At 38.0% G+C, this 117,257-nt stretch overlaps 2 protein-coding genes across 4 annotated transcripts; one reads left to right on the top strand and one right to left on the bottom strand.

Moving 5' to 3' along the window:
- Positions 1-281: 281 nt before the first annotated feature.
- Positions 282-62,028, top strand: fbxo41 (F-box protein 41). Of its 3 annotated transcripts, none has more exons than XM_059341094.1 (14): positions 282-340; positions 18,917-19,716; positions 20,593-20,822; positions 38,267-38,474; positions 45,412-45,485; positions 48,987-49,375; positions 52,648-52,886; positions 52,973-53,088; positions 54,601-54,753; positions 54,904-54,996; positions 55,117-55,235; positions 56,523-56,681; positions 57,542-57,657; positions 58,696-62,028. In XM_059341094.1, the coding sequence occupies exons 2-14, from the start codon at positions 19,168-19,170 to the stop codon at positions 58,756-58,758; spliced, it is 2,508 nt and encodes an 835-aa protein (XP_059197077.1). In that variant the 5' UTR covers positions 282-340; positions 18,917-19,167; the 3' UTR covers positions 58,759-62,028. The 3 variants fall into 3 exon arrangements, with proteins under 3 accessions (XP_059197077.1, XP_059197061.1, XP_059197069.1); XM_059341078.1 differs by having other exon boundaries at positions 54,901-54,996; XM_059341086.1 differs by lacking the exon at positions 282-340 and having other exon boundaries at positions 18,868-19,716; positions 54,901-54,996.
- A 9,649-nt stretch (positions 62,029-71,677) lies between these two features.
- On the bottom strand, positions 71,678-92,817 carry smox (spermine oxidase). The gene is made up of 7 exons (XM_059341065.1): positions 92,733-92,817; positions 83,990-84,224; positions 81,774-82,000; positions 78,441-78,614; positions 75,292-76,036; positions 73,635-73,795; positions 71,678-72,227 (listed from the first exon to the last, which is right to left on the bottom strand). The coding sequence occupies exons 2-7, from the start codon at positions 84,195-84,197 to the stop codon at positions 72,075-72,077; spliced, it is 1,668 nt and encodes a 555-aa protein (XP_059197048.1). The 5' UTR covers positions 84,198-84,224; positions 92,733-92,817; the 3' UTR covers positions 71,678-72,074.
- Between the last annotated feature and the right edge of the window lie 24,440 nt (positions 92,818-117,257).

Below are 117,257 nucleotides of genomic sequence, written 5' to 3'. Positions count from 1 at the left end.
AATCCTGAGCTGGATGAATGTGATATGTCTGTCTGTCACACCCACAGCCTCACAGGTACAGTATCGTCTTCTAATCAGAGATAGGAGGGATGGGTTTTTATGATTCATGTTTTTGCATCTGTTCAAGCATTCTCTCTCTCTCTCTCTCTCTCTCTCTCTCTCTCTCTCCCTCCCTCCCTCCCTCTCCTCTGCCTCTCTCCTCCCTCCTCTCTGCCTCTCCTCCCTGGTCGTCCTCTGCAGGCCTGCTGCTCTCTGCTGCAGAGAGGGGCTGCGTGACGTCAGTAAAGGCTGGAGCGGTTCCTTGGTTGAAGCGGAAAAAAAATGGGAAGAAGATTGCGAGGTGAGTGAGACGCACATTTCTTTCATTTTTAACCCCCTCTCCCGATCACAATTGTGTCGCTGTGTGTGTGCATGTTTTTTTATTATCGCTTCATTGACGCCGCTGCTTCTGTGCAACAAATTTATGCAACGAGTCCAGTCCAGCGATGAAGCCAGTGCTGCTGTGAAAACAGGAGGAAATCGGGTACATGCCAGCCTGTCGCCCTTTCCTCCGAGAGGGCACCGCTGCTGCCATCAGCATCGGCGTGCATTAACCTGACTCCAGGCCTGTTGGTGCATTTAAAAGTCATTACGGTGGCGTTCATTGCTACATGATGACATTTGGTGATGCCGTTTGTCCACACCCACATGATACGCTGCTTGTGATTGATCCATGTGCAGTGCAGATATGAGGATCAATGTGTTTTAGCGCCCAATGTGCCACTGTTTACTGTCACGTCGTTAAGCTGTTATCAATCGAAAGCCTAAACCGAGGGGATACTTTGACCGGCCTGTTTGGCCTGGATGTGTGGGGATTGTACCTGCTATGCTGTATATGCATATTGAAACTAGCCCTATTGCAAGTTAAACGTGTGTGCTTATAAGGTGCACACACAGCTGTTTGTTATAGTGCATGGATGCGGATTTATTTCCATAAACAAATTTGTGCATGAAATACAGGAATATATTATTTTCTTGCAGCCATTTTCACAGACTGGAGTTTTTATGCAAATGTAAGATTTTTCATATTCCTCAGAGAACACTTGCATTCAAGAGGAAAGAGTCCAGTGGAATAGTAACTTTGTAAAATATCCACACTGTAATAATACTATTCCCAGGGGAAGTGTTAAACTCTCCTGAGCAGCACACTGCTGAAGTGACAAACAGCAGGGCAGCTGGAGTTTGGGAAACTGTCATGTGACTACAGTGCATGAGAAATCTGACTCAGAGTCAGTGGGCTGTGGCCTATATGCTGCTGTGTTTGTAGAAATCAGATGTGACAAAAGTTGGGGCAGTCATGCTGAAATGAGGAGGAATAACTGCAGGAAAAGGAGAAAATAAACATGTTTGATCGAATGTAGTGTAGAGTGACATTGAGTTTACTGTCATAAGATAAGCAGTAAACAACATGCACACACGTGTGCATACACTGGTGCAAGAGAGATTTTCTGATAGCATACCTGCAGTTTTCAGCCATCATGTAAATGTCACTGCAGACAGATGGTTGACCAATGATCGCATGTGAGGCAGGTTGGAGAATATTTTACAGTCTATTGTGCAGTCCTTAGCATTGAATATTCCTACTGATGTATGTGTGTGTATGTGTGTTTCCATTCAGTATGCATGTGCACACAGCTCTTAAAACTCTGACAGTAAATCCCATATTTATTCCCCATGATCCCACAGCAGATAGAAATCCTCCTTATCTAGAAAACTTATGAATATGTGTTTACAAACTTGTATTTGTGCCATTTTAGGACAGCAAGGTAAAGTTTTGTTTACATTTCTACTGATTTACAACACAAGTGTTTCTTTTCTTTAGTATCTATCTATCTATCTGTCTGTCTGTCTGTCTGTCTGTCTGTCTGTCTGACTGACTGACTGACTGACTGACTGACTGACTGACTGCAGTTTCCTCTCTGGATGTGAGTTTCATAGATCAGACGGGGATGCAGATCTACCTGTCAAGATGTTGTCATTGGTTCATGTGTACGAGCTAGTAACACTCACTCTAAAATCCACATATATTCACTATTTCAGTGCAGGTCCGGACACCTACCACACATTTAAAGAATAATTGCTAAGAATAGAATGAAATAAACAAACAATGTGTTTCTGTCTCCAAGGCCATTGGTTTGCGCCTGCTGAAAATGTAAAAATCTTTAAGACAGACGGTCATTAATGTTTAGTTTCATTTAATAAAAAGTCTCAGTAATTTCCTTAAATCGCTGCTCTGTAGCGCAGAGGAATAAACTAAATTAGACTGTGGATACCAGTCAATACTTTTTAGTGTGATCATGGCCAAAATGAAATTGTAACAGTGACCCTTTAAAGTTTCCTAGAGCCCAAGTTGATGTATATAAAAGTCATGTTTTGTCTGACCAGTAGTCCAAAATCCAAAGATAGATTTTTATTTATAAAAACTCCAAATCCTCACATTAGAGAACTAAAAGATGTTTAGCTTTTCCTTGAATCAATCGATTTCTCATTTCAGCTTAAGAGAAAAATATACCACCAGCCTTAGACTTAAACAGAAAAGCACTCTTTCTTCTGACAAATGCAGACTCATTTTCAGTTTTGTGCCTAGTTATACACTTATTATTTCACTGTTAGTTTCATGCAGAAAGTGTTCATTTTCTTGTGATCAGACAGTTTTCCCTTTAGCTTATCATTCATTTATGACTCACTACGCCTCAGTATTCCCTTTTATTATAACAAGACTGTGTTTGTACCGATGCACAGCTGACTCAGGCATCTCTGGACCGCTCTGTTATTGTTGCAGCTGCCTGTAAAATGGTGTTCATCCAACCATCACTTAGAGATCAAGGATCAGACTCATGATTCTGGCCTTGGGGCATTTAAACTTTTCTGACAGCTTGTGATAGCCGAAGACTGACTGTGGAAAAATACTGACATTAATGTGTAAATTGCACTCATTAAGTATTTGCCCTTTATTGTTTTAAAGTTTTCAAGCCATTGAATAGAGTCATATTCCTTATGATTGAGAAGTTATCAATGCTCTCTCATTTAAAGAGTCCCATGCTTATTAGACAGAGCACCATGTGTAAGTCCGGCTGAAATAGGAAATATTTAATCTGCACTGATTCTCTCACTCCTCTACCAGCAACTTAAATATCATCCCAACACAGGCTCAGGATTAATGAGTATAAGAGGACCTAAGAGACAGTCGAAAAGTGGCCACAAATCACAGAGGCCATTTTCTGCATCATTTCCCACACACATCCTCCACAGAACCTACGTCCCCAGTCTTGTTTAGGCTAGCACAGGAGGCTTAACGTACGTACATAAGAAGCTTGCTTGTGTTCTTTTAAGAGGATATGAGATACTGAGTATCTTATCCAGCTCTGACTGGATAAGACATTGTAGCAATCGTTGCTGTTGGTGACAAATTTGCAATAGAGAGTGCCGCCTGCATAGCCAGCAGTGGCTTAAATGAATGCCACTAAATGCTAGGTAAACACTCAGTATGACTTATTAATGGATCTTATTACCTGCTGAGGAAACTGTAAGATCAATTAGTTTTTTATACTCCTTCATTAACAAGCCGTAGTTCATCTCATCTTCCTTGTCTGCGGAAACAAGCGAGCTGAATGTAAACAGAGCCGCCTGCCTTCCTTATACATGCTCAACTCATACTGTAAGTGCGGATAACAGCAGGAGGCAGTGCTGTTTAACAACGTCCTCCTGGCATGCATTGTTGATGTATGTATACTGGGGGATAATTGTTTCTGTGAGCAGCCGTTCGGATCGATAGCAGACAGTGGTGAGCTGGGGAATGAGTCTGTCCATCAGCTCACATTTGTGAAAGTCAGTCCATCTCATTCACTATTCCAGCGTCGTCCTGACCTGAGCCCCCACAGAGACGCTCATTCTGTGTCGCTGCAGTGCTCAGCTTTGTTTTGTGTTCAGTCCCACCAGGTCTCACATGTGGTGACCGAATATTAATACTGTTTCAATCTTCCTTCGTCCCTTGCGTATTAACGGAGCAGTGGCTTAATGACAGGTGTCTACTATACATTAGTCATCAATCATTTTCATCAACAGTTACAAGTTGTTGTTTTTTCTGGAAACCACATTAAAAAAGTGGGGGCTGTGTTATACTGTGGGGTTAGTCGATTTTGTTTAGTTTTACACATTAAATAGAGGCAGTGCTGGATATCACTTTTGATTATTTTTTAGGCATTTTTATGCTTTATTGAAAGTGACAGAGTGAAAGGGGGTGACAGAGGGGAAGACATGCGGCAAAGGGAGCTCAGGCCGGATTCGAACCCGGTTCCGCCGCAGCAAGGCCTCAGCCTACATGGCAAGCGCTCTACCAGTGTGAGCCACTTGGACGCCTGTGCTGGATATCACTTTAAAACCTCAATAAGTGAAAAAAACATCTCCTTTGTAAGCTGATATGGTGATCTTGCTACAAATAGTTGCTATTTACACATCTGGTAGTTACGGAGAAACATTATCATACGTTTGGAGCAGTGTTTGTTTGTACCTGATGAATGAAACTTAACTTTTCTCACTTTTAACTCTCGTTTTTGGTCTCTACCAACTCCTGAGGGAAATATCTGGCTATAGGAGCAGTGAGCTAGAATTTAGATTTTAAGCTCCTTGAAGCCGAAGAGGGCTGCAGATTTCCCGTAGAGGTTCATCACTAGGAGCAAACCCTTTCACATTGTTACATTGTTTTCTGTTCCTCAAATGGTACACTGTTAGTATGAACATATGGAAACAGGTTTGTGTTATATGCTTTACATAAGGGCTGCATCTAATAATAACTTTAGTGTTGCATCATGTTGCATCAGCTTTAATGTTGCTGGGTTAGCGAGTTTCATCTGGTTTGAGCTCAATCGTCAACATTTTGTCCAAAAAGCACAGGCTTAACTTTTGGCTGATGTAAGTCCTAAAGAGAGTTAATGATGGGAAACTGTCTCCGAATAGTGTCACAAAATCTTAATCTAGAAGATGACAGACTCACAAGATAACCTGAGACGAGTCAAAGAACAATTTGAGCTTGTGTGAGTAACTTTATGCAGATAAAAAAACAATAAAACTAGAGGAGTACACTTGGACACGGTCTATCTTGTAGTGTTAATGAAATGTAAATAATAGTTTCAGATTCATAGATGGATAGATTCATATCCTCCAAAATTCAGTGTGTTTTTCCTTGGCCTATGCTGCATCGTTCCACCAAGTTTCACACCAAATTGGGGCCAATATTTTTTTCATAATCCTGCTGACAAACAGCCAAACAAACCAAACCAAAAACATCACCGTCTTGGTGAAGGTAAAACATAGAACTTTCTAGATGCCTTATTATAGCTAATTTCAAACAATGGGCCTCATTCACCAATATCTTCTTAAGAATCTTCTTATATTCTTTCTTAAGTCCTTCTTAAGAAGATTTCTAAGAAGACCCTACGTCAGATTCATTAACGTGATCTTAAGCCGCTGAGTGTTCTTAAATTGATGAATGCCATCTCCTCGTAAATTGAGCGGGCGTGCCAGGTGAGTCTAATTAACATAGGATTAGCATAGGTAACCGCCCATTAATGCCCATAAAAGGACCCATAAAAAGGACTGCAGGGCCATGTGCAGACGACACACAGAGGAAACAGCAACAGAATGCCTAAAGCAAAGCGTAAATCTGTTGGAGCACGGGTAAAAAGAAAAAAAACTTTAGCAGTTCAGAACTAGAAGTTCTGCTGCAGGAGATCATTTGGAGGAAGAAAATTAAATTTAGCAGCCTTAGTGCAGGTTGCAACAATCGGGTGGTATCACTAATGGATGGCATGATTTCCAATTTACTTGATTCATATTAAAGCATTGGCACATTTAATTTAATTAAAATGAAAAATGAAAAAAAATGAAATTAATAAATAAATAAATACATAAATATGACGGAAATGTCACTGTAATGTATTTTATTGAACTTAACAAAAGAAGACAACACAACCATGCCAACATGTCAGCACTGAAATGTGCTTAACAGTACTCCTGAGTGAGATAAGAAAAAAAATCATGAATGCCAATATCTTCGTAAGTAGCACTTAAGAACAAATTTGTTCTTAAGAACGGTTCGTGAATGAGGCCCAATGTCTTTCATCATTACAGTAGAGAATAGGACAAACTGATGAGCTTGCTTCAACTCCAACTAAAAACAGAGCAAAGCAGTAGGCAAGGCAAGGCAAGTTTATTTGTATAGCACCTTTCAACAACAGGGCAATTCAAAGTGCTTTACACAAAACCTTAAAAGCATTCGAAAGAGACATATATAAAAAATGACATTCAAATAAAAATTTAAGATGTGCAGATAAAATATTCAGGAAAAAATATAGAAGTACAATCAAATATAACATTTTAAAACTGAAAGCGAGCTGATAAAGTATAAAAAAAAATCAAATATCAAAGGAATAAAAGTTACAGTGCAGTATTTCTGAAAGGTACTGGCAAACAGTCTTTAGTCTTGATTTAAAAGAGTTGAGAGTTGCATCAGACCTGCAGTTTTCTGGGAGTTTATTCCAGATATGTGGTGCATAAAAACTGAATGCTGCCTCTCCATGTTTAGTTCTGACTCTGGGAACACAGGGCAGACCTGTCCCAGATGATCTGAGAGTTGTGGGTGGTTCATATATAAAGTAGTGTCAGTAATGAACAAGGTTACCAGAGCCGTTAAAAAATGATCACAAAGCTGAATGCGCTGGATAATTATGATACTTAGGTTGCTGTCAGGTTATTTTTGCTGGTTATTTTGACTCTCTATCAATGTTAAATTTGGCACATCTGCCTTTCTAAAACTTTTCTTTGTTTGTTTTCCTAAAGTATCAAAAAACAGATGCAAAAGAAGTGGAGTGTCATAACAACACTGTCACATGAGATGAAATGTTTTGGTCTGGTCTCTGTCTAAAAACCGATGTGTGCCGCCGAGTCCTTTTCAACATAAGTGGTTAGGTTTGCCCTTTGCTGTCAGGTAAGGAGCCCCAGGTTGTGAGATTGTCCTGTCATGGCAGTCCCATGGCTTTTCTCAGGACTAACGCACTTTGACATGCTCATGCAGGAGCCTAGAAGGCATTAGGGGCTTTCACTAAACCTCTCATTCAGCTTCTAAAGGAGTCCAAAGATTATAATGCAGCCTGTCCGGGGAACATGTCAAAGCTGGGAAGGGTTCTCCTCCATATCCACTGCTGTCAAAATGCGTGTATAGTCTTTAGTGACTTTATATATTAATGCTGTCATACTGTATGTTATGCAATATACAGAGGGTTGGGCAATGTTTTTTTTACTTGGATATTCAGTTTTATCACTGCATTGACTGGAAAAAATCATAATGTGTGAGTGGGTGGAGCACATTAGACCAGGTATTCTCAACCTTGGGGTCTGGACCCCAATTGGGGTCGCAAGATGATTCCTGGGGGTCGCCAAATCATTTTGGAAGTCAGCTCTATCTCCACTGTGTTAAGGTGTTCATGTGTTAATGTGTTTTGGTCACTTAATGTCTTTTTTTGGTCATTTTGTGTTTTTTTTTTTGTTTGTCATTTTGTGTCTTTTTTGGTCATTTTGTGTCTTTTTTTGATCATTTTGTGGTCATTTTGTTTCCTTTTTTGGTCATTTTCTGTGTTTTCTGGTCATTTTCTGTCTTTTTTGGTCATCTTGTTTCCTTTTTTTTGGTCATCTTGTTTCTTTTTTGGGTGATCCGAACTGTGCATGTGAGATTCTGTTCAGTGAGTAGGGGTCGCGGACAACATGCATGTTAAATTGGGGGTCGCGACTCAAAAAGGTTGAGAACTACTGCATTAGACAATATGACGAATAGCAGCAGTGGAACAGCTCCATTGTTGAGGCGTAGGCTGATGCTCGTGTCACACCTTTCATACAGTCTTTGCACCTCCAGTGTTATATACAATAGCTTACTGCAATCTGCTAGTTGGAGTTCAGAGCTGCAGCATCTCTGGGTGAAGCTGTGCAGAGGAGTGGCATGACTGCTATGATACACCTTGACTCACTCGGCTCACCGCACCTCCAAGCAAAACAAATCTTTATCAGAGAGCACAGGCAGGCAGGAGTAAATCTCACCTGACAGTCAGATGGAGCTCCTGGCATCAGAGGCTGGGTGACATTTAATTCTAACTCTTGACTTTTATTTTTTATGAATGAATTCGGACCGAGTTGATCAATCGGCGCTGATCTTTTGGAGCTGAACATTTAACAGTTACATCATTAGTGTTGCCTGAGGGCAGCTGATGTTTTATGCACATGGTGCAGAGTTTAAGAATTCAGTTGCGATGACTGCAGCATAGGCCGCAGTATCTTCACACAGATAATGTAACAACTAGGGTTATTGAGCATTCTGTGCCTCTGGTAATGTCAGGTTATTGTGATGTTGTTAAGGCCTTGTTTTTCAAATGAAAGCACAGTTTAGTCTGGCAAGGAAATGACACTAGAAAACAGTTATAGTTCAGAAATTCAGAATATAAAGCTCTGCTCTATCGAGATCTCAAAGAATCCAGGCAGCTGCTCTGAGAACTGATAACAGACAGGAGATAATGCATCGTTTTTCAGTGGAATCATATTGTGATGAAATCATTTATTGAGATATCATGATGATAACAAGCACATACTGACTCAAATGTATCCGAAAATCCAATCTATATATATGTATGTACAGTATATTATTTTTTCTCTATAATTTCACTTGACTGTTCAAATGTTATGTTCATTTTGCACTAAAGTTATTCAGTACATGACCAAATACTCAGTACTTTTAATTTGTCAAGTATGTATGTCACACAGGAATATAAAGTAATGGAAAAAATTATTAGACCACCCTTGTTTTCTCTAATATCTTGTTCATTTTAATGACTGGTACAACTAAAGTTACATTTGTTTGGGCAAATAGAATGATAACAACAAAAATATCCCATAAGAGTTTAATTTAAGAGATGATATCTAGCCATTTCCATGGTTTTCTTGATAATAACCAAAAGCATTATCAAGAAAACCATGTTAAATGTCTAGATATCAGCTCTTAAATTAAACTCTTATGAGCTATTTTTGTTGTTATCATTATTTTTGTCCAAACAAATCCAAATCTTTGTTGTACCAGGCATTAAATGAACAAGAAATTGAAGAAAAGAAGGGTCTAATAATTTTTCCATGACTGTACATAACAGGCTTTGCTATGTGGTTATTCCTTCAAGACTATTTATTTATTTATTGAATTATCAGAAAACAAGCTATATCCAGCTCCATTCAGGTGTGACTTCAGCACTGTACCTGAACTAACAGGATGCTTCATGTCATTAGTTCCTTGGGTGTTTTACATTAGTTACAGGTGATGAGTTAGTTTAAGCACTACTAAAATAATCTGCAATATGTCCAGTAATCATCTCCTCTTCTACGATAACCAGCGGTCTGTGAAAACAAAGCAAAACCATCTGTATTTACAGCAATTTGAGGAACAAACAGATTCTCAGCACAAACCAAAGAAAAACATTTAAACTGAAATTTCAAGGATGTCCGACCTACATATTCAATTTCTATCCTGTTTATGGTGCTAACAGCTGTGCAGAGCATTGGCATCCAAGTTAATTTACTTCCAGAGGTATAAAAAAAAAACCTGCTTATATCTAATAAATCAAGAATACATCACAAAGTCAATGTTCAATAACATAAAGCTCAGGGAGGTAGCCTAGATTTAACTTACTCTAGACTTTTTGGCCATGGGTGATGTGAAAAAAAAACTTTTAAGAAGGCTGCAGACGGTAGAAAGATAGTTAAAAGAGTGTGACCTTGGGTAGGCAGAGTCAGAGAGGGATCACCTGCTGAGGTGCTTGAGCTTGAGGTAAAATGTTAAAATATGGAGCATGGATCTGCTTGTGGGTGAAACCCACACATTAGCCTTTGTCTATACTCTCAAGTAGATCAAGAAAAAGCTGCTGTGGACAGAGCAGCACAGCAGGTACAACAGGGTGTAGTGTGCAGAGCTGCAATGGAGCATCCCATACCTCCTAATTGAAACTGCTTAAGTACTGCTGTGTACACAGACTGTTAGCCAGGGACCACATATCTGTAATTCTTAAAGTAAAAAGGTGCTGTAGAGTGAGGGTGAGATTGAGTATGAATGTTATTATTTCTGATATTGAGAGTAAATAGCTGCCTCGACATTAATATTTAAAAAAAGTATCTTTCCATTAAAAGTCTTTGCATTGGGGTTAAAGAAAAAAACAAACAAGCAATTAGTTTGATATTTTTTATGGCCTGTCATGTCAGTCAAAACAGTATCCAGATCTTTACTAATGACTATTTCCATCAGACCGGGACTTACAGTTCATAAATCAGAGAACAGAAAACAGAAGGAAAGTACTGCTTAAGTACTGCTGTGTACACAAACTGTTAGCCAGGGACCACATATCTGTAATTCTTAAAGTAAAAAGGTGCTGTAGAGTGAGGGTGAGATTGAGTATGAATGTTATTATTTCTGATATTGAGAGTAAATAGCTGCCTCGACATTAATGTTTCCAGCTGTGTTACAAAAATCATATGAAGTACACTAGAAATACTCTTTTTGAATCAATATTAACATATTTATGTCTCAAAACTATGATTGAGTGCTTATTCATTCTTGATTAGGGCTGAGTGATGGATGTAATCAAATGGTAAATGGGTCTGCATTTATATAGTGCGTTTTATAGTACAGCACTTTACAGTGTGCCTCTCCTTCACCCCCGCACACACTGTTGCTGTTGGAGCTGCCACGCAAGCTGCTGGCCTCACCATCAGCAGCAATCAGTGTGTTTCTCATGGAAAACATAATTAAAAATCACATTTAAAGTATCAAAATACCTTGTGTGCACCACGATACAATTTTATCCCGATACTTTTGCAGTATTGCGATACAACGTTTACTGTTTTGCTGTTTTGCTTGCATACAATCAAAATTCAATCAAGAATAGTTTTGTTGTTTTGTAAAATTTGAAGCCTTATGTTTCAAAATGCAACTGCTGCTTTTTGTTAATATCTGTTATCTTTCTGTTAAGAACATGGTGGTTTGGTTATTGTCATTTATGTGCTGGTTTATCATTAGCGAATTATATTTCTTGACACCAGGTTGCTCGTCAGTTCTTTTGCTCCACTTATTATTTAAATATGTAGGTCGCAGTTAAATGAATGGTGTGAGCTAATGAGTGAGCTCCCACTGGCAAACCCTCCCGTATTTTGAGCCTTAATATTGGCTTAATATTGACGCATGATACTAATAAAACAGCTTCCCATTGATAAAGACATGGCTCCACACTACTTCTAATGGTGGAAAACGCCACAGGGTGCCTTCAATAAACTATAACACTGTTTTTTGGCCTTACTTTTAAACAGCAAAGTCTCCTGTTAAGCTTTCATAACTTCAATCTTACTTTACAGTGGCTACATGCTCCGTGGCCATCAAATACTTCTTTACAATTTGTAAAGCCATTTCTACACACCTCTTTCTCTTACATTTCTGCAGCTTCATTTCACCACACACCTCTGCTCCTGTCCTGCTCTTTGTCATTACCTTTCTATATCTTTATCTTCTATTCTTTGTGAGAATATCCGAGTGTGACTTCCTCATGATTGTACTTTCAGAAAGCTTGAAGTGTTCGATGGAAATTGACTGTGGAGTTTGCAACCTCTGAAGTCCAGCCTCCATATTTAAACATCCCTCGACTTCAGGTTACTGTTTCCTGTAAACAGCAATACAGAAAGAGCCTTTCAATCCTGATGCAGCCACTGTCACTCATGACCTTGTTGTAAAGAACCACGGTCAAACTGAAACCCATGTTCTGTCTCATGAAGATCTATATGCTTGATTGGACTGACTTTAATGGCTTGTTTGACTGTCTGAAAGCTGCACGGGATTGAAATGAAAATGAGATTCTTACTGTTTCCCAGCAAAGTGCCTTTAAAAAAAGTATCTTTCCATTAAAAGTCTTTGCATTGGGGTTAAAGAAGAAAAAAAACAAGCAAACAAGCAATTAGTTTGAGATTTTTTATGGCCTGTCATGTCAGTCAAAACAGTATCCAGATCTTTACTAATGACTATTTCCATCAGACCGGGACTTACAGTTCATAAATCAGAGAACAGAAAACAGAAGGGAAAAGAAAGATAAACCTAGTAATTAGCATCGTCGCGAACACCACATTTTCTTAATGTTTGTACTCAACATTGAAGATGTTGTTAACCCTTTATCGGGTGAAGAACCATATTTGGTAACTTCAGTGGATATCTAAATGAGGTCCCCATGTCTCTCTGTGAGGTCGTAGAACCACATGGATTTCTTCCAGCTAATCAGCAAAGATCAGGCTACATCACAGTAACGCCATGACATTTGACCAATCAGTTTGATAATAGTATAAAAATATTAACTTTATTGACTTTGACCTCCAATGTAAAAATTAAAAATTTAGAAAAAAAACCTGCAAGAAACAGTTGTACAGAGATTTTCTTCATTGACTTGTACAAGTAGAACTTGACTATGATGGCATATTAGGGCCAAGTATGAATTTTTAAAAAAGTTTCAAATTTACTAGATTAAAGTGGCAAATCTGCGTGAAAAAAGTCACAGATTTATGGGAAAAAAGTGGTGAAAAAAAAAAGTTTTTCTCGCAGATTCAACACTTTAAACCTCATAAATCTGCACATTTTTTTTCTTGTAGATTTGCCGTTTTAATCTCCTAAACTTTTTTTTCAAAATATTACCCCCCTCCTCCTGGTCCGTATGTTTTTTTTATTACACATTCTGGCAGTATGTAATATCCTCCAATATTCTCTAGGGTTGAAATTTGGAATTTGCAAGTATTTCAATGAGTGCCCTATTAAGGGTTAAATGCATAAGTTGAACGCAGTGTTTCTTCATGGTGAATAGTTATGCCGTTCTCTGTGATGTTATGCTGCAGCACCAGGTGGCTGCTCTGTGCAATCATTATTACAGACCCGTTCTGTGCATGTTTGTGTCCCAAAATAGTGCCCAGACACAAAATGTGGCCTTGGGATTGTGGCAGATGTGCTTCTGATCAGTCCACGAGTGACAAAGAAGCACTGAGACTTTCTTGCCTTTACTTAAAGGACCTCTTATAAGTATAAGTTGGCAGTTAGAAGGTAGACACCACTGTATTATTGGTGCAGATGGGACAGCTGGTGTGGAAAGGCTGATTTAAGGCTTTTTTTGCAGAAAAAAAGAGTAGATTGTGTCCAACTTGTTGTCTGATGTTTGTAGCCTGTAAATCTTTACATGGTTTATTGTTAAATTGTCTCATTTTGTGGATGTTTTTATTGTTGATTCACTTATGGTTTTATATGTTTGTGATGTCTTATTCAGACTGTATGCTGAAGCATAACACTGTTTTGGTTCATAGTAGAGCTGAAACAAGAAATCAATTAATTCATAAATTGATGATAGGACTGCTCAATAATGATGATCACAATTATTTTCGTCAATATTGAGATCACAATTATTTAACAAGATTACCCAATGACTTTGGTAAAAGTGTATTAAAAAATAAAATAAACAATAAACATATCAATAAATGTAAATAAAAATAAATAAAAATAATAATCAATAAATTATATCAATGTTATAATGTTCTAGATACTGCCACAACCTGCTGAATAGTTTTAAACATACATTTCACATTTCTGTATCTATATTCAACATATTCCAAAGCAAAATACCCAAGGATCATCATCATCTCGATGATCTTGTAAGAATCAATCAGAATATATTCCCTTTAATAAAAAGTAAACAAATAAATACGAGGAACAGCTGATGCGCCTCTCAGTGTAAAACCACAGTAACCACTGGTTGCACTACAAATGCTATTTTTGTAATGTGGATTTTTTTTAAATATTCAAGTAAATGCAGAAGATGTAGACCAAAAATCATGTGCATCTTTGGTGATGGTAGAAATGAGGGAAGCTAACATGGCGCCTTGTGCGTGTCTTATGTGTTACACACTCGTCCACTATTCACTTATCACAATAAAAGATTAAAGGCAGTCCTCTGGGATGCCTCAGCTGAGCTCCATTGGCAGGATGTGACATGTGGCTACCAAACAGCCTCACTTCCTTCCATTTCCTGCCCGGTTAAATACCTCACTTTGTAATTTTAAGCAGATGGGAATGCCTTCTGTCTGCAGTGTAGTGACTGCTTCTGTGAAATCCTCCTCCTTTAATAAGTGGCCACGGCTTGCCAGTACACTCCCTGTTCCAGCCTCACCAGACGTCTAATAACAGTCTCGGTGACTCCTGGGGATTTCCAGTGTATAAGCCCTCAGTGAGGAACGGTCTGCATCTGTGATTTGTGATTACGACGCCAATGTCTGTGCCTACTGCTTCTCTCATTAATAGCTGCTGTAGAAAGTTGTGTGTGAGAGAGAGAGAGAGTCTGTTCTGGTCCAAGCATCAGTTTGGACCGTTGTTACCCAGCTGTAGGAGTCCAAGTGTGCTGCGTTAAAATACAGATTGTGCCCACTCTGCGACATCAGCTCTACTTAATATGCAGACCATGTGGAGTCTGATTGTTTGGCAGAAACAGCGTCCAAATTCATGTCTTTAATATTCTTGGTTTTGGAACTAGCACCCACAAGCAGAGGGGCTAACTCTGGTCACATGATGTGGACTCCAGTCACAAGTTTGATGACTTTAGACTCGACTTGGCAAAACCAAGAATGGATTGCAACTCAGCTTTGAATTTAACACCAATTACTTGGCCCAAGCCATGCTACACGCTATGAAAGTGCATTGTCAGCACTATTTTTCTTTTAGGATTAAGTTCAGTAGTGCTTGTTTTGACAAATAAATACAATGCAATTTTAAAAATAGTTCTTGATTTTTGTAAATTATTGCTCTTGTTAAAATGAAAAATTCACTCAACACCAAATTTGGTGTAGAGTGAATTATGACTTGTTTAGGACTTGAAACTTCAAATTAAAGGACCTGGGACTTGAGCACAGAAACTTAGGCCCCGTTTACACGAGGACGCTTGCGGGTAAAAACGACAAAATATTTTATCGGAAGTGCCTTTCGTTTAGACGGTGACGGCGTTTTGGGGGCTTAAAAACGCAAAAATCTGAAACCACCCTCCAAAGTGGAAAAGTTAAATACGCTCCACCGTAGCGTGTTGTCTACACTGCCAAGACACAAAACTCTGCTCAGATCTGCTCACGTCATGTACGTGTTTACGTCACATACATGCTCCAGTACAGGAAAATAAACAAAAGTGGGATTATTTCCATGCGTCGGACCTTCAAGCTGCTCTGGCAGCTCTAATAAACTTACAGGAGTCTTTCCACCAAATGTACAGGATATGTACAGATAGTATTAGTGAACAGAGAAGGATCTGTAATTACCTCTGTCACATTTTGGATGCAGCAATTCGTCGGAGGCGAGCCAGACGGCTGTGAACGAGACCTGGGAGATCTAGTGATGGTGGATAACTTTGTGGAAGAAGCTGATGAAAATGTGTGGCGTGAAAACTTCTGCATGCCCAAAGATGCTCTTATCGCTTTAAGTGATGCCGCCTGGCTGCATGCAATCGAATTTCACACACTTTTGCGTCACCGTATGCAGCAGATTTCCTCCCGAAAATGCTCGTCTAAACGAGGAATAAAAAGTGAAGACGTGACGCCACTTTTGCGTCTTCTGTTCAGACCGTCCTCGTGTAAACGTAGCCTTAATAACCAATAACTTGGTCCCAACTTTGCTCAATAGGTTGCTGATTATAAAAAAAGGAGGCAAATAAAAGCAATGTTGTCATTTGTTGGATGAGGTGTGTTCAGTATTCATTAATACTTGACTTTCAGGATTTTTTCGCCTATTAGACGGAGCAACACTGGGCTATTATGGACAAACTATTAATACTAGAAATGGTTAAGGCAGCATGACATGATATGACTTATTTCCATTTTAACATATATTATGTAATTAGCTTTAGTTAGCATTAGCTTTATTTGATATATAGTTCTCATCCATATTAAGCAGAACCTGTTTTCAAAAGTAGCATTTTGAATTAGAATAGAAAGCTGCTGTCCAACATAATGTGATAAATCATCTTGTATTGACATTAAAAAAAGTGTTATAATAAGTAAATGTATTGAACTATTGCCTGTATGCTGTGATGTGAGGATGTTTCTGCTTTCAATAGTGAAAGTTAACCACAGAAATACCCAGCTGAATTTATACTTAGTCATTGTTTGAAACCATCTTGACACAAACACCTCTCTAGCAGGATACTTATGGTTATGCAATGTGAAGTCAAGACCTATTTCTGTTTTCACAGCCAAGAGTACCAGGTTTTCATCAGTTTTCAGTGAACTCGTTTCTGAAGTATCTTAAAGACCTTGCTAAAAAATACTTTTGCATGATCAGAGAATTGCACTTTAATTGATACAGGGGAGTTAATGGAAACTGGCATGCTGAATGTCTTTTTCACCAGAGGCATCAAGTGCTGGGTAATTGTATCAACACAGTGATGCAATGTTCTTGCAGTGGCTTGAATGTGCTTGGCATCTAAGTAGCAGATAGGGGAAAATAAATTAAATTATTTAAATGTTTCAAAATATTTTAAATTATTTTTGCCAGACTCCAGTCATGAATACAATCACATTGTTCTTCATAAATTATAAGACAAGTCGTTGCTTTGTTTGTCTTTTTTGGTGTTCACTTAATTGACTCATCTTTTCTTCACTTTGTACTGGGGTTTTGTTAAAAGGCAACATTTTAGGCTGACAAGGAACTGCAGAGGCACAGACTGGATTAAGAGGACACAACTCAGATGACAGATAGTGGAGTTGTTCTTTTTTTTTTCTTAGTGTGAGTTACCAGATCCCATTGAAAAGGACTCCAAGTATTGTCCAGCTGACCTCGTAGACTTCAGACTACAAGATGATGTTGGCGCTAGCGAGCACTCTCACTAATGGAGCCATTTCCTTTTCCCTACTCTTCCCCCCCAGTTTTCCTCTGAGTATTTCAGGGTGCAATAGCAGGAGTTTGCATTTTGACCATCTTGAAACGAAGGTTTCATGTTTCTCGACCACTAAACTTACCGATCAATATTCTGACTTGGAGAGTTCAGACGCAGCAGGCTGCTGGAGTTGTTAATATGGAAAGATTGACTGCTACAGTGAAGTGCTCCTAAGTCACATCCAATTACAATTTGCATTAAATAAATTCAATATAAAAATATATAATCATAATGATGGAAAGATGATCATTGTCAGAATCAGAATCATTGCATGTCAATTTTCCACTTTTTCGGCTCAAATAAAAGCAGAAAAGCAAAATATATTAATTTATTAATTAAATCTGTAGGAGTCCGTAGAATTAAAATAAGCAGGATTAACTTTGCCTTGATGCAATGAAAAGGCTGGATATATTTATTAAAAAGGGCCCTGGAGCACACAGGGTTTCCCAAGTTTTTAAAATTGCAATTAAATAAGATAGTGAGCTAAAATTAAATATGCAGATGACAAAACCATTGTAGGCCCCAACTCTGATGAAATAATGATGAAACCCTGTACTGCACCAAGGTGGCCCAAGCTGTCACTTAGTTAACACAGCCAAAACCTAGGAACTCATTAATGACTGCTGTTGCATGCCAAGTCCAAAAATACCCATGCAAATAAACGGAAACCCCATCTAACACGGCCTCTTTTAAATGAATTGGAACACAAGTGGAGACTATCTCCGAACATATCACTGCAAAAGCTCAACAACTGTACTTCCTTAGACAGCTTGAAAAATACAGGATCAGGCAACAGCTTCTCGTTCTGTTCCACTCAGCCATCAATGATTCTTGATTTAAGTATAGGACGGCAGCATGGACAGTCAAACGTGGGAAATACTACAGTGGATTGTTGCAACCATAATCATAGAACACCACTCCCCTCAGTTGAATCTCTACATTCTCACAGAACTGTAAAGAGAACAAAGACGATCATATCTGACCCCTCACATCCTGCTCATCACCTCCTGCAGCTTGTTCCCTGAGGGAGATGTACAGGTCACAAAAAGTTTTTTTTACCTTCGCCATCAGGACTCTGAACTCTTCCCTCTAGCATACCACTGACATTTGAGTTTGGAATCAGCAGACACCCCATGATATGATTTTATCCCGATACTTGAGGCCTGATACGATGTTATTGCAATTTAACTGTTTAACTTCATTTTTTGTCCACACAAATAAATTCAGTCAAGAAATGTTTTGTCAAATAAGAGAAAAGTCTATTTATCTCACTTAAGTCTTTTTATTTTTCCACAATAAGTCGAACCCACAGACTGACCAACAAAGTATTCAGTCAAATTGAACTTAACTGATATCAAACATGTATGGACGACAACAATTGCAACATTTTCTCAAACTGTCCTTAACTTTAAGCTTCACTGCTCTGAATTTTTTTTTTGAGTAAAACCTTGCAGCATTATTTCAACAACTTTCCCAACATGAAACCCCGACATGATGCCTATAGATTCCTTAGATCTTCTAGTTTCATATGATGCCACGGCCTCCGTAAGAAAAAAAAAATGGCGGAAATACTGACAGCCCCTCGGCCGTCAGAACGCTAAATATTGATACTTGCCGGCCTTGAATCGGTATAATATTGCCACGCAAAATATCACGATACTGTGCTGTATTGATTTTTTCCCCACCCCCAACTGACCATTATTTGTCCTGCAGTGAAAAACATACTCCACCGAAAACAAATTCCACAGGGACGGTGATTAGCTTTTAACTTTTAGTTATGCTCCCTTTTTCATTTGATTCTCTTTCGATGTTATTCCAAAATGTCACAGTATAAAGCGCTCACTTGAATTTTCTTGCTCTGTTTCCAGGACGTCAGGCTGGGGAACCATGACGGATGAAGTGAAAAGACCAGTTGAATGTTGCCACTATGTGTGGTCATGTGACTGAGCTGGGACCTTCCGTCGCACATGGGATCTCTCTTCCTCCTACTGACTTGCCATTGTTGCCCTGTTGCCCTGTTTTCACCATGAGAGGATCTGTCGGGTGCTCTGTGCCCTCATACTGGCGCTACCGTTGTGCCGCGTGAGCGCCCCCTCTCCTCCGGCAGTTACTGCACGGAATGGCCTCTCTGGACCTGCCATACCGCTGTCCTCGCTGCGGGGAGCACAAGCGCTTCCGAAGCCTGTCGTCCTTACGTGCCCATCTGGAGTACAACCACACGTACGAGACCCTCTACGTCCTCTCCAAATCCAACAGCGTATGTGATGCTGCTGCTCTGCTGCCGCTAGTGGCCGAGGGAGCTCTACTCGCACCTGCCAACAACAACGACCCGTTTGAGCCGCTGCGGCCTTCAGCTTTAAAGGAGCGCCGCTTCCCCTGTCGTGAGCTTCCCTGTGCGGACGACCTGAGTTTGACCCCGGCTAACTCCAACACTGCAGCCCGGTATATTCCCAATGTGGAGTTTCCCCTGGGGGAGATTTTTATGAAGAAAGCCATGACATCCGCAGACCCGGGTCCACATGGAAACCCCAGCACAGCTGTAGCAGTGGCAGCTAATGTAGCGGCGAGCGCAGTGGAGGCGGCCTATGAGGAGGGCCTGGCCAGGCTGAAGGCTCGGGCGTTCGAACGACTGGAGCTGGATGAACGGCTGGAGAAGCTGTCGGAAGAGGTCAGTAACATCAGAATTAACTCTGTTAGTGCATGTGTTGATACATACAAGAAACTCAGTGCTACAGTAGATCACAATATTCTTACGCAGAGCCGAGAAAAACCAACTTAATATATGCAGTAGCTACTATGTATACAGTAAGAGCTGGATACAAACTACCTTCGATAGAAAACTGTTCAGATTGTTACTATGTTCGTTTATAAAAAGATTTTGATTGAGAAAATTTTAAAAAATGATGTGTTGAATTTAAAAAATCTCTTACTTCAGCACCCCCTAGTGGTTGTATCAAACAATACATGCAAATTCATTCAAGGCCCAAGAATGGATAGAGTAAAAGCAACAATCAGACTTTCTACAAACAAATAATTTTATTAGATTGATTTAAAAGATGATAGAGTTACAAAAAAATCTACACAGTGTTGCTTTAAGAAAATAACGGAGAAAATACAAACTCAGTTGTCAAAGAAATTTGTCTAAATTCGTCTTTTTTTAAAACTCTGAAGTGTCACATTTTTGGAAACTTTTTTTCAGCCAATGTGCTGTCTTAATGAAGTCTTTCTTCCTCTGACTGACAGTAGACGATGTGGAGAACTCAGATAGTTAAATTAAGTTTTCATCTCAGTGATTTAATCAGGGCTTTGAGCACTCTTCTAACTAATGGTTGCACTTAGGAAAAAATTAATTTAGCATTTTGAATAATGAAGCTGTTAGATGCTAAACATGGATATGTGAAGATGTTTGCTGAAGGAAAACTTTGTCAATGAACATGTTGATTATTAATCTCTAGTTAATTACCTCATTTGCATTGCTAGTTATGTTTCGTACAATGTGATTATGGCGGAACATTAGGCAGCTAAAGTGCCTCTTGCCTTGTAGGTGGAGCAGAAAATAGCGGCCCGTGTAGGTCGTCTTCAGTCAGAGCTGGAGAGGAAGAGCTCCGAGCTGGAGCGGGCCAAGCTGGAGAGCGAACGTCTGAGCCAGGAGAAACAAGACCTGGAGGACAAGGCCTCCGAGCTCTCTCGGCAGGTCGACGTCTCTGTGGAAATGCTTGCCAACCTCAAACAGGACCTGGTGAACAAGGAGCAGGAGCTCAGTCACAAACAACAGTAAGTAATCAACTGAACTTCAGACTCGGTGTAGGCGTCGAGCTGAAGAGCTGGAGTTGGCCCGTTGCTGTGGTTTCCTAAGGATTTTGGTAATGGATAATCAATGATTGTAGTTGCCTGGTTGCAGCTTCTGGTATGTGAATATTTGCTGTTTTCCTTTGTCTGCTATGATAGTAAATTGAAAACCTTTGGGTTTTTGACAGCTGGTTGGACAACACAAGCAATTTGAAGGCGTCACCTTAATCGATGATGAAAATAATCGTCAGTTGCAGCACTCATTTTCATTGCATGTTCCAAAATAGAAGTCACACTTTCACTTGCTGCTGTTTTGATGATGTTTTGTTAGTTGATTAGTCTATTCATCTATCATGTTTATACAAAGGTTATAGTCCACATGGCTTATAGTGGAATTAAATGTTGTAGTTTATTGCTTTTTCTCTGGCTGTCCACTGACTTTTTACTTGTTCCTCATCAATGCCTGGTTCTGGTCCGGTGTTTACAGAAAGTTTGAGTTGTCTCAGAGATGGGATCAAGTCATTATTCTGCACCTCTGAGTGTTTCATTAAGTCTTTTGTCCGGATTCTTGCGGCTTCACATATCTGTTTTTTCTTACAGTAAAGTCTGGCCAGAAGCTCTGAAAGCTCAAGACTTTACATTTTTAATCATATAAATCAGGCAAAAGACAGCAGCTTTCTAAAAAAATATATAGAAATTACTTGAAAGAGTGATAGGTTATGAAAATTGTGGTTAATAAAGTAATCAATTGTTTGACCAAGTGTTTAAGTAGTCTGCTATTGTGTTTAAGTGCTTCTGAGATAATGCTGCAATATGACAATAAATGAGTCACATGCAGGAGGTTATGTGGTCCCTGCAGGTCACAGTCAGCTCACAAAAAATGTCTCTATCCATCTATCTTGTTTTTTTTTTTTTTTGGCCCACCACCACCCCCCCCCCCACTTTTGGAGGACAACTTTATTTTTATTCACATAACAAGAAAAGGTCAAACAACTTAAACAGAAAATAAGGTAAATGATTTAAAAAATAAAAATAAAGAGTAGATATTTACAACACCAGTTGTTGTTTACGTTGATTTCTGATAGTTAATAGGTATATCTTGTTTATACAAAGGTTGGAGTCCAAATGGCTCATAGTGGGATGAAATGTAGTAAAGCAAAGCTCGAACATCCTCAGTTACAAATTTTTAGCTGGCTCCCAACTTTTCCTCACTCATCCTTTCATAAAACTCATTGTCATGCGCACAAACACTCACTCACAAACACACACACACACACACACACACACACACACATTCTTGTACTTCTATCTTTGTGAGGACCCTCATTGTAATAGTGAATTTCCTTGCAAGGTTAAAAGTTTTAATTTTGTTGTGAAGTTTTGTTTTAAAATTCAGTTAGTTTGAATGAGTTTATAGGGTGAGTTTGCTAGTTTTAGTTTAGTATTTATTTTTTTTGAAATGCTTTAGTTTTAATTTAGTTTTTATTAGTTTTAGTTTTTGTAATGGGGTATTTGTTGGGTGGGAGATTAAAAGAGGTCACAGTAAATTTTGCCTTTATTTCCTTTGTCTTATCCATCTTCATTATGTATGAAAAAAGTTGACAAAGACGAAAACGAAGGACATTTTCACTATGATTTTAGTTAGTTTTGTAACCACACAATACAGTTTCAGTTAATTAGCATTATCATGTAACCTTTAACCCTTAAAACAAAGTCTGAAATCTCAAAAAAGCCTTTAAAGAAGTGAGGACCGGCCGAAATGTCCTCACTTTGCAAAAATATCCTCACTCTGTTGGTTAAAAACGTGTTGTGGTCCCCACTATGTAGGAAATACAAGAACACACACACACACACACACACACACACACACACACACACACACACACACACACACACACTCCTTCTCTCCTTCACCTCTGCCTCTCTGTTGATGGTGTGATTCTCAGTCTCAGTCGCACCAGATGTGGTCAGCATCTGTCCCGCCACTGACTCCACACACCAGTGCCCTGCAGGGCTGGTTAGCTGCTCATGCCGAGCGGAGAGTCGGACAGGAGCAGCTGGGTCAGCAGAGATGTCCCAGTGCCATCATAAAGCTGAAGGGATGAGTTAAAAGTACGGCTGCTGTAAATAGAAGCAGCACTTGGGTATATATTACAGTTAGCTGATGCAAGTTATTGCTGGCTCTGAGTCTGATGAACATGATTTACAGCTCTCCCACTGCATGGCACAAGACGCAGGCTTTATTTTTCTGATTTTCAGAGCTTTTATTGAAATGAATCCCAGAGTAATTTATTGTGTGTTCCAAACATTGATACTATTTTTAGTTTGACAGACTTGTGGCAGCACATAAAATATATTATGTCTACTAAGTCCATGTCAAAATGGAAGGTAGTGAATGAAAGTAATGCACCCTCTATGATATTATTTTACAAAATGGTTTGCCTTTTTCCTCTCTCACTAATTAATTCGTTTTTTTTGATGCATTGAATTTCCATAAAAATATTCTACCAATGCCAAAGAGTCGTGCAGATTCCTATTCATTATTAATGACAAGTGTTTCCTAAAGGGAATTATGAGGCACAGTAATAATCTAATGGGAGAAGAAGGCTCTGGAAACAGAGCATGAACAATGTGATGGATGTTTGTTGTTTTTGTATTCATTATAAGTTGAAGCCCCGTAAAGTTCTCAGGAAATGGCTTCATAAAATGTAGTTTCTATCCACTTGTATAGATTAAGGTATAGCACTTAGCTGCTGCAAACACTAACACAGGCTCTTTGCTTGTTTGCACCAATTATCTTTGTTAAAGTGATCAACAAGTGCTGGCAAGTGTCATTCAGGGCTCATATTAGAGTCTCTGGTATCTGTACTGTGTGTTTATCAGACAGGACAGCCAGCCTCGTCTCTCTATCGTTCTCTGGGTTTTTATCTCTCCTCCTCGGTTTCTTTATCAGGCCTGAATGTCGACAGTAGGTCGGAGACAGAAACGCGCTCTCCGCTGCATCTAATTGCATCACAAACACACAACAGCACATGTCACTGCATCGCATGTATATGTGCGTGGTTCTTTGTAGAGGCGTCAATGAATGGCACAAAGGTAATTTTTAAATGGCACAATTTAAATTCAATTTATGCTGGGACTGGCTCCAGCTCCCCTGCGACCTGAGTTCGAATGAGTGGTTATTGATAATGAAGGAATCAGTGTTTCATCTTTAAAATGTCAGAAAATAGTGAAAATACCAATTAAACTCTCCCAGAGCCCAAATAACAGAATTCAACCTCTTTTTGTCTCATCACAAGTTCCACTTGCTTGGTTTTTCAGAAATTTTCAGACATATCTCATGACCTTCATCAGTAGTTTAAGTTGGTCAGATGTCATGGAAAGGGCTTAGTTGTTATACTTTAAAAAGCTCCTTATAGCATGTGAAAAGAAGGTCATACACTATACAATACAGTGCTCTTTGCTTTTTCTCTGGCTGTCCACTGACAATGCCTGGTTGTGGTCCGTTGTTTACAGAAAGTTTGAGTTGTCTCAGAGTTGGGACCAAGTCATTATTCTGCACCCATATGTTGTCTGTTTTCAGTGTTTCATTCAGTCTTTTGTCCAGATTCTTGCGGCCTTACGTATCTGGTTTTTCTTACAGTGAAGTCTGACTAGAAGCTCTGAAAGTGCAAGACTTTACATCTCTAATCATATAAATCAGACAAAAGAGATCGCCTTTTTAAGAAAATATGAATTACTTATATATATATATATATATACATATAAGAGTAATTGATTTTGAAAATTGTGGTTGATGAACTAATGAATTAGTTGACTTTTTGTCGAAGTACTCAAGCCCACCATTGTGTGTCAGTGCTTCTGAGATAATGCTGCAATATGACAATAAATAAGTACACATGCAGTAGATTATCTGGTCCCTGCAGGTCACAGCCAGTTCACAAAAATGTCTCTGTGCCAACATTACAAAACATTATCCCATAGTCCTATGCCAGAGACAGCTGGACATGCAATCTAGGTTGACTCGGCTGATCTTGTGATTGTAAAACACAAATCAGTGCTTCATCCAGTCGAATAAGAAGAAGACAAGTGTCCTTTTCTTCTGTATAGTCCTGCCTCTCTGTTGTAAAGGGTACAGCAGCTGTGGTCATGCATCCCAAACCTGGCAGCATCAGACTGGGAAGGTCATACTCTTAGAATCCCTGCCTGGGCTGTGTGACTGCCGCTTAGTTATGCCAGCAGCCCCAGTCTCTCTCTCTCTCTCTCTCTCTCTCTCTCACACACACACACACACACACATACACACATTTTCTGTCTCTGTCTCTCTAAGGAGAAGCTGGCAGTCAAACAGTAAGCTCATTCAGACTCTAAAATACAGAGTCGGTCTGAGGTGGAAAAAGAGCATCACAGTCGGTGAATGTTCAGCGAGGTTGATGACTAAGCATAAGTTAACAGACACAGAGCGGCTTATTGGCTTAAAAATGGCTGCCCGACACACACACACACACACACACACACACACACACACACACACACACACACACACACACACACAGCTAATTCTTTTAATTAAAAAACATATAATGTCCACAAGTGACTCCTTCAAGGAGATAAGCATCTTACTGTTTTGTACATCAGTGGTGGCAAATGCTAAAAATGCGAGTCACCTCGCTGTGAGTTGCTATGCAACCAGAGGAAACTCCCACGAACTGGTTTCTGTTGCTCGCAGCGATATGCATAAAAATGTGACACAACCTAATAATTTATTCCGCACTCAGAAACACTGTAAATAATTATGAAAAGCATGCAGAATGCCGCAGGTACAGCCATTTGATTCAGCATGGTCTTCATAATAATCTCACCGTGCAGTTTAGTCTGTAGTGAAATTCACTCACACACAATAATACGCAGAAGAACACACTCATACTGTAACTGAAAACACATAATGATAAACATCGCACTACACTGTGGCAGTCAAAACTGAATGAAGAACTGAGTCCCTCAAGCACGGCTGTTAAGTGGTTTGATAGCAGCTGGAATAAATGAGAGCAGCTGTAATCAGCAGAAACTGGAGCCTGAGGAGAAATGAAAAATGGTGGGACGGTTATCTCCATCATTGCAGCGTGCTACAGACTCACTCAAAGTAGAAAAACAGCCTCATTTTGTCTCACAGAAATATGTCAAATACCGCCCTATTCTTTTCAGCCATTAGCAGTTGCTTGAGGACATACAGCGAGGTTTATTTAGAAATCATTGCAATTATTGTCTTATTATTGTTCCAGTAGATCATTTTGAGTTATTTGGAATGAATCTTGATCTTCAGTTTTCATACATGGCAATGGTTGCTGGCCTCACTGAGCGCTCCTGCAGGAGGACATAACGCAGCATGCTCCAGGGGCAGTCTGATTATCTGCTGCGTTTTTTTAAAAACGTATTTCTCTTCGCATAAGAAAAGTTTACATGAGATGTACACGTCATTATTTAGACCTGTGCATGTTTGCAATCCAATACTCCAACCATGAAACAGGTTAGAGCTAAAACCATTCATCTATTAATTGATTAGTCAATCAACAAAGAAATGTTTTGCAGCTGTTTTAGTTATTGATATATTTTGTTATTTAATTTAAGACGTATACCAAGTAAAAATAACTGATATGATTTCTGTGTCTCTCAGTTTCTCAGTTGTGATTATTTGAGGGCATCATTCAGGCTGCCTAAAACAACGGTAATTGATTATTTATTTAATGGTTATTTAAAGGGATAGTTGGAACGTTTTGAAGTTCGGTATGAGGCAGTTATCCATAGTCAGTGTATACATACAATAGATGGTAGATTGCATGGCCCCCAGATTGGAGAAACAGGCAGCAGAGTCCAGCACAAATGCTAAAAAAATTACTGCTGTTGATGAAGGAACCAGCAAAATGTATTTTAGTCACCAAAAAAACCCCAATATTTAAAGTGTATGCTACTTTTAGAATATTTCCACCACTCAGACAGCCGTTTCTGACAGTACCGAGGTGCTCGATGCTCTTTTCAAAGTCACCAGACTCCATTGACAAAAACTCAAATTTTACCTTGCAGAACACAGGACTTGCTTGTCTACATATGCCTTGATTGGTTAATTTGCTCGTAAGATTGTGTGGCTTTGGTTAATCCGAACAAACGCTTAAAAACACCCACAAAGACACAATAACAGACAAACTAACTGGTCGAGGCAGCGATAGAGCAGCAACTCCTGTGTTCCATAAAACACAGGTAAAATGTAAAATTACTGTTATTGCCAAAGAAGTCTGATGGCTTTAAAGAGAGCATAGATGGATGTAACACAAGGCAAAGCGCTAAAATATATGTAGACATTCTAAATATACACTTAAACTGGTATTAACTTGTTTAGGTGTGGCTGTTTAGTTGGATGAATACATTTTGCTGCTGCACCAGTCCAAAGCAGAACATTGCTCAGCTTCTGTGTCTGTCTGCCTGTCTGCTTCTCCTAACTGTGAGTGTGCCCACTGTCATCTACTGTACGTAACACACTAACTATGGATTAGTACCTCATACAACCCCATTTAAAAAATCAGAACAATCCCTTTAGCAGGGGCAGTGGGCATGAACATAATAATAATGAACATTGTTGTAAATGCGCCACAGTTACACAAGAGACTATTTTTTCATCTTCAGAATTTTCCAAGCCACCCTAAAAAGTAACAAAGTTATTGAGATCATTTATAAGCATGCAGAGCAATAATAGGAAAGAAAGAGGCTGGAACAAACCAAACCAATTAAGTGAGGAAATAATTGGCAAAGTAATGGACAATATGAATAATTATTAGTTTCAGCCCAACAACAGATTCCTGCTTTGTGAAGCTTATGGGGTCCCATTGTGTTTGAAAGGTGATTATTATGGTAATTTTTTGTAGCTGTACGTTTTGGCGTTGTTGTGTCAGATTGTGTTATATCGTGATTTGTATTGTACCCGCCCCATGTGTTGTACAAACAACATGGGAGGGAGGGACTGAGTGTTGCAGTATTGCAGCTGTTTGTATTAGATTGTGCAGGTGTTCGTGGTCTCTGTATTGAAGAGGGAGGAGCGCAGTACAGAGAAAACTCCTGTCAGGGTTTCATCATATTTAGAACACACACACACACACACACACACACACACACACACACACACACACACACACACTGCAGTAGGCCTCAACCCTGAGGCTTGAGTTATTCCTACAACCAGCTATGATAAAGTAAGTGTGCCCTGTGCAGCATAAGAAAGACGAAGGCTCTAAAGGCTCCACAGAGCAGGGAGGAGTCTGGCTCTTTGCTGTCAATGTCTTCTCTCTCAAAAAAAAACAAGCTCTAACAGCAATCTTGAATGCAAAATGAAGCTGTCAGGGCAGAGAGAGAAAACTCGCCTCATTAACGTCAGTGTCGGAGAGAGGGGAGCATGTTGTATTAGCACGGCAAGACTTCTGAAGGCTCTCTAATGAAAAGGAATCAGAGTAAGAACGTGATCCGCAGAACATCTAAGAATGTCGACTTGAAAATGAGTTTGACTGCTTCTTAAAAGATCTGTCTTTGTTTTAATATAAAATGCAAAGTGTAATCGAAGAATATTGGTCCAAACCCTGGAGAAACAGATGACATGTAAGCCAGTAAATTGTTTGGATTGCAGGATAACATTGCAGAGCTGACGGCAATCACAAAAATGCATGCACAGAATGCATTGCACATCACCTTTTAGAAATGTTTTTTCATTGGAAGTGTTGTATAATGCTGCATAATTATTACATAACTGTGCAGTTTTTGCACTGTTGCGTACTTACAGAGCTATCTACTGGGACTGGATGTATGTAGGTATTTATATTAATGCTATAATGTTCAATGAAGAGTGTAGTAAGACTAGCTTAGGGAGAATCGTGCTGTCTGTAAACCAAATATATATATATATATATATATATATATATATATATATATATATATATATATATATATATAAGCTGCGTTCAGATTTCCAGCAGCGATATAAAGTGGCATATAACAAGAAAGGGTTCTGCATGATATAAGATAACCCTGATTGCCGTGTACGGATGATCCAGTGGATGTTAGTCCTCAGATAGAGCAGGATTTATGAGCGGAGGGCTGTCCATGTCTATCATTAGTTGGAAGAAGTGACGTGTGTCCTTGAGGCTGGATGAAAAGCTTTGGACACGAAGGAAAAGGGAAACAGGAAGGATGATGCAGCCAGTCTTTCAGTCGACAAGTCTGTCTTCTTTCTCATTTTGTTAAGACTGACATGAAAGGTTGAAGTAGCCAGAGCATGCTACTGTGTTAGCATCTAGAGTGAGATTGTCGGAGTGTGAGATGTTTGCAGGATGTACTGGGGTTTAGTGTCAGTATGTGTGTGGTTCTTCACTGGGAACCTGATATTGAGACAATGCTGTCATGATTTTTTCCCCCTCTCTTCCTTTGAGCTGTCAAGCTGTCACAGAGCTGAATGAGTGCTGCTGGTGTGGATAGATTGAAATGCCTGCACTTCCAAAAGTCTAGTCTAGTCACCAAAGCTGACACGTTTAGCCGATAAATCTATTATTCAATGGTCAAATGGCTACCTTCTCAAATGTGATTTGCTGCTTTTCTCAGTTTTAGATCACTGTAAACGGTATATATCTCTGGATTTTGGGCTGCGGGTATAACAGAAGTAGCAATATAAGGACATCACCTTGGGATCTTGGATATATTCCATAAATTACATTGAATAATAGTCAATTAGGCGTATAGAGACAGGCTCTCGAACAGAGCTTTACAGACAGGCATATTCAGACAGACGGTATGAGAACTCTATGGTATGATAACATGTTTCAGTAGAAACCCAAAATACAAACCTGGAAATGGGTAGAATATGGAAGTGGAAAGTGAACAGAGCTTCACTCGCTTTGCCTCTTTCCAAAGTGTTCTGTTGTATTTTGTTGAGATGCCTCTGAGCGAAATGCTCTTTGGTAATCTGTGATACAGTACATGTCCAGAGCTTTTATTGAGAAAGGTATGAACAGAAAAAGTGGTGCTGTATAAATACTGCACAGATACAAAGAGTTTATTGTGGGTTCAGACAGAGCTGCCATGTTAGTACTTTATTACTTTAATAAGTGCAACTAAAGCGATATCCTCTGCCTGTAAGCAATGCTTTAAGATGACCAATCTAAATTCTGATGCTGTCATTATTCTATAGCTATAGACTTAATAATGATTAGTTAAAGTAAACACTTCATGATAATGAAAACTATATTTGGCTGCAACATTTTCCATATTTTTTATTCTGCCCATACATTTATTCCAGTTTCACTTCTGTGTTCCGCAAAACGATTGCATCCACAAGTGCAAAAATATCACTTTTATTATTGCAAACAAGCATTAAGGATTGAGAGCAGATTCACCATGCTTTTAAATGGCGGACAGCTGAATTTGGGTGGCCTTTTCTCCCATTATGATCCAATAATCCATGTCTGTCATGCGTGTTGAAGCGCTCCACATCATCACCTTGCTGTTGTATCTCTGGGTGACTCAGCCCATGTGTGATTTGTAACGGGAATTTGGATTTTGAGAGGGCTGGGTCCAGCCACAATAAAAATATATACTTTTTCCTGATTGATTGTTACCAAGACGCGGATTAGTGGTTTCTTGGGAAACCAGTCATGCTTCTGAGGCTTTGAAAACATTTCAGCTGTACCCTTTCATCATCCCCTTTCTCTCACCCTTTCATCCTGGACTGTCTCACATCTCCTCATGTTGCCATGCTCTCTACACATCTCCTCATGCTGCCTTTTTCTTTGTGTGTTTGTGTGTGAAGCACTCAAATGTGTGACATGATGACACAATGTAGCCCACTGAATCTGTCTCTCAAAAAAAAAAAAAAATCACTATTTGATCCAGGTGTCAAAACAGGACAACACACGAGCAGCTGTCCTTTGTTCGAGCTGAGAAGCTTGTATTCATGCAACATCGTCGTCTTTCTCACGCGGGCCTTTCAGTCAATCATCTCTGCTCTTTCATATTAATGAGGCATAATTTTGAATTAATGGCCAGAGATGATGACAACTGTGAAAGGAGGCTGACCAGTGATTGTAATTAACATTTAAACAGGATCCTTCAGAAGATCATGCCTTATTAATCATGCCTGTTACAGCTGGATGTCTTTGCTTTACTAGATTATTTGTTATGGCTGTTAAGTGGTAGGGAAATGAAACATTGTCGGCTTAGCTATTCATTATTTCTCTGAGCATGAGCTTTAGCATTGGACAATTATTAAGGCCTTCAAAGCATTTTCATTCAAAATGTAGCTCAGATTTTTGTTAGCAAGCTCTCAAGGCCTTAATTTAGCAAGCTTTTTTTATTTCCCAGAGCTTAAAGGGACAAGAAGGCATCAGATCTTTAATGGAGATCAGACAAACAAGGCCCTTATTCTAGTCTCATGGGGGGAAAGCAACAGAGACCAAGACCAGCGTTTGTGCGGTAAAACTAAACGCAGCACTGTGACCTTATTCTTTATAATCAGCGGTATTGATTGTATCTCAACTGCTGTGTGTAAGTGTTCGTGTAAGGATTAAGTGAGGCACATTGTTTGTACCAGAGATTAGTTCTTGTATGTAATGTTTGATGCAACAGGGCCAGATCAATCCAAAGTGTGTAACAATATCAAGATAAGAAATAGGACAGGATCCCCCAGAGTACGCTGGTGGAGTAAAGCCAGCAGGTGGATGATGGAAACTCCATCACATCCTGGAGCTAATGCTGATGATAGGGAGGTGGTGGGTTGTGCAATAGCAGCTTTAAGGCAGATTTAATCAATATTTATACATGTACAAACAAAGCATTAAGATTATTTTTTTGTTCAACATTTTAAGGGTACATGCGTGCATGATTCTCAAGTCAAAAAACTACTAAAAAACTAAAAACGTGATCGCACAACTTTGAAACTGACATGGACTGTTTGTCCTGCTGGTTGCTAAGGTATGGTCAAGTCTCTTCATATTAAATTACCTATAAAAATATATATAGAAATAAAAAGGTGATGACTTCGATTGACTTTATTTACAGACCAGACAGACCAATTCCAAAAAAGCTTTGGGACGCTGTATTAAACATAAATAAAAACAGAATACATCAAATTTCAGAATGAGTGTATATATTTACAAAAACAAAAATTTCTTAGTTTGAACATATAATTATATAGCACATATTCAGCACAACATATCACATATATAGCACAACATCTGGACCAAAACGTATATCCCAGTGTTTTTAGGCCGAATGGCAATATATACGATATATATTGGTATTTTAAACAGAACGTGCAAAATGTTTAGTTTTGACTCAACAAGTAATCATCATCAAACTTTTTATGTTGGTTTTTACCGAAATACCTTCAAATTACAGAACCATTGTTGGTTTTTCTTAGGAACATGACATCAGAGGTCAAATTAAACATCATGAAACATCAAAAAATGGCGTAAATTTGCAGCGTTATTTTCTTGGTGCCTATAGATTACTTTGGTCTTCTGGTTTCATATGATACCAGTATTTCTAGTATACCTAAAATTTAGCCTGTCAGAACGCTAAGCGGCTATATCGGTGTTGCGATATTGTGTAAACTACATATCTCTTTCTAAAATATATTGATACTGATATCAATATCGAACTCCTAATACCGATATACCGCCCAGCCCTAGCCTAACATATATATATATATATATATATATATATATATATATATATATATATATATCTTTTTTTTTTATACATTTTCGCATGTCCCACGTTACAACATAGTTGATTTTATTTATCTTGATATAATTTTGTTTTTATAATTATTTTTATATTATTCATTTAAATGTATATATATTCATACATTTTTATTTTGTTTATTTGTCTCACTTTTTCATTTATTCTTTTAGTTGTAGAAAATCCACTGTTCAATCCATGCATGCATCCCAAGTAAGTGAGTAACTGTATTAAATAATCATAAATTAATAAAAAAAAATAGAATATTTAACCTGCAAAATCCTGTAAAATCAGGTACATTTTAAATCTACTACTGTGCTTCTGAGCTGTTATATAACATTTTTTAAAAATCATATCTGCGAGGAATTAACGGCTAAACGCTGAATCCCCTGGAGTTTATTTTTTGCACCACACAACCCTGCACTATTCTATGGTTTGGCATTTTTACAAAAAAAAATGTTTAAACAAACAAGATACAGGATGCTCATTGGTGAGTTTTGAAGGTTTTTTTTCCAGGTAGATTTGGTAACTTTTGCACAGACCCAAGGCTAGCTGTTTGCCCCTGTTTCCAGTCTTTATGCTAAGCTAAGCTAACTGACTGCTTGATTTAGCTCCATATTGTAGGACTATGAGAGTCGTATCCACCTCCTCCTCTAACGGGCAAGAAAACAAATAAGCAGTTTCTTAGATAATATAATTTGTGCTGCTGACTCTGAACAACATCACAGCAAAGTGCAGTGTGCTTTATAAAGTCTGTATCTGGATGCTTACTAAGTGTGTGGGTGTGTGTGTGAGATGGAAACAGAGCTAGAGATGAGACAAAACTCTGAGGCACCATCAGCAAACTGTGAACACGAAGGTCACAAGTATGCGGTTTCCCCTCACCCATGGCCATGAATCTGTGTTATAAGGATGCCGTGGATCCACCGCCGAGTCACTGTCTCTGAATCACACCCCGGACTTAACAACCTGCATGTTCAACACCCAGAAAAGATGGCAGTCTCCCTTTCTAACTCCCCCAGCGTCTGGGTAAACACGCTGGCATGTTTGTCACCTTGAGGCTTTCTTTCTGAGGTGTTGGAGTGAGTCATGCCGTGAGAGCGAGGTGTGTGTACGGCTGAGTGTGTGCAGAAATTAGGATTGACAACAGGAAGCAGCCACATCCCATTTCTCTCCCCTCCTCTGTCAAACCTCCTGTGCATTCTGCTTTCCACATGACTGCAGATTTCTGTTTTCTGTCTGTTGCTTTAGCCTCTGCAGTGTTTTTTCCCTCGCAGTCTTTGTGCCCATTCCCTCCTCTTCATCCAGTTTTCATCAGCACCAATCCTCTGCTTTTTCTCTCCTCTTTATTTCTGGTCTTTCCCCCTCTTTCCCTTGTCTCGTGGGATCCAGTGAAGATATTTTTTTCCCTTTTCTCCCCCTCTGCCCACCCTCCAACATCTTCCTCTGTCTTTCGATCAACATTCCTGATACCCCTGCTTCTTCTCCATAAGGATATCCACGCTGAGCAAGGTTCCTTCAGCTGAGTGGTTAAGCTGCCAGGCGGTCTCGTGCATCCGGGCATTTCTTCCTTACACAGAGGAAAAAAAGAGGGAAAGGCTTTCCTGTGTTGCCTCCAACACGTTCCTCCTCAAGGGATTGGCGCATCTGTCTCCAGTAACAACAAAAATCTGATACTGTTGAATAATTCACTCAGACTAATTACAAATGCATTACAATTTGGATGCCGAAACACAATGTACGATGCATACAAAACCCACCTCAGCTACTCTATTAATAGCATTTGTGAGAAAGCTATATGTCATTATACTGGAGGCTGAACAACAAACAGTGCTCAGTCATTGTTGCTCCCTTTTTATTAACTTGGATAATGAGAGCATAACTTTGGCTGCAGGCTGCTTAATCACACACCACATTAGGTACACCTCAAATCATCGAATTAAAATAAACGACGCATTAATTGTGCTCCGTAATGAGATGCAGCATATACAGTCGGATGAATCAATGATATAATCTGCTGAGGCAGTATACTAATGCTTGCTATTTTGACATGAGCACCTCTAAACCCACAATCTGCCTCCCTTCATATTCAACTTGTTTTTTGATCTCACAAGCCTCATCATCACTTCAGCTGTGCCTGAACAGAATTTCATAATTTTTTCTGTGTGTGCATTCCTGTGTCAGTTCTGATGTTGAGTTCTGAGCAGATTCTCCGTGTAATGTAATTATTTATTAAAAGCCAGTCTTGTGTTTATATTACACCATGTGGGATTTTTATATCATTGCTCAGTTCAACTATCCTTAGCTTTCTCGATAAGGAAATTCAGTACATTTAAGGGTATTCCATACATTGTTTTAAGGTTTAGTCACAGTGAATGTAGAACACAGATTTAAAGGTAGGCTAGAGTCGGGATAAACTTTGAAACCCTTAATTGATGTAGCTCATTTTGTGGTTGAAACCAGACTGTTCCTTCTGTCTAAACCTTCAGTTTACCCCTGATAGATCCCTGTAGAAACAATCATTTCTCATGTGTTGATGTTAAAATTCCCTTTCCTTTTCCAGAAGCACAGAGGAGAGTTTATGTTGTAGTTTGTTGAGGATGAGGTAACTGAAAGAGCTTAAGACAGTTTATTCTAACACTCAAACACTCACATTCTTCATGTTTTCTCTGTATGTTTCCATATTGAGTATAGGAGATAGTGTACAGTAAATGGCCTCTTTCAGTCAATTTAAACCCAACTGCATAATGAGCTCAAAGTAGATAAAAATCATGTTAGCTCATATTATACCAAGAGATAAACTCTAAACAAGATTGATCACAGGGGAGAAGAAAAGTTATAGCTACTTAGTTATATGATTTACTGATTTACTGATTGTTTATTCACAGATTTGATAGCACATGTGCTTTCATTTCTCCCCTGCAGTCAAACACCTTGACTAATTTTGGAGTCATATTTTTGTCATCTTTGCCTGAGGATAAGAAAAGTTAACTGTGCCAGACGGCAAACTATTTTTATCTCAGAATGCCCCTGTTTCAAGAAAATTCACTGTGAGTGCTGTTACTGTATTTGGATGGAGCTGGATTGTGTAATGGTTAGTAGTAATGGCTGTTTGACATCAGTTGGATGTGAAAGTATCCATCCTGATGAGCAGCTTGGCTTGTTTCATGAGCATGAAGCTATTTAAACTGTGAGGGCACAGATTTTATGTCTCTATTTCCTGTCTGCAGTGACGGTTTGAGTGTTTTAAGAGTTCCTTTGGCTTTGTCAAGGTCAGACGTCTGAATTGTCTTGTTAAGCTCTTCTGACTGCATTGCTTAGACAGTAAAGACTGTGCTGTGCATGAGAACACAGAGATACAGTAAAAAGCTTCTGGGAATTATAGAAGTCCTATATAGCGACAGTTTTACATAAAGAGACATAAAAAGAAAAAGTCCTGGAGAAGGGGGATGGTGGATGCTTGGTTGGGTGATGGCAAGATAATTAGATATGGAAACATTTATGATGATGTGACAGATAATTGTGAAACAGCGGATTCAGGTGGATGTACAGAAAATAACAACAATTAGAAAAACTGAGTAGTTGTCAGTCTGTATCAAGCAAAAATACTAAACATTTGATGGTTCCAGCTTCTCAAATGTAAGGATTGTCTACTTTGTCTTGTTTATCATGTCAAATGAATATCTTTAGGTTTAGTACTGTTGGTCAGACCAGACAAGCATCTGAAGATGTCACCATGCACGCTAAAAAAAATCAGTTTAATTTACGATAAAATACCAGCAGCTGTGGTTGCCAGAACTTCACTGTAAAAAGTACAGTGAGTGGGTTTTCTACTGTAAATTCAAATATAAATATCAGATAAAAACTGTAATTTAGACTCAATAATCCCGTTATTTTTAGCGTAATTGTGTCATTGTGACATCATGGTATTTCTCGATTCATTTTACATGATAATTTTATATTTTTACTGCAACTGTGTTTTCCACAGTTTATGACAGTAAAAGTTAACGTTTTGTGCTGTTCTTTGATTTTCGGTAATTAAAATGATCTACTACGGTGATATACAATTTTTAATTTTACGCCCTATTTCTGATGCAATTTGACAGTGTTTTACTGTAATTTCTACAAACATTTTTTAGTGTGGGCTATAAAGTCATTTTAGGCATTTTGGACATTTAAAGTTAATGGGACCATATTTCACAAAATGAACACAATGCTGTATTGAACTAGACTTGTAACAAGTGATTGAGTCCAAAAACTAATTAAAAAAAATTGTTTGCTGACTTAATAAATCAAGTAGTAGGGTAATTTTCTCATACAATACTATACAAAGACCTCTTTTAGAACAAGTGGAGGCGCCCCCTGCTGGCCATTAGAAAGAATACATGTTAAAGGCACTTCTGCACTGGCTTTACTTCAGATCCCGAGGCTACAGTCACTTCTTTTATACAGTCTATGGTTTCAGCTCATTGTTTAACTGTCCAGCTTCACTCTGACTCCTCTCATAGTAATGCAAAGCAAAGCTTTAATAAACCCACTGTACACTTCTCGCTCAGCACCAAACAGCAGAAAGACACAGTTAGCGACCAGTTAGTGGACATAGTTGAGCAATAAGCAGTTAAAGAGACTGATTTTTCCCTCAGGGAGTTGGTAGATACCAAAAACAAGGCTAAAAGAAGGTGAATATTGGACTTACATTTTCCAGTCCGACCCAAACACAACTCCAAATGAATTATAATGTTTCTCCATTACTGCTGGTTCTGTAAAAAGCATGTGTATTATGAAATGCACCATATCAACTTAAAAGTTCATTTTCGCAGCTTGGTTTCCCCAAGTAGCCAAAAAAATCAGTTATTGTAGTTTAGAAGGATGGACAGGGCTCATTAGTTAGGTGGTTGTGTGTTTACATTGTGTGTGTATATATTGAACTTACATTACCACGTAAAGAACAACATTTTCCATTGACATTTTTTGATTTAGCTTCATTCCTTGTGGATGATTGGACACATTACTAAGTCAAGGTCAGTTCCCATGAATGCAAAGACCGCTCATTAGCACTGGACTCTAGGGACTCCTTATATAATTCATAATCCAAGCTTAAACTTTTTGAGTTAATATGATCAGACTAATCCCATCTGGACATTTTGGAATTTTTACCACCACGCTTTCTACACACATGATCATCATCAATCAGTCATATGTAGATGTTTTCAGATGACACTGAAAAAACCCCACTGGCAACGCCAGAAATATAAAGTGTGCTGAGGAGACTGCAGACAACTACTAACACTGTCTGAATTCCTGGTTTGTTTGCCTCTGTATCTGAGTAACACACTGTCCCTTAAAATGACGGGAACTTGGCCCTGCTGTGCCTGCGGCGGAATAAATATCCAGCTGCTCTCTCACCCTTTATTTCTCTTCCGCTCTCTCTCTCTCTCTTTGTGTTTGAATTGTGTATTTATCTCTGTCGCCAAGCACAAATAGGGCAGCACTGCAGCTTCTGTGAATGTGGGAGAGTTTTTTTTTTTTGAGTGTCCAGCAGCAACCATTTTATCTGAACACGTTCAGGTTCAATAGATCTGTAATTTACACACTAATGAGACAAATTCACAAATACAATATCCCATTAATAGTGCCACTCTCCTCTCTGCTCTCAGGGAAGTTGCCCAGATCGACCAGTTCCTTCAGGAGACGGCGGCACGTGAAGCCAACGCCAAGGTGCGGCTGCAGCAGTTCATCGAGGAGCTGCTGGACCGCGCGGACCGCGCTGAAAAACAGCTGCAGATCATCAGCAGCTGTGGCACCACGCCGAACGGCAGCCTAGGACGCTGCAGTCTGCAGGCCTCGAAGGGCAATGGACGCCAGGTAAGGATATCTTCTATTTAACTTCTGCTGCATCAGTTGGTTGCTGCTCAGAACACACTGCTAAATGCATTGTGAGATATTGTGCTTCTTGTGTGCTTTCAGATCTCATAATCACAATCAGAATCGTTTTAATTGCCAAGTAGGTTTTCAAATGCAAGGAATTTGCTGTGGTGTATTGGTGCATAAGAACAAACAATGTACTAAAATATGTATATAGATTAAGGCAAGTTTAGACTTTTTTGATGGTATTCAAGACATTTTTCAGACTTTCAGGGCAAGAAAACAAATACATTTAAAGTAAACAATAAATAACATACAGCTAGAATGAATTAAAACACATAAAGTGATTAATAATGTATTTTTTTTAATCATATGAGCTGTTTTACATCTAATTTTGTGATGTATTTAAAAAAAATGTCTGAAAATGTCATAGGTGCATCAGAGGAAGGTGTAGTCTTGAAAACAATGACAAAAACTCTTGCACACTGTCCACGTACTGCTCCAATATATTTATTGACTCGTTTGGATGTGTCTGACCCTCATAAGGTACATGAGCAGCAACATAACTCTTCCTTATCTACACACACGTAGGAGCTGCCTGAATCAACCAATCATCCAATGAGAAGGCTGCAGAGATCGTTTAGAGTGATGAATAATGTACATCACCAGTCAAAAGACACATATTACCTCAATATAATAATACTTATAACTCTAAGGGAACAAAGGTAAAAGTCACATATAAACATAATAAATAATAATACTGACTCGTGTAGCTCGATAACTCAATATTATTTTGCAAAACTGATTATTTTATATGCATATATTATTTCTGTAAGACTGCTACTTCCAGCTTTCCGGCAGTCCTTGACGGAGCAGTGTTGTGCTTTTGAATAGTGCATAAGCATTGATTGTATTGAGTCATGTCCCTGTGATGCACCACAGGTCGAACACATAATAGACTTTAAAATGCCTGAGACAATAAGTCCACTCTTCTTTAAAGAGCTGAAGTGCAGTAACTGTCCAGGACATGTTTTCATATGGACTGAATCCAACCTGCGAAGTCAGGGTTTGTTAGTGGAACAGAGGCTCAGGATAGTGTGAATGTTAATGTGCTGCGATCGTGGGCTAGAGGCCTTTTAAGTGATTTAGCTCATTTGTTGTTCCTCCTGTTCCAGGAATCAGTCAGTCATTACCTTCCCCTTGACTGTATTAACGCAGCTTTAATTAAACCTTGCACAGATGTCTTTTATAGCCTGGAATTTATCAGTGACTTGCAGGGACATGGTATGGATATCTAATGGTTGGTTAAATGATTGTACATGGGTTTAATAATATATGTATTTGTGTTATTTGATGTGTACTTAAATGTTCTAAAGCTTTCATAGCCTAACAAATATAGAACATATAGGTTTCTCTCATTTAGTTATAACATTTCAATGTGAATACCTACCTGGCCAAAACACCCTTATAGGAAGTGTAGATTTATTTTTAAAGATTTTGGGGCTTGGCGGCAAAAGCTGCTCACATTTAGTGGCAATAGCCTAAGTGAGATTTCTAAAGCAGGAATCCATCTCTTTATGGGCCTGGATTTGTGCAGGAACTCTGTCATGTTAGGTGCTATGTGGAATTTTCAGAAAAAAAATCAGTTAATCTCTGCCACGAAGCTAAATCACCGCCAGCCAGCTGCCCTTAGCTCAGTTTATGTTACAGTTCACTAGTTGGCTGCCCCTGCCTTGCATCACTCTTGGCTGGTAGAAAGCAATCATTAGTTATACAACTTGCTTGATACTACCACTTGTAAAGTAAAATCAACACAGTTAGTCATAATACATAACTTCGTATCATGGATTACGTTAGCTGGTGAAGTCAACTAGCCAACTAACATATCCACTAAAATAGTATTTTGATAGCAATAACATTAGCAAAAGGAAGAAAGCCACTTTGAGTTATGATCCCAGTAAACAAACAAGGGTCATGAATTTGAGTTTCCCCTCCAACATCAGTCACATACATTTGGCCTGATGGGCTTCACTAGATAGGACTGTTTTGTGCTTACGTGGACTTTCGTTCATTAGTTGCCATTAGCAGACTACATTTCTAGGCTACTGCTTGTGTTGTGCAGTGTTGGTGCTGTAGGAGAGCTGAAGAGATTTCTTGGGAGCGCATATAGTCATTCTACCCTTTGGATTTTAAAAAACAAACTTGAGTCCTTTACATAGAAATCAGTCAAGTGTCAGTTGGGCAACCAATGAAGTCGGGGAAGGTCTCATCCATTCACCCACTGGCAGTACAAAGTGATCACATACAGTACAAATTGTTACACATATTACCTTTAAGAACACTTAAACAGAAGCGCAATATTGTCTAAACGAACAAACGGCGGACTTTCACCCAGGAGAGCGGGGTTCGCATACTGTGTGAAAACAAAAGTAAATTATTTTTAACTTAAGTTACGTTGTTTACGTAAATTGTCTGAATCACGTTTTTGAACATAACTTGCGTTTTTTTTCACAACTTGCGGTAGTCAGGTGACTATTTCACTTCCAACATTTCCGTACATTTATTTACTGTCCAAACTGTCTTTTATAACGCCTTACCAGGAAGTTTTTTTGCCCTAAACCTAGGTCAGTGGTTTTATAAAATAAATCCACAAAAACTGCAGCATTTTTTACAACTGCGAGTGTGTGCTATTTTCAGAACGCGCCGTTGTACCGCAAGCCGACTGACACACAACCTCTTTTGTCGTTTCGGTTGGAGAACTTTTTTTTTTTTTTTTTAATCTTTTATTTAATTTTAATCCCACAATTTTGTAACCCATTTTTATTTATCACCCAGTTTGTCCTACGCCATGATCCTGGGGGCGCTACCTCGTCCCTGTCGGCCTATTAGTCTAGTCACATGCTTCCTCCGATACATGCAGAGTTAGCAGGCCCTTCTTGACACCTGACAGGGGGAGATTCCCCGGTGGGACGTAGCGCATGGGAGGATCACGTTATTCCCACCGGTTCCTCTCCCCACCATCAGGCGCCCCGACCGACCAGAGGGAGGCTGTATAGCGACCAGGATCAATGCATGTTTTTGTGAGAGGTCCCTGTAAGGGGGTCCTCGGGGGACACGGGGATAACATGCAAACTCGCCCCCAGTTGGAGAACTTGTTAGAACTTAACCCAAACCATGATAACCAAACCCAGATTAAGTAGTACTGTTCATAAAAATATGTGGACAAGGCTGTCTACTTTCTTTTGGCCATACAGTGATATAGTGTGTGTATTCACTGCTTTTTGTTTTGTAATAATGTTGATGCTCATTTGCCATCGGATCATAATTTTAGGTCTTATGGTTGTACTAAAGTGAAATTAGACGATTGATGTCTGTCTGCTTTACATTCTGCATCAAAACAGTGAAAATGGTGAAGCTCTGCAGCAGACGACATGCTGACCAGAGCGCGCACTCACATAAAAGGCTTCCTCATGCTCTGGAAACCAGAGATCAGCCCTTTGCCTCCAGGCTCTCCCCAGCTCCCATTGTGGCATTTTCCCTCTCTTCTTTTGCCTTATTACATGATGATGGAAATATAAAAGCAGACACTTTCTGTTCTTAAAAATGTCATTTATTCAAATTATCATCCACCACCTCTTGAAAAAAGGGGTGACCTGTTTCGTTGCACAGATCTTTGTGCTGCCATGGAAACCAGTTCTCGCTCTTCTACGAGGTTCCAACATGATTTTGAATCAGCTGTAACGTTGTACAAATCCGCCTGAGAGAAACTAGCGGCTTCATTTTGGGCTCGTTATTCGAAAGATTCTCAGTAAAAAATCTTCTCTTCAGATCACTCTCCGCGAGTGCAAAGATATTGTCCCTTTTATACTGTCATACAGTAAAGTGAATAATATAGATGATGAATCCTTTTTTTTAAATTCCAAGACAAAAAAGACAAAACAACAACAATAGAGGACAAGAGCAGGAACAATAATTATCTCACTTGTGTGTTATGTCGGGTGTGTGTGTGTGTGTGTGTGTGTGTGTGTGTGTGTGTGTGCGTGTGCATGTTTAAAGCCATCAGTCTTGGGTTACCACTACATTGTGAATAGATGAGAAGAAGAGAAGGGAAGAGGAGAAAGAGAGAGAGGGAGGGAGAAAGAGAAAGAGAAAAAAAGGTGGGGATAAATAAAGGACGAGCTGCAGGAAAAAAAAAATTCAATTATAAAAATCATGATAATAATAATAGAGTTCATTTAAGTAGTAAAAGAGAGTGAGTGAGAAAAAAACAATTAGAATAATAAAATTAAAATACAATAAAATATGTAATTTAAAATTTAAAATAAATAATTAATTGAATGAATGAGATGGAAAAAAAACAATAACTAATAATAATGATATTATTAATAATGATAATAATAATAATAACAACAATTATAATAACAATAATAATAATTGTAATAGTAATAACAATAAGAGTCAAGAGGGGTGCTACAGTTGGGGCAATCTGGGGGCTTGAGAATGCCAGTCAGAATTATACTTTTTTTTCCTCAGCAATTTGACCCGTAATTGACTCAAAACACTATATTTAGACGTCCTCTCTTTGGATTTAAACATCAGTCAGTTTCATGCGAGACTGTGAATAATCAACATGACAAGTACAAGTGTGGAGTCACAGACAGGTTGGCACCTTGTTACACTGTCATGGGAAGCCCAGAGATGTCACCCAACCATCCAACCAACCAACCACACAGCCTCACTTTCTGTCACGACATCAGCGAGGTCGCCCTTATCTCCTAGGAGACAGGTTTTTAGAGCCACAGAGGTATTTTAGGACTGACAGCGTGAGAAGGGATGGATGGCTTGTTTCCTGCTCACTCTTAACTCAAGCTGAATCTAATGCGTTTCTTCACAGGAAGAAAGAGGTGCCATAAATATAAGTGCATTAATTCCATCGTTTCATAAAGCTTTGGCCTTTTCACAGAGAAGATGACAAGAGGGAGAAATAGAGAAAGACTTGAGTTTAAGACCAAACTCAAGATTGGAGTTTTTACCCTCTGCTGGATGGATTTTGTTCCATCCATTTCTGTGAGATTTGGTCCCTGTTCTGCTTTCGCTGCAGGCCGGCCAGGAATGAGAGCCACGGATGCCTGTTTCCTCCATGGTCCATTTTCACTGGCACTAGGCCAGAAACAAGCTGCATGAGTAGAAGCAGAGCTAAAGAAAGAGAGAGAGAGAGAGAGAGAGAGAGAGAGAGGGGGAGGAAGCGACAGTGTCTGTGTTTCTGCACATTTTCCCTCTGTGGCACGTTGCCAGTCTGGTACACAGAGTTCCACCTGGCACTACTTCACACACACGTAGATACACATGCGTATAAAACCCTACACACAGCATACTTCAATGCACAGGCAGCTTTGAGAGCTGTATGAAAGGGTGACTCTGAGGATTTTCGCTCTCAGGCAAATAGAGCGAGAGTCAGGCTGAAACACCCACCATCAAATACACTTAACAAACTCTCACCTGCTTACAGAGCTACAACCAAATATTTTAGGTAGTAGGGAAGATGCTGAGGGTTTTTGTGTTGCTAGAGAGAGAGTTGGTCGGTTAGTCAATCTATCCATTTCACACTTTGGTCAAACGCGAGATATCTGAACTGCTGCTGGCCAGACTGACAAGAAGTTTGTCATTGAAATTCATGATCACACTTCAGCCTCTAAAAGTCAGCAACAAGGACACTAAGAGTTCATGTTTGAGCTTTTCTTTTGTGACCCCCTCAAGAGGAAATTGCCCTCATCTTTTTCTTATTTATTCATATTGTGTTTGGAAAGGATTTGTTCATTGCTGTCCTTGATTTATGTCTGATCAAACTGTTCTACATCTAGAGAATTTCTGTAATTTTTAAGTTTATCTTGATTTTGATTATTAAGCGAAAATCTGAGCTGTCACATCAAGAAGCTTCCAATGATAAAAGCAAAATAGGCAACTTTTCGATTTCATTACTATTTGATTTTATTGTCTTTTCAGTGGGGATTTGTTATGCAGTCTTAATTTTATAGCAGTGAATGGCTAGCCTACATTACTGGAAGAGAAAGAAGCACACTGCGGTCAGTCAGGCTCCACTTGTTTCCTGGTGCATGTATTTACTAAGCGTTACTGTAAGAACATGTTAGACCCACCTTCAAAATAAAAGCAAACGTGTAGCTTTTAAAATAACAGCACATGGATGTATTAACAGAGTCCACCACGTAATTTACAAGAAGACTGTCAAAATATGATGCCTTAAATAAAATATACAAGAACCCTTATTCTCCTTTACAATAATTCATTAAAATATGCAATTATTAAGATGAAATAGTGACGTTAGAATGTGTGAGAGTCCACCAAATTTAGGCTTTTAGGGCAAAATGCTGTTGTTTTTTAGTTTTGATTATCTGGGGGGAAATCTGAGCTACACATATCAAGAAGCTTCCAATGACAAAAGCAAAATAGGTGACTTTTTGTTTTCATTACTATTTGATTTTATTGTCTTTTCAGTTTGGATTTGTTATGCAGTCTTCATTTTATAGCAGTGCTAACTTATATGGCAACTGCATTAAAATTAAATGCTTTAAAATTACGTGTCTTCTTTTTATTTTAGAAAATATGTATGTCCCCATGAGTTGTGAAAAACGACTATACATCACAATCACAATTGTCTGATAGTCTCTTATAGAGTGGGGAGAAAATAATGGTATATTATGTAGAGTATTAAGGCTGCCATCCAGTCTTCAGGAGCCTATTTGGGAGTACATCTGATCCTACAGCATGTCAAAGAAAGCTCACTGAGTGATATTACTGATAGCTTCTTTCTTTCTTTCTTACTTTCTTTCTTTCTTTCTTGCTTTCTTGCTTTCTTGCTTTCTTGCTTTCTTGCTTTCTTGCTTTCTTTCTTGCTTTCTGCATGTTTGTGTCTCTCCAGAGAAACTCCAGCAACTCTGGGAGCACAAGAGGCATGTACCAAGTATCAGACCGGCGTTCTTCGCCCAGCACAGGGTGAGTCTGCACACCACTCCACATTTACACATGAGTTCACACCTTTGAAACGTAATGCATCCACACCCTAACTTACTGGTGCACTTAGCCATCCAGAAATAAAGAGATGATTATATGAGCTCGTAATTGCCATATTACATTTGGTTTAAATATGAATATTTTTACTTATCAGGTAGAAATTCTCACTCTGCCTACTCTGCTTATTTATTTGAAAGGAAAGCTTCATCTCTTTTTCTTTTTTTGGTCCAGTTGGAGATTTTATGGCTCTTGGCTGACAATTGAATTTGGTGCTCCTCCTCGTCGTTCTTACCTTGTGAGAGCTCATGTAGTGAAACACAGTTTGTCCGTTGTGTGGAAATATAACAGAACCCCTGGAGCTGCAAAGCTTTTAACCACCATCTACTGCGCTACACACCGCTCTCAGCCTTTGGGGTACAACTTGTCAATCCTGTGTAGAAATGTTTGCAAGCATGGCAGCTGCAGTTACAGTAACCCAGAAAAACAATAAATACCGTGGCAGTGCCATGGTTACAATTTGTTTGGCTTGTGGCTCTTCATATTATTCGTTGCCCCCAGATTAGTGGAAATTAAAAATGCAGAGATTATACTTTACACATAATAAAGATATGGCTGAAACAAATGATTGTGTTAATTATAACTTCATCTACCAATTTTTTCCCCAATTAATCCATTAAACCTATCATCCTCTAAACATGTCAGAAAATTGTTTTAAAAAAGACAGGAAATCTCCATATTTTAGTCATTTTTGCATGAAAAAATACTTTAACAAATAAAAACTTCGAATAAATAGTAATGACTCTCTCATCCTCGTGCATGTTGTTTCACGCTTAGACATCCACATCATGATCCTCATAGACCCAGATCCTATTTTTAGTCAGACTCAGTGAGGTGCAGCAGGTTGCAAGTCTCTCTATATGGGGTGTCACTGAAGTATTTCCGAGTCCCTGCTGGAGATTTCAGACACATGGCTGCGCTATAATACTCTGACTAACACAACTGTCATTCCCAGTGTGAATGTGTTTACTAACGTGACGTCACATGCAAAACCTGACAGGCCTTCCCCATTGAATCATTGATGCACACACACACACACACACACACACACACACACACACATACACACACACACACACACACACACACACACACACACACACACAGAGTGGCACAACAACAACTCTCCGAACCTTCTGTCTCCTGGTTATTAATAGCTCTTCATCAGGGATGGAGGTCATAATCTCAAGTGTGCAACAGCTTTGGCGATTTATTGATATTGACCTCACCAGATATTCATGCAACAATGATGTGTCAATTTAACACCAAAATACCTCTGACAGTTTGCTCTTTTTAAAATTTTATATATCTTTAATGATCACACATTCTTTGCATTACACTTTTCATATTAAATGGTTATTTTAATAGTTATGATATGCATTGGATCTCAGCAATATAATATAATATAATATAATATATATATATATATATATATATATATATGTTTATATATATTTAAATATGTTTACTTTAAAATGACTAAAACTGTTTTCTCCAAATAAAGTTTCTAAATTTGAATTTAAATGTGATTCATTAAACCCTGCAACCCTGTCTCCTAAATCTTACATCCCTGTACAACACTGCATTCTTAATTACGTTTCAGGAAAAAACATATTTTCTCCAGGATAACAGCCGCAGATTCAAACACGTGGTTGACGTTGTGAAATGATCATTGTTTAGTTAGGTTTAGGCACCAAAACTACTTGGTTAAGGTTAAAGAAAACTTATTTTAAAGAGTTAAAGTGAGTAATTTTTGTTACGTAAATGAGTCTGTGTTGACTTGGTTTCACACAGGAGGCAAACAGCGGTCTCTTGGGTGAAAGTCTAATCAACCTAACCTCATCGGGACACAGGCAGCTGTTGGCCTTGACTAGAATATTTTTGTCATACGTCAAAAACTAATCTCTGAGAAAATATGTTTCCCTCTAAACGTAGTTGACTATGCAGTTTAGTTGCATAAGAACATGATTTTTAAGAGCCCAGGCAGACTCATCTGTCTCAGAATCACTACATAAACATTAGAGAACAACACAAGCGGTAAGATGACACAGGAAGGAGTTTGTGTTTCCTCCACTGATTATTGAGTTGTTTTATATTTACTCTCTGATGCTACTTTGCATTCTGAATACAAACTCTGAAATCTTTAATTAGCAATAGCTAATCACAAGCTTCTCATGATTGGGATGGATCCGTATCATTAAGTCTTGCTATTGATGTAATGTTGACAAAACATTCACGCAGCTTTCATCAGGTTACTGCTTTTACAACCAGCTCATTAAACTCTAATGAATCCCAGTTTTGTCATTGACCCAGTTTTGATTCTTGAAACCATAAACATGCTGCGCTGTTTTGGTTTTACATAATCTAAATTCACATTTGCGGCATGACATGCATCTCATCTTCTGTGCATCCTTTTCCCCCTGCGAGTGCTGATAAGCGCTACCTGCAGTGTTTATCTGTGATTTTCTTTTCATTTTTATTCCTAAAATGATGTATGCAGAAGCTTCTCATTATGCTGAGAGATAGAGGAGGAGAGAGCACTGAGAAGGCAGAAATGGAGAAAAGAAAGAAAAATGCCCTACTTTTTCAGAGGCTGATATTTGTAACTGCTCATTACTTGTAGTGGCTGGGCGGTTATTTTAGGTACTGTAGCAGTACGTATGTACAAAAGCTGCCCTCATTCTACTATGACTTCTCTGAAATCCAGCTGTTTCTTGTAAGTCATACGGTACCTATTAAGGTGCTTCCACTTCTGTCGAGTTAAACACCAACACTGCTGCTGTCCTCAGAGGACCTTTTTTTCAGATGTTACTCTGTGCTGAAGGGACTAAAGTCTCTACAGAAACGACAAACCGATATGGATCAAATGAACAGGTCACCAAAAGATTCAAAGATTGCTTTTGCTAAATTAAAGATAGTACCTTTAGACCTCTTCAGACACCCACCTGGCTTAATTGTGTCATGGATGCGTCATTAAAAGAGTAAACATTTTGTGAAATACACTTATTTACTTTCTTGCCAAGACTTTGATGGGAAGATCGATACCACTGTCTTATATGTTTGTTTAATAAGAAGCTACAGATGGCAGCTGGTTAGCTTAGCTTAGCATTAATACTGGAAACAGGAGGAAATAGCCTGCCAGGCTGTGTTCAAACATAACAAAATCCATCCATCAGTTTTTATGCACCACATATCTGGAACAAACTCCCGGAAAACTTGAGGTTTGCTCCAACTCTTTTAAATCAGGGCTTAATACTTTTTTGTTGGCCCACTACTTTATATTAAACTGGATTTACAACTAGTCATGTTTTGCAGCACATTGTCACTGCACTGTAATTTGTTCTGTTCTGTTCAGATTTAAGGGGTTAAAAAAGTAATGATAGTTAAGGCATTATTTATAGTACACTCCCTTCTTCTTGCCCGCAGAGCTTCAGGGCGGATCAAGTCTGTCTCACAGGGCTCTGGAGGTTATGACAGTGACAGTGTGGAGATGCATCCCATGGAGGACTGTCCCGAGGCCCAGTACTATCACATGCAGTGTCGGCTGGGCGAGGGGGGTTACGAGCGATCCCCTGGATGTGGCGGCGGCGGATCGAGGAACTGGGGTCTTCGCAAACAGGCTATCCAGAACTGGCAGCGGCGACCTTACAGGAACAGCACTGAAGGCGAGGAAGGAGACGTGTCGGACGTGGGCTCCCGGACCACCGAGTCTGAGGTGGAGATGTGGGAGCAAGAAAGGAGAGCTGTGGCTGAAGTGCAGCAGTCGGCCCCTCCGTATCCTCACCACAGCAGGGCAGGATATCGCCCGAACACAGGTAACAGCCCTCTGGAAAGTTCAGTCTGTTATTCTTAGAAATGTACACATTGTAACACACTCTCTCGCCAATCTCACATCCAGACACATGGGAGCCAGGAGTCACAGAATAAAGGCCTTAATATCACTCCCGTAAGAGCCGAGACTGATGTAGATCTAGGTCAGGTTGAGTTGCAGTCACTGTAATGCTGCTGGAGCTGTGTCACTGACCGAAACTCTATCTGGATCAGCTGTGAGCATATGTGGTAAACATGGTTTCAAATCTGCTTCAGTGTAGACACAATAATGTAAAAAATTACTTAAACTCTGGAGAAACTTTCACAAACATAAATATTTTTTGGGAGGTTTTTCTTATCCAAGTTGTTGAGTCTAAGATCAGAAGGTGTAACAGATTTACAGCCCTCTGATTATGGCCTGTATAAATGAACCTGACTAGCTTCAGAGCCAATGAGAAGAGCACTCGGAGAGCTCGGCCCTCCACCAACGCCTTAGGGCAGCGTGTAGGACTGTATTAATCCTGCTCCTGCCCGCAGTGTGTGTGTCTGCTCCCGCCCACACCCACAAACTTTCTGACCATGCATACATGCCCAGCACCGAGCAACAGAGTTCATCATTAAAGGTATGCTATGCAGGATTTTCCTTAAACGCGATATAAAGACTTATGTGTTTGTGTCTATATCTGCAGAGACTCTTTACTTTGTTTCTTTTTTTAATACAATTCTACAATTCTACAATGTCATTAAATAGACACTTTTATCCAAAGCAATGTACATTTGGGAGTTAATACAACATAAGCAAAGATGAAGTCAAGAAACAACAATACAGAGATTGGAATCCACTCCAAAGCGTAATGTGTTCTTCCTTGGCCCATGCTACACCTTGCCATCAAGTTTCACTGAAGTCTGGCCAGTAGTTTCCCCATTAAAACAAAAAAACAAAACAGACAAACCCAGCCTAAAACATTACCTCCTTGGCAGAGGTAAATAGAATACACTGTCGGATCATAAAAAGGCCAGACAGTCAGCACTCTGATGTGTGATTTTTAAAGCATCATGAGACAAATTAAAAAAATCCAAAGAGTCCAAAATGAAACTGTATGTGTTCACATTGCAGTTCGATCAATCAGAAAACTGAAATTTAATGTTCACACTGCACTGAAAAGAAAGAACAACAGTTTAAAGCTGATACTAACCGACAAGAAAGGGAATATATCTTTCATTTGAATAACTCAGTTCAGTGTGTAAACGTTCTGCTAATTAGCATGCATCCTAAAATGATCAGCTCAAGTTCTTTTCCTATGAGATGCGTTCAGTGTTTTGTTTACCACCAGTAAGTCTGCTATAGATGATGAGGAAACCAATTCATACATTGCTGTTGCCTCTCTACACTTTCTTTGTGTGTCTGTTTTTGATTGAACATGTTTGTATTGGTGGGAGAGCTGTTGTATCATCTCAGTTCCTCCTCTCATACTAAGCTTTGCTTCTACAAGTGAGCCGCCAAGTCAAACCGCCTCTCATGCCCGCACATTTCTTCAGATCCACCACAGATTGTGCATCTCTCTGTTAACTTCCTGTGCTGCCAAAATCCTTAAACTCACTGCTGCTGCCCTCCATTTTTCCTCACCTGCTGTCGGGTTTTCTTCTAAATAACAAGTGGACTGAAGCCGTCTGGGAAACTGGGCCAGAAACCTCTGACAAATTCATATGAACTGCTATGACCGCCCCATTAACTGAAAGATTTCTCTCACGTAACACTCAACATGTTACTGGCATTCCTCCGCTCTGACGTAGTTCTCCTTATTGGGAGAGTCTCTGCCAGGTTTTATCAGATGGTATGTATCTACAAGCACACAGTTTTTTCTCAGCATGTAACACACAGCTCGGCTTTTTTAGTGCATTTGGCAGTCTTGAGCGTAGGTGGTGTGTGTGTGAGAGAGAGAGAGAAAAAGAAAGAGAGGGAGAGGAAGAAAGAGCGAGAGAGTAAGTAATGGTTCATAGCCCTGATGGCTTCGAGCAGACGCCTTCCAAGGCCAAAGATGAAATGAGTCATCTAGGAGCAATCTTGCTGGGAGGAATAAGACGGATTTGGATTGGACACATGGTATCAGCCAATAGATAGCAATAGAGAGAATGAAAAGATAGAAAAAAGAAAAAAAAATTCACCTCATTTAGTGCTTTGTTGAAGATTGGCGCCACCATGTGACAGAATATCTTAAAAACATTGGTGTGCAGGAAACTGAAGCATCTCCCCAAAACTTATAGACAGTTAAATTATTTTGGTCTTTTAAAAAAAATGTGCATTTACATACTTATATAATGATAATGATGAATCAATCAATTATATTTATGTTGAAGTTGTTCTGTATCAAAAATCAATGATTAAAAACTTCAGATCAAAAAAAGTAAGAAGAAGAACAATGAGGCAAAAAGTAAATAATTAAATTGATTAAGTAAATGGAAAAAATGACCAAATGTAGATGAATATACATAATGTCTTACACCTAACTATGGAAAGAGCTAAAAGGTTCCTACCTGATATAAAGGAAATAACAAGGGTTAAGCTGTGAACAATCAATCTAAAGCCCACTGGCATCCAGGCTTCACACATTAAATAAAATGTAATACATTATGTTCTCTTCTCTTAGTTTCGTCAAAAGGTCTGACAGCTATAGAAGTAGTTTTCTGATTTATTCCAGTTAAAGTGGCTGCTCACAGCATTCAGAGCATCTACTGCCTGTACACGGCTCTCGACAGTTTGACTTCAGACAACGAGTTTACCAGTAATTATAGTAAATATAATGTATGATTTCTTGCCTCTCATGAACAAACAGAAACTCATTTGAAGAACATGATTTAACATAATGTGGTGTTAATTTAGTTCCATAAACCTGATGTTCACATGCTCATCTGCCATAACAGCGCAGTTTACACATTTTTACAACTTTTTACAACTTTTTATTTATTAAATTGAAGTTCTACTGAGTGAGAAATTTTGCTGAATTAGGCAGAAGAACTTAGTAATATGAAAAACGACTTTTTTTGTCGTCCTACGAACATAATGGTGTCTGACAACCACTAATGGCACACTACCTCTAGTATCTTGTGCACCTTTTTCCTGTAACTTCTTAGTGTATTTTGATGTGCTTCTTAAAGAACATGCATGGTTTGACGACGCTGTTGTTAAGCGGTGGTTAGGTTTAGGCACAAAAACACTTGGTTAGGATGAAGGAAAGATGATGTTTTGGGTTAAAAAAACTTTGTTTTCTTCCCACAGGTCGGTCTGATGGGCTCTACAACAAGCCATGCCGCCATGAAAAAAGCCCGTCCAAATCCAACGAGGTGATCAGTCCTGAGATCCTAAAGATGCGTGCAGCTCTCTTCTGTATCTTCACCTACCTGGACACCAAAACCCTGCTGAGAGCTGCTGAGGTCTGCCGGGACTGGAAGTTTGTGGCTCGTCACCCAGCTGTGTGGACCAGAGTGCTGCTAGAGAACGCTCGCATTTCTTCCAAGGTGAAATTTAAGATACTGCACGCAGTTTATAAGTCAGTAGCATCTGGTGCATTTGGTTTTATTGTCTCTCCATGTTTCTCCCATAGTTCCTGAGCACATTGTCTCAGTGGTGCACTCAGACGCACTCACTTATCCTGCAAAACCTCAAACCAAGACAGCGGGGCAAGAAGGAAACCAAGGAGGAGTACATTAAAAGCACACGGTGAGACACAGACACACATACGGCGTTAGTTGTAACTTGCACACAGTTTACAAAAACATACATAGTCAATTTGGGGTCCTTATTACTGCATTGCTTATTATTTTGGCACATTGCTCTGCTAACTACTGAAGTGAGTGACATTCTAAATGAGTCCTTAAACAGTGATTGATGAGAGGATGCCGACAAGAGGAACGGAAGTGATTGAATGCTGCTGTTTTTGTACAGTTTGATTATGAACAGCCCGTGCAATATCAGTTTTCATTTCCTGGAAGAAGACAGGCAGAAGTTTGATTTGGGGGGAAAAAGTGAAGCTGTTTGTGTCTTAATATTTTATGTGAAGGAGACAAATTAACAAGGGATTGCACTGCTTTTGTGGCCAGGAAACTGCTCAAATAAGAGAAAAAGGGTTATTCCACAGAGGGTGAAATACGCTGCTTCAAAGCAAATAGCGGCTCAGTGTTTCTGTGCTGTTTTCAGGTATTTAAATTAGGTAATATGCACATAATTGGCCCTTTTCAATGCAAATGAGTCTCATTGCAAAAATAGTCTAATCATAAAGATCAGCACTAATTACCACACACAGTTACAGTGAAATTACTAGCATTTTCAGAGAGATTGTGGAAACTGAAGCACATTTATTTTAGAAGTGTCCTGCCCTCTGCTTCACATCATCTTCTTTTACTGTCTGAAGGTCTGAGTTTGAATCACCAACAGCACTGACCAACTGGGATATTAATTAAAAAATACAGTTTCTCTTTTTTAAATTGTTTGCCTGAAGTTTTGAGTAATGCTCCTGCACCTCGTTGGCCAGGACCTGCAGCTTGCAGTCTGATTTCATTTTTCTTTTTCATTCTGCCATAATTCTGTCAACTATGTTCTTTATTTATACTTTGCCACATACAGTCATGGAAAAAAAATACTGGAACATTGTTTTCTTCAATTTCTTCTTCATTTTAATGCCTGGTACAACTAAAGGTACATTTGTTTGGACAAATATAATGATAACAACAAAAATAACACATACGAGTTTAATTTAACAGCTGATATCTAGCCATTTTCAATGCTTTTCTTGATAATAACCAAAATCATTATCAAGATAGAATGGTGGTCTAACAATTTTTTCCATGACTGTAGATGATTGCAATCAAATACAAAAAAACAAGGTCAAATTGCACTTTGCAAAGCTTCATAAGCACGTCTGTGCTGTAATACCATTAGCACAATATATTTTATGAATTGGACTTCGACACTGCTCAGATGGCAGGTGCAAGTTAGGTACAATTCAGGATGCTATCAGCGGCCACAATCCATTCCTCCTGAATTCGCCCGAAGAATATATTACAGTCAATCTGCACAGACATGCTGCTTCCTGCATATACCACAAATACTGGGGGAACATTTTTTTATGTGCCATAAATGGTAGAAGTGCTGTTCTGAAGGACAGGAGAATTATTTCCTCTACTCTGTCTGTCCGTCTTTTTCTGTTGACCTTCTCCTCTGTTTCCATCTAAGTGGCTGTCTGGAGGAAGGTCTGGAGGCGTTGTTAAAGGCCACAGGAAGTAACCTGCTGATACTGAAGATTTCACACTGCCCCAACCTGCTGACCGATCGCTCCCTCTGGCTGGCCAGCTGCTACTGCCGAGCTCTGCAGGCCGTGACCTACAGGTAGACCAGTACACTCAGGTCCAATCTCTGCACAATTACACAGTTTAACCCCAGTGACTTTGCTTTAATGAGTCCATAAGGCTCCATAAGCTGTGGATATACAGTGTGCAATATAAATACAAATTGTTTACACGTCTTTTGCTCCAGAAGTGCCACAGATCCAGTTGGTCAAGAGGTGATCTGGGCCCTTGGAGCAGGTTGTAGAGACATCATCTCCCTACAGGTGGCGCCACTACACCCATGGTAATAAACAGAGAACTACTATCTAACTCTGAAACTTTTGATAAACACCAAATATTATATATGTCGTCATATGAATGCCTATTAAATGATTGATCGTGGACTGTGTTTTGTGTCTTTTAGCCAACAGCCTGCTCGTTTCAGCAACCGATGCCTGCAGACGATTGGAAGATGTTGGCCACACCTCCGGGCTCTTGGTGTGGGCGGGGCTGGATGTGGCATTCAGGGACTGGCCTCTCTAGGTGGATATGGCTCGTAAAAACTACTATTCAATTTCTAGATTATTTTCATTTCAGTTGTTTTTCGCTACATCACACAAAATACAGTATTTGTGACATTCATGAAGCTTTCAAATATGCTCCTAGTGTTTTTTATTGTAATGAAAGTTTTGTCTTTTTCAATACATTTATATATATATATATATATATATATATATATATATATATATATACATGGTAATTATCCTTTATCTCTACCTAAGTTTTTACTGCTACCTTATAAGCACCTGATCACTAATATTGGCTGTGCATGGGGAGTCCTGTCCTCTTGTTTTTTTAAACTTTCAACAATAATTTTCAGCCATGTCACTGCTTTTTAACCGTCCTCTTGTGTTAGGGTCGGCAGCGATCTGTTTTAGGCTTAGGGTTATGCAGAAAAGTACCACACTACTTTTATTTATTGCATCAAGGCTTTTTGACTCTGTCAGGAACCTCTATTGAAACAAAATAAAACAAAAAATCTATTTCACCAAATTATAAAATGTTAAAAATTATAACATTTGTGTTGTTTCAGTTATGATAAGAGATTATAAAACAATATTTAGTGAAATACATACAAGTCAAAATTGACCTGAAACACCATAGATTTTACTATAGTTAATATTAAAATAAAACATTTATTTGAGATGACTTCTAATAACCTTATGTAATAGTCAGGTAACATAACAACCTTTTATTTTATATAATCTCTTGAGGTTAATTTGACCATTTTTTAAATTGAAAACAAGGGGTATGCTGTCAAAAGAAAGGCCTAGGGGGCCACAACAAAAATATTATAACTATTCTTTTCATGGATATGGAAGCCTGACAAGGTCACACAGAGGTAAGAAACAAATTGGATGATAAATAATTGTTTTGAGGGTATTTTATTGATCATTTAAGACACAGGTCAAAACCGACCCGTTAACATAGGAGATAGTAACAGAAAGCTAACATAAGAGGAAGGTTAAATCATGATTACAATCACATATGCAGAAGCCAGTAAAGTGACAGAAGTAACAATTGTGTTAAAAATTATTTAACGATATTATTGTCATATCAGGATGTAAACCATCATTTAGTTTTATAAAATGAGATCTATTCCTATACTCTTTATAACAATATAAGCACTATTGATTGAGACCTACAATAAGCCTTTATACTCCACTGTAACCTTTGCTGTTTTCAGTTATCCTAACACTCCACTATCTTCCCTCATCTCTGTATTTCCTTATCTCCCTCAACCCCCATCACCCTGCTCACCTCCACCAGCGAGGAACTGCATGCGCCTGCAGGTGCTGGAGCTGGATCATGTGAGTGAGATCAACCAGGAGGTGGCAGCAGAGGTCTGCAGAGAGGGCTTGAAAGGTCTGGAGATGCTGGTGCTCACATCCACACCGGTCACCCCCAAAGCCCTGCTGCACTTCAACAGTGAGTCTGAACGCTGCTGCACTCAAATACTTATGACTGGTGTCACAACACTGTGCTGCAAGTGTGCATTAAATGTACTGAACAATGTGATCTTACGCAATATTTCTGTAACATAAATCTATTATTAACATACATTGGGTACTGTTTAAGGTAACACTTTTAATGCAGTGTAGGTTACGGATACATTTAGGCAGCTATACCAAGAAGTGGAAGAAGTATTCAGACCTTGTGCTGAAGTAAAAGTAGCAGAACCACAGCGCAGTAATACTCTATTACAAGCAAATGTCCTCATTTAAATTTTACTCACAAAAATACAAAGGTATTAGCATTAAAATATACTTAAAGTACCAAAAGGAAAATCCTCATGTTGCAGTTTGGCTCATTAAGTGGTCTAAGGCAACATCAGGCTTGACTTAAACATCCTTTAACCCATCTTTTTAAAACAAATTGTGACAAATAAACACACAGAAATAAATTTAGTGAATCGTTATTTATTATTAAAATATCAAATAACAGCAATAAAGATATGCGCTGAGTAGATTGTCCAGCTATTGGAGTCAATATCGGACCGATAGCCCATTGAGTATCAGTATCAGTATCAGTGCATCCCTGATATTATTAGAAAATAGTCAAGTAAAGTGCAAGTACCTTAAAAATAATAGTTCAGTGCAGTTCTTGAGTTAACGTCCACCATCGGCTCTAACTGTTCTGGTTATTTAGGAATGGACATATGAGAAAAAGAGAGGATGAAAAATACAAATGTGCCATTAGAATACACTGTTGGCCCCTAAAACAAAGAACAACAACAACAAAAAGACCAAATAATGAATCCTGCTTAATTCCTCCTTCCTGTCATGCAGGTGTTTGCCGTAACCTGAAGTCCATTGTGGTCCAGATTGGCATAGAAGACTACTTTGAGGACCCCAACAGCCCTGAAGCAAGAAAATTGTTTGATGAGATGGTGAACAAGCTTCAGGTAACAGCACACATCACTCACTAATGTACTTAATATGCACCTATAAGAGAGAAACCACTGAAACCCATAACCATTAATTTACCTGCACAATGTTCTGTTTTGAGGACATAAATAATATTTTATGTGCACATTTAGGCTCTCAACATGAAGGAACATATTGTTTTCGGTTTTCCGACAAATCATGTTCTTTTACTTTGGTACTACTCTGCCCTCCAACAACTGCAGTGTTGACTTTGTGAAGGTAATGACTAACAGAGAGGTGAGCTCTGTTAACAGAGGTCTGCAATTCTTTCTGAATATAGTTTATTTTTTTCAGCCAGCATGTCCTGGGAGATTTGCACCACTGTATGCACATGACTAACAGCTTGGCCAATGCTTGTTCAGAGGATAAGATAGATCTATTTTTATTACAACTACACACCGTTTAAACCATGACTCAAACATTGAAGTCCCAGTGATGGTTGGCTGTGCTGCTAACTCACTCGAGCAGAGGCTCGCTGCGAGAGGCTCGGGTCATTCTTATAGCTGACCACACAGAAACAGAGATATAAAAGCTGTGAAATCCCAGGTTTTATTTATGTTTTGTTTTTATGAGTCAGTTTACAGCGTGTTCCTCTTAGATATCACACTCAAGATGGTGGTGTTGCTCACAGTAGTTAGGTAACCACTTCAAAAGCTGAAAACAGCCAAGATGTATTTTTATCCGCCGCTCTTTAAGTTTGCTGTGAAAAGGAAGCCAAAGTTCTCCTCTTGTGTTTAATCATCCATTTTTTGAAGGGAGTTCTGTTGAGGTGAAGCTTATAAAGCTTGACAGCCGTCCTTAACCTGCTGCATCTCAACACTTTAGAGATTTTTTTTATTGCTTTCTGTCATACAACAGCTATTGTACACACATGTGAATGAAAGGAAACATAAAGGTAGAAGAGGACAGGGTAAATTGAGCATTTCTTTTTTTACCAACATATATTTAGAAAGATCCAACAGAAGTGGCCTTTCAGATAATGAGATTCTCATAGCCCTTCTTCCTTTTTCTTTCAGGCTCTAAAGAAGAGACCCGGCTTCTCCAAAATCCTCCACGTCAAAGCAGACAGTCTCTGCTAACATCTTTTGTGCAGATTCTTCAAGTCTTGGAGAGGTGCCATCTTGGCTCCAGTCAATCAAAAAGACCCAGCTGTTTTGAGCCCGCTCCACAGGGTTGAACGCGTCTGCAGCATCGACAGAAACAACAGAAGATCGCCATGACGAACCAGGGCCGAGGCTCAATGTGCATACTCTACAAGAAAAAAAACTCACTCAAAAATTTAAATAAGGGGGGAAATGAATATCTTCTCATGTTTCTTTATGACTGACACTGGTCAGGAGGCTTATTTGGACAAACAATAACACTTTATTTCACACAAAGGGCCTGTCTCACAGACTCAAATAACTCAACAAAACTGTCAGATTCCTCCTTTTCAGTCTTTGTCTGCTTTCACCATAAAAATGGATCGTGTCGTCGCACAGAGCCAGGTCCCTTTCTCGAAGCGCCTTGAGCCAGGTGACAGCGCTGTATTTATCTGTCTGCATCTACACAATGCTTGACATATACTCGAGACTACCTTCAACGCCAACAGTTTGTGGGCAGCAGCACATTATAAAGCGTACATACTTTAAAATGGCAGCAGGAGTTGGAAATTGTAGAGAAATTGATTTCCTCAAGAGTTCTCAAGTCCTCAAGGTTGAGAGTGTTTAGAAAGGAGCTTTATATGCGTGTATGCCGAGGATTTAATAAATGGTTTTCCATCCCTGCCTGCCCTGCACTATGTGTGCTTAAAACTGCAACACTTACTGCTTCCACCCAGGACAGAAACATGCAGCTCCAGGCACAGCGGAGAGAGCAAGGACAGCCTGCCTGTAACACACAGACCTTGACAGTCTTCTTAGCCGATTGCATGGCAGCAATGCATTTCCCCTCTTCTACCATCTTCTCTGCTTCCCCCGTGTGAACAGCGTCGTATCACAAACCTGGACTCGGTGGTTTTTTTGATCGTTGTAATATCTCTGAGAGAATGGGACACAGTATCTGATGCTGAAAGGATGATTCATAATGCATTTCTCTCAAAAAACTGGTGCCATTTGTAACAGTGTCTGTCCTCATTTCAGTGAGCGTTTTCTCCAATGTGCCATTAATGAGAGAAGAGGGACCATGTACAGTAAGGCAGATGTTTAATCTCTTCAAATCAACTTTGACTTATTGGAGTTTGATTTGAGTGCGAGCAGCTCTGGCTGAGCGTAACGGTGGTGTGTTTCATATGGAACATTATCTCCAGGTGTATACAGGTGTTACAGTGTTTATATATCATGTGACTTTCATACTTTACCATACAAAACAGTGCCATCCCTGGCTGAGGGCCTGCTCGAGCCTTATTTATATTCTCCAGCCGACGTCCTCTGGCTCCCTCTGCTGGGCTTTCCAAGCACCTACACAGCCAACAGCCAGCTGGTGTGATATTACACCCTCTGCAGCAAGAAACATGTATCACCTTTCACTAGTTTTGCAGAGCTCAAAACCAAGAAATCATCTTTAGTTTCACCTGCAAATGAGGAATTTGATTTGGTGTGATTCGTTGCTGCAATAGAGCCTACGTTGCAGAAAATTCTCAAGAAGTATGAGTAGCAATACTTACTGTAGAGACACATAATGTACGCTCATCTGTGTTCCAGATAACTTAAAGAGGATCAGTCTATGGTTCACAAGGAATACTACTTGTTTAATGTCAAGTTTGATCAAATAACCCGTGTAATGCACATCTCAGCTCGGAAAATACAAATTTATAGGACAGAAACCTGCTTTACAAGCTGGAGGGCATGCCGTTTGTGGAAAGATGCCTTTATAAAGCATTTAGAGGGTTTATGGAAAATATTATTTATGGGAATTTATGGAGCTTGACCCATGCTAGGGACCAAAAGTCAGGAATTTCTTCTGCCTCTGCTGCGTTGATGTTTTTTAATCAGTTCTTGCAACTTCCTGAACATCATCAAAGGGCAATGCTAAATCACTGGACCTCCTATTAGACTCTTACAGTCAATGAGGCTGCTCTCATAAATGATTTGTAGTTATTCCTATGAAAAGTAATGCACTGGACTTTGTAGCTATTCTGACGTAATTTTGTCCACTGATAAAGCAGCGTGAAAGCCACGTATGTCTGCTATCAGACATGCAGGAGGGCCTAAACAACTGTCAAACCCAAGGCCAGAGGTGAGTTCAGCCCCATAAAAAGCATTGGACACCCTGATCAGTATGCTTGTGCACTGCCTTTTAATACAGTGGGTTTATATACACATTGCTGTTAACTGGGTCACAGCTCTGGCATACTACGCCGTTTTGAGGAACAAGGAAACCGTAGCAAAACGATGCACACCGCTTTGAGATTGGAACGTGTCCCGGTGTTTGTGTCCTGTTGTTTGAAGTTAGTCCAGAAGAAGCGTTTTTTAATTTGAGCCCTTTTCTTTTTTCCTCATCTTAGGCAAGTGGTTTGGCACCTTAAACCTTAACAGCTTTACAACGGTTTAAAACAGTGATCGTCACGCGTCACTTTTCATAGGAATCGTGCTGCGAAAGGTTTTGTAAGAAATTATACAAACCCACTCACAAAATATATCAGATCACTTAGCTGTAAAGGGATAGTTGACCCCAAAATCAATAATCTATATATTTCCTCCTTACCTGTAGTGCTTTTATCAATCTAGATGTTCTGCTGTGATTTACAGATGTCTGTCTTCTTACTAGACAACTCTACAGCAATGGCTCTTTCCAGAAATCATGACTAGGTCACTGAAGATAATCCACAGACCTTAATGTGATCAGTTACATGAACAATACCATACACTTATGAGTTCATATTCATATATACATATTGTTGTGTATCATATTTTTGGCAGGGTATGTACAGCTTTTAAAAAGTAAAATCATTTTCACCCTACCTGAATCAAAAAAATTTGAGAGCTTAATTGTTACTATAAATACAATTGCGTAAAAAACAAAAAGTTTACAGAATTATTTTATACACATAGCAATCAATGTACATTGTCATTTTGTTTATAAAAGCAGCTGTTCATATTATTAATAATATTACAGAGTAAGAGTTCACCAGAGATTTATTTAGCTGTAGATGACATTAGACACAAAAAAAAAAAATTCAAACAAATATGACAACAGGATGGTTTTATTCCGAATTAAAAAAGGGTTTTTGGTTTGGAAGAGTGTAGATAAAACACCAGATTATGTTGAAAATTAAGCATTTTTAAGGAGTATATATCAGAATTCAAACATACTTCTAAACGCCAGTAAAATTAAACATTTTACAATCCATGCAACCCAAGCATCTTACAGAGTAAGTGTAATATTTGAGAGAACGCAGACATCCCAAAAAAAATAAAAAATCTAGATTAATATTTATAGAACTACAGGTAAGGGGGGGGGGGGGGGGGGGGGGGGGGGGGGGTAAATCCCTTTGATGGGATCATGCACAAAGTTTTGAAACAGGTTGAAAAATGATTCACACAACATCACGTCTCTTCTCTCGAGACGCGTTTACCGCAGCTCGCTCAACAGGTCGTTCACCCTGCACACCTCATTTGCCTCAAGGTTGGTGGGGGAAGTGGGCAACAGAGCACAGTGACATTTTACAGGAAACCCGAGCAGGCGTTTCTTTTAAATTCAGAAAGTCATTGACGGGGCGAGATGTGAGCTGACATTTGGGGGGGTTCTGCTTTTTTGTCAAAAATGTTTCTGAGGACTTTTTGTAGCTGCATATTGTCGTGATGATGTTCCAGGTGAATGTGTGAGAACAGTTGTGGGTGTCCCATTTCTTCATGTTCTTCCAGTGCTGCATATTCTTATTATTATCCTCCACTGGTACGGATTCATTTGAGGGAAGTCAGTTTGTGGGGAAAGGTGTAAAACTTTGCTGACACAATAGAGAAAACACGAAGCACTTGTTGATTTTCAGTTTTAGACAATCCTGCCTTCGCTATCAGCTACTCTGTACATAATGTTTGTTTATAAGAAAAATAACAAAAACAAGAGAAAAAAAAGGACCAACATTTGATGTTATATAATATTAAGGTCATACTTATGGAAAAAGTTGAAGTTTACAGGTCGTCATTCTGTAAGCATTTTCTCTCCAAAGTTGAATGAAAGGTAAACATAGAGAATTATATTATGTATAACAGTAGTGTTGAAATTGCAGTTGTGTATTAGATACTTTATATTAAATGTGCATCAGAGTCATATAGAGATGGAAATTATTTAAGAAGAGGATAAAGATGATAACTCAGCTATTTATTTCTATAAAAAAAGAGCGATGTGTACAATGTTGGCATGTTTGTGTTCAAGCATCAATCATTAAGTTGCCTTCTTAACTGTTCTGCTACTGTGACAAGAAAATTATTAGATGTTTAAAGAGCTTTGATTGCCTGCAGGTTAATAATCTTTATTTGATCCAGTCTGTTGTTGCACTAGTGAGAAAAAAAAAGATATTTCAGATGTTTATTATAAGAGTGTTGTTTTTAATGTTCAGCTATTTCTCAGTATTTGACAAAATATGATGCACTTTTCTTCCTGAACACTTTTCTTGGCCCGTCGGTCATCGGTTTAGTCAGAGACGACGCTGGTTTCTGTCAGCGGCGGTGTTTTTCTGTTGTGGTGTGAAACCGCCGACACATTCGGTTTCACGGGAGGAGGATTTTGGAAATACAGCGATTACATATGAACTTCTGTGACTGAACAGTTTGCCTCTTTTCTCTTTCACCGTCTCTCATGTCTCAAGATTGATTCAACTACATCCAAGTGCTTTTTAGGTTCATTGCCAATATGACCTTATGCTCACCTTTACATGTTACTGTCTTTGTTTTTTTTTGCATTATACTGTAGATTTCACGCTCATACCAACAGTACATTCGCTTTATTGTGAAAATGGACCTGCTGAAGATGTAACAGAGCCGTCTGTGAGCTCTGAAACTGCAGATTAGAGGTGCCAAGAATCGTTTTTGGCTCACATCTCCATTCTCTGCCTCTCCAAATATAAAGCAGAATAACTTCTAATTTATTTATTTTGTCACAGAAACGGAAGCATCGCCTAAAAACCAAGGTGCTTCCTCATCCTCATGTTACTCCTCCTCTGTTGCAGTTTTCATATATCATACTGTGCAATTGAAAAACAGTGTCTGAGTGTTCATGTACCTCTCTGTACATGTTTTATGTATGAATGATTGTACTCTGCCCATTCATCTGAATAGTATTTTACACATTACCTCAACACTTATCTGGGCAATTAAGTGTGCAGTTTGTCTTTGTAATTTTTTCTTTATTTTCATTTTCATTTTTTTAACCGCCATCGACAGGTTTGACCCATGAACTTCATCCACGTTGCTACAATGACAAAATGGATTCTGTCGCTGAAAAAAACTTTTCCCAAAAGATGATCAGCCTTCTGTGATGACTGCAATAGATGGAAATGTTTTATTACTCATTTTCACTCATTTGTTGTCATCAATAAAACTGCTTTAAATTGTATTTGTTTGTGCTGTCAGCTACTTTTTGAAAATATTTTTTAAAAAGGGGTTTAAATTCCCAACCTTTAACATTATTATTTCATATTATATTCAATGCATAATGGCACAGAACAAGTGATACTGTAATATTAACCCAAATGGTGAAGCAGTTACTGCACATTTGTGTAAAGCAGTAATTTGTATGAATTTCGAGCAGATTATTTCCTGTGAATATGCATCAGATTAGTTTTATTTTCTAAGAACTTTTCTTGCAATTCTTGTCTTCTTGTTCTTTTTTATTTCTAAACAATCATACATTCTTAATAGGCTTTCTTTTGGCAATTTAAGTGTTTCCTTCTACCTGACTCTCATCGAGATAACAAGTCATATTTCAAAACAAAACAAAACACAAGTCCCATAAAGCTGATTCTTTATTCTGCTTAACCTTCATGTGACTACCAGACGTGTATTTACGTGTGAAGTTTATGAACTATTTAGAAATGTGTGAACTGAAATTGTTGGTGTACTCAAATTTCAAAAATACTTATTTTTTCTCCACACTTCTTTACTAACAGAGATGTGCAGATAATTCTATATTTTTAAATATCTTGCCAAATAAATAAAATGAAATAAAATATAGATCATACATTTATTATCTGAAATTTTGTTTTTAGGGCTCACTATTGAAAAAAATTACTTTTTAAAATATGTCAGAGACACTGTCCTGTTTACTTTGGATAACCAGAAACAATTTCTTTCAATATTTCTAATGTCTAAATTTACCTAATTCCAAGTTATTTACAAATGGTTTGCTAATTAGTTAAAAAAAATGTATTTTAACCGTTTATCGGGCAAAGAACTATATTTGGTAACTTCAAATATAATATTTCGAGAAAAAGTTGCAAATTTACTAGATTAAAGTGGCAAATCTACAAGAAAAAGTTGCAGATTTAAGAGATTTAAAGTGGCAAATCTGCGCGAAAAAAGTCGCAGATTTACGAGAAAAAAAGTGGGAAAAAAGCAACTTTTTTCTCCCAGATTAACCACTTTAAATCTCATAAATCTGTGCCTTTTTTTCTCATAGATTTGCCACTTTAATCTCGTAAACTTTTTTCTCAAAATATTATTTTCGCATGTTTTTTTTTTACACATTCTGACAGTATGACATATCTTCCAATATTCTCTAAGGTTGAAATTTGGAATTTGCAAGTATTTCAATGAGTGCACTATTAAGGGTTAAATAGTCAGTCATTTACATTTGTAAACATCTGATTTTTAACGTGTCAGTTTACCTGTGTGATAAACTGTTTCTCCCAACCAAAGGAGCCAACAGATGATTTCCCCCTGTGCTGATATCTGAAGCTGAACGGTTAAGTTCTCTGCAGCCTCTCGTGTTCCCCTGCTGGACCTGGGACTGCAGCCAGAACTTTGTCCCCATGTTTCCCTCGGTGCTTTCCAACTGTCTGACTGAAGGAGGAGGGTGAGTACACTGCTCACAGAAAACAAGGTTTCACTTTTTAAGCCTTCCAGGCACAATCACAGTGCACAGCAACCATGCACAACACCAGCCAAGTGGATTTCATAACATTTCTCAATGAAAAACTTTTACAGCTCCACTCGATTCCACACCAACTGACACAAACTTGTCTGCATCTCTCTGTGGATTTTTACCTTTACTTATTGTTTTGCTTTTACAGCTCAAAAATGTGATACTAACCCATTTCCAGCAGATGATTTGCTGGAAACTGCCACTCTAATCAAAATGCCAGCCAGCAAAAGGCAGAGAAAGTTACTTTTTGTGTATTTTTTAGGCAACAACTGGGTAAAGAAAGCTGCCGGTAATTAAGATCCAGATTTCTTTGTAGATAATCACAGAAGTAAAAATGAATGTAATTTGTCATAAAACATGTCCTAAAATAGATGCTAATGTTGCCCTCTGCAGTCGTATGTTTAATATTTTACCCATAATAAAACTTTATATATCAGAACTGTGAGTTTTTCTCAAGTTATTGTCCAAAAAAAAAAAAATCCTAAATTCAACCAGTGAGAAATAAAGTTGTAACCAGGTTTTTAAAAAATACCATACATTGTAATTAAAAACAAGTTGAGATAAAGGTATATTTATTTGTGACTTAGTTAGAAACAAACACCACTGTAACTGTATTTATAAAAAATGTTAATTTCCATTTCAGAAAAGAAAAAAAAGTATAGTGTAACATGAAATATAAATACACAGATATATAGTTAAAACTATTCTTTTTTTTCTCTTTTTTTTACTGTGTTTGTCCATTGGTGATTTATGTTGTGTTTTGTTTAAATTGAAAAAACAAACAAAAAAAAAAAATATTCTGTTTTGAAGAGTAAATGGTTGTAGGAGGACGTGTTTGGCTACAAAGTTATTGTTTGTTGACTCTGCCAGGTCGTAATGAAACTCGCTGTGTTCATGTCTTTCTTCAGAGCTCATGGGAAAGCTCATCAGAAACTCTCCTGCTAATCTGCCATGAAATGTAACATGAGCTCTGATTGGCTGTGAGCTGAGACTGTTGGCTGGCTGTGTCAGAGATGAAGCTCTTGTTACATTGTACTTTGGATAACCAAAGTTTGCTCCAGAGAAAATCCAACTCATAATAGAGTCAGTTAATGGAAAGAAAAAGGGGAAAACCTTTATTTTTAATAACTGTATTAATACATTTCACCACTGACACTAAATCATAAATAGGATCAGACATGTAGTGTCATCAATGGAAACTAAATTAAAACAATATTCTTTAAGAAAAACTAAACCAAAGCGATATTTCCTGGTTAAAAAAAAAGTAAATTAACTTCAGTTTTTTGCTATAATATATCACTGCGGAAAGAAAGAAAACCTGCGTAAAACCCCGTAAACAGACTTTTGTGACATTAAACCACAGAAACTGAACGACCTCAATGTAGCACAAAAATTTAAATGAAAGATTATAGCCATTCCTACATAATTCATAGAATGACTAAATGTAAATAATTCTTGAAACACGTATTTTATCTCTATATGTGTCAAACTAAATGTATAAAATCTAAAACTAAACTTCACTGAAACTAACCTAAAACTAGCAAATTCTCTCTGAAAACTGACTTAAAGTAAAATGAAATCGAAAAGTCAAACCTACAATTCAAAAATATTATAACCATGGTTATAATATGGTCTATTCTGGTCATGGTCATTCACGTTCATGGTCTATTCTGAATCTGCTTTATATGATTATATAATTAAAGATTGAGATTATTGAATGAAGCAGAATATAAATCGTTGAAGTTGTTTAAGATGAATAAAGTTTATTAGCAACACTCACACAGGTGTTTTCACTTGCAATTATATACTATTATATGCCGCAGCCCCCAAGTTAGGCCGCGTTCAGACTGCCAGCCAAAATCCGATTTTTAACCCATCCAGATTGGAACTGGATGGCTCTTTAGAAGTCTGAACAGTCACAAATCACATGAAATCCGATTTTTGCAGACCGGATCGAAACCACCTTCGGGAGGTAGGTTCAGTTCGCATTAGGACAGATGCGTCTCAGTCTGAACCTCCAAACACTCAGATCGGTTTTGACTGTCCGTGACGTCACTCAACCCGGCACGCGTAGCGCCGGCAGCGCGGAGACGAGGTCTCCACCGGCAGCCACGCCCGACTCATGCAGCCCGACGGGGGCGTCCATCCGCCCGGTTTCTCCCCTGGTGCGTCTGAGATGTTCTGCACCTCTACTAGACAGTGATAAGGCCAATATACTGAGGTGACCTGCCTCCATCATGTTTGTTGTTGTTGTTGCAATTATATGACGTCAGACGATCTGACGCCGTTACTAAAGCAACCTGTCAGATCAGTCAATAATGTGGCCCAGTCTGAACAGAGCCATATCCGATTTGGACACTTGCCAAAAATAGTGTGGACAGTCAGCCCTAAAAATCGGATTTGAGTAGGAATCTGATTTGAATCAGATTCGCCTGCAGTCTGAACGCAGCCTAAATGACATATCCCGTGGCTATTCAAACATACAAAGTGATTATGTACATTCACTGAGTGAATATTTAGAAAATAAAACATATATTTCTTGCTAGAAATGTAATCAAAATCCATTTTTATGCAGAAACTAAGTCAAAATGTTGATTTTTTTCACTTAAAAATGAGAGAACTATCCGCCATGTTTTTTGTTCTGACTGGCGGAACCTTGAAAGTCACGTGACTTGGACACAAACCAATAGGAAAAAATATCCATGGAATAGCCACAGGATATGACTGTCATTAATTTGCATTGTAGCGAAATCCGTGTCAGTTTCACAGAAATTTGAGTTATTCCGTGGCGATTCCACGGATTTTGAGTTAAGCGAATCCGTGGCTATTTCACGGATTCCTGTAAGACCAGGTTCTTCTCTTCTCTTCTTTTTGTTGTTTTTGACTGGCCCGTCAACTTTAGCTCAGACTTGGCTTGGTGTTAATTTATGTTGTTTATTTTATGGCATTTACTGACTGATTTACGTTGGGACCCTTTTGTGAGAAACAAACCTACAGAATTTACTACTTAGTTTTAGCAGTTTATATACACAAAAATCAGAGTACTTTTACACTAAAGGATATTGTTCTAGTGTCAGACTATTATTCATGATGCACACAGTGTAGTTTGAGTATGCTTCATTTTGTGGCCTTTCTGCTGTGAACACACTCAAAAAGCTGCTTATTGTCAGAATGTAAGAGATCTTTTTGTTCGTCATGAGCATGAGCCCCTTTTTGTTTGACTGAAGGCTGTGACGTGGCTGCACATTAACATGCTAAATCTTAACAGGTGCAATTAATAACAGGAGAGTGAGAGTGATTTCAATCAGCCTCACACACCCACACAGTCCTGAAGAGAAATCTAATTATGGCAAAAAGTGAAATCACCTGTGTGTGTATCATGAAGGCTGTTTTCCTGCCCCAAACATTTGAAAGGGAGACACCACAGGCTAAGAAAAAAAGAAAAAAAGATCCATCCATCTGTTTTCCTCCGCTTATCCGTGTCCGGGTCGCGGGGGCAGCAGGTTAAACAGGGCATTCCAGGCGTCCCTCTCCCCAGCTACAACGCCCAGCTCCTCCTGGGGGACCCCGAGGCGTTCCCAGGCCAGGAGAGAGATATAATCACTCCACCGTGTTCTAGGTCTCCCCCGGGGCCTCCTACCTGGAAAAAAAAGATATCGCCATAAAACTCCCCAGGTTGATTACTTGCATTAAGACGTATAGCAAGTTATATGAAATGTTGTGTTTCTTGGTAAATATGTGCAAATTTGCAGATTCTCAGGACAGAAATCTGAACATCGGATGAAGCCAGTTTTAAAAGTCTTGTTTGATTCTGTTAATATATAAGAGGCAAAGGTTTTTACAGAGGGACAATTTGGATATTCACTCCATGAATCAGAAAATACTGTCAGCAGCTGTAAGAAAAATCTATTTTCATGTTTTTAGGAATATATTGTTATATAAATTAGGCTATGGGTAATATGTGAACAACCCTCTGTAAAAACCTTCAGAATATCAGTAGAAGTTATACCGGAAGGTTTGGTGTATGTGAGCGCAAATTAAGTGGAGATTTCTGACTGTAAAATTTATTTTGAGATATATATGTTTATATATTGTAAAATTTAACTTTTTTTTCAAGACACTACAGGTGAAAAGGATTCACAAAGTGTAATGAAATAAACACCTTAATGAGTATTTTGATGTTTTCTTTCCAGTGGTCTGAAAGAAGACATGTTAGAATAGCCCAAAATCTGATTTGACCAGTGCATGTTTTTAGTCTTTAGTGTCTCGCTTTAAACATAAAATTAGAAAGCTTCTTTTACAGAACTGGTTGTTTAACTATGAGTAGAAAAAAACAGTTTTGGCTCCATCTTTAACATTGGCATGTGACATTTTTGGAAACATGTTGTTCTCTCACTGGAACTTTGGTCGTTCTGTTCCTATTCATCAAACAAGTTGCCATCTGATGGTCTTTGATATTTAGAGTTGGCAACAAGTCTTCATCCAGACTCAGTTCTGTGTCCTTGGCACTTTTTAGGTTTTTAATCGTTTGGTCATGAGGCTGAACTTCAGCTTTTTCTGCTTTAAAGATTTTTTTTATCCTCTTAATAATGAAAATACCAGTGATTTTAATAATATCAGGGATAGGCTTCATAATAAGTGTGAATAATAAATTATGGGAAGCTCTAAATAGTTTTAAAAATATTTTGGGGATGTTTTTGGACTCATTAAGTCATCTTTATATGTAAACTGTCAAACTCAGAACTTTCACCCAGGAGTCCAGCGTAACTACTTAACTTTTGACATTTAGGTGTATTTATTCTATTTAACCAGAGGTATTTCCTATTGAGATTAAAAATGTCTTTTTCAAGGAAGTTCTGGTAATAAGTTTGTTGTTTAGTTTGTTGGCACCTCAGGACTTAGCAGTCGGGACAACTTCTGTTTTATATGCTAAAAATACTAAAACACTTTGGTTAATGTTAGGCATCAACACCACTGGTTTAAAGTTTGGTAAATATAACAGGTTAGACAAAAGAAAACATTTATTCTAGACGTAACTTCTAACAACGGGACACAAAACCACTGCAGGGTGCAAACATCGGTCTCCTGCTTTGCAATCCTCCTGCACTACAACAACAATACTACATCAAAACGAGAAAAAAACCTTGCTAATAAACGTATCCAGAACATACAATGGCTATGTTTTTTGCAGATCTCTGTGGTTTGTAGAAACATACATTGTTGTCTGTGCTGCCAGGTTGGAGATTAATTTTAAGCATCCAATTTTTGAAGCAACATGCACATTTGAAGCTTCGTCTACTGTTGTGGCTACACACAACGCTGAACAAATAATGGATTATAAACTGCAACTGCAAAAACTTTTCTCTGAATTCCAACTTAATCTTCTTAATTGATTATTCAGAGGAACAGAGCAAATACATTTTTCCCAAGTGAACACATTATGCTTTTGTATCATCCAACTTTTTAAGAGTGCAGTAATAAAGCCTTGAGCGCCCCTTTAATCAGCTTCACGACATGGAGTGGTTTGTCATGCTGCTTGATAATAAGAAAGGAGGAAATGCATGATTCTAAAACTAATTTCTCTGTTTTCTGTTGCCAGTTAAAACTTTCCCTTCTTCCCAGTCTCTGATCATGTTTGTCAGTGAAAGAGAGGATTATCACTGTTGTCTAACAGAAGTGAGCACTGGGTTTAGGTCTGTTCGAACACCATCTGTCACTTTGGCACAGCATTATGGCTCTGGAGCCTTTTCTTCTCTTTCCATGTGCACTCACTTCCTGCTGCGCTCTCATTGATTTAAACGGGTGATAGCATGGAAACAGCTCCTACCTGTGGTTGTACTTTCCTGGAAAATATTCATGAGGCCAGAAGTGGACAAAAATAAGTTATCTGATATCTAGTTTAATATTTTAATGAATTAAAAATACTCAGTGGTCATGTTAGATGATGATAGAACTTTTATTTTGTTAAAACTTTCTCAGTTCTTATTAAGTATTTTCATTATTTTTGAAATAACATAACATTACGTACAGAAGGCACTTACAAAAACAAGTTAAATTACAGATGCTGTTATTATAAACATTAAATTAATGATTAAAAAAAACATAAGGACAGAATGATAAAGACAAGAAGTGACAGCACCATTGGCAACCTTCGAACAATACATCTCAAATAAAAATTTAGCATGATTCGAATCTACAGTACAATAGAAACAATACTCATTAATGTAATAATGCCCGAGCTATGTTTTTAAGTATAACTTAATCATCGAGATAAAAAGCGTAAAACAGTTTTGTAATTTTTTTTATTTTTCACTAGTCAGAGGTTCGTTTTATTTTACATATTAGGCTTTGTGGTTTCAGCTCTGTGCAAGTCCTGGTACATCTCTATTAGACGAGTGGCCTCCCTCTGTCCTGACAGCAAAGCACCATGGGTAGTGGAATAGTATTTTCTGTGGGTGGCCTCTCCAGCGAACAGGACCTGTAGAGGCTGAGGGAGGAGGAGGAGGAAAGAGATTTGAGAGAAGAAAACCAGATTCAGAACAAGAGCTGTCAATGTCGCCCTGACATATTCCTGGCCTCTCATCGTGCAGCACTATTTTCTATTTCCATCACTGATTCGCTTGTTAGCGCTCCACGCAGTAACTTTCCTGAGGCCTGAAGATTTCAGTTTGACAGGGGTGAAGGACTTCAGCGGAGGGGTCACGCCATTCCTTCAGCACTGTCAAGTGAGCACACAAACCCCCTCCAGCCCTTCTCCCCTTCACCCACAGCGAATCAGGTTTCACGGTCTAGACTGCTGGCCAGGAAACAGTCTTCCTAACCCCTCCTGACTCCAGCTGTATTTTCTCTGCATGTGCTGCAATGTGACATGGTGGTGATGACACCGCCGCATTAGCCAGATGCTCTCAGAGTGTAAACAGCAGTGAAAATACCGCTGTAAGGGCCGTTACAACTCGAAAATAATTCTCTACAAAGGAACTAATAGGTAATTGTACAGCAGGTTAAAGAGGCTTTTGAATTTGTGCTCATTCAAAGATTCAAAGATAGTTCCGTTATATTTTATAACAGAATATTTAGTTGTTTCCGTGGCACAAAAGGGGGAATAAATAACAGAACAAAATAAAGAAAAACAAAAAAACATCGGCATTAGCCAAATTAGCATTTAAAACATCGGTATCAGCCCAGAATTGCGCAATCATTGCATCCCTTAAACTTATGTGTAACTCTAAATTAATTTGAAGGTTGTTTTTTTTAAGTCATTTGGGGCTAACTTTAGGGAAACTGAGACAGTTTTCAACTTCCATTCATTTAACTCCTAATAACTGACACCGTATCATAGAGACTACTTTATTCAGTAAGCAACAGGCCAGCTGAACCTGCAGCAAGCAATCAGTTCAACATATTGTATATGAAGAATAAAGATTCCAGTTATAAACAAGCAGCAACCAACGGGACTAAAAAGTCCAATGTGGAAGTGCCAAAATCTGCATAAATATGCAGAATTAAGGTTGTGTTTCCTCAACCAGACTTCATGTAGTCTGCTTCAGTTAGCCCATGCTCCACCTGTTTGCCCCTCTTTTGGATAAACTGGGAGCTGCAAACATGTTTATTCCTGCTGTAAGGTTGGGTACTTTACCATGGGGGTCTATGAGGATTGACTCCCTTTTGGAGCCAGCCTCAAGTGGCCATTCCAGGAACAGCAGTTTTTGACACTTCCGCGTTGGCTTCATTTTTCAGCTGTAAATGTTGCTGCTTGGTCAAACATCTCTCTGACACAGTCTTTCATTGTAAACTCCACAGGGGTAATTATTTTCAGGACTACTGGATTGCATTTTATGGTAGAAGTATTTTTATTTTTTTATCCACCCCCTGTGTTGTTTTGTGGTTGTCTTACCGGAGCCTTGGTGCTGTTGGCATAAGGCAGCGGCATGGCCAGCCTCTCACAGTCCGCACCGCTGGACCCCACCCTGGTGAAGGAGTAGGAGCCTCGGATGAAGGGGTTACTGCCCCACGAGGAGCGCAGGATGCGCCAGGGCTTAGGAATGTCGGGGTTCCCTGTGGACAGACGGACAGAGAGGGAGTCAGTAGGATACAACAGGGACAATCTAGCGTCTGCAAAATCCAGCGCATTACAGAATTAAACCAGTTCAAAGCCAGAATGTGGCGGCTGTAAGTCGATGCTTTTAATTGGGACTTCCAATCTACCAACTCTAATCAACTGGTGACCCTCTGTGTGCAGAAAGGCACCTGTGAGTCTATATGTAATTAAGCAACAGCTGAGAGGATTAAACCTCAATGACCTACATGAGGAATGCAAAAGTGTGTGTGTGTGTGTGTGTGTGTGTGTGTGTGTGTGTGCGTGCATGCGTGTTTCTGTGTGATTTACAGTCGGCAATCTATAGGAAGTCCACTGACCTCATCATCAAGTGACAGTCGCTGTTTTCCGCACTCACACTGTGACCCATTTATGAGGAAATCACTTCACTGAGGAATAAACTGAGTCATTCCCAGGGTATTCGCACATCCCTAATTTATTCCCAAACAGTGAGTCAACCTCCTGTCATGCGATGAAACCCTTTACATGTTCTGTTGCAATCAACTGTAAAGCAGGAAAATTCCTGGTTTGCACAAGAAGTTACCTGTTAGTTAACTGGTAGCAGCCACATTGAATAAGACTCAGAAAGAATACAGCACTCTTGACTTGTGTGTGTTTGCGTCACAAGAAAACGTGAATGGACTGATAACATGTAAGTTAAAGTAAAGACCTTTTCACCTTATCTAACATATAATCAGTTCTGCTGCTCAGGGTTGTTGTTGGTGGTGGTGACACTGGACCACTTAGCTGCTGCTCATTGGACACAAAAACAGACCCTGAGTCATTCAGCTGTATTATCTGTCAACCTTTGTAATGAAAAAAAGCTTCTTACATCACAGCCGAACCTTATGTCATTTCCTTTATAAGAAACGCAATGACCCAACCCAGCCACTGTTTGTATGAGTCACTGAGCTCAGCCTGCCATGGCTATTGTGTTGGTTTAAGATTATGGATTCATGGTGAAAGCTTAACTAGAATAGATCTTGTCTGTTTTCTGCATAGACTGTATATCTTTGTAAGTACAGTTCCCATTCAAGCTTGTCAGTAAGTTCTGTATTGTTTTTATTACACATTATCTTGTTTGTTTTTTTGCTTAGCGGCTGTAATGGTGCTGTTTCCCCCTAGGATTAATAAAGCACTCTCTCTCTTTTCCTCTTTCTTTCTCTCTGGGACTATAATTTCCAAAATGAACATCATGCTGGATTGAAGAAGACTTGAAACTAACAATTGAGACCAAAAACTCATTAGGAAAATGCTTACTGAGGTAATAAATCAAGTGAGAACTAGGGTAATTTTCTTCTTCTGTACCATTGGACTTATTTTTACAACCAGTTGATTCACCCCCTGCTGGCCATTACAAAGTTCTTAAGCTTGTGCTAACCACAGGCCTTTTTCAGACCTCAACCAAAAACTTATCCAAAAAAACTCTGTTTCCTAGTGTGTATCCAGTCCTGACCTGTAAAGCGCCTCAGCAGCTCAGTGCAGGTCTCAGCCACCGTTTCGTCATCACAGCGCTCCATGTACAGCGCTTCCTGTCCACAGATCCAGCCGTTTAGCATGTAGCCGTAGCGTTCGGGCGGGTAGAGGACGTCAAAGCTGCATATCTTCTTGTACCACAGCTCCTCAGGGTAGGCCAGCTGTTCGAGCTGAGCTTCATCCTCCCACACAAACTGGATGCTGTTGCACTCCGGGCTCCAGAAGGGCTCTTCGTACTCTAAGAATATCTTATCGGTGGTGCTAATGCCCAGCTTCTCGATGGCGAGCACTTTGTCCTCAGGCAGAGAGGGGGAGAACATGACCTCGTGGTTCTGCTTCAGGACGCCCAGAGAAGTTGTCACGATCACATGGTCAGCCGTGATCCACTCCTCGTCCTCGCACTCAATGTAAATGGGGTGACCCAGGATGAGAGGGTCCTCGTGAGGTTTGCAGCCGTGGTTGTTTTCATTGTGGTTGTTGTCCTGGCGGGGGTCGCTGCTCTTCGGTATTCCCTCCCGGTGCTGGGCTGAGTGGTTCCAGTGGATGCAGCGGACCGGTTTGCTAAGGCAGAGAGTGCGGGAGGGGATTTCCTGCGATAGGAGATCCACGATCTTCATGAAACCTTCAGGAATGACATAATGTGCACCGGGGATCTCCGTCCACTCGCCAAACTCACTCAGGGACACCTCGTCCATACTGGGAGAGCTGCTTTCACAACTCTCCACCTGAAATATCAGAGAATCAAAATAATTTTTCCACTTTACCTGCAGCCTATTACACCACAAATTAACACTCAAAGAGGCAACAATTTATTCACTTTTGCAAACATGTTCCTGGCATTTTAATCAACTCTTTAGACCCACTGAGTTCAAACTGCAGGTATGTAAACAACTGCAGCTCTGAACATGTCCGTGGGATCCAACAGGTTAAACAGTTTTTATTCAGAGGACACACACAGTACCAGGGGTGTGTTATTAGAGAGCAAAACTACGTCACTGCTTTTGCCTCATTCAATTTTGAGCTAGCATGGTGGCTAACGTGCCAATGTCTCTTCTCTACTGCGGTTCATGACATGCTCTGGTGCGTGTGTCTGTGTGTGTGGGCGTATGGGGGAGCACTCAAATGAACAGCACTAATGTAGCACTCACATTAATACATGGCCTATTAAATGGCTGTTGATATAAAATGCCTGTGAGAAGTTTCAATTAAGGTGGTTTCATGTGGATATTAATCAGAAGGAGTGGCAGCTTTAGCTCTTGAATGTTTTTATGAAAAGAAATGTGAAAGGTATACTTTTTTACACAGTCTTATTTAAATTCTTTGTATCCAAGAGGCAAGTTCTATCATGTAGTGTCAAAACAATTTGATGATTAATTCATTGGCAGACAACTGAAAAGTAGTTGATATCAATTTTCAGCCTTGATTAATCTATTTTATTCTATACTTCTGGATGTTTACATTTTAGAAAATACGTTTATTCAACAGAGTTCAGGAAATAGCCGCTGAAGAGCATGACATAGTCCAACACATAACCCACATTAAAACTGTGAATTATCAGCTTTTGTATGAAATAACTAAACAAGATTTAACATGGTAATCAGTGAGCCTAGTAGGCAAATTATGTTACCGTCAGACAGAGCCAGGATAGCTGTTTCCAGTCTTTATGCTAAGCTAAGCTAATAAACAGCTGGCTGTAGCTTCATATTACTTAGTTTCTAAAGCAAACATTTCAAACAGCTGGTTTAGACTATTCTAATTCATTGTTCATAGTTATACCTATGTATAGTACTGTAATTCATAGATAACCCAAGTAGTTGTGTGTTAGGAGGCGCAGCTTATCACTACCCAAATTTGAACCGAAAGTGTGGTGACATAGTATAATATGGGCTTAAATTTGTCTCAATAATATCTGCAAACGCACAGAAGGTGATCTACAAATAGTCCTTGATTTGCACACGTGTTTTGCTATCCACAAATACAAATTTCTAATTTGTAATGTGTATTTTGGTTTTTACAAATACGTGTGTATTTGTAAATACCCAATTTTTTAAAACTGAAAATTCTGTTTCTGCATTTGTGAATCATCAATCACACACACGCATCTCTTTTCTCAAAGACACATTTTTGAGACGTTCTTGACAAGATCCACACAGATCCACAAACAAATAGCTCATGATTCACAAATGGCCCGCCATAGGATTTGTAACTTGTGTTACAAAAAAAAAAGGCATTTGTAAAACTGAAAATTCTGCTTGTGAAGTGTGATTCAGCATTTGTGGATTGCCAGTCACACACACGCATCCCTTTCCTCAACGACATATTTTTGAAACATTCTTGTCGAGAGAATCTACAAACACACAGTGATATTGAGACAAATTTAAGCCCATATTATAACGACTGACAAAGTCCGTTCAGATAGGGTGGGATAAATAAACACAAAACTTTGACCCAGGAAACTGATCTACCTGCATCTATTAGTTGCATATGGAAGTAGTTATTTGAACCCACACTCTGATCCTAACAAAGTAGTTTTGTTGCCTTTACCTTAATAGTGAAGTAAGATATCAGATTAAGCGTTCATTCGAATATGTTTGCTGGAAGCTTCCCCTCATATGTGACAGTTTGCTGCATTCTGTTTTATAAAATAGAAAGTTTTAATTATATTTTCAGTTTGGCTGTTGGTTGAAGTTACCCAAACACATCACCGTGTGCTCTGCGAATTTATGCCAGGCATTAAAAATGAAGCATAAAGAACATAGTCGACAGATTAACTGATGATGTAAATAATCATGAGTTGCTCTCAGAGTAAAAGCTGTTATAAAATAAAATATATCTTAGTAAAAGGCAAGTTCACAGCTCTGAAGTAAATAGAACAACCCCACACCTGATTATTTATCTACATGGATTTGGGAGGAAGTAAATAAAAGCTCTCAATTACTATCTAATTAGCAAACCAATCTATTTTAATCAATAGCCAATTAGTGTCTAATGAACTCTTACTATTAGTGCCAGCAGGCATACTGATTGGATCAGCATCTGCTGTCTCATTTAAAGTGATTTATAGGTTTGTATATCAACTACAATTTACAAGATTTTCTTTCACTCTCGCTCTCTCGCTCCCTCACACACCTTGAGGTACTGTTGAAGCATGGACAGTTTGAGCTTCTTGGTGTTCTCAGAATCATCTGGATCGCACATGATCTTCTTGCGCAGCACGTCCCGCGTGAAGACGCCGACGCTGTTCTGGCTCTCAGCACAAACTGGCTTCCCATTCTGGAAGAACTCCTGAGTCAGCTCGTACACCTAGAGATGGGGGAGGCCGAGAGTGAGCAGGAGGAAGAAGAATGAGGAAGTATGTCAAGACAGCAAAGAGAAAGAAAATAAACCAGTCTAGAGCAGATCAGGTCAGTACTTGAATGTTTCAAATGGTGAACTCCACAGGCAGCACATTAAAAAGTAAATGCTGCCTGCAGCTAAACCAGCAAATCCTTGTTAAGGAGAAAAGAAAAAAGAAGGAAAATAAAATAAAAGATAAACAGAATGAATCTGTATTGTGTTTACTTTAATTTAATGAAGTTGGACTTCAACTACAAAGAAAATCTTTGAAAATATGCAGAAAAGGTGCTGTAAATCAGTGACTTCACACTGCACACTCATATCCCACTATTATTCCAAATATGACAATATTCTGATACAGGTCACATAAACCGCACATGCCATTTGGATATTCCGAAAGAGGCCTTATTCCGATTGAAGCTCTTTTTTTATTAAGATGTGGGATATGAGCACAACTGCATGTGAACATGCACATCGAAAAATTAATAATCTGAATTTGTCATTTTGGGCTATAGGGAAATTCAGACAGGTCAGGGTTTTTTTTTTTATTATTCTCTGATATTTTAAAGGCCAAATAATACAAATGGACCTCTAACTGCAGTGTGCTACTGGCAATAGCAGAACACTTGTGGTTATGGAGGTGATGGTCAGGCCTTTAACGAGAAGCTGATAATAGATCATGAGGAGTCTTCTTCTTGATGATGATGATGATGATGATGACCATGACCATGACCATGACCATGACCAGGCCCTCCTCGTCACTCTGAGGCATATCAGTCACGACACAAAGAGTGATAAAGGTGAGAAGACCCTGAAGCCTGCTCTCATTTTTTTCTCGTTTCATAAGAGCAGCTTTTAAAAGACACATCCTAAAGACGTCAGCTTGGAGGCCTTAAAAGTCTAGTCAAGTCAGCTTTATTCATACACTCTAAAGAAGAAAAAAAAACATTTTGTCAAAGAGCTTTACAATCTAGACAACGTACACAGAGAACATGAGGATTTTCAAAGGCCGAAAGTAAACTGGAGGAAGGTGGACAAGATGACAGTACAAGGCTGCTAAATGAAGACAAGGCAGGAATATATCCAGTCTTTGCAACGCTGAAACTGCTTGTGTAAGTGTTAGGGATTGGGATGTGAACTTCCAATAGGATTAAAACAAAGCTGTAGAAAGGGTTAATGAAAATACAATCTCTTCCATGTGGTCCATACCTTCTCTCTGTAACTGCTTTTCCAGACGTGACCTACTTAAATGATAATAATCATTCTCTAACAGGGGCCTCTGCAGACCACAGAGCAGACAACTGGACCCATGAAGGTCATTCCTTGTTAAATTCAGCTTGCTTCGGTGGACATTTTATTGATTGACCACAAGATGGCTGAAGATGTATTTAATAATGTTGCGATGGAGATGAGCAGTGGCTTTTATTTTCCCTTAAGTAGCTTTAAAGAGACAGTTTGGATTTATTGAAGTAGGGCTTTATGAGGTGCTTATTTCTAGTCAGTGTATTACCTGCAGTAGATGGGAGTCAGCACGTCCCCAGTTTGGGGAAGCAGACAGGAGTATGGGCACTGAAGCTAAACAATGTACTGCTGTGGATGGGGGCAGAAGTATTTGAAATAAATTACTATAAGTGTACGCTGTATTTCGATTATTTTCACTGCTTTAACATGCTGTCAAATAGCGCTTTTTGAGTTCACGCAGGTGGAACTGAAGTTATCTATAGGCGCGTTTCCATTAGGTACTTTTCCCTCTAGTGAGCCGCTAGGGGTGTGGCTTGGGAGAGAGGATCCGCCCATCTTAACCGGTTAGCGGCTCAGGTAGCGGCTCAGAAAGTACCTGCCTCGAGTGGGTACTTTTCTGGGCCGCTACCAACTAGTCAATGCTAGTTGGATACGGTTGAGGCGGCGACTTCGTGCATATGTGATTCATTTGCAGACTGGACACTGAGGGGTTAACTGCTTTGACTGCAGCTGGGAGAGACTGCTGCGGGAGGACTGGGCGACTTGTGAGTGCTTTGGGACGGCATCTGCTACTCGTTAAGAAGAGTAGGAATGAGTCTCCAAAAGTATCCAATAACACCAGAAAAAGTTGCTAGTCGCTTCCTTGAAAATGAGTCTGAATCGCTGCTAAATATAGAGACAGTCGCTAAGTTGGCAACACTGCTTGCTGCGTCAGTCTGTTGTCACATTGGAACTCTGTTGGTTAGCCACTACAAAAGTACCTGTATGGGAACAGAGGCCGAGGGGAACTAACTAGTGGGTGTAGCCAAAACACTTAGCCGCTTTCCAAAAAGGACTTAAAAGGTATTCAGTGGAAACACAGCTTTTGTTATCGTCAAAGCTACCAGACTCCATTGACAAAAACAGCAATTTTACCCCGCAGAACACAGGAGATGCTGCTCTGTCGCTGCCTCAATTAGTTAGTTAGCTTGTGTTACTGTTAGGGTTGTGAATCACAAGTTCCATCACATACACATTTACTGATATCACAAGATTAGGATTTTAGGACTTACACAGGGCTGTTTGACAGCAAGTTAAAGTGGTTAAAATACTCTAAATATAGTGTAAGCTGAGAGTGATATAGATTTTTTCTCGTCCACAGCTGTAAATTTCTTAGTTTCTGTGCTGGTGCTCATGTCTGCTTCTCCTATATCTACTGTAGGTAATACACTGACTATAAATAAGTACCTCATAAATCCGAACTATCCCTTTGAGATTGTTATAATCATCTCAATGTAATCTGTCTGCCCGTGTCTTATATATTCTACATTATCAGCCTGTTCCAATTCAGCATTATGATTATAATGAGAAAATTATTCGAAAGTCGAAAGTGTCCTTGTGTATCATTTATAAACATTTCCCCAAATTCAGCCCAACAGATTTTTATATCGGTGAAAACTTTGGGAAAATAAACTTTGCAGATTTGAACAATAGATGCCTGCACAACATGAGTTTTGTAGAGGGTTACCACTGGTTACTGTGCTGCATAACTGAACTTACGTAAACATGTTTTGATGTGAAGCGGGCTGAACAGTGAGTATCTCTTGTGCTCTTGTTCATGAATGCATTCATTTGTGCATTTAAGTGTGTGTTCTCATGTGTCTGCGTGCATATGTGGCCCCTCACCTCGTTGTACAGGTCACTGAACTCCTCCACCAGGTCCTTGGGTATCCGCTTCCCGATGTTGGTCTGGTAGTGAGCCACGCCATTTTTGGTATACAGGCTGATGCGTCCCTCGCTCTTCTCCCCGTCTGTGGTGTGCTCCAGCAGCCCGTTTTCCTCTGCCAGGTGGTACACTGGGTTCCCGTTGGCACCATGGATCCAGGTGGCTCCAAGCTCCAAAGTTGCTTGTCCTATAAAAGAAAACACAAATCAGTGTGAGTTTGAGAAAAAAAAAGGATCTCTTTGAACTCAACTTCACTGCTTTGTTGAGGCGCAATCACACTTGAGTGTTTGATAATTGGACAGTTCAAGAAGCAGGTCAACTCAATTAACATACGGCAGTTGCGAAAGCCCACTGGACTATCATTAATTTAATATTTTTCCTGAGGATGATGGCAACACGCTGTATATTTTTTACATTAATTTATATAATAAGCAACAGGCCAGTGCAGAGACAGTAATGGCCAAATGCTTTGATGATTACATAACGTCTCGGCACATAAACATGCATTTACATAACAGAAGTGATTATCCGTTCACCTGACAAACAAGTTTACATTTTATAGTGCAGTATGTATGTTTTACATGTGACCTCTTTTATGTGCATGTCAGCGCCCCGAGCAGATGCTGCTCCCAATAGATGTGCAGTTCAGTCAACTTTGTTGGAAAAGCACTGAGGGCTGATAAAGTGAAAGGCACCATTATTTCTTTTGGAACTAGACATGCAACCAACGAGTGCATTTACTCAAAATAGAATGTATGTCTGGCTGATTCTAAGCAAATATGAAGACTTAATTTGACCTGTGATAAAAAGAAAGTTAACAATACTGCAGATTAGATATGTCTGTTTCTGCAGCCTATTATAAATTCAGCTTGTATCAGAAGAGTATTTCTTCTTCTATCAACAGGCAAATAATGCCTTGTGTTGATCTAGCTGAGAAAATGGTTACTTGGAAGAAACAAATTGTTCTCATTTTGAATGTACATGTACAAAACATGTAGCATTGTGTCCACCTTGAAACACAAAAGCATTGTTCTGTGAGTCAACCAGCTATTAAACAGTATACTTTTTGGCATTGTTACCACACTTTGGACAATGATTACTAATAATATTCTAATGCCTGTACATGCTGAATATGTGGGAGAGAGTGCGCAACTTAGCATAAAGAGTGGAAACAGGAGGAAACACTTAGCTCTGTCCAATGAAAACAAAATCTGTCTACCAGCACATCTAAAAGCTCACTGATTAACACATTACGTCCTGTTTGTTTAATCTGGACAGAAACAAAAGTGTAAATGATTAATGTGGCTCAACACATCGTTATTAATAGTTAACAGTAGCCGTGTTTCCATTAGAGTCAAAGCGAATTTTTAAGCGACATTTTGAAATGTTGCATTAAAGATAATGCAAATAAGGAGTGTTTCCATCAACTGGATTAGAGCGAATAAACAAAGCTGCATAAACGTACTTTCGTCTGAAGATGGTAGTGTAATGTACTGCTGTAGGCTTATCTGTCAGTAAACAGTAGAAGAAGAAACGACTGAGCAAGAGAAAAAACATAATAATAAATAGGTTGCTCATCGGTCAACTTTGACCACCCATTAGGAGAAAATATATGTTCAGGAATTAGATTCAATTTACAACAACTTCAAATTATAATTGTTCTTTCATGTCAGCTCGTCTTGATTATCGGAACCAAACCAGCTGATCAGTCATGTGAGTTAAATGTTCACTACATAAGAATTTATTCTAAAAAATCGTTTCCTTCTCCCGTTTAGTGCATTAATTATTTACAACTATTACTACTATTTTTTCGAAAATATACAAAAACACCTCAAGTGAGCATAAAAACTTGTATGCGCATTTTCGAAAGTTTTTTTTTTCTCAAATTTTGGTGTTTCCATCAAGCTTTGCTTATGCGAATCTCCAAAATGCAAATCGAAATTTTGTTGATGCAAACACAGCTAGTGACTTTATAGAGGCTAGCTGTTTGCCATTGTTTCCTTTGCTCTTTATGCTAAGCTAGACTAGCCAACACAGACTTTTTATATTTCTCATTTAACCCTCCACAAGAAAGCAAATAAGCATGATTCACAATAGCTCAAGCTGTTACTTTAAGTTCCTCTGATGTTTGGTTCATAAGGATAATAACAGGTCAAACAGAGACATGTCTTCTCACCGAGCTGAACACTGTGAACTCTCCCGCCGACGTGGTCTGACGCCTCTAGGACAGTGACATCCGTGAAGCCGTTTTTCAGTAGGATCTTAGTTGCAGCAAGGCCGGCCAAGCCAGCACCAATCACTACTATTCGAGGCTGCCGATGAGTGCGTAGGCCGCTACTAAGAGGATCATCAGTGCTGTCTGAGGAAATTTCACAACTTTGCATGCCGTCCAAGATCCTCTTCGATGGAGTCTGTGGGCAAACGAAAGAAAAGGACCCAAGTTAAAAAATGGCAACATTAAAACAGTGAGTCAGCAGGTGGCAGGTGCTCATATAGCAGAATAATCCTGAGTGAAAGACAGAAAACCCAACAGTTCCTGCGTGAAGTGAATAAACTCATGAATGCTGCCGGTTGGGTATTTTCAGATATTAATCACTGCCTCCTGTGTTGATGCAGTTAGTTAAAAATTCAACTTTACAGCAGAAACAAAACTGTTTACAGCCTGGTACAAAAAACAGTTTTGCTCTCTATGTCAATTACCTTATTCATAACAACTGTATGGGGGATATATTGTTTTTAATATAACTCACCAGTTAAAAATAAATTTAAGGCTTAAAGTTTTGCATAATTAAGGGTGTAGCGATGTGTTTTAGTAGCCAGGCTTCATTCAGCATGTGAAAGTATCTTCTGTGAACAAGATATTAGATCAATTTTGTGCACAACAGATTATCTTGTGCAAAAAATTATTTATATTTTCTTGTGCAAACACATCATTACCCTGTGCCCCAATTGATGTTGCTGTGTTGGTGTTGACTGTGGATAATCAATTTTGTGTTGCTAATTAAGCGCTGATGAGTACACAGATATCTTTTATAGCTGATAAGTGTTGCATATCAGCATTTTCCCTAATATGACCCTCATTTACAGCTGAATTTATAACTGTGAGCAATATAATCTATTTTCCATGATGTGGCTTGTTATACAACACCGTTTATTTATACCATAAATATTATTACAAAATGTAATAAAGTTTCACTTCATGTCATGTTTGTAATAAACAGTTTGAACTGAATATTTAATACATTTTCTGCGATTTTTTTTTAGATGTTGAAATGTTTTTTTACAATATGCAGAAATTGCAATTTTTTAAAATGAAATTGTGTTAACACATGCATTATGTAATGACCAACCAAAATGGATGTATTTTATCTGTACAACATAAATGAAGTTAAAACTATTAAACTAAACCCAAATATTAGATCAGACCTCCATGACATGCTGAGCCTCTTGTGGTGTTATCGTTCCCTCTAATCTTAATCTCGATCACCATATCAAAGCAGTAACCAGATACAGTACAGTAATCTTTTTATTATCTTATAAACTCACTCAAAGGCAGACCTGGAAAAACTCATATACACTTTTTTTATTTCGAGCAGGGCCAACTGCTGCAGCGGTCTTTTGACAATTCTCCCCCAGAAGACCATTAAAAAGCTTCATCTTATTTAAAATGCAGCTGCTCGAGTTCTTCCAGGGACCGAGAGGTCAGGCTACATAACCCCGACGTCACTACACTGGCTTCCTGTCAGCCACAGATCTGGATATAAGACAGTGTTGCTTGTTTATAAATCAATACATGGAGTGGCACCAGAATACATTACAGACGTGTTTAAGGAGTCCTGCCAGGCCTCTCGGGTCAGGCAGGAGTAGGCAGCTCGTAGTGTCCAGTGCCAGAGCTAAACTTGGTGAAGCAACCTTTAGTCACTATGCTGCTCATCTCTGGAACAGGCTGCCTGTCAAAGTTCAAGTTTGAATATCTAGTATTCCCTGCAACAATTCTAATGAAATAAACATAAAGACTTAAATAGATCTAAAAAATAAAGAGTAGTGCAAGAATTAAATATAGCAAAAATGCATCTTAAATAAAGGTATGGACGATTGACAAGTAATTGCAACTGCTGTTCTTAAAACCAGATAAACCATTGAAACGTTTGAATTCTTCAGGACTGAAAAATTGAATGGACGCTTTAAGTTAAGTTCATTTTAAATGTATTTAAAATCTGTTTTTTTATCACCACCAACAGTGGCGGACCTAGGCTGACTCAGGCTGTGACAAAAAAAACCAAAAAAACATAATAATAGTAATAATAAAAATAATGAATAAATAAAATAATAATCCTCTGTCTTTAAAAACCCTCAAGTTCAGTTTCTAATAAAGGCCCCCAGTGACTCAGTTTGGCAGTTAGAGTTTTGGCCAAAAAAAGATAATCTACTGAACAATTGTATCTTTATTATTCATTTTGAGTGAATGATTAATGCTGGAATACATAAAATAAGTGTAGTTGAAGATGCCTTTATGATGGCTCTTACATAATGTATTTATTATTACATTTAAAATTATGAAAAATCTATCTAACTCCCATATTTTGTAATAACCTCTGCAATATGTGATAATTTATTACATAATCAGGGGAAAGCATTACAAATTGCATTCAAGCGTTACAAGCATTACAAATTGCAGCAGGTTATTATGACGTAAGTGTTGTTACAGAGCAAAAAGACACATTAGAAGTCCCTGTTATGTGAAGACACAACTCTTTTATTTCTGTCAGGGAACAGACAAATTATCCTGAAACTGCTCAGGGACACTAACTTTTAGAGCGAAGAATACACAAGCAACCTTGTTATTCCAGTACAGAAGGCTACTTTCTGTGAATGTATGGACAGCTGTGTGTGAGAATAACACAGTGGGAGTCTATTCAGAAGACACTCTTGTTAGCAAGAGAAGAAATGTACAAAAAGTGAAGTTTCTTGCACAGTGTTGTAGCTGTTATCTGAGAGTTTTTCATATGAAAAATGTCTGTTTTTTTTCAGCTCTTACCTTACCTTTACCTTAAGGTAAAACTGTGATATGTTAGTGTTACAAACTCCTCGCTCCTCGACACAGGGTAGAGCAAGGGGGGAATTACAGGGTTGAGCTCACACAGCAGAAAGGATTCAGTGGATCTGATTTATGTATTTATGTGACATATCAGCCTTATATAAAACAATATACACTATATTATAAAACCAAGAAATAGTGAGTGACCCCCTTTGGTTTTCCGTGTTATAACTTAATCATAAAATGTTCAAATTTACAATAATGGGAAAGCTACTTCTGAAACAGTAACATAAAACACCACATTTTAATGTATCAAACAATTGATGGGTGTTATCAGTGGTTATAATCCCATAAGTATAAATATATATATCCTTTATTCAACCAGGTAAAGGCCTCATTGAGATTAAAAAGTCTCTTTTTTAAGAGACGTGGTCAAGAGGGCGAGTAGGGGGCCTGCTCCACCTGCTGATAGGCCAGCAGGTTGTTATCAGCCCATTGAATGGGCAGCTATAAATAATGTGTGGTGTTTAGCAGAAACTTCTACCAGGCGTAGTAATTAGGCTACAATAGAAGTTGGAAGTGATGTGACGGAGTGCAAAAGCAAAGAAAAAGCAAGGAAACGGAGTATAAAGCACAAAAAGTCCCCATTAGGTTAGATGGAAGGACTCAAACAAACCAGGACCAGTCCTTATTTTGTGCATGTTTACATGATTACTGTGGGAGAGGATAGTGGCCATCTACGCTTGTTTTGATTCAACTTTGACTTTAGAGAAACTGTGTTGTAAGCAAGTTGTCATTCTCAAGCACTCAGCTCGAGTCACAAGAGCTGACAAAGAGAATCAGAGAGGAAACAGGCAGTCAGCGCTGCAGCATATGTTGAAGTCAGACTAAAGAGGACATATTCACGGATTTCTGTAAATCTCTATAACTTCCTGTTTCAAAGTCTACTAGAGTTTAAATTAAATGCTGACCTGCTAATGTGGATGGGTCAACACGCGGGTCATCTGACCTGACTTCATGACCCTCGTACTCAAAGTGGGTCAGACATGGCACTGGTTTACTGAACAGGCGTTTTCAGTAAAAGTTGCAATAAAACTATATACATTTTGTTAACAGTCTCGATTGTTATCAGCTTGTTAAATGGCCGTTATTAGTTGTTTTCATACATATAGGTTAGAAGGGGCCTGCTCCACCTGCTAGTAGGTCCAGAAAATGGTTTTCTGCCCATTATATTGTTGGGTTTTTTTGTTAGTTTAAGATGCAAAACTATGTGGTTATGTTTAGCAACAAAAAATACATAGTTAAGATAAAGATCATGGTTTGGTTTTAATACTTTACACACACCAGGACACACAAGGGACTTAACAAGTCACTTTTATTTTCACTCTTTTAGAGTCAGTGTCCCAGGTGAAAATCCTGTATTCTAGGAGCCATTAACCACCCCAACCTTCCTCATTGCACAGACTTTAAGGCTCTTTATATTGTCATAATTACGACAGCTCGGAGAGGTTTGGGGCCTTACAATAAACATTAATATAGCTTCCCTTTTATGGCTTGATAACAGCCTTCTGGATCTACTGGTAGGTCCATATCTATGAGACTGATAACACTGATTTTCATTGTGTGACATATTTTCATGTGGTTTCTTTGATGTGGTTTCTTGGTTTTGCAGTGATCTAATTCACTTAGACAAACTAAAACAGACATTCCTTCTTTGGCTATTTTCATCTATTTAATTTTTTATCTGCAAACAATTTGTGAATTGATTTTCGTACATCGTGATATTAAACAACGAGGTAATTTTTCCGGTACTGCTCAATCCTTGGAGACATAAGTCTGTACTTGCTGAACCACAGAAAAACACTGAATTATGTCTTTGTATGTAGCGCATAAAGCCATTTTTCAGTTCCACTTCTGTCTCTCCCACTCTTTTAAACACAATTAAACAAAGTTGTTTATTATCAGTTGGATTCCCAGAATCTTGAAATCATGAAGTAGCATCAACATGAATGGACTCATTCTTAGGTTTTGATGATGTTAGTTTGATTATTTATTCTGTAGCAATCAATATATATATATATATATATATATATATATATATATATATATATATATATATATATATATATATATATATATATATATATATATATATATATATATATATATATATATATATAGGCACTTACACTGTCACATCAACAAAACAACCAGGTCATTCTATGATCATCGTCTTTATTAAATCTGTGGTCTTGTATTGAGGCAAACATGTTTTCTGCGATGTAATATTTAAAACTTGTCACAAAACTGGTCTGAATTGTTTCTTTTAATAGATGTTTTCAGTATTTTCAGCACTCTGACTGCTGCTCTTTTATATTCCCGCAGTGGTTAGAGATGAGGGTCACAGGAGGACACTGCTTTGCAAACGACAAATGCAGACAACAGATCTGACAAAATGAGGATCCGGTGATAGATGGCATTGTTAGCTGGAAATCATTATATTTGTTGTATTTTGGTTGGTTGTTTTGTTTGCTTTGTGCTAAAGGCAGCGACACACTGAACAAATCTGTCTAGGACCTGGACTGTGAGCATATGATTAGAGATTTATTGCATGTTTATCTGTGTACATATATGTAAATATCATGTAATATTTAACATATTTACATTTGAGTATATCTATTAGTATATGGAAATGAATGACTTTATGAAAACACTTTTGCTGCAGGGTAATGTATGTGAAGTCCCAATGAGCAAATGACTGTTATGTAATCACTATAAGGTTCAAAATGCAAATATATAGAGTGTGAAAATGTTTCCACAGGGGGCAGCTTTTTGTTTCACACAGATGGTTCCATTTTTGACACAAAACATGTTTGCAGCTATTTGAATCAGCAGCGCGTGAACTTAGAAAAAAAATTCTGCATATGTAAAGATCTGTATCTGATATTGGATCACTAACATCTGTAAGCTTAAATTTACTGCTTTTTTCCTGTATTTATTCAGGGGAGTTTCTCTGAGAGTGCTGCTTTTTCAGGATCCTTTCTCAGAAGCTGAGAGCTGCCCAGTACAACCACAGTATTATCTGTTGGCCAGTTGAGGGCTTTGCTCAAAGGCACCTCAGTGGTAATGAGGTCACAAGCTCACTTCTCTAATTTTTAGGCCACTGCAGCCGCGCTACCACTGCTCATCTGCTTGTTTTTAAACATTGTAATTTGTTATGAAGTGTTCCTTATACTATGAGTGTTGCTGCTCTTTTGACCTCTTCAGGCTACAGTAGATCCATCTCTATGCATTTTTGAAGCAGATAAGATTGTGCTAGAAAATTTTACTCTACCTCCAGAAACAGGATCTCATAATTTTTTTATTTTGTTTTAATTTATCTGTTTTACTAATTTTACTGATATACCAGCATTTAAATCTGTTTTTTTATAATGGTTCTATCATTTTTATGGCCTTGTGTGATTTGGTCTCAAACTGTTAAATTGTTCTGCTTTTTATTGTCTTTTTAATTGATCAACAGCCAAGAACAAATAGATCACTAGCTGAGCCTGAGATCAAGACAAGTGCAAGCCTTCAAAGAAGTGGTCTCAAGACCAAGACTGGACTTAAGTTTTGCAGCCCTGCTTTTAACTGTACTTACCTGCAGTTAGGGGGCTAAACAAATACAATTTTATCAATTGATTAATACAAAAAAATCAAATAAGGTCAGAAGATTGTACGACCTTACTGTAAAAAAATATTTAAACAGTTACATCTCAGTATACTTTCATGAGAAAACTCCCTGTAAGAGGTTTAAAGATTCAGTCAGAATTAATCTGTTAATGTTGCTTGGCCTACAAAAAAAAAGCCCATTTCAGTGACAAATCAACCTGATTCTATCAGCAACCCTGATTTGAAATGAATGGCTGATCTAATCCATACACAGTCTGTGATCACTTCACACACAGGCCCCTGTGACAGATTGAGCATCCCTCTCTGGTTGCTTGTAATTATTCCAGTACTGGTTAATACACTCGCCACATGCCACCTCCCAGAGCTTTCCACCACCACTGCAGATTAATGCGAGGGCCGGCCTTGGGTGGATAGGCGGCTCAGGGTGAGGTGGTGTGAAGAGGGAGGGGGGCTACCACTGACCTAGAAATGGCTATCGACAATGCGTTACATCTGCCGGTGGCCTTTTCTAGAGCGGGGCCGGCCTTGAGCTGGAATATCTTAAATGAATGTCTTAATGAATGTGTCCCCCCTTCCCGTTTCTTATCCTTCTGCATTTCCTCTCTGGACATTGCTCTTACCAGCTGTGTCCACACTCACATCTCCATTTTCTTTGTCAGTCCCATGTGAGCATAGTAGCAAACATTTCTATATCTTCACATCAAAAAGAAAAAAAGAAAAAAAACAGTGTAGTCTAAGGGCTTCGTGCCAAAGGCCTGACATTCCACACTTCTCTCCCAGCTCGGATTTTCCCAAGCTGGGATGATGGAGTGGAGGCACACACACACACACACACACACACACACACACACACACACACACACGCTTCGCTCCACCGCTGCACACCACACTGGATGTTCCCCTGGTGCAGATAAAGATATTATAGTATTCCCAAAAGATAAACACAGCAGACTGAAAGCATTCAATTACACAATGATAGAAATTATCATCAAATTATCACCAGAGAGAGAGAGAGAGAGAAAAAAAATCTCTCTCTATATATATTTTTTTTAAGAACATATTCCTGTTCATCAAAAGCAGCTCCTTGAAATCTTGTAAAATGAAATGTCTTTTTCTATATGCTAGCTCCTTATAACAGAGTTCATACATTGTAACTAATGGATTTATTGAGAGGTAATAAATAATTTACTCATCTTTGAGCACCAGTGATAAGGGAAACTTCTGGGTTGCCAGGTTGGATAATATTTGACCACTAATTTCAACCAAAATCTACTTTTGAAAAAAAGAATTAATGTTTACAGATGCACACTTAATGCATTAAAAACGATTTTTTTAGTAGTTAATTAACATGAACAAGTACAGGCTTGTTCTTGTTTGAAAGTGAAAAAGCAATAATACACAAAGGTTAAAACACCAGCTAAAGGATTATTTTCTTGACCTAACTTGACCTTTTACGAGTACATTAAAGGTGCATGAGGGGAAGATTGATTACTGCAGCCAGTAGTTAAAATGTATAAACATTTTTTATATTTCTATTTATACTTATTTGAAAGTGGTGCCATAATGCAAAATAAATAAATAAATGACCGTGAAACTTTTAACAGATAAAGAAAATTCAGACAGGGAGGAGATCAAAGATGTCATCCTATATGCAGCCTGTCTGTCTGGGAAACTCATCGTATACTGCCACGTATAAGCTGAGATGCCAAAGTGGCAGCAGTTTGAATCAAAGCGAACAACTTCACTGAGTTACTCTGGTGAAATGTGTGTGAAACGACAACATGTGATGGAGACACAACAAACCCTGAACACATGTCAAAGCGGACTAATAAAGCAAAAATAAACACACATTATTCCAGTCAGAGCATTTTGTCCCGTTACACGAACACTATACATCAGTGTGAATAACATTTCTATGACCTGTGTTCGCTGTGGTTACACCGGTTGTTGTTGTGTTGTTGTGTTTTTGTGTGTGAAGCGTTTTCGAGTCTTATTAACACAAACATAAACCGGGTGACATTTAGTCTAAACACGGTAGCTCGCAGCGCTGTCAACTCCACTAAATAAGCTGTTGTCACTGTATTTCCAGCGATATGTGTACATACAGCCGGTCAACATTTTAAATCACCGCACTCTCCATCATCACCCGCTGGTCAATAACAACAACAATATGTGAGATAAATGTGTGTTTAGTAGAGCAGCTGCTTACCTGACTCTCGTGGTCTTCAGCTTTAAACCCTCAGAGTGCTCCGCTTTCCTTTGTGCCCGTTTTTGCCTCAGACCGGCACCGCTTTGTATTTATGCCTGGAAACCAGAAGCAGCCAGTTTTCCCCGTAGCCGCTGCCTCCTCATTAATTAAATATGAGCAGCGGTGACGACAAAGACCAGCCCTCCACTGAGTCAGCCTGCTGTCACCACCGACACACACACACACACACACACACACACACACACACACACACACACACACACACACAAATATACATAAATCACACACTTTCTGTGTGCTACAGGCAAGGAAAACATTGTCGTTTACTGAAAAACAAAACAAAAATAAATATGCAGGCCTCAAATAAAGAGATAAATACTGGCATAACACAGTTATATTATTATTATTACTTTTTTTTAATTATTATAATTATTATTATTAATATTATTATTAGTACTATTATTATTATCATAACAACAACAACACTAAATAATAATTTAGTCTTTGTGTACCCTGAAAAGTGCTCTATAAATAAAATGTATTATTATTATTATTATTATTATTATTATTATTATTATTAATAATAATAATAATAATAATAATATTTGACAAAATACTAATGATAATAACAACAACAGCAATAATAACATCATCATAATACACAATGATATAAAATAATAATATTTCATACTATTGATAATACTAATGAAAATAACAACAACAATGATTATCATCATAATACATCATGAAAATATTAATAATAACATAATAATGATAATAACAACAACAATAATCATGAATAAAAATAAAATAATATATACTCATGATAATAACAAAAACAACAATAATCATCAATAATAATAATAATAATAATAATAATAATAATGACAATACTAATGATAATCACAACAATAATAATCCTAATAAATAATGATAATAAAATAATAATGACAATACTCATGATAACAACAACAATAACATTAATAATAATATCGATAATGATTATTAGCTGTTATATGATGCTGATCTTTTTTTTTAAACTCAATGATTTATAATTTCCTTTTTTAATAAAGGGCTATGAGGCACATGTGAGTTTCAGAAGTACTGGAATATTTGACTCACTAATACCCTGTTACATGTAAAGATCTTGCATTCAGAATAAAAGCACAAAAGTATTACAATCAAAATATATTTTAAGCACCCAAAGTAAAAGAGCTCGTTGCATGGTCAATATATTATATGGCCCATATCAGAATTATTCATTTCATATTATTGGACTAGGCATGAATGTGTTCATCACTTTAATGTTGCAGCTGGTAAACGTGAAGCTCAATTTAACTAGTATATCGTCATTTATTAGTTGATTCATACTTTGCATGATTTATCTGAATGTGCATCACTGCAAAGTGATGAAGTAAAAAGTACAATATTTTCCTCTGAGATTAAGAGAAGCAAAGTATAAAGAAAATGGTAATTGTCAAATAAAGTTAATTATACTTAAGAATAATACTTGTGTAAATGTACTAAGTTGCATTCCACCACCTAATGTGAAACATCGCATGTGAAAACATCCTGCAAATTTCCATAATTTCCAATGTGGTGACATGTGGTTTTATCACGACAGATAGTCGTGTTTTACATGTGACAAATTAGAGAGGTAAGGTGTTGCCTTACCACAAATATGTTTCTCTTTAACACGCCAACAAGTGGTTTTGGCTTCACAGGTATAAACACAATGAGTCAGTGTTATTGTTGTGATTGGCTCTGGTGAAAGAAGTGTTGATTGATGCAACCCTTTAAGTTCCGCATTCAAACTTGTGCACACAGTCACAGTGTTTGTCGGCAATATGTACTTGAAGTGTCAAAAGTAACTGGTCGACGTTGATGTAAATTTCACTCCTTTATATGCTGTCGGGGAGTTAAATCTATAATAAAGCACCATATTGTATAAACTTATCAGTAACTATGACAGAGCTGTGTAAAATTTACTGTATTTCGCTCAAAAAAACGTGAAGTCAGAAGTCAAAAGTTTGGACACACATTTTATTCATTTTTATCATTATCAGCATTGTAGATTGATACTGGAGACATCAAAACTTTGAAAGAACACATATGGAATTATGTTATATGTTGTATATTTTAGATTCTTCACAATATCCACCTTTTGCTTTGATGAAAGCTTTGCACACTTCAGTTATTCTCTCAGTCAGAGTCATGAGCTGCTCACCTGGAATGGTTTGATATCAACAGGTGCATATTTTGTGGAATTTCTTGCCTTCTTAATGTATTTGAAACCATCAAAGCAAAAGGTGGCTACTTTGAAGAATCTAAAACAGAAAATATATTCTGGTTTGTTTAACACTTTTTTTTTGTGTGTGACTTGTGTGACTTTTGACTGGCACGTTATAAATATTTATCTAATGACGTATTATAATGGCAATTAAATCATAGCAGGTAAAAAGTTATCAGTAGTTAATAAGAAGCCAAACAAAGTGCAGCATCTACAAACTCAGGTACAGCACATAGAGTCATACCTTTAAAGTTGCAATCTGCCAAAAAACACATATTGAATATACATTAAAACATCTGATTTGACAGATTATATCAAAGCATTACATTTGAATTGCAATTGTTTTGAAACTGCAAAATGCTGCATAAAAGCCAAAGTATATTTGTGAAGTTTTTGATGTACTCTACTGAGGTAAAAAGAAACATCTGGACAACTTTATTTATTTTCACATTTTTGTGAAAAAGTTCATATCCTGTAGTTTATGTAGACCTGAGGGTAAGAAAGGCTGATATGTCGTGAGCAATGATGAATGATGTAATATTACATAACTCTGACCAAAACCAAATCTAACAGACATTGCTGTTGTTAACACAATAAATACAAATAGTCCAATGGGGAAAAATAACACTTCAGAATCTGGACTATTTGTATTTATTGTGTTATCAACAGCATGCTAGAATATTAATATATTCTAATAAAATTTGCCCACTATATTTAAGCATTTCTGCCCCTCAGGTGTGCATATTCTGCAGGTTATTAACTTCTTTTTAAAATGCAAAAGATTTAAATATTTGTTCTTTTGTTTTGTCACTAGTATCAGCCATGAGAAGCGGGGGGTTATCTGTATTGGCTGAAAAAAAAACCATACTGTGCTTCCCTCATGTAAAGAAGTAACTTCTTAAATATACTTTATGTTACTTTACACCAATGGTAATAATAACACATGTCTCTGGTGAGGTGTGACCTACACGAAAACACACTCAAATGACAAGACAAAACTCATTATTCAATTCATTGACTATTAATATATATACATGATGTAAATAAATGGTCTTAAGTTTGTGTTGTAACGTGCAAAATGTTAAAAACATAATTAATTAGAATTAATAATAATCAATCAAAAAGAAAATCCTACATGCAGCCACACAAAAACAAACATCTAATGTAAAAGAAACAATATGTCAATCAGTAAACATAACGATAAGAACTGCATGGACGGTGTTTTCTCAATGAAAAGACATTGTGTTTTTAAAATGATGATGAGCCTGTGGTGGAATTGTTTCATGTTGTTGAGCAGGAAGTCCCTCAGGAAGCAGGCGCTGTTTGTTTTTGTGGGTTGACCCTTTAACTTCTCCAAAAGGCCACCCCCAGCTGTTTTGTCTAGAGGTCCAAACCCATAAATCAACAGGAAGATGATTCAGTGTTGTGCTGCACCTCTCGGATGTCATCAGCTCTCATCTGCGTACGGGCCAATAATCACGAAGGTTCATCTCGCAGGTCGCCTCCCTTCCTGTTCTGCTCTTTGTCTGCGCTTTGTTAAAAGAAGGAAGTTTGTCAGACAATCATTTAAATAATCAGCAGAAAAACGGCAGAATCTGCTATAGAAAACTAAAGATATTCACAGAAAAGCTTCACACAGAAGAGAAACATTAGTTGCTATATGGAAATAAATAACGATGTCATGATGCAGCTTTATGCAATTTCCTATCTGTCTGTATGAAGATTCCCTGCTGACACTGCTGTAACAGCAAATTAAGGAAGAATATATGCAGAGATTAATGTCATGATGTATAAATGTGTTTTCCTTAATGTAATTTGACAAGTTTTAAATATTTGTTTTTCATTTGTAAACATACTTTTGCGTGCATTTCTACCGAGAGCTGTCATTGCTCTGAACATTTCCAAGAAATAAATCTTTAAAAAAGCAAAACAAATCTCAATACTGTAGAAAAAACAGTGCAGTATATTTATTTTATGTGCAATAACTCCCATTATGTCCCTGTAAATATCCCAAACCTGCTGCTCCCCCCTTCTCCTTCTTGTGCTTCACTGTGTTTAAAATTTTGTATTCTGTTGCACTAAAACAAGAACTGCTCTTTTTATTTTTGCTGTACTTCTGTGCAATGACAAATAAAACTATTCTTTTCTATTCTATTCTATTCTATTCTATTCTATTCTATTCTATTCTATTCTATTCTATTCTGTTTCTTATAAAATTGAATTTGCACAATAAATCAGCATTTGCTCGTGAAGTGTTAAATCAGCATTTCTGAACATTTATTCTTGTAATTATGCAATTTTGAGATACTCTTTTCCCCCCACTGCCCTGAAGTGACCATAACATCAGTTAGTTTAAGAGGTTAAATGAAACCTTTTTAGGCAAAATCTTAAGTTAAATGAAAATTAAAAATATTGTTATTAAGTATTTCTCCGCCAGAATTATGTTTATGACTGTTCAGATAGTTCTCTATAACAGGATTTAGATGATCATAGGAAGATGAAAAACAAACAAAATATAACTGTGGAGTAAATGGAAAAAATAATCAGAACATTTTATAGACTTTTATGGTCGCTGGTCTAACATTTCTTAAGAGGAACTTGTGTAACTTGGACGAATGAGTTCAGTATGCCAGGTTTCAAAATTAATTCAAGTGAGACAGTTTCCACATTGTGAAATCTACAGTCCTAAGGAGGTACAAAGTCCTCTCAAGCATGCTGGATCAGTGATGTCGAATTTCCATCTATCAACCATCAATCAATTCAGCAGCAAATGATTTAGCAAAACTTGAATACATGACTTATTTAACAGCATTTACTTCTGCAGGACAGAGCGATAACTCTCTTTGATCAGCTGGCCATTGATTCTGTGCACGTAACAAAGTCTGCAATAAAACAACCTCACTTGTGACTTGGCATGATAGTTATCTTCTCAGCTGTCTTCTTAAATAAGCACTTAGACTCCAGGCGTGGAATACAAAGTTACATCCACGATATTTTTCTTCTACTTCTTAACAGTGAAGGGAAATTTCTTGGAATTAAATCTTCCAGCTGCTCATTGTTGAGTCAATAACCCGCTTACTATCTTTGGGTAACTTTAGATCAGCTTGATCATCTTGCTTTAGATTACTTTATTTGGTTCCCTTGAATCTCTGCAGTTTAGACTACACTGCTTCCCTTGAACCTTCATGTTTAGCTGTAATTTGAAACAAACATAAAATGATCGGATATATTGCATGCTAGTGTAGGATTTGAAATGTTTGCTGTTTCTTTCTGATATGATCTACCAGCTCAGAGGAAAATGTTGTCCTTTTTACTTTATTTAATTTATTTGCTGTTAGTTATTACATTTTCAGATCAATAATACAGAATATGAATCAACTAATAAATTATAATATATTAATGTTATTGATTAAGGTGCCCAGTAGTATATATAGTATTAAATTGAGTTTTAATTTTACTATTTCCATTTTATGTAACTTTATACTTCACTACATTTAGCTGCCAGTTTTAGTTACTTTTCAGGTCGAGATTTATATAAAAAAACATGATAAATTGAAAGTGATTAGACTTTTTTTTTTTTTTTTTAAATCAAACCTCATTACAGTATAACAATTTGTTAAAATGAACCCTACCTTGAAATTAAAATCTGTATAAATAAATGCATCAGTAATCATAATCAGATAATACAGGGTCACCCATAAAGTTGGAATAATTTTGTTTTCAGACACAATCCTCTGTATTTGTGGTTTCATTTTCATTGTGATATGTTTGGAATAGATTAATTAATAAAGTTTTGAGAAGATATACACTTTATCTGTCAAGAATAAATCACATTTTCACAATCATTTCATGGAAAGAGGTAAAATAAAATATTTTATTCCAACTTTATGGAATATATAAAACAATCGAGTGAGTGGGCACATTCTGCATAAGGAGTTCTTTTACTATTGATACCTTAAGTACATTTTGATGCTGATACTTTTGTACGTTTACTTCGGTAAGTTTTGAATGCAGGACTTTTACTTGTAGTGGAGTAATTTCATATGGTATTTGTATTTTTACTTAAGTAAGTGATCTGAATACCTTTTCCACCACTGGTTATGACAGGCCCTTACAGATACAAGAACCCTATCTAATAGATAGGATTTAAAAAGAAGGCCCATTATAATTCAGAATAAAATGTTACAATGATCTGAAAACAATGATAAATAGCCTCAAGTTAAATTTCAGAAAAAGTGGTGTAAATAATATTATATAAATATATATAAAAAATATATTTGTATAAATAGGATAATTATTTTGACGTTTGATGGAACCATACTGTGCAAAATTGAAGTGTGAAATTAGAAGGAAACAGCAAGAAACCCTGCAGGTCCCTATAATACTGATTAAACAACCAGGTAGCCTATTATTGACAGGATTATGCAATCACAAGACAGTAATGTCCTTTCTATGTATTGGTCCACTTGGATCACATGTTCTTTGCTATCTTAATTACTTTACAGGGTGTCCCGGCCAAGGTGACGTGATCAGCACGTGAATATGCATGTGTTTGCTGCATAATCAAAGTGTGGAGGAATGCTGGCGTGGGATTGGTGAAGCAGTTGAATCGTGAAAAAAGGCCCCTCTGTTTGTTGGTCCAGCAGGGCACAGAGACCTCACATTGTGAGTCTGGCTAGCGTTGGGTTACTGTATTGTCCATCGCTTTCCCACCTCTCTTTCGCTCTCCTGCACAGCCACGCACCAGAGAGGGGGAAGAAAGTGGCTTTTCATTGATGGGTCAGTTGGAGCATGCACAGGAACTCAGTGAAGAGGGGAGTCAGTCAGCTGGCTACAACTGCCTTTCATGATCCTGAGCCATTCCCCGGCAACGAGCAACCGAGTGAATGCAACAGAATGACTCATTAGTTCCTGCACCACCATGGAGCAGCGAGGGGAGGTGCAAAGGTCCAATCAGAGAGCGCTCATTAATTGCAGGTTTATTGTTATTGTGTAATTTATAGTGGTCAGACTTCAAGGCCATCTATCTATCTATCCATCCACTACAGAGCCGCAGTGAGTCGGCTTCAGAGTTCACAGCAGGACATCTGGGACAGCATGCATTCTGACTCATGTGAGAGTGATACATGTTGTCATTTTGAAGCCTCAAGTTTGGCATTAAGTTACCAGATTTGGACAAGAGGCTGAAGCTGGGAAGTAGGATGCTAACTTATCAGCTAATGCTAATGCTAGCTAGCTAGTTCGGGTAGCATCTGTAACTCAAAATGAACAGCTGACACCTTAGAGAGTCTTTAATACAATGTAACTATGAACAAGAAATTTTTAGGCAACCAAATGTTACAGTTAACTTTCATGAACTGAAAACACACTGGGAAAGTGTAACAAAGTTCTAAGACAAAAACACAAGATAGCCTCACCTTAAAGCATAGTCTGCTTTTTTGTCTATTTTACTCTAAATCAAACTCTTTTTTTAAAAACACCTTGCTTTATTGAAGAAGACTTGAAACTAGTGATTGAGACCAAAGACTCATCAGAAAAAATGTTTACATAGGTAATAAATGAATACATAGGGTTATTTTCTCAGAGACTCCTATACAATTTGACTTCTTTTTGCAACCAGTGGAGTCGCCCCCTGCTGGCCATTAAAAGAATGCAGGTTTAAGGCACTTCTGCATTGGTTTCATTTTTCACACCCCAAAGTTGCTGCTTGGCTATAGCCATCTACCTACACAGGCTAATGTTAGCTCTATGAGAAGGTTAATAAACTCTTCGTGTGTTGGGAAAAATAATGAAGATCTACAAGAATGCGGCCCTAACTACCAACACTTGGTAGTTTAACATGCTGTTAAATGATACAATCTAAGCTATGGGGCCACTTTAGCCATCAAAATAGTAAAGTTAAACAAAAGAACATTCTTTTGTATTTGTCACACCACTTTCACGATAAGCACTCTGTGAGGAAGGTAGATGTTTCGCTTGACTGAAACCATATCTGAGTGCATTAGTGTTGGAATTTCATATCCAGCGAGGACATAAAGAATAGAAGATGAGTATTTGAATGAAAAAATATAACAAAGAAAGAAAACACACCAGACACATTTTACCCCCTGTCTTATCCCTTCGTCTCTGTTGCCCCTTACTCTATTTCACTCCCTTTTGTGTACACTATCACACCACTGGTTGCGCAACAGGTCTTGGCTAGAGGTCTGAGTTTTCTGTTGTTGTAGTGTAACAAGGAGCCCTGTCACGAAGAGTTTTGGCCAAATCCTCCCCCCTCACTCCTCCTCCTACTCTCAAGTCTCTCTCGATCACACTTGTTAACTAGTAAGCTGCCTTTCTCACAGAATGGCCCAAAGGGCAAAGCAGCTTATGTTAAGTAAGGCTGAGTTGTATTATAACAATGTGCAGACACGATCTTATTCCTCCTCCCTTCTTTATATTCTGGACCTTTATACTCTAGACCTTTATTTAAGATTTGAAAATCATTGGTTTGAGGTTTCCCTCATTTGCAATGATGTTGAGATACAGAAGTAATGATTAAAGATTAACATAACAGAGTAAAACAAATCCAAACAGGGTAGAACTCAGTTAAAACACTTGATTTTTTTGTCATCATTGTGAGCTGAATTGTTCACATACTTGCCTGTGTACAACGTGTGGTACTGGAGGTTTCCACTAGAGGGCACACCACAGAAGTCAGATGTACAGATTTGCAGGATGTAAATAACAAACATGGCAACACTCCAGGAGGTCACTATAGCCTACTGTTAATTCTGATATAACTTAATGATATAAAATAATACGAAAGGCCCTTAAATCAAGCCTGTTGTGAATATGGTAAGTATTGCTTCTACACTGTCCCTACCGTGCATGTGTGTGTTCTGGTTCATTTCTGGCAAAAAAAAGTTCAGGTAACAGCAAGTCTATCTCCAGCCTAAATGACTTGAAACGTAAGACAGTTAGGAGAGGGAGTTTGTTGTACAGTCCAGCATAGATTTTTTATAGGGTGGTAAAAATCCAATATGCAAAGATGCAAAGAAGATGTGACTTGGACTTCAGTTGTCTTAAGTCATTGTGACCTGGATTTAAGTGATTGTGACTTGGACATGAATCGACTTGAGTCATTGTGACCTGGACTTGAGTGATTGTGACTAGGACATGAGTCGAATTTTACATTACATTACATTACATGTCATTTAGCAGACGCTTTTGTCCAAAGCGACTTACAATAAGTGCATTCAGCCTGAAGGTACTAGACATAAACCACAGGCCTTGAGTGATTGCGACTTGGACATGAGTCAACTTGAGTGATTGCAACTTGGACATGAGTCAACTTGAGTGATTGTGACTTGGACCTCAGTTGTTTATATTGTGACCTGGACTTAAGTGATTGTGACTTGGACATCAGTGGACTTGAGTGATTGTGACTTGGACTTCAGTTGTCTTGAGTCATCGTGACCTGGACTTGAATCAACTTGAGTGATTGTGACTTGGACTGAGACATGATGACTTGAGTGACTTTTCTGTCTAATGTTTTGAGTTTAAATATTAAATAGATAAAAAAGACAGAGAGAAGGACAGGCAAAGGGGCTGTCTTGACTGAAGGACTCGACTCGACGTGACGTGACGTGACGTGACGTGACGTGACGTGACGTGACGTGACGTGACTTGACTTGACTTGACTTGACTTGACTTGACTTGACCTGACTTGTGACTTAATTTTTCTTGGCTCACCCAAGAAAAAAGTTACTTGGGACTTGCTTGAGACTTGGACCTGATAAAATGATAAACCTTAATTGTTGATATGATGATCATATGACTTGTGGCTGTTAGCACACGTTATTAACGCGGCTGGTGCTGTGCAGGAATTTTGTTACATAAAGAAAAAGATATATTTCAAGTATAATTAATAAGCACGGGGTTACTGAAGACATTAGGGAGGGAAAGAGAAAGCAAGCACACTGTGGCTGTTATTATTCAATCCTCCATTACAATTTAATTATTTAGCATTCAAACATTAACTGGGCCTAGATTATCAGTATGAGTAAATCATTTGTGTACACTACCTTGATGTTCTGACTAAGATTAGCTTTACAGACCTTTGCTTTCCAATTCGAAATTTCCATTAGGAATGTAGAGAGATGCTGCTGCACATTCATAAATAATCTATCAAGGTTTATAAACTGCAGGATCATGAGTCTACACTGAACCCACATTAAGCTCCTCGGCAGGTTCAGAGCGTAAACAAAACAAAGGCACTTGTAGAGGTGTGGCTGAGACTGAATCATTACAATGTCCTGTTCACATTTGGCACAACAATTAGTTGGCAACAAGCAACTTCTTAAGAACAAAAACACACCTGCTTATTTCAGTTGAATTCTGTTTTGGCTCTTGAACACAGTGACACTGAGTTCCGTGTTGTTTATCACTAAGATCTGTCTTAATAATTCCAGTATCACATGTACACTTGGCACCAATTGGTAGAGAGTGCACTCAAGGTGAAATACTTTCTGAGATTTGTCCTAGAAAATAATTTCAATGTATTAAAGAAAAGATTAGAGTAGAAGATAATGAATACTGTGTTTATAGATGTATATGTGCATGCCACAAATAGAGGTACTTTTTAAAATATATTTAACTTTAATATCATTGATATTGAGAAGGGTTTCCAGTATGTTATGCATTATATGTATTCTATTTAAATCCCGTTCCCATTATCTTGTTTTTATCTTATATTTTCAAGTGTGTTTTATTATCTATCGTGTTATTTAGTAATTATGGTTTTCTATCCCAGTTTTTAATGATAATTCTATGTCATGTAATTTTCTTATTGTATTATCTTTCTTGTAAGGCCAAATAAATAAGGTTGATTATTATTATTATTATTATTGTTTACCCCTGGATAATCCTATAATTTAGACCAGGTTGATTTTATCTATATAGCCATTTGCCTCAAAGGGCTTTTAACCTCATTTGTTTTTTCTTTTGGCCAAAGCGTAAAAACAACTGTAAAATTGCTTCATTCAATCAGCTCATTTGATAGTTACAGATGTTTTTCCCCTTTATCTTGTTCGTCTTCATTATTGTTCATTAGGGTTTTTAGGGTGGTTTCATTGTTTTGCACTCATTTTTTTCATTTTTTTTTTAAATCACATTTTGTATTTACACAACACAGTGTCATTACTTAAACTTTCACTTTGTCAGTGTCAAATCTTTGGTCTGTTTTCTGGATGTTTGTTTCACTCAGCATATTCTAGTCTTTGGTCCATTTCCACTTCTCTATCTGAATCAGCAGAACAGGCTGTAATCTTCCGGGTACATGTTTTCCGTCTGACACTGTCTGGTTTGAAAGGAAAATGCTCAAAAAAGAGGAGACACCCTTTTGGTTTTCATCACAATCAACAAAATGTTGTTGTTGTTTTTTAGCTTACAGCAGAGAGCATTGTGTGTCTAACTTCTGCCTTCCCCATTTACACTCTTATTATCAGGGAAATAACTCAAAGTGAAAAGTTGCAAAAAATTGTCCAGATGTTGCTAATTTTGTCTTTCTATGACATAAATATTATTATTTTTATATACATAAATTAACTAGTGGCACAATATAAATAGCTCTTACTGCATAGCCTGCAGTGTGTTTCCTGCAAATCCATTTCCACAAAAAAAAGTCATAAAGGAGAAGTCATCGAAGAAGTTTCGATTGTTTTTCTTCTAAATGAGTCCATAGTTGAATATTTTTGGGAAATGTTCTTTTTCACTTTATTGCTGAGAGATAGACGAGTAGAATGAGACGTTATGATTAGCGTTAAATTAATTAAACTAAAATGTAACTTGACTTTTACCTGTCTGACCTGTATAGTGCATTTAAACGTATAAATAGTTATACAATGTTTGTTAGAGTTTGAGCAATGCAGAGAACTGCTATAAAATCTGTAAATCAACCAAATCTCCTTTTATCTTATACCACATACCAGCATTATGATGTGACCAGATGCTACATATTATACTCATTTGGGCAGGATTCAAGGCTGTTTAGGGCGAGTTTTCTCTCATAACTTGGCAACAAATGACCAAAAAGGACTCTGAAACAGTCAAACAACAACTTTATCTTAATTTTCTTAATTTAACATAATGCAAGTCAAGGTTGTAAAATTACATAAAAGACCAGATAATACACACCGGCCCTCCCCCAGACCAAGATGGCGTGATCTTGTGTCACGCTGTCTTTCCAAAAACAACTCATACCTGCTCAGTAAATACTGCCAGCAGTTAGCTTAGTTTAACAATCAAAACAATACCTGAGTCACTGTTGTGACATGCATGTGACATGTTGTGGTTTTGACGGGATTATGTGGCAGACTATTTAATGACCTCCTGAGACTCATGCTGACGACAAGACTAAGGAAGGCCTCTTTATTTAATACAAAGTGAGTAACGTTTTCCTCGACTCATTGTGAAAAAAAAGTTGACTGTGAGCATAGAGATGACAGTAGATGACATTCCTAATCAGAAACTTTATTCAATTTAACTTCACCTGTGATGATTCATGTCTGCTTTGGTAGCATGTGGCCACAAGCTCCCCCAGACTCAGAAAAAAAAGGGTAGGAAGTAGGAAGTAGACAAAGAGAGACATGGAGAGGGAGGGGCAGGATAATAAATATAGCTTCCTTCCTTATCTTTAGCCTGAAGAACAAAAAAATGACGCATGACAATTACATTATTGTCCAGGTCCTTTGCTGTGTCTCATCCGGTGGCCCTACAGTGAGGACATGAATGGGAGGCGAGTGATAACCCTCTGACCTGACCTGTGCACATGTGCAGGTTATTTTAGAAGTCCAGGAAAGGGATGAGAGACCACCGCCTTGATGCATTCATCCTATGACCTGCAGCTAATAATACTTACTCCAATCACTAGTCATTGGTGCAGATAACAGCTGTGAACTTTAAGTAACACTTCTTGAGTGGTTTGGAAATGCAAACATTGAGAGAAATCATGAGAGGTCGGTAAAATGTACATGCTGTATTTGCATCTTGGCGGCATTTACACTAAATGGCGCCATATTTTTTTTTTTTATTGTTGTTTGCACTTAAAAAAAAACATACAGTCATAAGGAAATAACAGTACAAGAAACAGTTAAAGAAAATGCAGGAAAGCCCAAAGGGCTTATACGCGACCCTCCCTCTCAAACCTATAAGTAACTATACTTTACTTAAATTACATAGCTAGATGAAAATAAAAATACAAACAAAATACAAACAAAACAAATACAAAGGTGTAGAACATCTATAGGGATTTTTTGAGCTGGGTTTTAAAAGTATTTACAGAGGAACATGATTCTGTTAGATTTTTTATGTTGTTCCACAGCATCGCACCTTGACAGACAAATGATAATTTGGCCACAAAAGTCCTACAGAAAGGAATATGTAAATCATTCTTTCTTCTTGTAAGATGTGCATGATAATGAGAATTAAACTCAAAGTAACTATGAAAAAAGTTAGGCAAAGATGCAGGAAGGCAAATTACTTTATACATAAGAACCCCTGTTTGATACTTATTGACCTCATAAATTGTAAGTAGTTGCAATTGTTTAAATAATGGTTTGGTTGGGGCTAAATAAGAAGAGTTGGTGGCAGTTCTTATAAAGGATTTCTGAAATCTATGAATTGCCTGTAAATAAGAATGGTAAGTGCTCGCCCAAATCATATTACAGTAAGATATGTGAGGATAAATTAAACTGTAATACAATGTTAGAAGTGTACTCTTTTTTTAAACGGTGTTTAACCCTTTTTATAATGCCCAATGATTTTGAAACCTTTTTACAAACGAGTTCACAATGATTCTTAAAGCAGAGTTTTTCATCAATGTAGACACCTAAGAACACTGTCATTGATATACATTTTGGCTCTCTCTGCATTGTAAATCTTGTTCTTATTTCTAAAAATAATACAGTTATATTTCTTGACATTGATTGATAACTTATTTAACTTGAACCAATAAAAAAATGGATGAGTCCAGCATTTTATAGGTGGCAATTAACTTGAAGCATTGGCAAGATCATTAACATATATCAAAAACAACAAGGGTCCTAGAATAGACCCTTGTGGGACACCACATTTTAGTACAGTCTTCTGTGATCGATTACCATTGAAAACAACAAATTGCTCTCTTCTATTTAAGCAATTTGCTACCCATTGTAAAACCAATTTTTTGAAACCGTAGCATAACGTTTTTGATAGCAAAATTTCATGATGTATCAAAAGCCTTTGATAAATCTAAGAAAATGCCTAAGGTGTATTCATTTTTCTCCAGAGCAGCAGTACTTTTTTTCTCTGAGGTGTAAAAGAGCCATATATGTAGAATATTTTTTTCTGAACCCATATTGATGTTTGAACAAAATATTGTTAACATCTAGGTGTTTCATGATTCTACTGTATACCAGCTTTTCAAGAATTTTAGAAAAACAAGGAAGTATTGATATAGGACGATAGTTTGAGAATCCAGATGGATCATCAGATTTAAAGAGCGGAATAACTTTGGCAATTTTGAAGGCTTGAGGGATAGTACCTGATTCAAGGGACATGGAAAAAATGAATGTTAAGGGCTCAATAATTAAAGCAGCAACTTTTTTGATCAAAGAGACTGGAATTTCATCATGGCCAGGAGAAGAGTTTGTTTTTGAGACTCATGATAATATCAAGAACTTCTGAAGACTTTGCAGGCTCAAAAACATTTAGGGAAGCATACTCTTTACTTATATAATCAGTGGGAGAACCAAAAGCACTGCCAATATTATTTGCAAGATGTGGTCCCACATTAACAAAGAAGTCATTAAATCTATTTGCAATTTGGGATGGCTCTGTTATCTTTACTTCGCCATCCTGAAATTCAGACGGGGATGGAGAAGAAGCACGTCTCATATTGAGCAATTTGAGTGTCCCATGTAGATTTAATGTTATTTTTAGAGCTGTTAAATTGGTCACTATAATACTGCTGTTTAGTATTTCTAACAAGATGGTTGTATTTATACCTAAATGATTTGTACGTAGCATAATTTAAAGGAGTAAGACTTTGAAGGTATTTTTTATATAATTTATTTTTCTTCAGAGCAGATTTCCTAAGTTAAGTAGTAAACCATGGTTTATTTAGGCTTGCGGTTTTTTTTTTATACTGTTATTTATCAGAAGAAAACATTGGTCAAAAACAGAATAGAACTTGGTATAAAAATAATCATAAGCTGTGTTAACATTCATGCCTCATATACGGCTTCCCAAGACAATTTTGCCAACATCTCTCTGAAGTTGTTAATATTCTTGTCATTGAACCTTCGAAATAAAGACCTCTTTGGTTCGGACATACTTGATTTACCGTGCAAAACAGAAAGTTGAAAAACAGGCATATGATCTGAGATATCCGTATAAAGAATACCAGATTTTATAACATTAAAAAATTCATTCGTAAAAATATTATCTATCAATGTAGAGGAGTACTAGTTATTCTTGTGGGCTTGTTAATTAGAGGATAAAAGTAATTGGAGGACAGTATGTTTGTGAGGTCAGAAATATGATGTTTGATTTCCTCATTTAGAAGGTTGATATTAAAATCCCCTAGTAAATAACAAGGTTTCCTCTCATGATCAACATGTTCTAGCACATCTAATAAACCTTCTTTGAACTTGTTGATAACAGTGTTTGATATCACTCTTTTTTTCTGATTCTGAACAACAATTTATACCTCTAGAAAAACAACTTCACTGTTACATTCTTGAAACTTCATTTCAAGATCTACCCTTTGTTTGACATCAAAACCCTTTTGGACATAGAGAGAAACTCCACCACCTCTAACTCCTCCACATCTATGTGTGACTGTATAGTCAGCTATTTTAAATAGTGAGCTAATATCCTCTGTAAGCCATGTTTCAGTTAATACAATAATTGAGAAAACATGGTTCAATGATGAAAGATAATGATAGAAATTGTCATAGTTTTTAGAGAGACTTCTTATATTTAGATGTAGAGTAGAAAAGATGTTGGACTCACTGTATTTTGAAATAAAATAATTAAAATTAATTTCAGAAAAATAATCACATGAGGATGGACAATGAGCAACACCATATGAATCATCATGTGTGGATACATTATTTAAAGACAAAAATAAATCAGGATTAAATGAAGTATTATAGATCATGTCATCACTTTGTTGCAGTGAATGAAAATCATTATTAATTGGTGCATTGGACTGGGCATAACATGAGATAAGATCCCTTTCAACGAATAGACACTGGGGTTGTGCATCTGAAGCAAATGGATACGTGGTTTACAAAAGTCTTGACATTATACTACATTCTACTTGCTAGAACTATTTTGCTGTTCTCTCCTGGGTTGCACAATGAGTCTAACATATTTCAGATAGGCCCATTCTCCCCTTGCTCTTGCAGCTCTCATCTCGGGTAACGGTATTTGACGAAATAAACACCATGCTGTATTAAAGAAGACTTGAATCTTGAATTAACTTGTTAAAAAAATGTTTACCGAGGTAAGAAATCAAGTGAAAAGTTGGACCATTTTCTTATACCATTGCAGTTAATTTGTTTTTTACAACTATTGTAGTCTCCCCCTGGTGGCCATTAGAAAGAATGCAGGTTTAAGGCACTTAAGTATTGGCTTCACTTTTCAGACGTTCCCGGTTGCTTTTAGAATTAGAATTTTAATTTTATTTTCAAGGGAACTTGTGATTGAGACCATTAACTTATTAGAAAATGTTTATTTAGGTATTAAATCAAGGCAGAAGTAGGATCATCATATACCATTGGACTTAATTTTGCAACCAGTGGAGTCGCCCCCTGCTGGCCATTAGAAAGAATGCAGGTTTAAAGCATAACATTGGCTTCACTTTTCAGTTTGCGCTTATTTTGACATAGTCTCCTTCACAAATTACAATACAATGACACAATGCAAAGAATAAAGTAGTGCTGTTCCTAAAATATTGGCAGTTGTTTTGCAAAAAAATATTATTTTTGCAAATAATAGCTACAGTTGTGCAGCAACACTCTTCTAACTTTGCTCCATGTGGGGTCAGCAAACACAGCTTTCCTGTGTTTGTCACTGGATACATTGCCTCGTCACAGGCAACTCTGCTATATCTGTCTCACTGGGAGAGCTGGGGGAGTTATGTGACTGTGGACCTCTCCTGTTACAAAACATACGATGCAGCCGCACAACCTTGCTGATTCTAAATGTCACACAGACAGCAGGAGATACTGCATACATAAAGCATGTTTTTCTTATTTCTAATCCAGGATGGCAGGCCTGTAAACATTGAACTCTGTCTTCCCTGTGGCTAATCTGTAACTACAGCAGCAGGAGTTGATTTTTAGTGGAAAGAATGTTCCAGTCCTGTGGACATCTGTGTTAAAGTTAGTCAATAACCACAACAGTCCTGATAGACTGATAAGTAACACTGATGTGTTACATCTCTAAATGCATCAATGAGACACTGATGGTAAAGCAGAAATAAAAAAACGCTGATAACCAATCATCATGACTGCAGCGCTCTGACTTTCATGATTATGTGAGAGCTCCTAATGCTCTGTTATCACAACACAGGAAATTCAGAGATGAGCTCATCTCCATATCTGTAGGGGGAAAAGAGGAAAATATATCTATAAAAGCAAAACATATTTTCAAATCAAATCTTGCTGCATGCCCAGTAACGTGATGACATAATTTTAGTGTCAAACAGGATTTTTAGGGATGAGGAGTTTTAACAACTGCAAGAAACTGTCTCACCAAAAATGATGATTATCTCTTCTGTGTTTAATAAGCATGGTATATGTTCTGCAAAAAAACAAACACCAGTTTATTTTCAGCATAGTCTGAACTTTTGTACACAGTTGGGGAATTTTGGAGTTTCCTCTTGGGTACAAAGTTGTTTTTGATATAAGTGGATTTGAGCCACACACCCAAGTAAAGGTGAGGCCACCACACTGGTACATGCCGGACTATTGTGTTTTAATAAATAAGTTACACCCAGTTTAATCTCTGTAAGTCTATTGCCTAATCCTAAAACATGCAGCAAGGTTACTTTTAAATTGTCATGTCATGGGCAAGGCAAGGATACTTTTAGAGCACATTTAAAACTTTGAATAGAAGACATACAGATGGAAAACAAGTTCCAAAAAAACAATCAAATTAATCTGTAGCAACAGGACTCCAGTGAAGTTAAGAGTTGCAGAAAAAAAGTAGGCCAAATATAAATAAGAAAGTAGTGACAAATAATATATTAGCCATAATCATTTAAACAACTTCACGGATGGTGCAGACTTGATATGATCTGGACGTTTGTTTCAGATAACTCTCTCTTGAGCTGAGAGTTGTGGTGTCTTGAGCACACAAATGAAGACTAGAACCCTGAAACATTTGGAGCTTTAATAGACAAGCAATGACATTTCCAAATCAACCAATCAACACTAAATAGGTAAGTGAAATGGAGTAATGTGCTCTGCTTTCGTGGTCCCAGTAATAACTCTAGCAGCAGTGCTCTGATTGAGCTACACTGTCTCAATGCTATTTTGGAGAGTCCTCGACACAAATACACAAGTCCAGTACGTACCTGTAACATAATCATGTCATCTGTGATACAGTAAATGCTAAGGAGGAGGTATCATTTTCAAGAGAATACCTTGCTTAAAATGCCCTCTGCAGGCCAGCATGATCCATCTGAATGACCATCTTTTGCCTTACTTAATTAGATTTAAAAAAGACATACAAATTTATAATAAAACATAAAAACAGTGTAACAAAACATGTAGAGCAAGTTTAGTGAAGTGAAACAATATGCAAAATTTGCTTTACATACTTCTGTGGGCATGCAGAAATTTCTCTTTTAATAATAAATATTTTAAACATAACTTTTAAAGTGACAGACGGTTGGAAATAACCATTAATTGTGAGTGTTTTTGAAAACAAACACCAAAGCATACCTAAGAGATAGAGAACAGATTTGGATTTGGATTTCAAAGCATTTCATCTAAATGTAATGCACCATTATCACCACTAGGGGACAGCAAATAGTGCAATAACGGATCATTGGACATGCAACAGTCAAACATGATTGCCACTTCATGTGTCTTTCTTCTGCTGAAACAGTGCACACATAATGTTGACATACAGTAAAATAGGTATGGGGAATATATTTAACTTCAACAAAAAGTACATCTTTTTCGTTTATGACATTGTTTTGACAGCTTGTTCTGTAAAAACAGCTGCTAACAGTAGATTACAAATAACTTCTGAATAACAAGAGGATGTCACTGAATCATATATATGTAGCAGTGCTGATAGTACAAACCACCAAGCAGCACAGTATGTCATGACTTTCTCTGTGAAGTAATGATAAAGATGTATGGTGTATAATCTTCTCTATTGATTTGTATTACAGTAGCTGCACTATATGCCTATTTGATTGTGTTATAGTGCTGTTACCGTAAGTGCTCCGGAGGTATATACTTGCACTTGAGACTGAGTGCACTTTTACCATAGTCCATACTGAAACATGAGTCGTCTTCTGTACAAAGGCTGTCAACTGAAAAACAGTACCTGTGGTGGAAGAAGTATCCAGGTCCCTTTCTTAAGTAAAAGTACTAATACCACACTGTAAAACTACTCAACTACATATATATGTATATATATATATATATATATATATATATATATATATATATATATATATATATATATATATATATATACATATGGGTCAGTGACAAATAAGGGGTTTGGCAAGATGTAAAATGGTGTAACCACAAAAAATGATAAAGATAGATATTAAACACTTCATCCACCTACATTTTATTTAAGTGGACTTATAGATATAATTACTTAATTTAAAAAAACATAAAATTATTATTCTTTTTTTTTGTATTTCTACATTTACACATTTCGTCAATATTGACCAGAACATATTCTAAATACAACCATTTTTTTTCAAAAGTTTTGACAAATTATGTAAAATTTGTTATATACCATAGTGTTGTAATGTAAACATGGATTGTATTTTTTCTCATTTTAGTTCACATTTATTTCCCTGTATATGATCAGATTTTTATGGGGGAAAATTTACTGGTTACACCAACTGACACTGCGTTAGATCACGTCATTGACCCATATACATTGATCATTTTAACTACTTAATATGCTGTTATGTGGTTTAATTCATAAAAAATGTTCAATCATTTTAACCCATAAGAACCCACAGTGACAACCCGTGTAACAAACACTTTAAATCTCCTATAATCTCGCATATTCAGCTTTATGCTTCACCTTAGCTCATTAAGTCCTTAAGCGATGTATACTCAACACCCTGGTGTGGCGGTCATGTGACTGTGACAAGAAGTGACTTCTCCAAAATATGTGTGTGACTGGAAACAGGCTAAATTTAAACCCATTTTATAATTCTAATCCGTCAATTTCCTGTATTGCATTTAACTTGTTCTGACCATATTTCCTGAGCAAATTAAAGTCACAATTTTGATTTATTTCATGGCGATACAAACGAAAAGGAAAATGGTTATTTGTTTTTATTTATTATTGACTTATTATTATTTTGTTACTTAAAAACAAATGGAAATGAAAAAGAATTTATTGTTAAACAGCACTATTAATGTCACAATTTTGATAAATGGTGTGGAGATTTAAAGAAAAAGGCAAATTTGTGTTTCTGTAAGCGGAAAATGTGTCCAGTTTTTTAAATTTTAAAATAAGAAATATTATTAACATAAATACCACAAACGCCCATTGTAACATATATGTCACATCACAGATCTTTGACATTTAGGGGTAGAATTTTTGAAAAAAATATCAGAAATGTGTTCTATGTGGTCCACCTTTAAGGATAACTGGGTCTGGGTTCTTATGGGTTAAACTGATCAGGTTTTTCATGTTAAGTCTTCACCTGGAAAGTAACTAAACTGGCAGCTAAATGTCATGGAGTAAAAAGTGCAATATTTGGAAATTGTAGAAATAGAAGTAGAAGTATACAGTTACATGAAATAGAAATACTCAAATAAAGTAAAAGCACCTCAAAATGTACTAAATTGAGTTAATGGATTTTGTTACATTCCACCACAGAACAGTACCACCTGGACATAGTGAACAGCTGTAGACAATAATTTTTTTTCCACTAATGTCTAAACCTTCAAATCATTTCACTACTCCTCATTTTCCTGTGTTATGCATATTTCAAGGAACATTACAAGTCATTAAATGTGATCCACTGCTAATCATCTGACTAGATGCATGTTAGTTTCTTGTTATTTAAAATCCAGGCAGAACTGTGGGATGTTTTCTAAAAATAATGCGCACTACATTTGATTTTATAGCCAGCCTAAGAGGTTTGGCAGCAGAGTCATACCGTTCTGTGTTTGATAATGATCATTTCCCAAACTCTAATATTGTTCTTCAAGGGGCTGTTTTTATGGACTGTATACAGCATTTTTGATCCCAGAGAGGAAAAACTATTGTGAGCTATCATTACTTGTTATACTATAGCAGCTATCATTGTCATGGTCCGAGATAATAGGAAATGTTGGTGAAAGCGTGTTTTGTCATCACTACTGCTTCTCCTGACTATTATTTTGTAACTAAGAAAGAGAAGTTATTACTTGGACCCATGGCAGAGTTGAACAGTATGTAATCAAGTTGTCATGGCTCTCATTTTTCTGTAATTTTATGATGCTTTTGTGGTTCTGCAAACACAGCAGCCTATTGTTGGTTATATGAACCAGACGCAGTGGTAAATCACACAGGACAGTGTGGTGTATGTGTAGAAGTGGACATAATGGCCATCAACAGATTGAAGGAAGTGTAACATGGTGATAATAAACCTCCTCTCTCCAATTCTTCTGAAATAATCCCTCCATTCAGTCAGTACCAAGGAGCAGCCTCCTCCTGCCATCCCATGGAAGGGAAGGAGGAGCAGTGCCAGTCTTGTACCTAGTCTGCAGTCCCTCAATGGGCCTTTGTGGATGCTGCCATCCTTCCCCCCCGGCCAAGCCCCGGCAGCCCATTCAGGAGTGTCACATGGCACTCCCACTCTGCGCCCATCTTACAATGCAGCCCTGTCATTCGCACCTCATTGACATGCGCTCATAGTGATGTGCATTGGGGAATGGTCGTGCTCCACCACTACTTTCAAAGGAAATGAAGTGCTGGGCTGGGTGGCCAAAGTGTGGCTTCCTGGATACGGTATTCATATTTCTTAGGAGGAAGTGCTGGAACGTGTTTGTGTGTCGTTGTGTGTGTTGGGAGTAGCACTTTTTCTCGTAATTGGATTATGAAAGCCTATTTTTATATGATCCTGTTTGTGAATTAAATACTTGACAAATGAAAAGTATTTTGTATTTCCTCATTTAATTAAGAACTTTAGTGCATAATTAACATAACAGTTTAGAGTATCCTCTTACAAAACATGACCGTATGTGTTGTTTGTATAGCAGCTTTTTACAACCCATATTTACGCTTGTAGTTAGTGGCGCCCTCTGGTGTCCGAAGTGACATTATAGAGCGAGAAAAAAAGAGTATAAAGCTTGTAAAGGTCCAGGTGGGAGAAATGTCAAATGGCTCACAAAAACACAGGACTTTCAGGAAAATGGCTCTGCCTGCAGTGCAGAAGTAAAGAATGTGATTTTAAGTAACATAACTTCTGTGCTTCCCGTTTTTACCTGGCCAATGTAACTACGTCACCTCTTTTTTTTTTCATATATATCTTTATTGGATTATCAAAAATACAATAATGTTCAATCAGTAAGGATACATTCCATCCACTTTTTCACCTCTTTTAGAACCAAAATACAATACCAAAATACCAAACTACCTCTCAAAGAAAAACAGGAGGGGTGAACAGTAGCCCAAACACCAAAAAACAAAAAATAAAAAGGAACATTTAGAGGAGGGATCCAGAACGCTTGGAAAAAACAAAACAAAAATTGACTATAACAATTTGTATATGTTGTGCTTAGAATTTGACCACCATATCAAACCAACAACAATTACTGGCCTCTTTCAGAATCCTGGCTGAATAAAAAAAGGTACATCAGTTTATCTTAATTACCATCTATCTTAATCATCTAAGGAGGGAATGGAATTGATAAAGGAAAGAATGGGAATCCAAGTCTTATAGAATTTGTCGGAGCACCCCCTAATACTTTACTTGATTTTTTTGGTAAGTGTAGAAATTACATTAAATCCTTTAGCCAAGAGTTAGGGGAGGGCGGATTCTCATCCTTCCAATGAAGTAAGATACGTCTGCGGGCTACCAGAGATGCAAAATTTTTATTCTTATTCATTTTTATGAAGCCCAAACATGTACTTTTTAAACTTAACTTCAGCAAGGTAAGGTGAAACCAAACAAAACTACTTCACAATGTTAATGAAGTGTTTAAAATGGTGACGTATGGGGACTTTAACCTCTGAAACCGGAAAGGACATTAATTTTTTCCTGTGGGTTGTATTTTAAAAGTTGTATGGTTTAAAGTGAGTGAACTTATAGGAAAAAAACTACAAGCTGTCCATGTTTACATAAATGCACAAAAATACAGAGAAATCAGATTAAGACTATAGTTATTTTCACTACACCCTCCAAAGCAGAACTCTTGGGTGTAAGCACTTAAGCAGTTAAATAAATGAATGACATCCTGCCCAGTTAACTGCTTATCCGAACTCAGGTCACGGGGGGCTGGAGCCGATCCCAGTTGACATTGGGCGAGAGGTGGGTCTCCCTGGTTGTCAGTCTATCGCAGGGCATACACAAAGACACAGACAACCATTCACTCTCATTCACACCTATGGACAATTGACCAATTTAACCTAAACTGCATGTCTTTGGATTGTGGGAGGAAGAGATACTAGGAGATAAGCCGTTAAATTATCATACTGGATTATGGCCCAGCCCTAGCTACAGTAATGGGTGGAAACCATCCAGCCCAGTTGTGATGTAAAAGTGAAAACTGCAGGAAATTCATTTAACTGCTTAAGTGCGGATAAGCAGTTAACTGGGCAGGAAGACATTCTTGAGTAGGAAGACATTCTTGAGTAAAGAAATTCTAGCATCAGACTTCCATATCACAACCCACACTTAATCCAGTCTGATTATCAGACTATAGAGATTCATGACTTTAATGATAACTGATAAGATTTCCAGTCAACAGCAACTCCAGAAAACAAGGGTTCATCCAACATAACAC

This window comes from Centropristis striata, chromosome 1, assembly GCF_030273125.1.
Source record: "Centropristis striata isolate RG_2023a ecotype Rhode Island chromosome 1, C.striata_1.0, whole genome shotgun sequence".
Taxonomy (NCBI): Eukaryota; Metazoa; Chordata; class Actinopteri; order Perciformes; family Serranidae; genus Centropristis; species Centropristis striata.
The sequence above is the reverse complement of the archived record's forward strand: the minus strand, read 5'-3'. Positions and strand labels throughout refer to the sequence as shown.

Coding starts and splice junctions, on each gene's coding strand:
- smox (XM_059341065.1), bottom strand. CDS start 84,197: ATGCAAAGTTGTGAAATTTCCTCAGACAGCACTGATGATCCTCTTAGT. Junction 82,001..83,989: donor AGTTCACAGTGTTCAGCTCG/GTGAGAAGACAT, acceptor TTTCTTTTATAG/GACAAGCAACTTTGGAGCTT. Junction 78,615..81,773: donor TCAGTGACCTGTACAACGAG/GTGAGGGGCCAC, acceptor CCCCATCTCTAG/GTGTACGAGCTGACTCAGGA.
- fbxo41 (XM_059341078.1), top strand. CDS start 19,168: ATGGCCTCTCTGGACCTGCCATACCGCTGTCCTCGCTGCGGGGAGCAC. Junction 55,236..56,522: donor TCAGGGACTGGCCTCTCTAG/GTGGATATGGCT, acceptor CACCTCCACCAG/CGAGGAACTGCATGCGCCTG. Junction 56,682..57,541: donor AGCCCTGCTGCACTTCAACA/GTGAGTCTGAAC, acceptor CCTGTCATGCAG/GTGTTTGCCGTAACCTGAAG.